The sequence below is a fragment of the Capricornis sumatraensis genome, chromosome 15 (assembly GCF_032405125.1).
Source record: "Capricornis sumatraensis isolate serow.1 chromosome 15, serow.2, whole genome shotgun sequence".
Taxonomy (NCBI): Eukaryota; Metazoa; Chordata; class Mammalia; order Artiodactyla; family Bovidae; genus Capricornis; species Capricornis sumatraensis.
This window is the reverse complement of record NC_091083.1, coordinates 58064693-58203046: the sequence shown is the minus strand read 5'-3', so window position 1 is coordinate 58203046 and position 138354 is coordinate 58064693. Positions and strand designations below refer to the sequence as shown.

At 53.6% G+C, this 138354-nt stretch overlaps 6 protein-coding genes across 13 annotated transcripts; 4 read left to right on the top strand and 2 right to left on the bottom strand.

Moving 5' to 3' along the window:
* Positions 1–17856: 17856 nt before the first annotated feature.
* LSM14B (LSM family member 14B) lies at positions 17857–27540 on the top strand. 2 transcript variants are annotated; one of them, XM_068987301.1, is made up of 10 exons: positions 17857–17983; positions 19889–20052; positions 21170–21305; positions 22035–22151; positions 24207–24374; positions 24604–24681; positions 24880–25041; positions 25393–25543; positions 26427–26612; positions 27089–27540. In XM_068987301.1, the coding sequence occupies exons 1-9, from the start codon at positions 17857–17859 to the stop codon at positions 26596–26598; spliced, it is 1275 nt and encodes a 424-aa protein (XP_068843402.1). In that variant the 3' UTR covers positions 26599–26612; positions 27089–27540. The 2 variants fall into 2 exon arrangements, with proteins under 2 accessions (XP_068843402.1, XP_068843403.1); XM_068987302.1 differs by lacking the exon at positions 22035–22151.
* Positions 27541–29948: 2408 nt separating this feature from the next.
* On the bottom strand, positions 29949–35526 carry PSMA7 (proteasome 20S subunit alpha 7). Of its 3 annotated transcripts, none has more exons than XM_068987172.1 (7): positions 35337–35526; positions 33209–33335; positions 32434–32585; positions 31692–31814; positions 31159–31278; positions 30442–30504; positions 29949–30147 (listed from the first exon to the last, which is right to left on the bottom strand). In XM_068987172.1, the coding sequence occupies exons 1-7, from the start codon at positions 35430–35432 to the stop codon at positions 30055–30057; spliced, it is 774 nt and encodes a 257-aa protein (XP_068843273.1). In that variant the 5' UTR covers positions 35433–35526; the 3' UTR covers positions 29949–30054. The 3 variants fall into 3 exon arrangements, with proteins under 3 accessions (XP_068843273.1, XP_068843274.1, XP_068843275.1); XM_068987173.1 differs by having other exon boundaries at positions 32434–32558; XM_068987174.1 differs by lacking the exon at positions 33209–33335 and having other exon boundaries at positions 32434–32564; positions 35330–35526.
* A 402-nt stretch (positions 35527–35928) lies between these two features.
* SS18L1 (SS18L1 subunit of BAF chromatin remodeling complex) lies at positions 35929–61404 on the top strand. Its single transcript, XM_068987683.1, has 11 exons — positions 35929–35997; positions 50408–50484; positions 50992–51076; positions 51645–51789; positions 52232–52429; positions 53196–53357; positions 53541–53645; positions 54436–54528; positions 58603–58722; positions 60172–60299; positions 61378–61404. The coding sequence occupies exons 1-11, from the start codon at positions 35929–35931 to the stop codon at positions 61402–61404; spliced, it is 1209 nt and encodes a 402-aa protein (XP_068843784.1).
* A 4167-nt stretch (positions 61405–65571) lies between these two features.
* MTG2 (mitochondrial ribosome associated GTPase 2) lies at positions 65572–71559 on the top strand. Of its 3 annotated transcripts, XM_068987398.1 has the most exons (7): positions 65572–65791; positions 67508–67655; positions 68285–68400; positions 68846–69064; positions 69228–69366; positions 70089–70371; positions 70455–71559. In XM_068987398.1, exons 1-7 carry the CDS (start codon positions 65588–65590, stop codon positions 70720–70722), a joined length of 1377 nt encoding a protein of 458 aa, XP_068843499.1. In that variant the 5' UTR covers positions 65572–65587; the 3' UTR covers positions 70723–71559. The 3 variants fall into 3 exon arrangements, with proteins under 3 accessions (XP_068843499.1, XP_068843501.1, XP_068843500.1); XM_068987400.1 differs by having other exon boundaries at positions 70089–70592; XM_068987399.1 differs by having other exon boundaries at positions 65572–65851; positions 70089–70592.
* Positions 71560–80790: 9231 nt separating this feature from the next.
* Positions 80791–84163, bottom strand: HRH3 (histamine receptor H3). The gene is made up of 3 exons (XM_068987698.1): positions 83908–84163; positions 82720–82886; positions 80791–81720 (listed from the first exon to the last, which is right to left on the bottom strand). Exons 1-3 carry the CDS (start codon positions 84161–84163, stop codon positions 80791–80793), a joined length of 1353 nt encoding a protein of 450 aa, XP_068843799.1.
* A 15900-nt stretch (positions 84164–100063) lies between these two features.
* Positions 100064–135964, top strand: OSBPL2 (oxysterol binding protein like 2). Of its 3 annotated transcripts, XM_068986976.1 has the most exons (14): positions 100064–100121; positions 118148–118318; positions 121545–121689; positions 123687–123762; positions 123901–124035; positions 124584–124681; positions 127021–127203; positions 128709–128816; positions 129579–129668; positions 131031–131154; positions 132414–132542; positions 133770–133893; positions 134454–134544; positions 134784–135964. In XM_068986976.1, the coding sequence occupies exons 2-14, from the start codon at positions 118282–118284 to the stop codon at positions 134884–134886; spliced, it is 1443 nt and encodes a 480-aa protein (XP_068843077.1). In that variant the 5' UTR covers positions 100064–100121; positions 118148–118281; the 3' UTR covers positions 134887–135964. The 3 variants fall into 3 exon arrangements, with proteins under 3 accessions (XP_068843077.1, XP_068843078.1, XP_068843079.1); XM_068986977.1 differs by lacking the exon at positions 129579–129668; XM_068986978.1 differs by lacking the exon at positions 132414–132542.
* The last annotated feature ends 2390 nt before the right edge of the window (positions 135965–138354 follow it).

Genomic DNA, 138354 nt, shown 5'->3' with positions numbered 1-138354 from the left:
CTTGAAGCGGAGAAAGGATGGTCTTTTCCACCAGTGGTCCTGGGACAATGGCTCCCCATAAGGGTGAAAAACAAACCTCACACCATACAGAAAAATCAATTCCAGGTAAATTGAAGAGCTAAATATGAAAGGTAAATTGAGGAGCTAAATGTGAAAGGTAAAATAATAAAACTTATAGAAGGAAACGGACTTATAACCTCAGAACGTGTAAAGTTTTTGTCCGTTTCTTGGCTGTGGTATGCAGCTTATGGGACCTTCGTTCCCCAAACAGGGATTGAACTTGGGTCACAGCAGGAAAAGCACCAAGTCCTAAACACTGGACTGCCAGGGCATTCATTTTGTTGAAGGTCTTTTTAAAAAAATAAGTATGAAAAGTCCTGAACATTATAAAGGAAAAAAGTTGATAAATTGGACTACATTAAGAGCTTCTCATCAAAAGACATAATGAAGGGGCTTTCCTAGTGGTCCAGTGATTAAAGAGTCCGCCTTGGAATGCAGGGAACACTGGTTTGATCCCTGGTCCCAGGAAGATCCCATATGCCTCCGAGCAAGTAAACCTGTGTACCACAACTGCTGAGTCAGCGTTCTGGAGCCACCGTTCTGCAACAAGAGAAGCCACCACAGTGAGAAGCCCACACACCGCAACAAAGAGTAACTCCCATTCGGCACAACTAGACAAAGCCTGCTCCCAGTGCAACCCCAAATCACTAACTAAATAAATTATTAAAAAGACACCATTAAAGAATGGAAAGGCAGCCCACAGAGTGGGAGAAGTTACGTGCAATACAGAGAAATGGGATAGGACTTCTGATGGATAAAAAGACTGGTTGGAATATAAAAAAGTGGCCAGCCTCATCAGTCACCAGGAAAATGCAAACCAAACCCACTGTAGACCTACCAGAAAGACCATACTCAAAAGGACTGACACCATCTAGTTGGCGAGGAGGAGGAGGATCTGCAAGTGACAGTAGGAATTGGTTCAACCACCTTATAAATTGTTTGGCAATTTCTGCTTAAGCCATGCAGGCATTCAGCCTGGGGCCCAGCAAGTCTCCGCCTGCACCCAATAGATGAAAGTCCCGTGTGTCCCGTGGAAGAACCAGAACAGTCTGAGCAGCACTGTTCGGACTCACCCCAAACTGGAATCAACCCAAATTTCCATCACCAGTGAAATGAATAAACAAATGGCGGTCCACTCATTCAATGGCATTACATGGCATGTTTGGTTTGAGAGAATGTGTTGACGTGTGGAGTTTTTTTGTAAATGTCACACTTGAGTGAAAGTCAATGAGGAAATGTGTCAGGCTTTGCATACTCAGCTTTCCAAGCTGGAAAGATTTAAACGTACCCCTCATTCTCTGAGAGACAGAAACCCAGAGCCCAGCAATGGCAAGCGACTTGCCTAAGGCCACCAGGAAATGGAGACATAGAAGGAAACACAAAGTTCCTAAATCCCGGGCCAGGACAGTCCCCAACACAGCAATTTGCTCTCATCAAATCCCTTTCTTTCCCCCCATCTCTGGTGGACACTTGCATTGTTTCCACCTCCTAGCTACTGTGAATAATGCTGCTATGAAGACAGGTGTGCAAATATATCTTCAAGCCCCTGCTTTCAGTTCTTTTGGATAAACTACCCAGAAGTGACCTCATCAACATTCTCTAGTTATTTTATACTTGTAGGTTTTACTATACCAACTAACCTGAAGGTCCTAGAAGCCAAGGATCAATCATTCAGTTAGGTGTTGGTGAGTATTGCCTCAGTGGTAAAGAACCCACCTGCCAATGCAGGAGACACAGGTTTGATCCCTAGGTCGGGAAGATCCACTGGAGATGGAACTCCAGGAGTTGGTGATGGACAGGGAGGCCTGGCGTGCTGCGATTCATGGGGTCGCAAAGCGTCGGACACGACTGAGCAACTGAAGTGAACTGAACTGAACTCACTCTAGTATTCTTGCCTGGAAAATGTCATGGAAAGAGGAGCCTGGTGGGCTAGAGTCCATGGAATTACAAAGAGTCGGACACGACTGAGTGAGCACACACAAGCGTGAGTGTTTAATAGCCATCTTCCCAAAGGGGAACCCCTAATTTGTGGTGATTGCCCAGCAACTGTAGTGTACAGACCTGGTGTTGGAAGTTGGGCCCTGCTTGACAGTGTCCAGAGCAGAGGGACCATGAGTTGCCACCCCTGCCCTACATGGCCAGGCAGCACTCCCCTCATTCCTGAAGAATTGAAGCCAAAGACACCCCAGACTCAGGGGCAGGAGCCCAGCAAGGTAGAGGGGGTGGATTGAATGAAATTCCTTCCACTGAAAAAGGTTCCCAAGCTTGGAGGTGCTAATGTTGCCCTACTCCTTAGGTTGGATGGTGGGGACAAGGGCGCTCACTTTCTTCTTGTTAGTTAAAAGATGCATTGTGATATGTGCTAAGCTGCTTCAGTCGTGTCCAACTCTTTGCGACCCTATGGACCATAGCCCTCCAGGATCCTCTGTCCATGGGGATTCTCCAGGCAGTAATACTAGAGTGAGTTTCCATGCCCTCCTCCAGGGGGTCTTCCTAACCCAAGGATCAACCCCATATCTCTTAAGTCTCTTACATTAGCAGGCAGGTTCTTTACCACTAGGGCCACCTGGGAAGCCCTGCATTGTGATATATACACTCTTTTATATGCATGAAACACTTAGCATTTAAAAGGTAAAACAAACACCCACACAGACTCACATGGTGCATGCACCTGCACAGGTGTGCATTCAGGTGCATCCAGCCTCTCTGTGGGGGGTGTGTCCACAGGCTTTGGGTGGGATGCAGCCACCTACATTCTGAAAAAAATCATTCGAATGATGGTCTTTCCCACTGAAGTTAAGACCCGCTGCTGTCATACAAAAGATGTCTGGGATGCCCGTCATTTCCCTCAGATTCCCTAAAAACAGGGAATAAGTGAAATGAGTCACTGGCTCCTTTCTGGGGAGAACAAAAGGGAGTCGCACATGCAAAATGAGGTTAGTGGTCAAGAACAAGCCAGCGAATTGCATCTTTGGGAGAGGCTCACACATTAAAGCCTTTCCCAAATTCATGCCAATATGCATTTATTTGGGCTTCCCTGGTGGCTCAGATGGTAAAGAATCCACCTGCAATGCGGGAGACCTGAGTTCAATCCCTGGGTCAGGAAGATCTCCTGGAGAAGGAAATGGCAACCCACTCCAGTATTCATGCCTGGGAAATCCCATGGTCAGAGGAGCCTGGTGGGCTACAGTCCACGGGGTCACAAAGAATCGGACATAACTTAGCCACTAAACGGTGACGATGCATTTATTTTGCCAGTCATATTTTTTTATCAAAATGGACTGTGTCATTCAGAAACCACTTGCAAAATGAATGTCCCGCCCCAAGAACCCACATGCTATTTTTTTTTAAAGCTTATAAAGCAAAAAGGTAGCCCAACTCTTGAGTGCAAAAGGTCGAATCTTTTCATTAGGAGCCTGACGCCCCATCAGCTCTCCCTGATGAACCTGAGGGCATGAGAAAGAATCAAAGCAGGAACTTAAACCTAAAAGACATGACCTGGAGACCAGGAGAGAAGGCCTGCCCCCAACTCTGGACACAGCTCACCAGGTCCAAGTGGGCTTGATCCATCCGCCAGAAACCACAGAGGGCTGGTTTTCACCAGTTTCCGGCTACTGTGCTGCCCGCTGCCCTGGAGCCCCAGGGCTGTCTGCAAAAGGACTGGAAAGGTGTCAGGGAGCTCAAGGTTGGTTCCCTTCTCCTCTGTGCTTTTTCTGGAGTTTCCACATTTTCTCAAATGGATGTATTGTTCTTCTATCATTAAAAAGAGAGAAGCAAAAAAAAAAATAATAAATAAAGCAAAAGAGAAGCACTGCTTGATTTTTCATCATTTAACTTGTGCTTGAAGAAAAAGACACAGACTTAAAAAAAAAATGCACAACTCAGTGACTTCTCGCACTGACACGCCCACATCACCAGCAGCAGATCACGGAGCAAAACGGTGCCCACCACCCTGGAGACCCCCCTCCCAGGCTCCCCTCCCCCAAGTGACCACCACCTGAGTTCTCATAGCATGCACTCCTGCAGCCAGGTTGGGGACCTGAGCCAATGGAATTACACAGACTTCTCTCTTTTCCCAATGTTTTATTTTGTGTGTGAAGGTTAATTTTTTTTATTGTGGTAAAATTCACATAACATAAAACTCACTATTTCAACCTGTTACAGTGTAAAATTTAGTGGCATTTAATGCATTCACAGTGTTGTACAACCATCACCCTTACCCAGTTCCAGAATATTTTCTTCACCCCAAAGGAAAACTGTAAGCAGTCAGTCCCATCTCCTATTTTCTCAGCCTCTGGCAACCACTAATCCAGATTCTCTCCCTATGAATTTACCTAGTCTAGACATCTCACATAAATGGGATCATACAAAACATGTCTTCCTTCGGGTCTGTCTTCCTTCACTCAGCATCTTTTATTGTATTTATTAATTTTTAGGCTGTGCCATGCAGCATGCAAGATCCTAGTTCCCCAACCAGCTATCGTACCTGTGTCCCCTGCAGTGGAAACACAGAGCCTTAACCACTGGACCACCGGGGAAGTCTCTCCCAAACTGATTTTTATTTGCATTGCCCTGATACCATTGCTATTTCTGATGCAATACAATCCTTATCAAACTCCCAGGTGACTTCTCTTCAGAAATCGACAAAGGAATACTTAAATTCATATGGAAATTCAAGAGACCCAGAATAGCCAAAACCATCTTGGAAAAGAAGAACAAGGTTGGAGGACTCACACTTCCCAATTTCAAATTTATTACAAAACCACAGTAATCAAGACAGAGCAGAACTGGGGTATGGAGAGAGAAACCAATGGAGCAGAAAAGAGAGCTCAGAAATAAGTCCTCATATGAACGATCGAATGATTTTTGAGAAGGGTGCCATGACAATTCAATGAGGAAAGGACAGTCTTTTAAACAAATGTACTGGGAAAACTGCATACCACATGCAATGCAAAAGAATAAAACTAGACCCCTCTTTCACCCTAGACACAAAAATTAACTCAAAATTGATCAAAGACCTTACCAAAAAAAAAAGTGAAAGTGTTAGTTGCTCGGTCATGTTCAACTCTTTGTGACCCCATGAATTGTAACCAACCACCAGGCTCCTCTGTCCATGGGATTCTCCAGGCAAGAATACTGGAGTGGGTAGCCATTTCCTTTTCCAGGGGATCTTCCTGACCCAGGGATCAAACCCAAGTCTCCTGCATTGCAAGCACATTCTTTACTATCTAAGCTACCTAAATGTAAGGGCAAAAACTGTAAAACTCTTAGAGCGAAGTACACATATAGACCTTGGATTAGGTGATTTTTTTTTATATGAGAGCAAAAGTACAAACAACAACAGAAAAAAAAAGATAAATTTGATATCATCAAAATTTAAAACTTTTGCACTTCAAAAGACAAGAAAATGGGAAAAAAATGACAGAAAAAGTTTAAATCACACTTAGAGGAGAATTGTATCTAGAGTATATAAAGAACTATCACAACTCAATAACAAAAAGACAAATAACCCAATTTTAAAACAAGCAAATGATGTGAATAGACATTTCTCCAAAGAAAATATACAAAAGACCAATAAGAACATGAAAAGATGCTAAACATCTGGGTGGGGCTGCATTTCACAGAGAACGGCCAGGACCATGTCAGTCTCCCAAAGGGAGTATGTTACTCTTGACAAGCCAGCCCAAAGTGACAATGCTGAGGGTTTTCCCAGGAAGGGATGGATTCTTGACACCCTCTCTGTGCAGGTGCAGAGATGCGCTGCTCACAGCCCTCTGGGAAAGGACCACAACCCAGCTGCAAGGAGCAGGGTGAACCTAGAACCTCCAGCCATTAGCTGCAAACCCAAGTCACTCTCTTCTCAGGTGATCCCAGCCCCTGCCAGCTATTTCTGCTCAGCGTGGGACTCCTACAACAGGCCAGTGCTCCCAAGCCACCCTCTGGGCTAGCACATCACCACTGGTGGTCCCTCCTGCCCAACCCTGCTGCCTCCCTTTTCCCCTGTACAGGTATTTCTTTCCAAGAAACCTTTGCACTCCCAACTCCATTTCAGTGTCTGCTTCCTGGAGAAGTTGGGACTGGGAGTGGAGCTGTCCAGGAAAGAAGGCAGCAGGGTGGACTTGTGGATGGGACCACGCACTGTCGGGGCAATGAGAAGGACCCTATCCCTGGCCCGGGGCCCAGCTGTGGACACTTACCCCAGGGATGGCTTGAGGGAAGGGGCTGGGAAAGAGGCTGGTGGAGGGGGCTGCACTGCCTCATCTGGAGGAGGGAGGAAATAATGAATGGAACCTTCCTTAACTAAGTTGCTGACTTAAGAGACATTGACATTAAGGTGATAATGACAGGCTGGGGGCAGTTAAATAATTGAGAACAGAGTGTGAGGGCCAGCAATCTCATTAGCAACTTCAAAGCAATCCCCATCTCAGGTCCAAGAGCAGAAAACACTCAAGTTCAAACGTAGTGGCCAGAGAGGCTGTACTTCAGATGGTTGAGTGCTCACCCGAGGCAGGACTGTTCTGCCTACATCAGGACCCTGGTTGGGACTCCCGGGACCCCCAGGGGGTGGGGACCTGAATGTGTGCATGCAGAATTTGACTCCTCAGAGGTCTTCTGCCACCTGAGCCTGCAGATGTGGCCCCCTCCCCAGCAGTGATGTGGAACTCTCTCCCACAAGACAGCGGATGCCCGTTCCACATGCTTTCCAGGCCTCCAGGACTGTAACCAGAAGTAAGTCACAAATGTAGCTGGGACAATACTGGAGAAAAGGGACTGCAAGGTTTGGCTGACATATATTGTGAAGTCTGCGGGCTGGGGAGTGGTGTCCCTGGCACCATGGTGCTCCCTGCATGACCATTACCATGAATGGACAGAGCAGCGCCCCCAACATGAGAAGGAACAGAAACTCAGGCTCAGACCCTCTGGAATGAGGGTGAGGGTCACTCCCCGAGGAAGACCCCAAAGATCTGCAGAGGTGACAACGAGGAGGGTATGGGCTGGAGAGTGGAGACCAGAGGGGCTGAGCACCAGCTGAGGGGTCGAGACCAGTAGGGGCACATCCACCTCCCTCTCTCACCCAAGTATCCCCAGGAAGAGAGGCTGAAGAACCCCTGGAGGAGCCCCATGTGTCAGGGAGCGAACCTGTTCACCCAAGAGTGTGGACTGTGGTCACACAGATCTCCCTTCCCAAAGAGATGCCCTGCCCCATAGAGTGGGGCCAGCGGACTGCCCGCAGCCATTAGAGGCTTAGGGTCTGCCTCAGATTTTACGGAGGTGGTGCCTTTCTCAGAATGGCTGCAGTCAGCCCCTGAGCGAGACTGTGTTCCTAGGGCCTGGTCACTTCTGCCCACATGGGACTCCTCACCTGCACTCCAGAGTTCTGTTCAGCAGGGAGACTTGGTCAGGTCCCAGCCTATGCTGACTTCCTCCACTTCTACTCTCAAAGAGGCATTACCCACCCCAGTCATAACCTTTGAACCCTCATTAACCTGAGCATCTGCTTCCTGGAGACTCTCTCACCTGGCCATTATGTGATGACAAGCAGGATGACCAGGGAGGGTTGGTTTATTCATTCAGCAAAGGTTTGGGGTTTGCACCTGGCTCAGCAAGAATCTGTCTGCAATCCAGGAAACTCAGGTTCCATTCCTGGGTCAGGAAGATCCCCTGGAGAAGGAAATGGCAACCCACTTCAGTATTCTTGCCTGGACAATCTCATGGACAGAGGAGACTGGTGGGTTACAGTCCATGGGGTCACAAAGAGTTGGACAGGACTGAGCAACTAACACATAGTTAGAACGGTAGGTACATTCCCTAACTGCCCTCATCCTCGCTCTCCTGTCTATAAAATGGGATAATTGTAGAGCACTCCACCCTCCAGAGCACTGCTTCGAACATCAAACGTGTAGATGGAGACTGCTTGGTACACTGGCCACCACACACTCAGTAAATGTGAACTTCAGCTGCTGTCCTTTTTTCTGAGCACTCCTTCAAAGTGTTTGCTCCATGGACCTTACATTTCTGTGCAGAAATCAGAATGCACAGTCTGCATCCTGCAAGCATACCTTGTTTAATTATGCTTCGATTTATTGCACTTCGCAGATACTGCATTTTTCACCAACTGAAGTTTTGTGGAAACCCTGCATCTAGCGAGTCTATCAGCACCATTTTTGCAACAGCATTATTTTAAAATTAGGTATATGCATTGTTCTTTAGACACCAGCTTCCCTGGTGGCTCAGACGGTAAAGCGTCTGCTTGCAATGTGGGAGACCTGGGTTCGATCCCTGGGTTGGGAAGATCTCCTGGAGAAGGAAATGGCAACCCACTCCAGTACTCTTGCCTGGAAAATCCCATGGATGTAGGAGCCTGGTAGGCTACAGTTCATGGGGTAGCAAAGAGTTGGACACGACTGAGCGACTTCACTTTCACTTTCACTTAAGACATTATGCTATTACACACTTCATAGACTATAGTGTAAACATAACTTTTAAAATATTTATTTGGCTACACCAGGTCTTAGTTGTGGCATGTGGGATCTAGTTCCCTGACCAGGGATCAAACCTAGGCCCCCTGCACTGGGAGCATGGAGTCTTAGCTGCTAGACTACCAGTCGTTATTCAGTCACTGAGTCATGTCCAACTCTTTGTGACCCGATGGACTGCAGCATGCCAGGCTTCCCTGTCCTTTGTTATCTCCCAGTGTTATGAGTTGCCTCTTTGCATCAGGTGGCCAGAGTATTGGAGCTTCAGCATCAGTCCTGACAAGTCCTTAAACATAAGTTTTAGGAAACCAAAAAAATTCACGACTCCCTGTATTCTGACGTCCGCTTTATTCCAGTGGCATGGCAAGGAATCCACAATACCTCTGAGGTCTGCTTGTATCCGCGGTCGGGATGATGACCCACAGGCCTGAAGACCTGGAGCTGTAAGGTCTGGGGACTCTGGGCCAAAGGCCTATGATTCGTGTGCTACCTGACTGACTGGGATGAAAGGCAGGCTGTATACACAGCAACCCCAGGGCAGCTCTCCCAGGAGCAGGCTGTCAGTCCCCTCCCAAGGCTCGTCCTAAAAGAAACCTCTATCTGTCCTGCCCATCTGAGCATGAATCTGCCCCTTCGGCGACTGCTAACAGAGGGGTGGACACCCAGTGCTGGGGCGCTCATCTGAGCAGGGAACTGCCTTTCATCCCCAAATGGAAGGAATAGCCCTGCTGAGACATGGACACCCTGTCCCCAGATAGCATCAGACAAGGACCGGCTGCCCTCACACGTTGCTGTGGGAACAGAAAGATGTGCAGCCACTTTGCAAAACCGTCTGGTGGTTTCTCACAATGTTAAACATAGACTCACCATATGACCAGACAATTCTACTGAGGTATATACCACGGGAAATGAAAACATATGTCCACACAAAGCCCTGTACACAGTGTTTATAGCAGCATTATTCACAGTAGCTCAAAGGTGGACACAACCCAAATATCCATCAACTGGATGAACACGTAAGCACTGTCCTACAACAGAATGTTATTCAGTTACAGAAATAAATAAGTACTCATACACACTGCAACCTGGATGAGCCTTGAAAACACTTATAAACGTTTGCCTAGTGAAAGCAACCAGTCACAGAAACCTACACAGTATATGATTCCATGGATGGGAAATGTCCAGAACAGGCAAATCCACAATGATTGCCTGCACTCTGGGGGGGACAGTGCAGTGGGAAATGGATCCTAATGGCTACAGAGTTTGGGGCAGCTGTGTTGACCTTTCTTTTTTCCCTTTGGCTGCACCTCACAGCATGCAGGGTTCCCTGACCAGAGATCTAACCCCTGCGCCTGGAGTGGAAGCTCAGCATCCTAACCACTGGACCACCAGGGAAACCCCGGTTTGGAGGTTTGGAATGTTCTGGAATTATATAGTGGTGATGGCTGCACCACTCTGTGACTATACTAAACATCTCTGAACTGAACACCTTAAATGGGTGAATATTATGGTGTGTAAATAATACCTCAATAATGTTGCTAAACAAAGAAATGAATAAATAGACGTGAGTTCAGTATAGCCCAGTGTGGAGAGAGACCAGACTCTGGACTGCTGGCCCTGAGGCTCCAGGGAGCATGGTGAACACTATTTGTGAAAACACTTCCCTGAACCCAGGGAGACTCCCAAGGCAAACACGGTTCTCATGCTTGCTGCTTGGGAAAGACAAATACACACTCGTGGACGTCTGCAGTGGCTTGTGTGAGCAACTCCAGCCATGGGGGTGTGTTTTTGGCATCACACACCCCATCCACGTGCTGGGACCTCCTGGAAAAGCCAGAAGCAGCTCTGGGTGGAGGCATCTTCCTGGAGGAAAGCCTCCTCCTCAGCCACAGAAGAGAAGGTTTGTAGTGTTAACAAACTGGACCTTCACGAGCCAAAGTACCCATGGGCCCGGCAAGATGCTCCCCATCCACACTCCAGTCTCTCGCTGGGTAAGGGTGTCAGCACACAGCTGAGAAGCCCTCAGCTTGGCTCCCAAGCACTGCAGTGACCACAGGCTTCAGGGGCTGGACCGTCTCTGCACGTGTGCTCAGTTGCTCTATCTAGTCTGACTCTTGGCAACCCCATGGACTCTAACCTGCCAGGCACCTCTGTCCGTGGGATTCTCCAGGAAAGAATACTGGAGTAGATTGCCATTCCCTTCTCCAGGGGATCTTCCAGCCCAGGGATCAAACCCCACCCCCATCCTCTGTGTTGGCAGGTGGATTCTTCACCACTAAGCCACCTGGGAAGCCCTCTACTGCTTATTTACACGACTTCATTCCTGGAGCTGCGGTTGTGTCAGGTCTGCACTCCTGTATCATCAGCAGGTGCAAAGAAAAGCAGGTGTCCAGCCTTGGAGCTGATGGGGTGTTCACATTCTAGGACGCTCCAGGGAGGTCTCTGGGTTACTGTGGCAACGTCCTGGGACGGCATCCTGCACTCTTTGCATGGGGTCAAGAAAGGGAAGATGAAGGAATGCCCCCCCACCCCCCGCCAAGCTTCAGCTCAGGACAGCCTGCCCTGGGCATGGGCACAGGCACAGCAAGGGTTCCTTGAGTGAGGAGAGGGCATCTGGTCTCTCCCCCAGGGGCTGAACAGGGAACGCCAGGAGGCAGAGTGTACATTCAGAAGCCGGACGCTCAGATCGGAATCCCAGCCCGGCCACTCACTAGCCGTGTGACCCTGGCTGAGCATCTAGCCCAGGCTGGGTTCATCATCATTAGGCAACCCCCAGGCTGGGGGACCCCATCCTGACCTCCAACAGCCTGTGTGCATCGTGCAGGCCTGTGACTCCATACAGGGGATCAGAGCGTGGGTTCTTTGAGTCTCTTTCTCTCACGGCCCCGTCTATGCGACCATGGTCTGCTTACGTGTGGTGCCCAGACTGACCCAATCTCCTGCCAGCCAGTCACCAGCTCTGCTGTGAGATCGCTCCAGAGCACCTGCTGCTAGCAGACACATGCATCACCATTGGGCCCTTAGAGACCTACTGATAAATAAAAACAACCCTTGCCATGTGCTCAGGGGAACACAGGGGACCCTCCCTACAGCCCCCTGCCTCACTGCCCACATCCCTTTTCTGAGCTCCCCTTGGGAACCACCAGGAGGCCAGGGCTGGGTGGCTGGCATGGCAATGGCAGGCTCCCTACAAGCTGAGCCGGACAAACAGCAATGTTGCATGTGCCTCGTGCCAAACCTGCGCTGGACCCAGAGCCTGGCATGGGGGCTCTTAGGGGGTGGGGACAGGTCACCTGAACCGTGGGCCTGCCCATCACTGTGGCCGGTGGCTCACTACCCCAGGAGAATGTGGGCAGGAGATGCCCAGGGCACAAGGAAGGAGGTGAGGTGGGAGGCACCAGGAATGGTGCCCCAGGGCTCTGCTTCTGGGCAAGTTCCTTCTCCACTCTGAAACCTGTCTTCCTCCCACCCTGCTCTCAGGAGTCAAATGCTCACCACTGACTTCTCCGGCCTGGACACCTCTTCTTCCTTGAGGTTGTGAGGGAGCCCAGGTGTATGGAAAGGGTGGGGGAGGCCTTGTGGGATGAGTAGGGTGGGCCCAGCTGCTGATGCAGGGGGCCCGGGGACCTCAACCTCCTTCCACCCTCCCTGTGTGCATGGTGGGCCCTGGTCCCTAATGACCCTTCCTATCACCCTTCTCAGGGAGGCTCTGAGCATACAAGCAGATGGGAGTGACCCAGGATGAGGTGTTACGAGGGTCCCTCCTGCTTGCTGGCCTGCTTGCTGGCTTTCCATCCTCAGAACATGAGCCACAACCTGGTCCCCACTTTTCTCTAGAATGCTGGAGTCGGAGAAGTTAGGAGAACACAGCCCGGTCTGCCTGATCAGCCCTGGGTGGTGAGGGTGGCTAAGGGGTCCCGAGATGTGCCGCCTAAGTTGTTCCTGGGCTCTTTATTTTTTCTTAGATTTATTTTTGGTTGCACTGAGTTTTCATTGCTTTGTGCGCGCTTTTTTTTAGTTGCAGTGCACAAGGGCTTCTCTTGTGACCAAGAAGAGGCTCCAGGCACGCAGGCTTCAGCAGCTGTGCCACACGGGCTTAGTTGCTCTGAGGCATGTTGAATCCTCTCAGATCAGGAATCAAATCCATGTCTCCTGCACTGGCAGGTGGACTCCCAACCACTGGGCCACCAGGGAAGCCCCTTGATACTCAGGGACCAAGTGTCTGGGTCTGCCAGGGTCTCAACTCTGCTCACTGTCCCACCCAGCTGGCCCTAGAAAGGCCGGCTAAGGCTGCTTAGCTAGGTCTGCTTCTTAACACAGTATTTGGCTACACTGAGTCTTTGCAGCAGGAAGGATCTTCAACCTTCATTGGGTTATGTGAACTCTAAGTTGCAGCTTGTGGAATATAATTCCTTGACCAGGAACTGAACCTCTGCCTCCTGCATTGGGAGCACAGCGTCTTAGCCACTGGACCACAAGGGAAGTCCCCAAATACACTTCTGTTTACTCCCCACAGCATGCCTCATCACCAGGAGACAGCTGGGTAGGTGGTGGGCTGCGAGAGGAGGAGAGGAGATGGGGAAGCAGCAGGGGGAGGGAAGGAGAGGGAGATGGAAGAGGAAGGGAGGGATGAAGGAGAAGGGAAAGGAGGGCAGGGGGGTCCAAAGATGAATGAACCTCATCCCACCAGAGCTCTGGGAGCCTCCAGGGAAAACAGCCCTGCAGGCCCCAGGGCAGGGAATGCACTTCCACTGGATTCACAGAGATGAGAACTTGAGGAGAACGCCTGGCTGTGCAGGATCAACCCTGCTCCTCTTGTCTTTACTCCCAGACCACAGAGGCCCTGAGCACGCCTGTCCGGGGCCTCCCAACCCCTGGAAGACTGCCTGGAAGACTCCCAGTAAGACTGGAAAACTCCCAAAGCCAGCCCCCTGCCCCCAACCCAGCCCACCTGTAACTCCTCAGCCCCCTCCTGGCTCCTCACTCTCTCTGGGCAATGTCGCCCTCTCTGAGGGTGAACATCTACCCTTCCCATGCGTGCATCAGGTCCTGGAGGAGAGGAGGGGACAGGCAAGGTCCTGCCTTGCTGGCACGTTCCCAGCTTCAGACCATAGACTCGATTCTGGCTTTATCTATGACCACCTATCTATTACTAACAACTCATCTGTTCTGTTTTGCTGCTACTAAGCCATGTACATGCGTGCTAAGTCACTTCAGTCCTATCTGACTCTGTGACTCCATGGACTGCTGTCCTCCAGGCTCCTTTGTGCACGGGATTCTCCAGGCAAGAATAATGGAGTGGGTTGCCATGACCTCAAGGGAATTATCCCAACCAGGGATTGAACTTGTGTCTCCTGTGGCTCCTATATTGCAGGTAGCTTCTTTTACCGCTGAGCCACCAGGGAAGCCCCTCCGTTCAGTTCAGTCGCTCAGTCGTGTCCGACTCTTTGCGACCCCATGAATCGCAGCATGCCAGGCCTCCCTGTCCATCACCAACTCCCGGAGTTCACTCAGACTCGCGTCCATCAAGTCAGTGATGCCATCCAGCCATCTCATCCTCTGTCGTCCCCTTCTTCTCCTGCCCCCAATCCCTCCCAGCATCAAAGTATTTTCCAATGAGTCAACTCTTCACATGAGGTGGCCAGAGTACTGGAGTTTCAGCCTTAGCATCATTCCTTCCAAAGAAATCCCAGGGTTGATCTCCTTCAGAATGGACTGGTTGGATCTCCTTGCAGTCCAAGGGACTCTCAAGAGTCTTCTCCAACACCACAGTTCAAAAGCATCAATTCTTTGGCGCTCAGCCTTCTTCACAGTCCAACTCTCACATCCATACATGACCACAGGAAAAACCATAGCCTTGACTAGACGGACCTTAGTCGGCAAAGTAATGTCTCTGCTTTTGAGACTAAGCCATAATACCTGTGAGGTCAGTGGCCAGGCCAGGAATTCTTTCTCAGCTGCCTATCAGTCACAAAGTGGCTTTCTGTGGCAACTTTCCCCTCACCTGCTGCAGGACACAGGCAGCAATGGAACCCTGGGCAGGGTTCTGTGTAGCTTCACACTCGTCCTTAGTAAGGGACATGTGTGTGAGCATGCTGAGTCTCTTCAGTCATGTCTGATTCTTTGCAACCCTATGGACTGTAGCACGCCAGGTTCCTCTGTCCCTGGGATTCTCTAAGCAAGAATACTGGAGCGGGTTGCCACGCCCTTTTCCAGGGGATCTTCCCGACCCAGGGATCAAACCTGCTTCTCTTGGGCATTGGCAGGCAGGTTCTTTACCTAGCACCACCTGGGAAGCCCTTAATAAGGGACACTCTCCTCCAAACACCAGGGCTTAGTGTGTGGCTCGTGGGTGCAGTGGAAACCTAGCCAGCCACTTCTGTGGTCCTCTGCATGCCCCCCCTCCCATGCAGAGCCCCGGCACCTATCAAAAGCCCATCACAAACATTATTTTCGGGGGTCCTCACATGCTCCCAGTGAGAGGGGCAGGACAGCTGTCATTTCCATCTGGCAAAAGGAGAAACTGAGGTAGGGAGTCTAATCTACCCAGAGTCTTCTGGGTTCTAAGCTCCTCTCTCTACATCCCAGGCTTCCCAGGTAGCCCGAGTGGTAAAGAACCCACCTGCCAATGCAGAAGACATAAAAGATGTGGGTTCGATCCCTGGGTTGGGACCATCCCCTGATATAGCAACCCACTCCAGTATTCCTGCCTGGAGAATCCCATGGACAGAGGAGCCTGGCGGGATACAGTCCACAGGGTCGCAAAGAGTCAGACACCACTGAAGCGACCTAGCACGCACTACATCCCCAGGCTTGGGAGCCTAACGCTTGGTAATGACTGAGCAGGTGGGAACTGTGGAATTCTATTTAGGGTGGTGGGGCTGGAAGGGTGTGTCCTCACTTGAGAAACAGACCACACTAATGGACTCCTGAGATACATGTAGGCCCCACACAACTGCTCCCCCTCTCAGTCCTTTTGCAAGTGCCCTCCACTGTGGGCAGGATGCCAAGGAATGAATGGCACATCCAGCCTTCCTGGACCTGTGCGCCACATGTATTTTTAGGCCCTGCCCTGCCATTTGGAGTGACTGACGTCCTCCGGGAACCAGCCGGTTGCACACTGGGAGCCCAGTCGTCTCTCTGAGGTCTCGGGCACTGCCCCTGCCCTGACCCTGGAGCTCATGACCTAGCGCCCCTGTCCACGGCTGAGTCGGCTCCTGCTGGTGAACGCAGGAACTGGTGAACCCAACCCCCCACACCTGCCCTCCTGCCCCATGCACACACAGCTGTGGTGAGATGTGTGAGCCACAGAACCTGTGACCTGGGCAAGTCATGTTCTGGACCTGGAGAGTGGCCGGGGGGCATCAGCTGCACAGGGGACCCCAGGCCAGATGGTCACTGAGGTGCTCAGGAGACCTGGGGGGCACTGTAGCACACAGGCACGCCCTGGGGAAGACGGTGCTGTGCTGAGGGAGAGCCCTGTCACGCCTATGGGCAGATGCCTGGAGGCCTGGAGACCTTACTTGAGCTGGGCTAACCCAGGGGTCACCTCACCAGTGCACTTCCAGGAGCAGAGAAGCACAGCTAAATCTTGGCAGTTACACTTTGAAGACTTTTTCATCTTGTCTTCTGCTTCTTCTCTGCTCCCTTTTCTCCTTTTTCCCCGTACTGTTCTGTTACGGGGTGCCTGTGGGACCAGGGGGTTCACAAGGGAAGGAGTCTGTGGCATCTGCAACCTGCGGGCCGCGTGACCCTCCCACACCCGGGCTCGGTTTCTTCTGTAAAATGGGGAGTCAGAGCTGATGTGCATGGTGTGGTAAGGGGTTCACAGCGGTGGCTCTCATGTTTTCATTGGGCACTTACTGCAAGCAACGCACTTTACATCTTGGTCAAGTACCCACTTAAATACGAGTACCTGAAATAAACGGTTCCCAGAGCCAGAGCACTCTCCCTGAGATGCTCTCCACCTCATTCTGTTTCGTTTTTATAAAATGCTGGTCACCACTCATTAAGCTTTTACACGACCCAATACTGGCTTCTGATTTGATGTCAAGAGAGAGAACAACCAAAAAAAAAAAAAAAAAGCAAGTGCAGACGTAACCACCCATGCAGTACAGGGCTGTGCAGGCAAGAGGGGTCTGGCGAACAGGAGGGGCGACCGGTTTCCCAGTTCACTGCGAGGCTCCAGCCGGAGCCGGACAAGGAGGCACGCAGGCCAGGTCGGGCAGGGCTCGGAGGCCCTGGTGGCGCGGCTGGGATTTATTTTAAGGGACACGGAACGCCACCGCAGGAGAGGGGGAGGGGCGGGATTAAAGGAGAAGATGCGCTCAGCATGTTATATTTAGCGGCCAACACGCCGGAAGCGCTCGTTACCCGCAGTTACCCACGCGCGAGGGGCAGCCCCCACCCTAACCTCCTAGGCAGTGACCTTGATCACCTGTCTTCTTCCGCCCGAGGAAGAGACCCTCCCCCACGACCCTTCGCCTCCACCCCGCAGGCAATGATTATGGCCTGGCCTCCTACCTTCTACCCTCAAGGAAGAGGCCTCCCCGGCCTCCCACCTTCACCCCACGGGCAGTGACCCCGACTTCCTTGGTCAGTGACCTCGGCCCCCCGTCACTCCCCGAGGAAGGGAGCCCCTAATCTTCACCCCTGGGGAACGGGAGAGTTGAGGCGCACGCTGGCCTTCCTGCCCAGGGCCGGGGAAAGATGTCCGGCAAGCTGCTATAAAGAGGAAACTGAGAGCCGTGAAGACCGTCCACTGGCTCCCTGCCCCTGGGTGCCGAGATTAGCACGCGCCGCAGGCAGAACTTGGCGCCCCGCCCCTTCACCACACGTGTGCCCCGCCCCTCCCGCGCACGCGCGCTCCGCCCCGGCTGATTCCCACCCCTCCCCCAGTCCTGCCAGTCGCGTCTCGTGCTACCACCCTGCGCGGGGCCCGCCGGGAGCCAGCCGAGAAATGGGACGGAAAGCAGGGAAAAGCCCGCCCGGGCTGGTGGCGCGAGCTGCGCAGGAGCAGATCGCGGGCCCGCCCCCAGGCCGGCGGCACGGCCATATTTAAAGGGAGGCCGGAGAGGCGAGCCAATGGGCGGCCAGCGTGTGGGGGCGGGGCGTGGCGGCGCAGGCCCCGGATGTGGCTGCTGTGGCCCCTCCTCCCCCGCGCTCCCCTCAGAGCCCCCGGCCGCGCGCCGCCGCCGCTCGCTCGCTGGTCCCCGCGCAGGCCCTCGCGCGGCGGTGAGGCGGCGCCGAGGCCGAGGAGAGGGCGACGAGGCGACCGCGCGGAGGCGAGCGGGCCAAGCCCGGCCGGGCGGCCGCCGCCATGAGCGGCTCCTCGGGCACCCCGTACCTGGGCAGCAAGATCAGCCTCATCTCCAAAGCGCAAATCCGCTACGAGGGCATCCTCTACACCATCGACACGGACAACTCCACCGTGGCGCTCGCCAAAGGTAGCGCCCCGCGGCCGCCCCAACCGTCCGGCCCCCACCCCCGCCAACAGCCGGGCCCGCGCCCCCGCCCTACCCCCACCTCACCAGCGCGCCCCTTCCCCAGTCCCGCCTCACCCCCCGGGGTGCCCCTCCCCCCGTCCCCCGGCGCGCCCCCGCATCCGGTCCGCGCCCCCCGGGGCGCCCCCGGCCTCCGCCCCTGTCCCGTTGCAGCCCTCCGGGGCTCGACCCGCACAATGGGCTCCCCCGGCCCCGGAGGCGGCGTAATTGTGAGCGGCCGCCGGGCGCAGCCCGGAGTTGGGGTGGGGAGGTGGGGGTGGGTCCACCTCCCGCGGCGCCGCCCCCCGTTCTCCATGGTGGCGTAGCCCACCTCTATAGGTGGGGGCTCGGCGTTGCTGGGGTTGCCTGCCCTAGGGCCGCGGGCCGCGGGCGCCGAGAAAAGCTGGGTCCCTGGGGGAAGGGGAGGGGAAGGGAGGGATGGGGGGTGGGCAGACCCGAGTCTCGCCGGGCCTCTCCGGGACGCTGTGGGGGCAGGGGGTGAGAAAACGACTCCTGCAAGCCCTTCTGGAACCTATTAAGCAGCTGGGGCCTTGAGCCTGAACAAATACCACGTCTTAATGGATTCTCCTGCCAGGATAAGAGCATCGGTTTGCGGCTAGGTGCTCCGTTTGAAAGCGCCTTCCTACTCTAATTCAGACGTTTGGTGTGTGGGTTTATCCTTTGGTGACAGACCCCTCCCTGCGGGCGCTGGTAACCCCACTGAAGTCCTGGGAGACTAGGGAAAAGATGGCTGCATTGTGCCTCTGCTGGAGCCCAGAGTCTTTCTGAGTGTGTTGAGGCAGGAGGTGGCCCCAAAGTTCCTTTGTCTTCATCCTCCGGGAAGGTAACTAGTGTGGTTCCCCTGCCTCCGAGAAGTGCTGCGTGCAGCCAGGTCTACAGAAGCCCCGTGTGGTTGGTGGGTCTTGTTAGGCTAAGGATATTGTGATGGGCTTCAAGGGTCAAGGCGCAGCGCGCACTCTCCTGTGTTAGAGCCCCAGGTCTTTAGGTCGCAGTCAGTTCCCAGCTCTGGGAATAGGTCCTCCAAAGACTAGTTGTTAAGTTTTTGGATGGATGCGTTGCTCCAGGAGGTGTTGATACAAGTACTGTTAGTATTGTGTTAGTATAAGTACTAATTACTAACTAGTATTATAAGATTATAATTATTTGTACTTTTTGACCGCATTTGGCCTGAGACCCTGGTTGGAAAACCTGAGGCCCAGAGTAGTCCCTGGTCCTCAGTGTGCTCAAATTAGAGGCAGCCTCAAGCCCATCTGTGCCTCAGAGATCCCAGGAGGAGACACTTGCTTGGGCTCCTTGAACCCTGCCATTAAGGATTAACCCCATAGGAAGTTCCTCTAGGAGACTGTGACACTGCTGGTGGGCGTCCATGTTCAGGGCCCCCCTCTCCCATTGTTTCTCTACCAGCTCCTCCCAGCCTGGTTGTGGACAGAAGGGTGGGGATAGCACTCAACCCACAGCTTTTCTCAGTTGAAAACAGACTCCCCAGGGCTGATGTGTCGTGAAGTTTCAATCAAAAAGCAGCTTTGGGGCCGTTTAATCTGCTAAGTCAGACGTGAATGGGGGTTCTGCAAACCAGACGACTCATTTTGTGAGAGTGCTGGCTTGTATTTGAAAGTGAGAACATTGAGCTTCATGAATCTTTCCTTGTCCTTTGTGACCTAGAACTTTTTGGAGCTTCGACAGCTGGGGTCTTGTCAGTTGATAATGGCATCTTCTCCATTGATAATTGTGGGTGGGTATTAGTTGAAACGTGGAAACTGGGTGCTGTGGATGGCTCCTAGGAGGGGACTGATTGAATGCACTTGGTTGAGGACAACAAATTAACCCTTCTTTTTCTCAACCCCTAAGTGAGGTCCTTTGGTACTGAAGACCGTCCCACAGATAGGCCTGCCCCCCCTAGAGAGGAGATTTATGAGTACATCATCTTCCGGGGAAGTGATATCAAAGATATTACTGTGTGTGAACCTCCGAAAGCTCAGCACACGCTCCCTCAGGATCCTGCTATCGTTCAAGTAAGTGCCTCGCTGTGTTTCTGTTGTGGACATTGTTTCTAAGAGGTGCTGGTTTCCAAGTGGAACTTGGTGTCGTCTGGCCAGAGTGCTCAACTCAAAAAATGATCTTTTCATGAAAAGTAGTTGAATTTTTGTCTAGGCGGTTGGTGTTCTGTGGGAGGTCTTAAGCTCCTCTAGCATGCAGTGGGGTGTACTGAAGAGGGAGGTGGGTGTGCTGGGAGGGGTTGGGGCGAGATGCTTCTAGGGGAAATTACTGATATGCACCTGGGGGGCTTGTCCTTAGTGTCAGGTTGGGAAAGCCTGAAGCCCCAGTGGCGTGCTATGAGCAGCAGAGATGCTTGGAGGGTCTTGGGTCAGTGGAACTCGCTCTTTCCACACTGTCCAGGCGTTGTATTCAGAGTTGTGGAACATTGACGTTGGAGGTCTCATGTCACATGCCTGCCTGCTGCGTTAGGGCATTTGCCCTGGATTACTAGGGAGCCCAGGCTGATACTTTCTTGACTTGTAAACTTCGACAGTCACTGACTCTGTTGGGGTTCACACTGCAGGAGGCTCTGGGGCTGAGCGTGCCCCCTGGGAGGTAGGAGCTTGCACTCTGGGCTGTGGACCCCGTAAAGAAGCCCCAGGCCAGACTTTGGAAAGGTTTGGAGTGAGTGTCCCTAGGAAGCTGACAAGAAGGAAGTACCTGAGCAAGTCCTTGAGAGACAGCGGGGCCCAGGCACCAGTCTACCTGAAGGTGGGGAGCCAGAGAGGAGATGCGTGAAGACAGTTCCCTAGTGGCACAGCTGGGCCCCTGAATGTTGGGGGAAGGGCCTAGTCGATGCCCCTGGTCCTCTGAGCTTTTAGTCATAGGCAGCGGGGGGCCATTAGAGGGGTTCATAGTGTTAGGAGAAGATCGTGTTAGAATTTCATAGACTGGTGTAGCTGGGGATAAAGTATGGAAAGGGCCGTTCTGAGCTCCCTGAGACCATCTTGGAGGCTCATGCGCCTCGGTGCCGCTTCAGCCTCTGCGAACACAGGCCGACAGCCTGGCTGCCTTTGCTGGTCTGCACGGTGCTCTCCAGGCAGGGTGACGGGAGGCCTTGCGCTGCTCTCACCTGTGTGTCTCATTGCTCAGTCTTCCCTGGGCTCGGGCTCGGCCTCCTCCTTCCAGCCACACGTGCCTTACAGCCCCTTCCGAGGGATGCCGCCCTACAGCCAGCTGGCCGCCAGCTCCCTGCTTAGCCAGCAGTATGCCGCTTCCTTGGGTTTAGGTGAGTAACCTTTGCCACCTGTGAACTGCCTGTGCTGTGACATCCAGGTGATGGGCACAGACCCTGGTGGTGGGGACACTGTATTCTTGTCACATCCAGATTGTAGTGCACACTGCGTAATGTATCCTTCTCAGTGCCCCTTCAGCTAGTGAGAAATTAGTAATTCCTCAAATGAATGAGAGGCAGCAGTATGAGTTTTGAAACAGATGAATCGAATTAGAATTCCTTTAAAATAGCCTGTCTGGGTGGAAGTTGTGGTACGTCTGCTTCAAGGAAGAAATAACTGATATGTGTAATTACAGATGAGTTCTAACCACTTACACATTTGTCAGCCTATAAATATAAAACTTAAATGCAACACCCACCTATTCTATCCTTTTATCATTCTCCTGTCAGTGCTTTGCTCAAAAGTGAAATTTCCCCCACGGCTCAGTAAATTTTCCTCTACACGCATAGACTGAGGGTTACCTGGCCATAGGTTTGCAGTGCATTCAGACCACAGAGTTGCAGGCATTGCCTACTTCGCTCATGAGTCATGCTTGTAAGAATCCTGCTGTCTTGACCACTGCTCCCACAGTGCAGGAGCCCTTCTCACCTGGCTCCCTTTTCCTAGATGAGGCTTGTGTGATCAGAGTGCCCCGTGAAAGAGCCTGCTGGGTGCGAGCAGAGTCTCTCCTTACTCACCTGTGTGCTTTCTTGTTTGCTCTTGTCTCCTTTATCTTCTTTTAGAAAAGTTGGTAAGCCCTCCAGCCTCAGCCGCGGCTTCCAGCCCTAGTTCTTCTCCATCTCCACAACCTGTTTCAGAGCTTGACATGTCCTCAGAGCCACACCAGCTCACTTCCAAGGGTAACAGCAGTTTTGGAAAACTGCATGCTGTGTTGCGAGCTAAGAGCGAGGGGTAAACCAGTAGCCCAGAATGACAGTAGCTGTAGCAAATAACTTGCTGAGCCCATGGATCAGTTCAAGTGCTTCTGTGTGGTTCTGCACATGATCCTGGAGTAATGACTCCCACAGTTTTAAATAACTGATTAGAAAGAACCGGCAGTGCACTTTGTTCACTCGTCCTGAGTCCAGGGCCTGTTTCCACCTATACCGTAATTACCTCTACTCAGAAGGCCCTTTTCTGGGGTTTCTGGTGGGGAAGACTGCAGGGCGATCGCCTGCTGCTCTGGGATCCGTGTGGCACTTTCCTCACCACCCAGGGCATGAGGAATCGGGGGCCTCAGCTATCTTTGGGGAGAGAAGCACCATTAAAATTGGGTGGCCAACCTGAGCTGTGGACCAGGTGAACAGTGGGCCTGATCCTTGGCTTATTAACACTGGTTTGTGCAACCTGTCTGCCGGGTGCCTGCACTTGGGGGAGTTTCTTGACCTCTGGGCCTTCTCCTTTCACTAGCAATCTGACACGAGAGCTCTGTGCGCCGCCCTCACCACTGCAGAGATGAGGTGGTGCCTGGGGCTTCCGTTACAGCCCACAACTACTGTCAGTCTGTTAACCTGCTTGTGTTGCTTTCCTGCATGGATGCCAGAGGATCTGAGCTATGGCTGTAGTGATGGGTTTTCCCCACTTAAAAATTGCCTGAGATAGTTGGTGGTTCTTAGGGCTCTTTACTTAGAACTGCTCTAAAGGCAAGATAGTTTGACTGCTCTGTTTTTGTGAAAGGCAAACAAGCCCAAGGTTCTTGCTGAGTCTGGTTACAGGGTGGGTAGGACGCAGCTGTGTCTTGTTGCGGGAAGGCCGTGCTCAGTGACGCGATTGTCAGAGGAAGTGGTCTAGGTTAATTAATGCCACCACAGAGAACACTTAGGAGTACCAGTGTGGGGACTTCCCTGGTAGTCCAATGGTTAAGAATTCGTGCTTCCCCGAAGGAGGCACAGGTTCGATCCCTGGTCAGGAAACTAAGATCCTGCATGCTTTGTGGTGTGGCCAAAATAAAAAAAAAGTACCTGTGTGTAGGGCCTGGCTTCTGAGTACTTCTGATCTTTACCAGGAATTTCTGACCGTCGTTTCTGTTGTGTGTGGAGCAGAAGGTAGACTGTCCTGTGCTCATGTGTGCTGGACTGCTCCTCCGAACATGGCTACTCCATGGTTAGGGCTCATTCTGTCCCAGAAGTCTGTGCGCCTCCACCTAGTCTTCAGCCATCTGTTGAACAGTGCCCACAGGAATGCAGGAGGGGAGACGGCCTGACCTCCCCTCTGGCCTCCTCTTGTGGCTGAGCCCCTCCTTTGAGCTGGGAATTCTGCCAAGATTGGCTTCCAGGGCTTCTCGCCCTCAGGCCTGGGGATGCCTCGGGGTGGGGAAAGACCCCTGCAGTGCCTGCTCCAGGGGTAGCCTGGGAACCCTCGGCTCTTAACAGGGAGCCTTCACGGGAGGAGCGCAGGCTGTCACTTCTCTGTAGTCAGCTCTCATCGCTTCATCCTTTTAGACTTTATTGTGCCTTAAGCAAAAATGACCGTGTTCTAGCATTTTTAACTTCAAAGGCTGACCACTGCATTTTGTGGAAGATGCCAGACTGAGATGGTTCTTGTCTAGCAGGGCCCAGAGTGAAACACATTCTCAGACCGTGAATTCACCAGCATCTCAGGACTGTCAAGCCCCCACGGGGTTAGAGCTTATGTGGTTTGGGGGAAGCGTTTCCTAAGGCACTTGAGAGGTGTTCGTGGTGGTAAGGGTTTCCCTCCTCGGGGTGCCCTAACTAGGGGAGCCTGCTGGCTTTGTTGCTGCCTAGACTCAACGCAGGGGCTGGTACAGGTCGGGGCTGTGCTGCATTTGGTAGAATTTCTCAAGGCGGTTGCCTTCCTCTCCTGCCTCACTCACCATCTGGGAGACAAGTATCGGGGTGTGGGGTGTGAGGCTTGCTTCTTTTCTCCGTTTTTAAATCTTCTTCTCCTCAACTCAGGAGCCAGCTTTCCGTCTGTCTCAGTTGGCAAGAGCCCCATGGTGGAGCAGGCCGTCCAAACTGGATCTCTTGATAACTTGAACTCCAAGAAGCTGTTACCTGGCAAGGGCACTGTGGGCATGCAGCTCAACGGGCGCCCGGCCCCACCCAGCAGCAAGGCTACCACCGGTACTTAACTGCTCTCTTGCCTGGTCTTTATTCATGTTCTCATAGGCACAGCGCTTCCTGGGGGGGATCTCTATTTTTTTAACTAGACCCCCCGGCCCCACACCTCACAAGCCTTATAGGCTTTGCAGGGCAGCCTCTTGCCACGTGTCCCCTGGGGGTGCAGCCCACATCCCTTGCTGGGCTCTGCTTCTGCGGGTGTGGCCTTAAACTCTTCCCTTTTGCACCTTAGATGTCCCTCAGCCAGCAGCTGTGCAAACGCAAGGGCAGGTGAACGACGAGAACAGAAGGCCTCAGAGGCGGCGCTCAGGTAACAGCGGTCACCACTTAAAGAGTTCTGGGGGCCCTGCTCTGCTCTCTGCTCCTGCCTGCTTCCCGTGGGCGACAGTTTAAGGGGGCCGGGTTCAGCGGTGGCTTCCATGTATCCTGTCCCTCTTGGTCTACTGTTTCACGCTGAGCAATGTTGGGTTAGTGGCTTACCAGCCAAGGCCACCCTTTCTTCTCACAGGGAACAGACGAACAAGGAACCGCTCCAGAGGGCAAAGCCGTCCAACTAACATCAAGGAAAACACAATCAAGTTTGAAGGTGACTTTGATTTTGAGAGTGCAAATGCCCAGTTCAACCGAGAAGAGCTGGACAAGGAATTTAAGAAGAAACTGAATTTTAAAGGTCTGAAAATTTGCCCTCCCCGCAGGAGTGTCCATAGAGTGGGTCAAGGAAAGATAGCTGGGGGTGAGGGGCAGCTGGGAATGGTGGTCAGTGGGAAAGCGTGCCTGTCATATAAGGAATTCCTGGCAAGGAGAGGAGTCTGGAGGGGGAACAAGAGCAGACTGCAGGGCCTGGGACAGTGTGGGGTGAAAGAGACCAGCCCTGAGGAGCAGAAGAGCTTTTACTCAGTGCAGAATACTCCCGGGCGTTTCCCAAAGCCTCAGTCAGCCAGAGTGGTGCAGTGGGGACCTGTCCTGGCAGAAGGGGCTTGGTTTGCTCCCTGGCATCTCAGTGCTCCGCTTCTCTGTGCAGATGACAAAGCTGAGAAAGGGGAAGAGAAGGACCTGGCTGTGGTGACCCAGAGTGATGAGGCCCCTGCTGAGGAGGACCACTTGGGGCCCAACTGCTACTACGACAAGTCCAAGTCCTTCTTTGACAACATCTCCTCTGAACTCAAAACCAGGTTGGGGGGCTGAGGGACCAGGCAAGCCCTCGGGGAGCTGGTGTGGAGCTGGTGTACCTGCGCTCTTGAGACTGGGGCATGCTCCCATGGAGACCAAACCCAGATCTCAGGTTCAGGGCAGATCTCTGTGGCCCCCATTCACAGTTTTACCATCATGCATACAGTAGCCCCAGTGGCACCAGCAGTAAGTGGGGGCCTGGGAGCCCGGGTGGTCACTGGTGCTAGAGTGATCTGACCCAGGTCCAGGCACCTCTTTGCTCAGCTGCCCTTTCCCCATCAAGGTGGGGGTGGAAAGTGCTCCCTGCTGGTACTGCTGATGTTCAGTTCTGTACCACCTCGCCTGGGCCTGCTTCCTGGTCTGACCTTGCTGGCTTGAGGCCCTTGCCACCTAGGCAGCTGGCAAGGGTGTCCACGGTTTTCTTAAACCTGATGGCTTGAGGCCGGGAACTCGTTTATGTGCTTTGTTTTTAATACCCAACAGCTGATGCCTAGGTGCTGCCCAGGAACATGCTAGACAGTAAATGGAGTCTGCAGGATGAGCATGGTGTGGACACTCAGGTCCCTTCGTTACTTGAGTAGTGGGCGCTGGGGGTCCAGCAGAAAGGAAAGGAAGAGGCTCTTGTCTCCCCTCCCCGAGCACATAGCGGCCTTGTGCTGGCCTTAAGAGGTTGCAGGTGTGAGAGACCTGTCCAGTGGGAAACAGGCCTGGGAAGTCTTGCAGTGCAGAGGCTCCAGCTCCACGGTCCTGACTGGATTGCCGCTGCCCCCACCCTCCCGCCCCCCATGGCTCCAGTGATGAGTCACCATCTGTCCTCCTTCCTCCCCAGGCTGTGTGAGGAGCTGCCTGCTGCAGTCAGTTTCACGTTTTTTGTTTGTGGTTCAGTTCCAGGCGGACGACGTGGGCTGAGGAGAGGAAGCTCAACACGGAGACCTTCGGAGTGTCAGGGAGGTTCCTCCGAGGCCGTAGTTTCCGGGGTGGATTTCGAGGGGGCAGGGGCAACGGTGCAACCCGCCGTAACCCGACTTCCCACAGAGCTGGGACTGGCAGGGTGTAACGAGGCAGCCAAAGGTAAGTAAGGGGGCTTCGTGATCCTTTAGCATCGTGGCCAAACTGGGCCCCATTAATCTTAATCACTTGGGGGGCTCTCAGGGACGGTAGGACTCAGGCCCCAGGTTGTCAAAGTGAGGGTCCAGGCACAGAAGGGTGGGGTGTTTCCTCCTCTAGTGTGGTCAGTCAGGAGAGATGATTACAAGCTGGGGCTAGCCCCAGCCTGGCCCTGCAGTGCCCCCGAGTCTGCATCTTTAACTAGGTCGAGGGATCACGTGTGCCCCTTGGGGTCTGGATGGTACGTGAGCTGCAGGTGGGACCTGGAGCTGCTTCCCGACCCCCAGCTTGGACAAAAGCAATGACCTCAAGTTGTGTTGGCTGACTTGGGGTCGGGGGAAGGTTGAGTAGCACATTCTTCATTGGAAGCCAGGATGTGCTGGGCTTGGGCTGGGGAGCTGCCCGGTGAGACACTAACCAGGTGTCATGTCTTCTCGAAGGCTCTTGCTGAAGCAGCACGGGTGCCAGGCCGTGTCTACAAGGACGATGGAGAACGCTGCACTTACTGGGAGAGACATGGTCACTTCGTTTACTGAGTTTGGAAAGTTCCACACTACTACTTAAGTTTTGGACTGAACTTGGATGTGGTCTGGCTTAGAACCTCTTGTTTGGGGAAGTGTACATGGGAGACTGCTTTGAGGTGTCCTAGCCTATTTTTCCTTTTTAGTTGTGCACAGCCTGATTGTAAGGTTTTGGTGATCTGCAGAAAGGTTCTGGAGCGAAAGCGTGATCCTCATTTTGTGACCTTTCTTGGACAGCTTTGACTTTAAGGTGGAACCAAATTTCATTTGGCAAATGCAGCAGCCAAATGCATCTCTGTAACTCAACTGGCCGCGGACGCTGTTGGCCTGGCACCCCCACTGCCACAGGTGGGGCCCAGGAGCTGGGCACGGCCAGCACGGGGGCATGTGGGGCGGGTGGGCCTAGGGCAGGGAAAAGTGCGGTGTCCCACAGATCATGTTGTTTAAGCAAAGCAGATGACCCTGATATCCCAAGGGGCAATGTCAAGGTAGGGGCTGGCGGGGTTGGGGTGGGGGGCTCCTGTGGTGAGCTGTCACTTGGAGTGTGGTTCTTTAGGAATCGGGGTTGGGGGTGAACACCCAGGACAAGCCCCTCTGTGGCGTGCCTGTCTTTGCCAGTCCCTGACCCAGGCCAGTCAGTGGTGGACTCAGGCCGAACACTGTTCGGTGTCTCATCCACTTGGAAATGAGCCAGTCTTTTTTTTTTGGGAGGTCGATTGACCGAGAGCCTATTTCTTCTCAGTTGTAAATAGTTCCATGTTTTTGTTTTACTGGTAGGTGGAGGGGAGGGTGGGAATATAAATTCGTTGCATGAGACCTTTAGTAGAAGCATGTTCCCTCTGACAGGGCATTGTGGTGAACATAAGCACCTTGGTAACTAAATCCCTTTAAGTAGGCATAAAGGTTTTAGTTCTGTATTACGTTACTGTAAAAGCTTAGGTTTATTTTTGTAGGACTTCATGGCTAAGAATTAGAGCATAGCAATGGGGTTGCTCTGTTGGAGTAATGTAAACTTGTAATTATAAATAAACACGCAAACCTTTAAAACTCTTGCTCTAGAAATAGTCCTGTTGATTCTGCTGCCTAAATTACATCAGGGTTAACATGCCTGTCTCACATGCATGCTGTGCGTGTGCTGTTCAGGCCTTGAGCTGGTCAGATCTCTGGGGACACCTGGTACTGTGAGCAAGACCTGGTCAGTCTGGGTGTGGGCCGTCAGCCAGGCCCTTTTGGGGTGAGTGATCCTGCTCTCTGGACGCTTTGGGACACTGGTTTAAAAAACCAGCTTCAGAAGGCTTGCTACCTTAATGCAGCTTCCACACCCCCAGAACTTCATGTTGATGCCTTATAACGTGTTACAGGGCTGGACCCTTGGACCACAGAGAAAAGCAGAGACCTGGCCGCTTCGAGGTGGAAGCACTTCACATCACTGTTAATGGGCATGCAGGTGGTTTCTCAAAGGCAGTCTCAGGGCAGGGCCAGGCAGCAGGTGGACCAAGCCTTGTGTTCTGGCCAACGTCCTCTTCTGGGCAGGCCACCACTCCTAGCAGGTCCTGAGCCCTGGTGGTAGTTGCAGAATTTGAACAAATTCTTGGCAACTTTACATTCGGGCGACTGACATCTTTGACCAGTGACAAATAAATACCTTCCACAGTTGACCTGCTGGATACAACCAGCCTAAACAATAGTTCTAAACTAGGTAGGTGACTCCACACTCAAGCTCAACAAGTATTTCTCTGCTAGAGATTCTAAATATAGTTGTCAGTTTACCACCTATGACCAATCTTGCTATTAAAAATTTAAAATGACAATCAATCATTGTGACACTTCAGGCTGAGTTTACAATGTATCTAGGCCTTTTCACTGTTTTGGCTGTGCTGTGTGGCTTATGGGATTTTAGGTTCCCGACCAGGGAGTGAATGAATGAATGGGGGGGGCCCCTCAGCAGTCAAAGTGCCAAGTCCTGCCCCTGGATCACCCTGTACTCTTCAGGAGTCTGATGGATGGATATAATCCACTGAACCGAGAACTCAGTTCAAGAAAAGCCACAGACAAGACAGCAGAGCCCTGGAGTACTACCAGTGCAGTCAGAAGAGACCACCAGCCCAGACTCAAGAGAGCTCCCTGGGTTCTCCTGCGGTACCAGAAGCCAAAAGGCAATGCCATTGCTAAAGCTGGTAGTAGAGCCCACAAGAGGCAGAGAGCTATGCAGGCAAAGGAGGTGGAAGGGGTTCTTCTACCCAGGCAAAGTTTAGGACCATCACTTACTCTGTAAGTGGGCTGGAAGCTAAAAGGAGGATAATCTTTCTGGTTAAAAAGGGGGTGGGGGTAGGAACCAGAAGTCTTAAGGATCAAAACAGGAATGCTGACCTGATTTACTAGAACCAGAAATTCAAGACCAGTTCTGGAGCTGCACTGCAAAGTGAGCTCCAGGTTTAAACTGAGCGCAGTCTGTCCTTGTGTCCTGATGTCATACATTCATCAAGGACTACAACAAAGTGTGAGAAGAAATGGTCATTGTGTGTCTAGAACCCTTAAACTGGAGAAACCCCAAGTTTCTGCCTCCATGGTGCCTCTTGTCTACTGCCCTGTATAGCCTTTCCACAAATCGCAAGGGAGGGATTCCACTCAACCATCACCTTGTCTTAGACCTTGGTGAGGAGCAGAAAGGAGTGTTCCAGAGACCCAAAGTGAACAAGTTCCCTAAAGAGCTAGCCATACACCTTAAAGATGCAATCACCTCTGAAAGAAAGGTTAAAAAATAGGCAAATTTATTGTAGGACACTTGGACAGTATGGATAAGTGGAATGGAAACGCATATGTATCCTTTTGGAAACCAGCCATGATTTGAATTTAAAAATCGTTACAAGCAAAATTTCATTTCATCATGATGCTTTCTTTTGTTTCTTCTTTTCATTTTCTTCTTTTTCTTTCTCAATCTCAGCAACATATTTCTCAATCTCTTCAGGATTTAAAATCTACCAAAGGAATAGTATATGATTAGCCACACAAGGTGCCCCCAAACCTAAGTCCCAGATGCCCCCTCTGGCTGCTTCTACAGGAGAGCGAAGCCACATGTGGCCAACCCAGGGGACAAGGTGGAACCAACGTGTAGATGGTCAGTGTGGGAATGCTTTCTTTTCCACTCGTGTGGGGACCCTTGGAAAGAACATTTCTTGGCGCTAGAGAGGTTCTGAACATGCACTGCCCCCTGCCCTGACCACTGGGAACGCACCCAAAGAGAAGGACAGCAAACCAACTTGGTGCTTTACCTTGAGGGGTTGATCTCGCCTCATGACAGCAAGCTCTATGTTTTTGCCACCTGACTGCACCACCTTTGAGGGGAGAAAAGAGCATCAGACACCTCACCCACCTCAACCAGACTTGGTGCCCCGTGAACCTGAACCCAGAACTGCTGCACAAGGGGAGGGGTGGACACGGGGTGCCCTGGCTGCCCACTGATGCGGCCTTGTGAGCTATCTGCACTCCTCTGATCTTGGCACAGCTGGGTTTGGGCAGGCTTGCTGTCCCTCCTCCTGCGGGCAGATGGACTCAGGGCCCTGCCAACTGCTCGCAGCCTGCCCCATCACCGAGGCCTGATGCCTGGGCCCCAGCCTAGCCTTAGAGCTGTAATCCCCTTCTGCCTCTTTGGCTTCACCCCCAGCACCTCCAAGGTCTTGACAAACTCTTAAGACCTCACAGCTCCCATCCATTATTCCCAGTTCTAATTCTGATTCTAGCAATAGCTTGAGCCTCAGAAAGTCTGAACTCTAGGCCAACTTAGCCACTTGGTACCCTGACTGCCCCAGATGTATAAAGGAGCTGACAGCACCAAAGTGGTGCCTGGTGGTACCGTGAGTGCCTGCGCCTCTCCTTGTTGCCTACACATTAGGCTGTTCCATCCCATGCTGTCCATTCCCCAGGCCAAGTACCACCACCACCATAGCATGGGTGTATTCATCTTGCCCAGGTTTCAAATACAAACTTACTTCCAGAAGGGCCTTGATAACCAGCTTAATAGTCAGATCATCTGTTTCAATGGCTTCGTCAGTATAATTCTTCTCCAGGAATTCACGCACTGACTTGGCACCCCGGCCTATAGCATTGGCCTGAAACAGGGATGTGTGTTACATGGCACAGAATGCAACGATCCAGAGACAGCCAGTGCCACCCTGCTCCCACGTGCTGTGGAGAGGCAGCCGGGCTGGGGGAGACCCTGCCCCATGGCTTCTTTTGCAAAGGGCTATTTGGAGTTGGTGCTCATGCCCACCAAGAATGGGATTCTAATGAAAGACACATGGCCATCTTGCATACGCCACGTGTCCTTACAGCTCACTATCCTTTGCTCCCAAACATCAACACTGAACAATTTCCCGGCTTCCACATCACAAGTGTCACGAGCACGCAACGTGTGTATGCGTACATCCCTCTATAGGATGAAGCCAGCTCAAGGTCCCAACAGCCTCCAAAACTGCTTCTACAGGCAAGATGGCCCCAAGCCCCTTTTTTGTCAGGGACTCACCTTCCAGGCATGGTATGTGCCCGAGGGGTCAGTCTGATAGAGTCGGGGGGTGCCATCAAAGTCGAAACCCACAATGAGGGCAGAGATGCCAAACGGCCGGCGCCCATTGCTCTGCGTGTAGCGCTAGTGGAGAAAGAGACACAGTGACATTGCAGCCTCCTCATGGAGGCTGCCCAGAACCCACCGCAAATAAAACACACTGTGTTCCAAACACACATTTAACAAAAGGATGAAAATAAATTAAGCCCACGTTCAGGTTACTTGTAATTCAAGTGAAAAATGAAACGAGCCCATGGTTTCTCAGCATTCCTCCTTCCTGCGCTACATTTTCATTCTTAGAAAGAACAGAACTGCATCATGGAGCTGGGGTTCCTTGGAGTTACTTTGACAGCAGACACAATCTGGCTACATACCAGGTTCACAGGTGACTAAGATTTCACCAAGAGCGGGGGTGGCTTTTAGCCCCTTCACAACTGTTTGGTGACAGGTCATTCAGAACTAAACCAAAACTACATCATGTCCCTCTAGAAATATAAATCTGGACTACTCCAGGCCACTAAATAAAAACACCACAAATACCACTGAAAAGGATACACAATAGTAAAACTGCAGATGAAGTCAAGGTTAGGACTGTGCCTGTGGAACAAGTGCAGGCTCCCGATTTGCCCACAGTGATGTCCCGTGGCAGGACGCTCCAGGACACAGCTCATCACCAGAGCCGAGCCACAGCAGGAACACCCACCTGCTTCAGACTGGCAATATAACGGGTGATGTACTCCACAGTGACCGGGTCCTCCACGGTCAGTCGGTGGCTCTGGCATTCCACGCGGGCCCTGTTGATGACTATTCTTGCATCAGCAGTGAGGCCTGCAAGGATCACAAAGACAACACCCCCTAAGCCATGCCTCATCTGGACAATTGTCAAGGATGGCGCAGATCACATGAATGGACAGCAGATAACCTCGGGCATGTTCTAAAACTGGTCCTGAGAGGCAGCACCAAGGTTACTCTGAGCCCCACAGTGGAACCAGCAGCCACTGTGAAATCCTCTGAGAAAGCTGCATAGGTAAGGAGCTATGAGTGCTAGGTTACACACACACTAAGTCTTTGACAAGTCAGTCTCTATGGGAACTGGGATCTTCCTGCTGAAGGAGGAAATGACTGAAACCACATAAGTGCAAGAACACTGCACATCCCGAGAGCAGGGCGCTGTCCAGCTTGCCCCACTTCATAGGTACACGGTTAACTATGGACAGCTGACCTTCCTCCTGACAGCAGCAATGAGGAGACAGCACACCCCCTCTTTTTGGAACCATTGATTTAGCCCCTTTGCTTCAGCCTCCTGGGGAGGATCGTACCCCTGAAACTGAGGCCAGCCCTTTTCTTCAAGGCCAAATCTTTCTCTTAAACGATTTCGGTTTACCCAATCACGTGCCTCCCATAGCCCTTTCACTAGGTTAACCTCCAGAGAGCCGTTCTTCCAAGAGACAGGGACACAGTGCTGGCCCCAGACTCACCGGCGAATGCCATGCAGACATTATCATCCAGAGCACAGATCTTCCGCACTGTCCTTTCATCCTGCAGTTTAGCCACTGACTTCTTCTCCACACCAAGAACAACAATGTCTTTTCCTCGAACACCGACCTTCAATAAATATCAACGGGGCACTTATGAAACTGACCAGAGGTTTTGCCACCAGAGACACAGCACTAAGAGCAGATGTTAACATGGTCCTGTGAACACCCCTGTGGGGGCACGCACACCCTGCAAACTGTGGGCCTTAATCCACTTTTGGGAGAGCTAGCCCAGGCATCACCATCTAGGCACCTAGCCTTGTGCCTTAAAATACTGATGTGTAGTTTCAGTTACAACACAACTGAGGAAAAACTGCTATATAATCCATATGTTTGTGAACATGTGTCATTTCAACCCAGTGAATCAGAGTCTCTGTAAAGCTTCAGCATGAGTCCCTAACAGTGAAGTCAGGTGTTCCAAAAGCAGTGTTGCTGTGATTATGAAACTGTACCCGAACCCTTCCCTCTCTCTCCTGTGCACTTGTTTTTTCTTTTTTGATTATACCACCAGGCTCAAGGGATCCTAGCTCCCTGACTAGGGACTGAACCTGGGTCACAGCAGTGAAAGTACGGAGTCCTAACCACTGGACCACCAAGGAACTCCCCCTCCTGCACTTTTGAAATCAATGTGCACAGCGGTGGAGAAGTGCCTGGTATGGTATCAGATGAACAACATATCAACTATTACTGGAAGACCCATGGCTCTCTGCTTACGGCTGACACTATAGCAGAAAAAAAGATGTTTTAAATACATGGGGGGGGGAACCACATTGGCTGCCCAGTTAACCCACTCAAAGCACAACAGACACAAACCAGACAATCACTTGTAAAAGCAACTACTCTCAGTTTGGACAGGGTATCTCAGCCTTGGCCCTACAGGCACCTGGGCCAGCTAATTCTTCAATGTGGGGGGCCAGGTCCGAGCCCTGTTGGATGTTTAGAAATTTCCATGGCCCGTGCAAAGAAGCACCATGTGGCAGCGTTTCAGATTTCAAGGAGCTTTCTCATAAACTGTCTGCAAAGGCCAGGCCCAGAGGCAGCAATCAGGGCAAGCAGAGGCAGCCATCTGGCTGGCCCACGGTGGAGGGGTGTCAGTTGACATTCCCCCAGTAGTCTTCAAGCTGAGCTGAGGTAGGTCAGAAAGTGGATTTGGAGCCTTAATTTCGAGATTCACGAAATAAAAAAAACTTCAAAATTCACAACCGTCCCTGCCTACTCAGGCCTCTGAAACACTAAATGATTAGGAAAAAAAAAAAACAACACAAAAACCCATCATCCAGTTTGACTGATAAACTGACAGGTTATCTTAAAGACCACAGGTATTCACACCTGAAGCAGCGGCCTAAATGACAGACCGCTCAGGTGCGAAGGGACCCGAGTCGGGGGCAGGGTCCAAAGTGGGAGGACTCAGCAGTCGGACCCAGGAGGGAGCCTGCCCGCCGCGCCGGCGGCCCGGGAACTGCAGTGCCGATGCGACACCGGCCGCCCTTTGTTCTCGAGATCGCCCCGGGCCTGGAGGGCAACTACTTTCTGGGGGCGGGGGACGACAAGGAGGGGGGAGTCGGCTACCTGGGAGCTGTCCAGACTCTGTCCGCCCCAGCCACATACTCCTTCAAGGAGTGCCCGAGAACTAGCAAGGGCCGGGCCCTGCCTCTCTAAGCCCCGCGCCCTCGCACCGCCCCAGGCTCCCAAGGCCCGCGCAGGGGCTCCCGCCAAGATGGCGTCGGCGGCAGGCGCGCGCTCGGCTCTGGACACGGCGCGGGGAAGCGAAGCCCGCAGCCAGCAGAGCCCTTGTCTAGGCACCAGCAGGCCCGCTCGCCCATACGCGGAAGCCGGCTCCTGGAGAGCCGCCCGGTCTGCCCTCGCGACCGCCGCTTGCGGCGCTCCTTTCTCGCAGTGGCGCCCCAGTCCCAGCTTCCGTGTGCGCCCCAGGCCACCATGCCTCCCTGGGCCCCGAACCACTGCGCGCCCGTCAGCGTGGCCCCCGGGGAAGCGGGTCGGCGAGACGCGCCCGGGCCCCACCCAGCCGCCCGGGCCTCTGCCGCCCCCCGCGCCCCGCCTCCCCGCTTACCGCGGTCGAGCCCTTCTTCACGGCCTCCTGCGCGTACTCCACTTGGAAAAGGTGGCCGTCGGGCGAGAAAACGGTGATGGCGCGGTCGTAGCTCATGCCTGCGGAACGACGCGGCCGGGCCCGGGAAAAGCGCACACTCACGGCCGCGCAGCCGGCGATTCACAACGTTGCTGCGCCGGCGCCGCGCGCGCCCGCCCGCCCCCGGCGCCCCCGATTACGCTAGCGGCGTAAGGCGGCGTCCCGGGGCGTCAGGCGGTGCTGGGCTGACGTGCGCGCGCAACGGGGCGGGGCCCGGCCGAACCACAGGCGGCCGGGCGCGGGGGGTGCCGCGGCTGCCGCGGGCTGGGCGCGGGACACGGAGCGGTCTCCCGGGGGCGCGGTGCGGGGCTCTGCCTCAAGCTGAGGCGGCGCACGAGACAGGGGCGCGGAGGGCTTCAGGGCGAAGCGGCAGCGGCGGGGCGGACGAGCCCACAATGCAGCTTCCCCCGCGCCCCCCGCCCCCCAGCGACTGCGGAGAATGAGAGCCTCCGGCTGCCGATAGCAGCCGGAGAATAAACCCCGATGATCTAGGGCTGATCCCGCGCCCGCTACCATGTCGGTGGCTTTCGCGTCCGCCCGGCCGAGAGGCAAAGGCGAGGTCACGCAGCAAACCATCCAGAAGGTGGGCTGGGGGCCCCGGGCTGGCCCGGGAGCCGCTGGGTGCGGGCGGGCGCCCGGCCGGGTCGAGGGTAGCCGGCGGACGCGGGGCGCGAACAAAGCCGGGGCGCAGGCGACCGCAGCGACCCCGCCGGGGCCCCGCGCGCGCTTAGCCGCCGACGTGCGCCAGCTTGGGCGGGGGCGAGCGTGGGTCGTGAGCAGGGCGCGGGGCGGCCCGCGGGGTGGTGTCGGCGGATCCAAGCCGGGAATGACCCTGGGCCACGCCGGGCACGGTGGGGACCCGCCGCTTTCGGGACCAGGGGCCGCGGGCAGGGGCGCAGGGTGGCGGAACAGACTGCCCAAGGGGTGGTGTCCGAAAGATGCTGCTCGCGGGATGGTATCCTCGGATCCAACCCGGGATCGACTGCGGGCCGCACGGGCACAGTGGTGACTCACCATCTTTGGGGCCACAGTCCATGGGCAGGGGTGCAGGGCGGTGGGACCAGGCGCCCACCGAGTGGTGTCCGCCGGCCACCCCGCGCGCACAGGGGATCCGCTTCGCTGGCGAAAGCGGTGGCGCTGCGTGGTGGGCGGCCCTGGCCCCTACGCGCACCTTGACTGGTTGAGGGGCGCACGGGGCGACAGGAATAGGTCCCAGCAGCCGGCCCCTACCGCCCCCGTAAGTGCTGGGACTCGGAGGCACAAAGGGGCGCATCCAGAGGGTGGGACGCAGTTCAGCAGCCCCGCAGCCCTTCGAGGAGCGCGCTACACCCCGGGGCCGACCTGCCGGCCAGATCATGCTGCCCTTATTCGCGTGTCAAATTGTCTTTCAGTGTGACACTTAGCTAGCCTCTCAACTAACAGAAACTTTACACATTCGCTTTACAGCCTTGCCCACGTTCTTTAAGTTCGGCCTTGTGGTTTTCTAGAGATAACCTTCCCGTTGGTTTGGGAGCACCTTTAATAAAGCCTTAAGTTGTGAAAATGAAGATTTCAGTTTTCCTACTGTTTTTCCTTAGAAGATAAGCTCAGAAGAAAGAAGAGTGTTAGTCATTGCCGCTTGAATTTTTTTGGTGTTTTTGACAGCTGTGTTACTTTCTTTTCTAACCTGCGGTCCTCTGCAGTATGCCTTGGTTTCTGTGAGCCTGTTTTTCCCCTGAAGGGATTCACTTCAATGGCCGCGGCCCTTCTTCCTTGATGACCTGCGGGGACCTGGTGGACTTCTCCTCAGCCCCTTGACTGTTTGAGACGACTTTTGCCGTGACTGGTTTTGACAAACGAGGAGCCTCATAAATGCTAAATGGGGAAGAGAGGACTTAAGAAGCAGGAGAAATACAGGTTTAAAAGTAGAGCATTCTTATTTGTTTGGTTAACCCTTATGGGGTGCTCACTGGCCTTATTCTAAGGGCTTTGCAGGTCTCAACTCGTTTAATGTCTCGAGTTACTATCGTCCCCATTTTACAGATCAGGAGACAGGTATAGGGAGGCTGCGTGCCTGCTGGTACACGGTAGAGCCAGGAGTCACACCTGGACAGCAGCTCCAGGGTCTTCCCTGACAGTGACACTCCGTGTCAGACTCTTGGTTGGGCAGAGAATCAAGCATGTGACCCAGACGCACATGTTGGCAGCCCAAGGGGCTCTGAGGACCCTGGGTTTTGGAGTTAAGTGTGACGAGTGCAGTCACTGTTCCTGAAGCTGCCTTGGCGTCAGCATTCATCCAGTTGTTTGCACTTTGCAAGTCTCTAGGCAGAAGTGTGTGTTTGAGCACTGCTCCCAAACATCAGATCAGAAAGACTGCATCGCAGGGCAGGTCTGCATGCTGACCGTTGGGGATGGGTCTTCGGCTTAGGCTGTCATCTGGTTTGACCTTTTAGGGCTAGCGGTCTGTGTAGTCACCTTAGTGTTTTCTCAGTGTATATACGCAGAGCTCTCTTAACTGGTATTCTGAGAGGGCATCAGAGATACATGTTCTGCACTCATATGAGCTGTGTCCACAGTATGTGCTCATGCTCAGAGCGTTGAGAAAAAGCCAGGGATTCCTTGGAAGCCTACTTGGTAGTGAGACAGCAGGGAGTATGCTCTTGTCCTTAGAGTATGTTTGGACAGGAGCTTGCCAGGCAAACTCCTACTCAACCTTCAAGGCCTCACTGAAATGCCCCTTCCTTGTGCACCCTTGGCAGTCATGTGGTAAGTGCAGCATTTTGACATGTCACTTGGGCTCCCAAGTTTTGTGTTGCTGACCCGTTCTTGTTGTGTCCCCAGGCTGGCACAGTGTCAGTGCCTAGCATGTGCTGGAACATCTGTGACCCTGATTCCATCAGTCAAGTGTTTGGGATAGGCAGTAGTAGTCACTTCCTACAGCTGTCATAACAGATTACCACAAACAGGGTCATTTAAAACAGCTGCCATTAATTTTCTTACAGTTCCAAGGGCTGGAAACCCAAAGCCATTGTGTTGGCAGTGTTGCTTCCTTTCTGGGGTTCCGAGGCAGGATCTATTCCAGGCTTTTCTCTTGAGTTTCTGGTGATTGCTGGTGGGCCTTGGAGCTCCTTGGCCTGCAGATGCATAATCCTGACCTCTGCCTCCATCTTCACCTGGCCCCCTTCCTATGTGTTTGCGTCCAATCTCCCTCTTCTCATGAGGACACCAGGTGTGGGATTTAAGGTCTAGCCTAATCCTTCCCTGTTGGCTCAGATGGTAAAGAATCCACCAGCAATGCAGGAGACCTGAGGTCAATCCTGGGTCAAGAAGATCCCCTGTAGAAGGGAATGGCAACCCACTCCAGTACTTTTGCCTGGAGAATCCCATGGACAGAGGAGCCTGATGGACTACACTCCATGGGGTCACAAAAAGTCAGACGTGACTGAGCAACTAACACATTAATCCATGTGACCTCAAATATAAGTTGACTACTTTCCCAAGGCCCCAGTTTCCAAATAAGGCCATGGTCCCAGATACTGGGAGATAGGACTTGACCAGGTTATTTTGAGGGACACAGTTCAACTCCTAAAGGAGGACACTTGCGGCAGAGGCATATCAGAAAAGGAGGACCAAAGAGTGGGGATAGGAAGGGTCTCAAAGGTTGAGAGTCACCATTGGTCCCACCTGTGGTCTGCAGGGAGTAGAGCAGGTGTTGTTCAGTGGCTCAGTCATGTCCGACTCTTTGTGACCCCGTGGACAGCAGCACGCCAGACTTCCCTGTCCTTCACCATCTCCCAGAGTTTGCTCAAGCTCATGTCTGTTGAGTCGATGATGCCATCCAACCGTCTCATCCTCTGTTGCTGCCTTCTCTGCCTGCCTTCAGTCTTTCCCAGCATCAAGGTCTTTTCCAATGAGATGGCTCTTCACATCAGGCACCAAAACTGGCGGGGCTAGAAGGGCCAGCCTGATTAGGGGTGCCTCAGTCATGCACTCAGTGGTCTTGCTTGCAGTGACCAAGCGTAGTGTGAGGGCAGGTGAGAACCATGGGGAACATGATTTGACCAGAGGGTCTGACCTGGAGGTGGGCAGTGTCCCCAGGAAAAGCCAGTGACTCTGTACCTGGCCAGCTGACCTATAGGCCAGGACCCGCCCTGAACTGCCCTTTCCGGCTGGGGACCCAAGACCATGCTCTGGATGTCACTGGTGGGGGTTGGGGTGCTGCTGTCTCTGCAGCCTGTGTGGCTGGGCTGGGGCATGTTGGAGGGGACCTTGACTGCTTTGCCTTGGCCGACGTGTAGGTGCCTCCTTGCTGCTTGGCACATAGTAGTTGCTTAATAAATGGGAATTTTATCATCACTGTTTATATTGGTTTCCTTAGCTTGTTTCCTCAGCTGAAGAGCAGGGATAGCATCTTGTCCCTTTGCACCCGAGCCCCTTGTGTTGGGGAGACAGGCTCCGTGGAGCTTATGGAGGGGTGGGCAGTTGTGTGTTTGCTGATGCAGGTCAGGCACAGAAGAGAGACCAGCAGGGTGGCTGCCCGGCCCCAAGGACCTCTGTGCCCCGGGGCAGGGTGGGGGCACAGGGGTAAGGGGTGACCCATTGTCGGGGGAGGGTGCCCTGTACTCTCTCAGACCTGAAACTTGCCTTAAAAATGTAGGCTAATTCATGGGGGAGGTAGATTGGCCATTTTAAAATTCGCAACTGAGAGGGTCTTGGGGACTCGGAGCCTCCTGTGAGCTTTGCTGTTGATCATCTCAGGCAGTAATTACTGAAAGCACTTTCTCCTCAGTGAGCAGAGGCCTGGGAAGGGTCTCCTGGGGTGGAAGTGGTGGTGTCCCCTCACTGTGGTCTCTGGGACCAGCCCTGGGTGGGGAGGCAGGGTGCTGCCCCTGAGCGCACTTGAACCTGCGCTGTGGAGGCTCTGAGTGCAGCCCCCACCCAGCCTCTGCCCTTCTGCCCAGGCACTGCCCCAACCCAGGTGTTGTCCTGGGAGCCCCCTGGTGGAGGATGGAAGCCTCTGGATAAAGTACAGGCCACACACCCCCCACCCCTCTGCAAGCCCGCCTCCTCAGGGCTGTCTCTTGCAGAGCCTGGAGGTGGAGGGAGGGGGAGGCAGCCAGGGGCCCTCCGACATTCACTCACAGGTGTCCCCACTGTGCCCTGCCCGGGGCCCCGGCCCTCTGCCCCAGCCTGCTCCCCGGGCCGGCAGGCCCTGTGCTGGCAGTTGGATGACAGCATCCATGCAGTCCCCAGGCTCTGAGTAGAAGCCACCCTCCCACCCCCGCAGTGAGGGGATCTAGTTCTTGTGTCCGCAACTGGCAGGGCCTGGGCAACGTCGGGCCAGTCTGGACCGCCTCATCTGTGGCAGGCACCATGACTGTGTGCCCTGCTGCGTGAACATGGCAGGAGTCAGAAGGCCCCAGGGCAAAGATGCTATATGTTTGTGCAGCTGAGGCTCCTGAAATGTGGCCCCAACCCCTTGGTCAGCACGGCTTCTGAGCAGATGGATGACTGCGCTGGGACTGCAGGGCTGGTGGATGGGCAGTGGGCCGTGGGGTCTGCAGTGAGGGTGGAGCTATGGCAGCTCACAGCCCAGCGCCCCCTACCCCAACTTCCACCCCCAGGCCTCGGGTCCCTTGTTTTAAGGAAGATGACATGGTTGGATCCTTTCAACTGCACTTGTGGTAACACGTGATCACCTGATACAGGAAGGCAAGCCACCTTGTAAGTAAGTGATGGTCTCAGCCTTTTGATGGTATTCTTGACATTGAGCAAAAGCGATGAGTAGATCCTGAAGGGCAGGTGATCCCAAACTGCAGGAGTCCAGGGTCCTGTAAAGAAGGAAGGGAGCCAGGCTCACAGGGGCAGAGTGACAGTGACTGAATAATGTGGGGGCCCCACATCCTTGAGGAGGATGGACATATGTTTGCAGCTGCGTGCATGTTAACATGGATCACAACAAACTGGAAAATTATTAAAGAGATGGGAATACCAGATCACCTTACCTGCCTCCTGAGAAATCTGTATGAAGGACAAGAAGCAACAGTTAGAACAAGACATGGAACAACGGACTGGCTCCAAATTGGGAAAGGAATACATCAAGGCTGTATATTGTCACCCTGCTTATTTAACTTATATGCGGAGTACATCATGAGAAATGCTGAGCTGGATGAAGCACAAGCTGGAATCAAGACTTCTGGGAGAAATATCAATAACCTCAGAAATGCAGATGATACCAACCTTATAACAGAAAGTGAAGAGGAACTAAAGAGCCTCTTGATGAGGTAAAAGAGGAGAGTGAAAAAGCTGGCTTAAAACTCAGCACTCAAAAAACTGAGATCATGGCATTCATCCCATTACTTCATGGCAAATAGATCAGATTTTACTTACTTGGGCTCCAAAATTACTGAGGACAGTGAAGTCACTGCAGCCATGAAATAGAAAGATGCTTCCTCCTTGGGAGAAAAGCTATGACAAACCTGGACAGTGTATTAAAAAGCAGAGATACCACTTTGCTAATAAAGGTCAGTATAGTGAAAGCTATGGTTTTTCCAGTAGTCATGTACAGATGTGAGAGTTGCACCATAAAGAAAGCTGAGCACCAAAGAATTGATGCTTTTGAATTGTAGTCTGGAGAAGACTGTTTGGAGTACCTTGGACATCAAGGAAATCAACGCAGTCAATCCTAAAGGATATCAACCCTGAATATTCATTGGAAGGACTGATGCTGAAGGTGAAGCTCCAGTACTTTAGCCACCTGATGTGAAGAGCCAACTCACTGGAAAAGACCCTAATGCTGAGAAAGATAGAAGACAGGAGAAGGGGATGACAGAAGATGAGATGGTTGGATGTCATCATCGACTCAATGGACATGAGTTTGAGCAAACTCCAGGAGATGGTGAAGGACAAGAAAGCCTGGCATGCTACACTCCATGGGGTTGCAAAGAATTTGACACAACTGAGCCACTGAACAACCACAACCATGTTAACATGCCTTACCATGTCCTTAGAGTCTGAACACACGTGTCAGACACGGAGGGAGGACCACAGGGCGGGGCCAGCCCTCCCAAGGACACCATAGGAGTAAGGTTTGGGGTTTTTGAAACCCACACATCCCATTCACAGATTCACCCATCAGGCAGATGTTTGTTGGAAGGGCTCCTGTCAGCATTCATCGGCAGGGTCTGTGGCCTGGGGGCTCCTAGTTATCCTCTGGGGTGGCGGGTGGCAGCTGCCTGTGTGCTGGCGGGAAGGAGCCCTGATGGGTTAGCAAAATGTCTGCCCTGAGAACCATGGTGGGAGGGGGGTCAGCCACCCGGGGATGCTTACCCAGCTCTCCAGTAGTCCCTCCCACAGCTCAGGTGGCTCCCAGGAGTTATCACATGGAGTTGATCCCACGTGTGCAGGCATGCACTGTGGTCTCTTTTGTAGCCACAGAAGCCCGAGTACCATGTGTTTGTTTTGTGGAATTCTCTGGTGCTTAGGAAACAACGAGGGGGGGCCTTTGTGGCTGAGACAGGGACGGTGGGAGACCAGCGGGACGGAAATGTTCCCCCTGTGTCACAATGGGGACAGGGAGATGCTTCCAGAACAGCCGAGGTTGGCTGGAGTGGCAGCCGAGGGTGGGGGTTTGGAGACCCACCCTCCCCCTGGGCCCACCTGTACTTCAGCACATCCGTGAATTTCTTCCCATTTCGTGGGCACAGCCTTTGTTAATTACAAGAACAGGCACAAGGACATTGTGAAGGGTCTTTCTGCCCATTGTGGGGTGACCTGATCCCCCCTCGGCAGCAAGTTTCAGAGCCTCCAGGCCCCTCTGTGCCCCTATTCCAGGGTTCCCTGATGGCTCCAGTCCCTGTACCCCACCCTCTTGTGGGCTCTAGGACCCCTAGTCCCTCCCCTTCACAAATTTCTGATATCCTCAATCCCTCACCCACCTAGTCAGGACCCCACGTGTGGTGTCAGCAGCCCCTGAGCCAGCCCTGCCTCATCACCTGTGTCCTCACCTCCAGGCAGCCCCATGGGCAGCAGAGTCCCAGGTCAGTCACCACCTCCCTGGAAGCCAGGTCCAGTCCCTGGTAAAGCCTGTGGTGGATTGTCACAGAAACAGCAGCTGAGTGGGGCCACCCCAGCTCTGAGCCTGTGTTCCCACCCCCACGGTGGCCCCAGGCTTTGCTTCACGGTACTCTGACCACTGAAACAGCGGCCAGCACCACAGAGGCTTGATGAGACCTGTGCTCTCCGGCTACCCACTGGGGCCTGAGACCACCAGGGTGACCACATGCCAAGGAGGCCCCACCGATGGCAGAGCGGAGGCCAGGAGAGACCTGTGGCAGACCTCCCCGACAGCCCCAAATCATGAGAACTAAGAAGCCGCTGTTTTCACCATAGGGCATGGGGACATTTGTGACACACAACAGGTAACAGCTGTGCCCTGTGTCCCATGAACTTGGTCACATTGGCCTTTGCAGTCCATCCAGGCTGCGGTTCAGCAGGTCCCTCTCTGCTGGGCATAGGCCTCCCCCTCCCCCAGCCGCTCCATGGTTCTCCATCTCCACCACATCCTCTTCTGCACGTTCCTAAAACTTCTGCCTCTGCTTTCGGATGTGCCCTGCTCTACCGCACCTTTGCCTGGGCCGTCCCTGCCACTCAGGCTGCCCTACCTCCAACTCCACCTGTGTGTTCCTGGTCGGCTTTCCAACCATGGCTCAGGCATCATTGCTGAGTGCTCCTGGATCCCTGCTGTCAAGATCACAGTTGACACACAGCCGCCTTGTGGCACCAAGCAGATATGTGCCCGTGGCCGACTCGCCCTGACTCCAGCCACCTACTGCCCACTCCATCGCAAGCAAGGGTGGGGTCTGGCCACCTCCTTGTCACGCTTGCCTGGGTCTAGGATAGGCCTTCAGAGATGGGATCTCACCATCGCTTGGCAGTCGTGGCCCTCAATGCTGAGCACCAGCTTCTCCAAATGGTGTTGCCACCTTCTCTACTGTCTACCCCAGGATTCTCGCCTCCAGAGGCCCTGGGCCACGCCTGGCACTTGGGTTTCAGCTCTTATACTTCATGAGTCTCCAGCTCTTTTCTCTGTGACATCACCTGCCCCATCCCCCTGAACCTATGAAAAACCAGGCTTCCCAAGAGGGCAGAGAGCAAGGGGCATGCCCTCTGGTGCAGGAAGACACAGGATCTCCTGTGAGAAAGCTCAGAAGACAGCAATAAATATGTGAAATAGATTGTTAATCCCCCGTCAGTGTAAGTGTTGTCATTATTTTTCAACTTTGTATTAAGGATACACACTTTTTAGACGCACACTTGGTAGAGAAAGGGGCTTCCCAGGTGGCACTAGTGGTAAAGAACGCCCCTGCCAGTGCAGGAGATGCCTGAGACAAGCGTTTGATCCCTGGGTCAGGAAGATCCCCTGAAGCAGGAGATGGCAACCCATTCCAGTATTCTTGCCTGAAGAAGTCCATGGACTGAGAAGCCTGGGGGGAGGCAACAGTCCATAGGGTTGCAAAGAGTCAGACACAACTGAAGCGACTTAGCATGGGCACACTGGTTGGAAAAAGAACAAGTGAACCCCTGGACCCACCCAGCCCCGGCAGTCCCAGACTCTTTAAAATTACCTTTTACACAAAGTTGTAAATCATTTATACTCTAATATAAAATGAAAAAAATTTAAAAAGAAAAAGTTAAATAAAAATTTTTAAGATCAAAAAAAAAGCTTAAAGATAATAGAATCATCTTTTAAATGGTAACAGTAACAGATGCCTCTCTTAGAAATTTTAATAAACACATATAGGGAATAAGAAGGAGCTGATTCACAGATAACCACCACATAGTTGGCAGGATATGAACCTGCTCAGGGCGACCCCAATGGATTTCCAGTCGATCAGAAAATATCAGGGCTTCCCTGACAGCTCAGTTGGTAAAGAATCCACCTGCAATGCAGGAGACCCTGGTTCAGTTCCTGGGTTGGGAAGATCCGCTGGAGAAGGGATAGGCTACCCGCTCCAGTATTCTTGTGCTTCCCTGGTAGCTCAGCTGGTAAAGAATCTGCCTGCAATTTGGGAGACCTGGGTTAGATCCCTGGGTTGGAAAGATCCCCTGGAGAAGGGAAAGGCTACCCACTCCAGTATTCTGGCCTGGAGAATTCCATGAACTATATAGTCCATGGGGTCACAAAGAGTCGGACATGACTGAGGTGACTTTCACTTTCATAGGAAATAAAATCTGTTTGTAATCTCCAATCCGGAGTGAGCCAGGGTTTCCCTCTGGTCATTTACTTCTTGTTTTAAGGTTAGATTTTACACTCATCAAAACCACATCTGCACATAAAGAATCAAATCGTGCTGTGGGGCTTGTATTAGAAATTCAGGGTCATTCTTCCACCCCCATGCTGGTTTCCACCTCCCAGCAGCACCGCTTGCCCTCACCATTGCTAAACCAAGTGGCTGCTGCTTGAATGATTTTAGCTTTGAGCATTGTCTGTTGACTCAGTCCACTCGTAGCCTGGAGGCTGAAAGTCTGAGACGAAGGTGGTGGCAGATTTGATGCCCAGCGAGGACCTGCCCCCTGATTTGTGGATGGCCTCCTTCTTGCCGTCTTCATCCCAGAGGAAGCTCTGGTGTTTTCTTCTTCTCACCAGGGCAGTGATCGCATTATGGGGGCTCTACCCCCATGACTTTATCCAAACCTGAACACCTCCCAAAGGTACTGCCTCCAGACGCCATCACATTGGGAGTTAGGGCTTCAACACAGGAGTTTTAGGGGGACAGCAGATATTCAGTCCCTAACATTTGCTCTCACATGAAGATGACGGCAAAGGGGGTCATGGCTCGTTTTCATGCTCCCTCTTCCACCACACACAAGTGCTCCTATTGCCCCAGGATGGCCCCCTGGTGGTTGATCCGCCTCTGGTTGTGGTAGTGTAAATGTTCCATGCACAATCTTGTGTGTGATCATTTTGCTGTCCAGTCTTTTTTTTTCCCCTGGAGTTGGCAATCTCACTTTCTTTTAAATCGTCTCTCACTACTTTATCCTAGACTTTCTCCGTCATGGAAAGCTCAGCTCAGGTAATCTGTCAAGTCCATGGTCTCAGGGCTACTCTTCTTGGACCTCTCTGGGTCTCCCTCCACCGTGGTCCCCATTCTTTAGGCCTCTGTGTTGGTCTTCCCCTTTTGCCATTTGCTCCCTTGTTTTATGGGACCACATCATTTTACAGATTCCTGAAAAAAGGTTTGTGGGACATGAACCTTTAAAAGAATTCCCATATTCTCTTCCCCCTGATTTCCCCAAGTTAACATGTTGCCTCATTTGCTCTCTCCTCCTCTCTCTGCCCCCCTGCCCTGTGTATAAATATTATTTTTGCCAGAATCATTTGAGATTTGCAAACTGACTTTTACTCCCAAATGTCCAAGCACCACTATCTAAAGACAAAGACATAACCACAGAACAGAGATGGAAATGTGGGAGCTGACATGGACACAGGACTGTTATCTGGTCTGTAGACCTAATTCTAATTCGCCATTTATGCCAAAAATGTGCTTCAGAGGAAAAGAAAATCCCAAGTCATGTGTATTCGGTTTCCCAGTAAGGAATTCTTCTTCTATCTTCGCCTTTAAAACTTTGACATTTTGAAGATTATGGGTCAGTTGCACTCAATAGGGCTTCTGTGGCGGCTCAGATGGTAAAGAATCCACCTGCAGTGCAGGAGACCCGGATTCGATTCCTGGGTTGGGAAGATCCTCTGGAGGAGGGAATGTCAACTCACGTTAGTATTCTTGCCTGGAGAATCCTGTGGACAGAGGAGCCTGGCGGGCTACAGTCCATGGGGTCACAAAGAGTCAGATACAAGTAACACAGACACACTGCACTCAATTACGGTGGAAGACGCCTTTTCCTGTTCGTGCTAAGAAAGTGTATTAAGTCTCCCTGGGGATCGGGTTGTTGCTCCCCAGCATATTTTGGGATTGCCTCATTTCTTCTCAGAAGCTCCCCTTCAGCATCCAGTTATCTCTCCTGAGAAGACACACCTCAGGACCAGGTGGTCCCTCCTCTGGCAGGCACTGTCAGGATTAGGTCATCACCTCTATAAGTCTCCCAGGCAATTGGTCATCTCTCTTCAGAAAGTCTCCCTAAGGATCAGGTAATCCGTCTCACAACGTATACCTCAGGATCAGGTCATTCTTCCTCTGACAGAGTCTCTTAGGACTCATAAGCTCCCTCAGATAATATGCCTCAGGATGTCTCCAATCCTCAGGAAGGCTCCCTTCAGGTGGGCTGATCCCTCCTGAGAGTGCTTCCCTCAGGATTGAGTCACCCCTCCTTTGAAAGACTCCCCATTGGCTCATTTCTCGTCCAAAAGTCTCCCTCAGGGCCAAATAATTCGCCTCAGAAGGTCTCCCTCTGGATCCAGTCATCCCTCCTCACAAAGTCTCCCACAGGATCGGATCATTCCTCTTGCAAGTCTCCCTAAGGATCAGATCATCTCTCCTCCAAAGGCTTACCCAGGATCAGGTCGTCACTCCACAGGAACTGTTTCAAAGATCAGGTCTTTCCTCCTCAGAAGATCTCTGTCAGAACTGAGTCATCCCACCTCAGGAAGTCTCTCCCTGGGTCTGATTATCCTCATCAGAAGGTCTCCTGGATCAGATCATTCCTGCTCTGAAAGTCTCCCTGAGGATCCAGTCATCCCTCCTGAGACTGTATCCCTCAGGATCCCGACACTCGTCCTCAGATAGTCTCCCTCAGGGTTAGGTCATCCTTGCTCAGAGTCTCCCTGAGGATCAGGTCATTCCTCCCCCAAAATCTCCCTCAGGTCATTCTCTTCAGAAAGTCTCCCTGGAAATTGGGTAATCCCTCTTCAGAAATCCTTTTCATGGATCAGGCTGTCTCTCCTTAGGGAATCTCTGTCTGATTTGGGACGTTCCTCTTCAGGAAGTCTCCCTTAGGATTGGGCCATCTCCCCTCAGGAGTGTCATCCACCTCAGGATCAGGTCATCCCTCCTCAGAACGTCTCAGTCAGAACTGGGTCATCTACCTTGGGGAAGTCTCTCCCAGGGTCTGATTATTCTCAGAAAGTCTCCTTCAGCGATTTCCCAGGTGGGCCACTGGCTAAGAGTCCACCTGCCAATGCAGGAGACATGGGTTTGATCCCTGATCCAGGAAGATGGAGCTGCTAAGCCTGTGAGATGCAACAACAGATGCAGTGGCCTCCGTTAAGAAGCCCATTTCTTTGCAACCCCATGGACTGCAATGCACCAGGCTTTCCTGTCCTTCACTATCCCGGAGTTTGCTCAAACTCATGTCCATTTAGTGGGTGATGCTATCTAACCATCTCGTCCTCTGCCTCCCTCTTTTGACTTCTATCTTTCCCAGTATCTGGGTCTTTTCCAATGAGTCAGCTCTTCTCATCGAGTAACCAAAGCATAGGAGCTTCAGCTTCAGCATCAGTCTTTCCAATGAATATTCAGGGTTGATTTCCTTTCGGACTGACTGGTTTGATCTCCCTGCTATCACAGGGACTCTCGTGAGTCTTTTCTAGCACCACAGTTAGAAAGCATCAGCCTTCTTCATGAGCCTTCTTTGGTGCTCAGCCTTCTTCATGGTCCAATTCACACATCCATACATGACTACTGGAAAAACCATAGCTCTGCCTATACAGAGCTTTGTCGGCAAAGTGATGTCTTTGCTTTTTAATACACTGTCTAGGTTTGTCATAGTTTTCCTTCCAAGGAGCAAATGTCTTTTCATTTCATGGCTGCAGTCACCGTACACAGTGATTTTAGAGCCCAAGAAAATAAAATCTGTCACTGCTGCTACTTTTTCCTCTTCTGCTTTCCATGAAGTGAGACAGTACCTTGTTTTTTAAAAATTCTAACAGTGTAACATTTTCTCATAGTTATGAGAACTACAAAAATGTTCGTAACAGCTGGTTAACGTCTCAACCTATGGTTTTCCTGTCATTGCTCGTTATCCCAACATTGAGCACTTAGCATCCCCCCTTTTCTGAGCAGACAGGAAGGATGCTGAAATGGATTTATGGTTCATATGAAGCATGTGACTTTGGGAGAGGATTCTTGCCTGGCATCAGGAGCCTAGGAGGTAGAGCCTGGGGTGCCTTTTAGGGGCAGCTCTGAGAGGGAGAGGACATGGCCTTCTGTGGTTGTTTTCCTTTCTTAATTAATCTGGGAAAGACTTCCTGGGCAAATGGCAGGGATGCCCAGTCCCCGTCGGTCTAATAGCCTGCCTGCGCTGGGCTCCGCAGGCAGCCCCGGCCCACAGCGCCCCCTTGTGGCTCCCCATCTCGGGTCCGCCCCTCCGCCGGCGTGGGAATGGCAGAATTTGGCGCATCATCTCTAGGGTGGGGTAAACAGCCCAGCAAAGAGGAGGAGGTTGTAACTAAAAAAGCCAAGCAAGAGAAACCAAGCCCAAAGGCTCAAGGGATGAGCAGGGAGGGCGAGACACTCAGTGCTTGGGTTCCCCATCTCTGCCCCACGTCCTGATGGGAAGTGTCCACTCAGGGCCTTCTGGTCGGTCTCTGGGAGCCCCTCCCACTCTCCCACGCAGTGACCTTTTCTGCAGTCTCTGTCGCCTCCTGGTCTCCAAGGCTGCCCCAGGTGCTGTCCCCAAGTGGGGGCATTCTGGAGAATGCCTCCCCTAGGCATCCCCCCGACACGGCCATTACTTGTGGGTCTCACATTCTCCAGATTCCAGTCCACCCTCAAGGACCCTGGAAAACAGGTCCTGCAGGCTGTGGGTTTTCCTCTGCAGACTGACAACCTGGGACCTGTCTGGGTGGGGCCGGGTGTGATGGACCCTGGCCCTGCGGGGCTGCTGGCTTGGCCCAGGGATGTGGAAAGTGCTGGGCCCTGGTGGCTCGGGCCGTGAGGGGGCAGCTCTGCTGATGGCACCACTGGGCCTCATGAGCTGTGGGATGGTACCCTTGAGCCCCCTGAAAGACCACCTGAAAACACACCATGTTCCCACGCTCACGTCTGCTTCTCCTTCAGATGCTGGACGAGAACCATCACCTGATCCAATGCATCCTGGACTATCAGAGCAAGGGCAAGACGGCCGAGTGCACCCAGTGAGTGGCCACACCGCCTGCACCCCTCCCAGCTGCCTCAGGCTCGGTGGCCTGAGAGAGTGGGGCCTCGGGGTCAGCCAAGCTGCTGAGTCGGCTCCCCCTGGGTGGCTCCCCACGGAGAGGTGGGCGGGTTTGGAGGGAAATGCGAGTGTAGGGGAGAGCGGACCACTGTGGGGCCCAGGACTGGGTGCAGAGGGGGCTCACGAGCTGCTCTCATAGATGCTGTTGCCTCTTTGAGGGCTGGGGTATCAAGTGAGCCCAGTGCCAGGGTCCACCGACGAGGCTAGCCCCCTGGCAGACCCTCCTGTGTCTCCCTGGCCCCCACATCCCTCTGACTCACCTCCACCTCCATCCTCTGAACAGACTCAGTGGTACCAGGTCAGGGTATCCCTCCCCACCCCTGGCCCTTTCGGGATTGCAGAGCCATGCCACCTGCGCGTTCCCAACCCCAGGGCTTGGCTGCAGGGCTGGGCAGGCTCCTCCCCTCACCTACGCCTCCGCCTGCAGGTACCAGCAGATCCTACACCGGAACCTGGTCTACCTGGCCACGATCGCAGACTCCAACCAGAACATGCAGTCTTTGCTGCCTGCCGTGAGTGCCCACCAAGGCTGGGGGAGGGGGAGGTATAGACACCATTGGTCCAAAGCTACAGGGCTGCTCTCTGGTTCAGATCTGGGAGATGAGGGTGCCCAGATAGGTAGGGGGTCACTTGGAAGCTCCATCTTCAGTCCTGTGACCAGAGGTGGGCCTGGGGGTGGAGGAGGAGCAGGGTGCCTGGCAGCCTGATACTATAGCACAGGACAGGCTGTGCAAGGGCTCAGGGCTACCAGAGAGACCAAGGCGGGTGGGGAAGGGTGTGGAAAAGGTGAGCTGGATGCAACTGGGGCTGGTGAAGCAACTCCCTGAGTCCCAGGAATGGGGGGGTCCAGCTTTGAACCTCAAAGTGTGTGTTGAAAAGCTCGAGGAACACTTGGAGTAGCGTTTTTGTCTTGGCCTGAGCTGTCCAGCTATATGAGAGCGGTGGTCTGTCTTAGAGACATTTGCTAGGCAGCCAGCAAATGTGGCTGCAGGTCTTGGGGTGGCTGAGTCCCTGGATGAGATGGTCTAGAGGCCATTCTCCGCATTAACCCTCCTCCTGGTGACCTTCCTGTTGCCACAGCCACCAACGCAGAGCATGACGCTGGGCCCGGGAGGGCTGTCCCAGAGCGGCTCAGCCCAGGGCCTGCACTCGCAGGGTAGCCTCAGCGATGCCATCGGGGCCGGCCTGCCACCCTCCTCCCTCATGCAGGCCCAGATCGGCAACGGTGAGCGGCCCCGGCGTGTCGGGCTCGGGTTGGTTCTGGGAAGCAAGTGGGTCACCGACTGGGCTCCCGAGTGGCTGGTGCTGCTGTGGCGACCCCCTCTTCCCGGAGGCCCTGCTGTGGGCACACGTGCGCGGGTGACACGGAGTGGGGGTGTAGGGCCCTTGTTGCAGCCCCAGATTGGCTGTGACCCTGCAGATCGGCGCATGTCACCTGGTCACCTGAGTGCACAGGTGTCCTGTCCTTGGGTTGAAAGTCGGTAGCAGCCACTGGGACGGTTGATTCATGTGATGGGAAGCAGGCCATTTCCTTCTCTGGTTGCGTCCTTCTCTGGTTGCTGACCGCGATCAGCCTCCCCCTCTGCACAGTCACCTGAAGGAAACTTGCGGGGGATGTCTTTCAGAGCCGGTCTTCTGTGGGTTTCACACCCCCTCACCCCCCACAGGTCCAAACCACGTGTCCCTGCAGCAGACGGCACAGAGCACGCTGCCCACCACCTCCATGAGTATGTCGGGCAGTGGCCATGGCTCGGGGCCCGGCTACAGCCACTCGGGCCCTGCCTCTCAGAGTGTACCCCTGCAGAGCCAGGGCGCCATCAGCAACTACGTGTCCCGGGCCAACATCAACATGCAGTCCAACCCAGGTACCGCCGTGCTCGGCCCATGGCCCTTCCTCTGGCAGCTCCCTGAGGGGTGGGGCTGGTGGGTACAGGCCCGGTGAGTAGGGGGCTTGGCTGCTCCCACGGCAGCTTCAGGGGAGGCTCTGAAGGGTGGTGGCATGCCCCCCCAACCCTGTGCTGGGAGGACAGGGAAGGGCTCCCACAGGCAGAAGGCATGCAGGGCATGCTGAGGGGTGGCAGGAGCCCAGCCTGACAGCTTGGGGCCTTGAGCACTCAGGAAGCACTGGGTCCAAACTGGGGTGCCCAGTGAGTTTCAAAGCTTAGAGCAGAAACAGAAGGTGTGAAATTACTCCTTGCTTCTCATTATGTTAATTACATACTGAGAACAACCTATTTGGGATATATTGAGTCAAATAAAATGTTGCTGAAATAGATTTTACCTGTTTCTTTTCATTCCATGATGTGGCTCACATACCTTGTGCTGGACAGTGTTGCCTGGAGGGTCCCGAGCAGGGGGGAAGGAAAGGACAGGCAGGCAGGGCCCCCCAGGGCCCTTTGAGGCTACCATCTGGGGAGGGCAGGGCAACAGGCTTCTCTGGGACCAGGGGGTGGGGGCCGCGTTTCACATTTTATGAGTCACCCAAAGGCACTTTGGCAGGAAGAGTGATGTGGCCCCATTGGGGGGGCCTTGTGGAAGCCGCAGCCTGGAGTGAGGGTGCAGGCTGGTCTGGGGGTGGGGAGGCACCACCTGGGAACTGCTTGGGTTACTGGGGTCTGTCGTGTTTCCCAGTGTCCATGATGCACCAGCAGGCAGCCTCGTCTCACTACAGCGCGGCGCAGGGCGGAAGCCAGCACTACCAGGGCCAGTCCATGGCCATGATGGGCCAGAGTGGGCAGGGGGGTGGCGTGATGGGGCAGCGGCCCATGGCGCCCTACCGGCCCTCCCAGCAAGGTGAGGCCGCCCTCGGTACAGGGAACCAGTGCGGGGAGGGCCATTGTGGGAAGCCCGGCTCCTGGGGGCTGGACATGCGGCAGGGCCCCGGGTCCCTTGGGTGGGCCTGTGGGGTGTCCTCTGAGTGGGCCCGTCTGGGAGGTTCTGGGGCTCAGGGAGGTGACATCAGCACTGTCCCCCCAGGCTCGTCCCAGCAGTACTTGGGCCAGGAGGAGTACTACGGCGGTGAGCAGTATGGCCACGGCCAGGCTGCTTCGGAGCCCATGAGCCAGCAGTACTACCCCGATGGTGAGGCCCACTTCCTTGGCATCTGTCTGCACTCCCCAGTTGTTCCCAGTTCAGTCCCAGCACCCCCGCCAGCAAAGCACCCAGAGTCCCCTTTGAGGGTGGGGGCTGGTCTCTGCTGAGAGAAGCTTCTGGCACTGGGCTCCCTGGGGCTGGGGGCACAGTCCTCTGAATGGATGGACACAAATATCCGAAGGATGGATATGAGCTCGTGGTGAAGTGCCTTCAGGAAGGTAATGAACCTGAGCCAACTGTATGTCTCGTAACAGTCACCTCCCAGCTGCTCAGTTACACCTTCTGCAGGTTATTTTCCTTTTCCCTGTCACCGTTCCAGCATCTTTAAAATCAGGATTTGTGGAGATGCCTTAAAGTGACTGCAGAGGACAGGTGGGATTTGGGGAGGACCCCATGCAGGGATGTGTGACCAGGTCAGGCAGTGGGCAGTGGGGAGGTGGCCAAGATCAGAGGGGTCACACACTCCAATGGGAGTCGGTGACGGGATGGTGACCACATAGCAACGTTAAGAGCTAACGGACACGTGTGTGTCGGACATGGGGCACCAAGTATGCTCTGTAAACCTTGGCTTGTTGGCCCCAGGAGCAGGTAGCCATCTGCACTTTAAAGGAACCTTGGCTGCCAGACAGCAGGAAGAGCCCCCACAGGCTCAATCCAGGACACGGGACCCACATCCAGGGGCACGCCATCCCGACCTGATGGCTGAGTCCATGTGGTCTTCCCCGGGTCTGGGAAGCCAGGACCTCTGCTGACTGCTAGGTGCCCCATTTCCTTGCAGGACACGGCGACTACGCCTACCAGCCGGCATCCTACACAGAGCAGAGCTACGACCGGTCGTTTGAGGACTCCACGCAGCACTACTACGAGGGCGGTAAGGCAGCTGGCTGTGAGCTCCAGGCCTAATGTGCACAGGGCCTGCAGAAATGGGGTGGGTGCCGATAAAGCCGCCAAGGTGATGGCACCAAGCTGGCCCTGGAAAGGACTTCCTGCTGCCCAGGAAACCCTGAGAGGAGAGGGGCCACTAATAAGCTCATGGGTGATGGCATCCAGGGCCCCCAGTCTGCTGGTCAGGAGTGGGGACAATGTCAGGGCTGCCAGTGGCCCAGGAAAGAAAAGACAGATGATACGAGTGGAACGAGTGACTAGAAAATGTGACTTTTGAGGTGACCTGTTTTTAATTGTAAAAACACATAATGTTACCATTTTAGCCATTTTAAGTGCACACTCCAGCGGCACTAAGCACGTGCGCGTTGTACCATCACAGCGTCGTCCCTAGAGCCTTCGTCTTCCTGAACTGACCATCTGTCCCCAGTAAACACTACCTCCGTTTCCCCACCCTCTCCAGGAAAGCTGGGCTCAGCCTCCACCTCAGGAAGAGCCCCCACGCTGCTCACCAGGGCGGGCTTGTCGAAGTCTCAAGTGCAGTCTGTACCCTCTCTTTGGGCTACAACCACTCACCCTCCATAATTGATGAGGACTTTGCTAAAACGTCCAGTGACTTCTTTTAGGGCAGGTGTGGCAGACGGCATGGTTTCCTCCTGGGTCTGGAAATGTTTTGTTCCACCTGGTTAGTGACCCCCGCACAGGACCACACACGGTACTGGCCACGCCTCAGTGGGTGGCCTGCCTGGTCTTTTTTAGGTTGGGAGGTGGGGTGTTTCTTTCAGAGGAGTGGTCTGTGCCCTGAGAAAGGCAGGGGTGTTGGGTGGGGGTGATTAGGGGTGGCTTGAAGCCGACATAAAGAACTTTCCCATAATTAGCTTTGTCCCCCAAGGGAATGAGGAACCTCAAGAGACACAGGTGGCTGGTCCTGGTTTTGTTCACAGGAGGCAGGCGCCCTGCAGGTTCCCTGGAGTGAGAGGGCCAAGAAGTGGTCCGGGGCACAGCAAACCCAGATGGGTGGGACAGGGTTGCTGTCGGGGCCACTGCAGAGCCCTCCATGGAAACTTTGACGTCCCACTGGCATTTTCTCTCCATGAGGTTTGCAGGAGCAGAGGCTGGACACAGCCAGTGTCCACTGTAGCATGTCCAGGGCACCACTGTGGCAGGTCCCCTGGGTCATACCAGGTGTGCAGCACCAGAGTGTCTGGATGCTGCCTTCTGTGTAAAACAATGAGTGCTAAGAGCACACCCACCCACCATAAACAGACGAGAAATACTGGAGACAGCGATCGAAGTGACTTGGGGCTGATAAGGTCAGGCTGGGCGGGTGGACTGGGTTTGCTTTTAGATTTCAAATTGCATCAATGCATCCGTCCATTTAGAAGTCAAACTTCGAAATAGTAAACATTATTGGCTGTTGTTGAAAATCAAAGTGCTAACCCTGTGGCTGTGCAGATCTGCCCCCCGACCCCCAGTCCTCGGGTCGATTCTCAGTTTCTCCCGATGGCAGTGGTGACTGTGGGTGGGCATTCGGTGCCACTCAGGCCCCGAGGCTCATCTGTGCTTGACAAGGTTTTATAGACAAGTCACCATCATGGGTTTGTTCCTTTGTTTTGTGGCCACATTCCTGCCACATTTATTAACACCAGCCTCTTCTTTAACCAATGAGTGTTTCCTTTTTTCATGGCCACGTCATAGGCTGTCGCAATATTCTTAAAGATAGAAACAAATGAAAAGGAGCAGAAAAACAAGGGAAGTTGTCGTCTCTGCCCCAGTGGTGGGAAAGCCCCGGGTTGTTCCAGGAAGGGCAGAATCTGGGCTCCCTGGCTCTGCTGCTCCCACAAGACCCTCTTGAGAACTCCTCAGGCATGTTCAAAGAGTCCTGCCTCTTGTTTCAGAGTTGTCCAAACCAGCCCATCTTCCCCTGGGGTTTGGCCCTGGATCAAGGGAAGGTTTTTCTGGGTGCATGAGAGCTGCGCTGCGTTCTCACTCACTGCACACCTGCTGTGTCCAGGCCTCAGCAGCTGCTGCTGTGAATTAGCCCCTTTACCTGTTGCCACAGAAGGAGAACAGGGACTGTAAGACATGAGAACATGCAGATGGGCCCAGAAACTCTGCAGCCCTGGAGAAACCTGCCAAGTCTCTGATGCACTTCTCAGGAAACACAAGGACAGTGAACCCACATCTCCACCAGTTGCTGACACCTCCTTGGCCATCGGCTGTCCCATTGGCCATTATTGCTGGGACCGGCCATGGTTGTGAGGAGGGAGCAGAGGTCGTGTTTCCTTAGATGGTGATCAATCAGAAAGACCGAGGAAAGATTTCCCTGGTGGTCCAGTGGCTAAAACTCCGCACTCCCAGTGCAGGAGACACGGGTTCGTTCCCTGGTCAAGGGACTAGATCCCACCTGCCACAACTAAAGATCCCACATGCCACAGCACAGCTGAGCTGGCTCAGCCAAATAAGAAACAGATAATTTTTTTAAAAGACCCACAGGCTCCTCAGAGCCCACCTTGGAGAAGAGTTTGCCCATATTACAGAGTGTGTTCCTTTTCTTTGTGTGCAGCTGGAAATGGACTTCCTAGTGGGGTTTTAAGCCTTTCCACATGAATTTGCTCTCAATAAAGCTGTTATTTTTAAATGTACATTATCAGGATCCCAGTTTTTAAATACTTACAATTTATAACTCCTAGAAGAGGCAAGTTATTTACAACTGGAAAAATAATGTAGAAAAATGGGTTATTTGGATTCCATTGTTCATAACCTGGCCTCTTGTCATGGTGCCTCTGTCTCTTACTTCCAGAATATGTTTTGAATAAAGAACAAAAACAAAACAACAAACAGCTCTCCTTTCTGGGCAGGCTGTTTACTGGCTCTCTGATGCCACAGAGGAGTAAACACTCCTGGGCCCCCGGCCTTCAGCTGCTCCTGCTAGAGGGTGGGGTCTTATGCAAAGTAGGACCCGACATACTGTAAGTTAAAGGGCAGGCACTGTGGTGTTGAAGAGCAAAGCCCTATTTGAAAGAAAACAATGAAACTAGGCTTAAATTGGTCTTTGTATAAAGGCAGTATGAAAACTGAATGGAATTTAATCTCTACACCAATCTGAAACTCTTGTGACCTGCGTTAGGAAGACTTTGTAGAAATATTTTTAATTTTTATTGATTTTTAAAATTTTATTTAAATATAGTTGATTGACAGAGTTGTGTTTCAGGTGTTCAGCAAAGTGATTCAGTTATACATATATACATATATTTACATATGTACTTTTCTTAGGTTCTTTTCCATTGCAGGTGTAGGATTTTTAAATGGTTGTTAACACTCGCTCTTAACCCTTGATAACTATTTGTTCATATGCTTACCACTCTCTCAACTTTTACTGTGAGCTTTCTTCCAAAAATGAGGCTTTTAGCATGGGTGCTGGCTGGCTAGTTAAGAGTCTTGAAAATGAGAATTAAGGCATTTTCTTTGGGAAAAAAAAGAAAAAATGAACCTAAAACATCTCTGGGACTATACCCACATATAGATGAAGAACACAGAGGCAAATTTCTACATCTTTTCTTCCATGAAGTCAGAGGAAAAAACACATTACAGGTCTGAACTGGCTTGCACATTTGCCTGTAAAACGAAATTGCACTGAAACGTGTGGGGTCCCTTTGAACTCTGAGAGTCACACAGCCTTTCCCTGTGTGTGTGTCCAGATCTCCTTCTTATAGGAACACTGGATTAGGGCCCAGCCTGATCCAGTATGGCTTCCCCTTAACAATTACATCTGCAAAGACCCTCTTTCCAAATAAGGCCACAGGTCCCCGGGGTCAGGACCTCAAAGCCCTGGTATCAGGCTTTGTTTTAACTGCAATAGTCTTTTCATTTTGGCCATATATTTGTATTTCTATCAGATAGTAAGAGAGAAGTATAGTAAAATAATTTGTATTGTTGTGGAAAAGAAAAGGTACTGGAGCAATAGAGTCAATCTATGGAACCCAAAGCAGCCCAAACCTTGGGGGACAATGGAGCTGCCATTGCTCCCTGGAAACAAGTTCATGTCTACTTCCCGCTGCAGGAAACTCACAGTACAGCCAGCAGCAGACAGGGTACCAGCAGGGAACAGCCCAGCAGCAGACATACTCCCAACAGCAGTACCCCAACCAGCAGAGCTACCCTGGACAACAGCAAGGCTACGGTAAGGCGGTGGGGGTTGCAGGAACGTGGTCATTCAATGGGTGCCTGCGCACATCTTATTTTGAAACAGCTGTAGGTTTCCAGAAAAGCTATGGGGAAAGCTGATGGTTCCCCGTAGCTAACCTCTTCTATTCCCAGTGCCCCATGGTCACAGATAAGAAACCAGCGCTGGTGTGTGGCCGTGGACTGAACCCACTTTCTTCAGATCTCATGGGCCTACCTGCATGTCCTTTCCTGTCCTGGACTGTCCGGGGTTCCACAACTCCTTGGGTTGCAAGTTGCTCGCACTTTCCTTGTCTTTCCTGACCTTGGCACTTTGAAGAGGGCTAGGCAGGCACTTTGTAGACCCTCCATCAGGCTGGGTTTGTCTGGATTCTAAAAAAAAGACCATGGTGGGGAAGTGCCTTCATATCCCCTCCCATGGATGTGACTTGCCTCTACTGAGGCTGACTGTGGTCATGTGGCCCATGGCGCCTGCCAGGCCTTCCCACTGCCCCACTCCCTCCATCCCCTCCTTCAGACTGTGGTGTCACTGGGTCCATCCCCACCTGAGGGGGCATCATCCACATAGATTGTCCAGGAAGTCTTCTCCAGGGAAGATAGGTGTCTTCTCCCCTGTTCACTTAGTTATTAATCATATATTTCTATTGGTAGGTGCTCATAGGTACTGATGTTACACATTGGCTTATAATCCAAACTTCTTTATTTTATGGTTCAAGCTGTCTCAGCCCTGCCTCTCAGGAGCTTGGGTTGGTGCCCATGCCCCTTGGACGTGCCCCCTGCTTTTGGCTTTGGGCATGTGCTTCTTTCTGGGACCACAGCATTTCCCCTGTCCCAGGCCTTGAAGCAGCTGGTTTTGGAAAAACCCCTCAGCCTTTGTCAATTCCGCCTTCCCTGTCCACTTAGGCTTCGAGGCACCATCATTGTCTTGCCTGTGTTCTCGCCATTTGCTGCACATTTAACTCGTGTTTACAGTAATAACTGTGACTGTGTAGACTGGTCCAAGAAGCAGGTCTAGCGCTCTGACAGCGGCCCCCAGTCCCCGTCTGGATGTGGGGGAGGCATAGCTGGAGCCATGGGGGCATAGCAGGTTTGGCCGCCAGCTGTGGTGCTTTCACTACTCAGGTTTAATGTGGTAGAAAAATGGGTGCTGATGTCTCAGGGGCTCCCCCAGTAGCTCAGCTGTAAAGAATCCACCTGTAATGCAGGAGCCACAGTAGATGCAGGTTAGATCCCTGGGTCAGGGAGAATCCTTGGAAGAGGACATGGCAACCCACTCCAATATTCTTGCCTGGAGAATCCCATGAACAGAGGAGCCTGGTGGGCTACATTCCATGGGGTTGCAAAGAGTCAGACACGACTGAATTAGCAGGAATGCATGTCTCAGGGGCTTGGGAGGACCTGTGGGAGAGGGTGCGGGGGGTGATCTCACGATCCTGCTGTGTTCTAGGACCTGCCCAGGGTGCCCCCTCACAGTACTCCAGCTACCAGCAGGGACAAGGCCAGCAGTACGGAAGCTACCGTGCATCTCAGACGGGCCCATCCGCCCAGCAGCAGCGGCCTTATGGCTACGAGCAGGCAAGCCTTCTGCCCGTTTCCAGACCCACACCCCGCCTTGTGCATCACATGTGACAAAGGTTTCCCCTATGGCCATGAGGAATAATAAAATGGGACAGGCTGGCTCCCCAGGTTCCTCCGGAACATGAATTCTCTGAGCCTCTAAGGTTTTTAAAAATTGCCACTTCAGTCAGACACAGCTGGCTGTTTGTGTCCTAAACTCGCCCAGAGTCTCGTCCTTTCACACCTCGGATGTTTCCCTCATGCCTGGCAGTGGCAGTGTCTGTTGTGTGCCTGCAGGTTATGGCACCTAGGCAGATTGTAGAGCTTGCATCTTGCCTGTCACAGTTGGACCTGTCTCGGGCAGGAGCAGGGTGGTAGGTGGGAGGAGATGGGTCCTGGGCACTCTGGAGTCTCCTTGGAGGATAGTCCCAGGCAAGAGGTGACTATCCATCAGTGACTATGTGGTAGGTCAGAGGCACCAACGACCATTTACGTGGCTAATAAAACCTTAAGGCACTGTGTGGATTAGGGATGTTTTTCTCTTGGTACCTGAATAGGTAAGGTCCTGTATCTCATTATTTAAATACTTCTCACTCTGCTCCCTAAAGAGAGATAAAGAATGAGCCAGTTATACATAGAGAACGAGTTTTCAACAAGAAGTAAACAAGCCCAGGGCAGAGTTATTAGGGAAGCAAACCTTTTTGGCTTTTGGAACATTCCGGTGAGCATGTAGGAAGAGGTGCCAAGGGGAGTGTACCTGGGGAGCCCATCCCAAACCTGCTCACAGCAGGGTCAGGTGGGGATGTGACGGGGGTACCTGGCCCAGGCCCAGTGCGGTCAGCTGCTGTGTGACCACATGGACCAACCTCTTCCACCCACTGACCTAAATCAGTCTCTCAGCCTGGATGGTGGCTTCCAGAACATCAGCTACCCACCTGCCTCATGGACACAGGCTGAGGCATTTGGTCGCTGGCCAACCATGCCCCATCCACCTCTCACCCTGGGTGTGGGCTGAGGTGGGATCTGTCTCATCCTCAGGTGTGAACCCTCTCACGCAGGCCTGTCGGAGTATAATCTGTATCTTGCTCTCTTGCAGGGCCAGTACGGAAATTACCAGCAGTGAAGGACCCGTGTCTATGAGGAATCCTGAGGTGGCATGTCCGCCCAGGATGGACAGGCCAGTGACAGTTCTGAGGGGCTGTGACCTGTAGGCTGCCCCTCGTCTCACGCAGCGTCTGCTTGTGAAGCGCACACTTTTCATGTGGGGTAGGACACCGAGCGTGCACGCTGGTGCCAGATGGCGCTTTGATGGTGTGACATATTTGGTGCTGTGTATAGTATTGTATGTCCATACAACGGAGAGGTTGTCCCTTTTTGTCCCCCCATCCATGTTTCTAGCTAGCTTTAGGGGTCCCTTTGTTGTTGGAGTCTTCTCTCCCCAATGATGGGACAAACCTACCAGAGGCCACAGTCCGCATGTTCTTATGAACAGACCTGAGGTCTGACTCTCCTCTCATGTTTGTACTGGGGGTTGTAAACTTGTCCCTCACTGGCTGCACTGCCCCTGGATGGCAGCCTCTTTCTTCCTGGGCCTCAAGGCAGGGGAGTTGGGCAGGCATTTTCTGTGGTTTGCATCAGTCTTTGTTACCCAGTGGAAAGGATAAATAAGCTTCACTTGGAGAGGCCTTGAACCTTTATTTCCAGACCTCGTTCCTTACCTGTGTCTCTCACCCGTTCTGTTTATCCAAAAAGTAACATGTTTTTGTATTACAAAGTAAAGAGGGATCAATGACTTTGTTCCAAATAAGCAGGAATCCAAGAAGGCAACTGTGATCAGCCTCACCCAGGGATAGCGGTGTTAACTGAAGGAAGGAGAGGGTAGTCCTCTGGAATTACTTTGGGTTTGACCCTTGTTTATCGGATGGTCGTTTCTGGAATTTTAATATGTAATATGCTCAATTCTAAATTCATAATTTAAAATAGTGACACCGAATTCTCCAAAGAGTTGGCAAGTTATTTTATACTTCTTCCAGGACCTGCTTATTCAGATCGCCAAGCGAGCATTCCTTTTCATTTAGGAATATCTGAAATTCACATCTTAAAGAGAACACCACTGATTTCACTGTGTTCTTCCTAAAAAGAAGGAAAGCTCTAACGTAGAGAAATTCGAGTCGTTTTTACATTCCTAGGACATTAAATGCCATTTAAATTCTGCACAAATGTTAAAGATAGCTCATGTGGAAAAGTCAGGTCAAAGGAAAAGTTATACATTTCACTAGTAAGTCATACAGACATTTTATCAACCTTTACTTGGATAATAATACCCATATTTATTATGGCCCCTTTAAAAACATCTTTGGGTAAATGCTGACATATTTCCAAGAACCAAAAAATTTTTTAAAAAAATCCAATTCTTGATATCAAGTCTACTGAAGTTGATGTTTTAGTGAAGTCTTATGTTTTAAAATTTTAAGGTAGTACTTTATCCATAATTGGATGTTTTGCAGTCTAGAAGACATTTTTAATGTGTTTCTAGCAGAATGAATTCCGTCCCCACTGGGAACATGGCGACAGTTACTGTTGCTGTTTTACAGATGAAGCACCAGGGCTCATTGAAGGGACAGCTGGGGTCCAGTACAAGTCCTGTTCTAGGACGTTCTGCCCTCTTCTGTGGAGACAGAATCACAGGGACAGTGGGATAGAAATGTTTATTTTGTAGACTTTCGGGTTTTAGAAACCCTTAATACTAGTAAGGGCTTAAAAAATACATCTCTATATTAAATTACGTAAGTGAGAGCCCTTAATTGCTAAATGACACAGACATTAGCAATTTCAATTTAGGGAGTCATTTCCCTTCATTTTGTTCTGTTCTTTCCTGACAATTTTCATAGAAGTAATTTGCAAACTCAATCGGGGATTAAAATTTCCTGTTAAAAATGTTAAAACATTTGAGAACTGTGAAAAGTTTATTTTTATTCTTTGCCAATATGGGAATATGCCTTTTGTGTGTGTGTGTGTTTTTTTAAGTGCTGTATTAATACTTTTTGAAGGAAAAGGACACTTGAAAAAAATCTTATCCCAAAACTTCAATCTGAAATGTCTTACATTAAGAATTTCTTGAATGTTGTGTATATATTTTAAAAAGCACTTTGTGAAATAGTTTGTACATTTATTTCCTAATTTATACATGATTGTTGGTGTTAATATATTTAATGATTAATAACAAAATGTTTATTTAACTTGCCGTCCATTTTTATGTAATGTGGGGAGTGATGCCAGCGGCTCGTCACTCTTGTGTCTCTTCTGTCCGCGGCAGCTCAGGCCGAAGCGAGTTGTCCGCGCGGCGCGGTCGGTGCCGCCTGGTCTCCCGGCTGAGGTGCGGGCGCCCGGGCGGCGACCCCGCCCCGGCCGCGTCTGGACTCGGCATCTCCGGCCCGGCACGGCCGACCGAGCATCTCTCCCGCGCCCAGCCGGAGCCTCGCCTCGGCGGTCGCTGAGCGCCGGCGGCCGCTCAACCTCGGAGCCAGACGTGGGCGTCTGACCATTCGGCCGTGACCGGGCAGGTCGCCCCGTCTCGTTCACGAGCACAGGCCGTCCTCGGACAACCGTCCTCATCCGCCGTTTCTCTCTTCAGTCGGACTTTGGCGTCTTGTTTTATGCCTTTGGTGTGATTAATAAACTGGGTCTTCGAGAACCGACCTGAAGACTGAGTTTCCGTGAGGTGATGGGGAGCCGGAAGCCGCGGTGGGAGAGGGTTGCCCGGCCCGCGGTGTCGGAGTCCCTGGGTTCAAAGGAAACACCCGCCCACTTGCTGGAAAGCCTCCTCGGCTCTCGCCGGACGCCCGTAGCCCCTCCCCTTCTCGCACATTCGCGCTGAGGAACCCTGCGCAGGCGGGGCCGGTCCCGGAAGTGGCCCCTGGAGGCGGCACCGGAAGTGACGTGCCCGCGGAGTGGTGAGTGTGGGTAGCGTCCGGGCACCCGTGGGAGAGGGTAGGGCACAGGCGTGGGACCGAGCGCGCCCTCGAGTCCCTGGCCCGGGCTTCCTGCTTCCCTTTAGCCCGCGTGGGCGCGCTCCGGCAGCCCGGAGACGCCCTCGGGCCGAGGTCCTCGCGGGTGTTGTTCTGTACTTGCGGTGGCGCGGTCGCCCAGAACAGTGTGAGCGTGAACACGGGTGTAGAGTTCTGCAGAAGCAGCGTCCTGCTCTGAGGGCAGCTCGGGGCAGGCTGGACCTCTCAGACTCGTCCTGGTCTGGCACCCCGGTCCGTCAGGAGGGGGCTTCCTTATGTAGAGGACCCTTCTCGAGACACGAGCGGAAAGGAGAACACGCTTTTAAATGATAGTTCTCAGGCACATAGATTTTAGCAGCGGAAACGTGTCCAGAGTTAAGAAACACAACATTGATTCTTTAAAAATGACCTTTGCCTTGGTGCCCTGGACGGTGGTCGTGTGTGTGTCCCGCATTTGAAGAACACTCCTGTGAATCATTGGTGCAGTGAGAATACTACGTGAAGTGGGCAAGTGACAGCCTCTCTTGAGTCTCAGCCTCCACTGCTTTAAAATGGGCATGCAAAATGTAAGGGTCTGAAATCCTGTCACGGTCTCTCGAGGACAATTTAAGGAGGGTGTAAAGGCCCCCATTTGAAGGGGAGCATTCAGGGAAACAGCAGAGTTGATGTTTTTATCTGGAGCTGGTGACAATGGCGTTGCTGCCGCTCCTGGACGCCCGCAGGGTAAGGAGAAGGACCAGGACAGAGGAGTGTAGACATGGCCTCCGTGGCTGGTGGTGCAGCCTTCAGTCGATATCCAGCTCTTGCTACTCCATCCAGCCATTGCCCAACAGCAAGGCAACTGAGGGTGGTCCTGCAGGGTATTCTCTTGAAACAGAGCAGGGTGGGAAAGGAGTCTAGAAAAGCAAATGGAGAAAGTCCAGTATGCGGTGTTACCTCTCATAGGGTTGTAAGAAACAAATGGGTTTGTTTTGGCGTGGGGGCAGGGGGTTGTCCTCAAGACTTATGGGCTCTCAGTTCCCTGGCCACAGAGGGAGCCTAGGCTTCTGGCAGTGAGAGCCCAGAATTCTAACCACTAGGCCACCAGGGAACTCCTTCCAAGTGGCATATGGGCTAAGAGGGCCTGACTCGTGTGGAAAGTGGTGAGTGAGGTGAGAGCTTCCTTCGTGGGCTCATTTATTTCAGAAACGTACATCAGGATTTTTTTGGCCCAGGCACCCACACTTCTTTAGTTTCAATTTCATGTTCAGGTTTAAACCAGATGTCTTATTTTACCAGTTTGCCTTTTGTTAAGGAGTCATGATACCTTCAAGGCTTTTCTCAGCAAGACCCCAAGCGGTGTTGGAGGGTGTGGGGTGCTGGATGCTAGCAGCCCGCATGGTCCATGGGCCCAGCCGCCTTCTTCTGCTGCGCGCTTCTCCCAGACTGCTCTCAGTCAGCTGTGCGGACTGCACCAAGCACCAGGAACCACCAAGGAAGCAGCCACTCTCGGAGAAAAAACTGGTGAGACTTCTAGAAACCCTGAAGGGATTTGCCTCCAGTTTCCTCATTGGAAGTCACAGGGTGTTGTTTTGAGCTCCCATTATCTTGTCTTCATTTATCCTTGAAGATGAGGACATGAGATGGAGGCCTGTGGATACCAAGTACCATGCTGGCCAAAACTGTGGTGGCACCAAGGTGGTACCCAGTGTGGTAGAAGTGATGACCCTTCTGGGTATTCTCTGCCTTCACCAGGAGGGTGCCCAGACTCCTGTATCACTAGCCTGTGTGTCTGAGATAAGTATTATATATATTCTTAAATGCATGGAGAAGGGAACGGCTTACCCACTCCAGTATTCTTGCCTGGAGAATTCCATGGACAGGAGAGCCTGGCAGGCTACAGTCCATGGGGTCACAAAAGTCAGATACAACTGCGTGACTAACACTTTCACTTTTCACTTTCATATTCTTAAATATGTGTGAATAGTTCTTAATTTATAACATTGAAGAGGGGGCGCATAGACGTTTAGTTTTATAGTTCTCAAAGCCTTACACTTTTTTTGTTCTTCTGTTTACCAAAACCTATTTAAAATATGAATGATCTTTAATCAAATTGAAGAATGTACGTGTTTAAGACCACTTTGTTTTCTCCTAAGTAGGGGGTTCCACATGAGGCTCATTAGGGCAGAGAGTACGTCCTGTGGGGAAATTACTTTGGCAGTCAGTAAGTGTACTCAGATGTATCAGGTTTCCAGTGGTTATGTCTCCTCCCTGGAATGTAAGCGTTGATTCTGAGCTTTATCTTCTGTTCAGTGCTCATCAGTTGTGCTTTCTTCCATCAGGTTGCTTTCCCTCGTGTTCAAAATTATGCATTGTGTTTTTGAATAGTAATTCATGGTTTTTCCATGTGGTGGTGCCAGAGCATCTTAAAATATTTGTGTGTTTTCCTTTTTTAAAAAAAGATCTGCTTATGGAAATGCAGATGCCTTAGTCCCCATGGAGGGGCTGTGTTGGCGGCCACATCTGCCTGTGCGCTCCTGTGGGAAGCAGGCAGGCTTCTTGGGACAGGGCAGCTGGGCTGGGGTGGTAGCCCCAACTTGCACCCTGGCACCTCGGGCAGCTGGACATCTTGTGCCAGTGAACATTTATTAAACATTAGCCTGGTCGGTTATTTCTAATTCTTGAGGTCGATTGTAGCTCCCTTAGGGACCTGGAGAAGAACTTGCTCACAGATTGGAGCTCGGTTTGCATCACCACATTTAAAAATGTGGACCTACTCAGTTGGCCAGAGACTTCTGCTCTTAGCGGGAAGCCTGGCAATGGCCCAGGGACCGTCGCTCTCAGTGTCTCGTGCTAAGAAACAGAAACTTCGTTAGTAAAGGTCTGTTATTTCAGTAGTGTGTTTCTATTTGAAAAAAATCTGGGAAGACGCTTTATTTAAGGAGTGTCTCCTGTGCTGTGCTGTATTTAGGTTGTTAGTGCTGTTTGTTTCTGGGGCGTGTATTCCACGCTGACCACTCTTTATATCTGCGTCGTGGATTTACATTTGCCTACAAATAGCAGTGACTTCCGGGAACTCTTTCTTATATTTGCATTTTAGGAGAGATTAACAATGTTAGTATCATTAGCATCTAATTTTAAAGCTCTTCCTAGGTAGAAAAGGTACCTTTCAAATGGCTGCTTGGTCCTTGGAAGGACTGTGGAGTTAATACCAATCAGGGCACCCTGTGCTCTCTGCAGAAACGGCATTTTGTGGATCATCGCCGAGTGCTCGTCCGAGGGGGACGCGGAGGCAATGGGGTGAGCTGCTTTCACAGTGAACCCCGGAAGGAGTTTGGAGGCCCTGATGGTGGTGATGGAGGCAACGGGGGCCATGTCATCCTGAGAGGCAGGTGCCCTTGGGCAGCTGGGGAACTTCACTCTTGTCTGTCATCTCTGGATGGGGAGTTTGCACCTTCTTGCCCTAACAGGAATTTGAATTCAAAACCGATGTGTGGACATCATTTTATTCAATTACGTGGATGTTCACATTTAGATATTTTACCCCAAACCAACTTTCAAACCAGCTTTGATGGTTTGTTGTTTTTTTAACATTTCAGGAACATAAAGACTATCAGAGAATCTAACATTCTGGTACCATATGTCCAAGGGTTAAATCTGTTACTGTTACTATCAGTCAAGTGCTAAAAGGGTGTTGATCGCCCCTAAACACATGGAGCACAAAGGCCTAGCAAACCACTCCACTTGGAGTTAGTAGCCATTCACAGCATAATAATAAAGTACAGCTATTTTCAAATCACAATGATATTGTGGGTAGTTGTGAATTTTTTGGAAACGGTAATATCTTTTAAAGGAAAATAAGAATTTAGCTTTTTCAAAAAGTCTCATTGCTGGTTTGGTAACTTGCCGTGACTTCATCCCGTGTGCATTCTTAATCTGAACAAGAGAAACTTTACGAAATGAGACGGGTCTGCCTTTAACACAGAGGGCGGTGACGCTTCCCGCTTTGACTTCCAGTTGACCAGCAGGTCAAGTCTCTGTCCTCTGTCCTGTCGCAGTACCAAGGGTTTGACGGCGAGGACGGCGGCAGGAAGAACTGCTTTGGGCGGAATGGCGCTGTCCTCTACATTCGGGTAGGCCAGGCGTGGAGTCCCCTGTCCACCCTGTGGGCCGTCGGGTTCCCAGGTCCTGCGAGTGGCCCAGAGGGGCCTGTCTTCCACAGAGCAACCCCAGTCGGGGACTCAGTGTCAATTTCATACCATATGCACCTGTGACCTGTTCACAGTCCTGAGACGGTTCTGCCTTCCAGCGAGGGGACCCACAGGTCCGCAGTCCCTATCTGCAGCCCCGCAAGCCTCCCCTGCCCTACCCCCTGGGGCATCTCCATGTGAGCAGTGGGTTCACGCCCTCAGCATCGCTCTCATTCGCAGATGCTCTGCTCACCCTGATGCTATAGAAGTGCTACTGGGAGAAGCCATTGTGCAGCCTGCCCCACAGAACCCTGAGGGCCCTCCTCCCTCTGGGAGCTTGAACTACCCCCTTCTCTGGAGCCCCTAAAAACGCTTTGTTGTGTTTCAGGTCCCCGTGGGCACTTTGGTGAAGGAGGGAAATGAAGTCCTGGCTGACCTCTCGCGCTCAGGAGATGAGTTCATTGCAGCAGTGGGCGGGGCAGGGGGGAAGGGTAACCGCTTCTTCCTGGCTAACGACAACCGTGCACCCACGACTTGCACCCCCGGACAGCTGGGCCAGGAGCGCGTCCTCTTTCTGGAGCTCAAGACGGTGGCACACGCTGGACTGGTGGGTGTTTGTGCATCATGGTGGCTGAACAGCCCGCTTTCTCCTATAAGGTCCTCTTGGCTTCATTAGGAGCCCTGTTCTTGCTTGTCCCCCGTTCCCAACCTGAGACTCTCTGACCCAACCAGGTACAGACTCTGTGGTGATAGTCTTCACTGTCTTCCAGGTTGGGTTCCCCAACGCCGGGAAGTCCTCGCTTCTCCGGGCCATTTCAAATGCAAGGCCCGCTGTGGCCTCCTACCCATTCACGACCCTGAACCCCCATGTGGGGATTGTTCACTACGAGGACCACCAGCAGATAGCAGGTAGGATCTCTCAGAGGATTGGGTGATGGTGGAATTCAGAGCCATGCTTATGTAACTTACATGGAGCCTCGTTTTTCTTCATTTAAAAATTATAGTTCTTTATCAAAATCGGTTTAGATTTGCTTCCCACCCCCTCCCCCAGGCATCTGTTAGTGGCAGTTCGGGAATTTGAGTTTAAATTTCAAACCTGAGGAAATTACTCCTTTTCACCGCCTCTATTCTTCTTTTCCATCTACGGGGAATTCAGCAGCATCAGTCATGTGGACAACATGTGATTTTAAAAGCTTTCCCTGTACCATTTTGAGAGAAGAAAACTTTTTCCAGAAGATAATGTACCCATTAAAAATAGTAAGCCTGCTGGCAACGTGGTTTGTATAGCACTTTATATTTGCAGAGGACTCTATCATAATTTCTATCGGTAATCAAATTATTAATAGATTACAGGAAGCCGTTTTCCCCTTTTTTGAATCACTTTTGAAGCCAGAGAGATTGGAATGTGTTAAGTAGTTCTTATTAGACTGATCTGTCATCATGCCAGTCACCCAAATATTTCAAAGCATTAGCAAGACTGGAAGCTGCAGTGCCTCAGATGGAATCGGCCTGGTGAATCAGCAAGGCGGAAAATTGAACGACTTCACTCATGAGATACTTTTTGGAAGGAAAGTCTCAGTGCCCAGAGGCCCCGGGCTCCCCTCCTGACTGTCTGCTTGTCTCCTCCACAGTGGCTGACATCCCCGGCATCATCCGGGGTGCCCACCAAAACCGGGGCCTGGGCCTGGCCTTCCTCAGGCACATCGAGCGCTGCCCCTTCCTCCTGTTCCTGGTGGACCTTTCGGTGCCAGAGCCCTGGACGCAGCTGGACGACCTGAAGTATGAGCTGGAGCAATACGACGAAGGCCTGTCCAAGAGACCCTATGCCGTCGTGGCAAACAAGATTGACCTCCCGCAGGCCAGGGCCCGGCTGCCCCAGCTGCAGGCCCGTCTGGGCCAGGAGGCCATCGCCCTGTCGGCAGCCACCGGGGAAAACCTGGAGGAGCTGCTGCTGCGTCTGAAGGAACTGCACGACCGCCATGTGGCCACCGAGCTAGAGCACGGCCGCCAGCCGCTGCGGTGGTAGCAGAGGAGGCCCCACCTGGCAGGCCAGCTGCAACTGGAGATGAGGAAGGAACCCCGGGGAATTGGGAGGCCTTGGTGCAGGGGCCTTCCTGCCAACCTGGGACTCCCAGCCAACACACCCCCTGCCTTGGGACAGGACCCTTTGGGCAGCGGACGCTCCTGCCCCTGCCAGTCTCTCCCCAGTGCTTCCACACCTGCCTGCATGTGAGTGACGTGCTGCAATGGGCTCATCTGTGTTAATTGGCCCCTAATTATTAATAGCAGGGATTACATGCTGGCTGACGTCACCAGATGGGACGTGGACAGGAGCCAGCATCAGCAGCGCTGACTCGCGGGTGGTGGCAGCTGAGGCAGAGGTGGGCCTCTGATTCCACAGCTGTTGGCACCCTTTCACAGAGATGCTCCGTCTGCTGCGTGAGGCAGGGGGTGAGGAAGCTTTTGCAGGTGCCCAGCTGTGAAGAAACAGGGCATCAGTGAGGGTGACACCCGCTCTGTCATCCCAGACGGTGCTGTGCTCTGTGGAAGCTGAGCTTCACGACTGAATGCTCCCAATATCCGACCTGGGCCTCATGGTGGGTTATTAACTGCAGGCTGCAGGCAGGGTGTCGGCAGCCTGAGCCCCAGGATGGTCAGGGACAGGTCTGTGTTGCTAGGTGTCACTGGCAGCTTTACCCACACCTCAGGGTCCCCCAACTGCAGATGCCCTAATGAAGACAAGCCCACACATCGAGCAAGGTGTGGGCCCACACATCTGTTTCCCCCAGCTAAAGTATGATGCCCCTGACGTGTCCCTGAGGGGTGAGGGAGGGGCAGAGGAACAGGCCCTCTAGGAGTTGGCCTCAGGGTCTCAAGGCATCTGAGCCTCTGGATCACTCAAACCCACATCGTTTCTGCATGATGGGGGCTGGGCAGACCTCAAACAATAAGCCAGCGCCTCAGCTTTCAGGAGCAATTCCATTTTGATCTAACATCAAATCTGCGACAAGAACATGAGTTCTTTACCTGAAGCTTTATTTTAATGTCTTGTAATTTCAGAGATCCTTGTGTTCTGGAAACCAGAGATGGGTTTTGCATCTGTTTGTTCTTTCAGGCCACCACAAAGAGTAAAAGCCAGGTCTGAGTAGCATTTAATTATCAACGGCCTTTCATCTTGCTCACAGGGCCCCCGCCACGCTCACTCTTCAGAGGCGGAGACGCTCAAGATGCCTGTGTAGCTGACGCGCCAGGGACCCCACTGCAGGGGCAGGGGCTCGTCCAGTTCTCGCTGTGTCCCCCAGAGCCTCAGGACCTGACCATCAGGGGCACCAGTACATTTGTGGAACGAGCAAGTGTGTGGTGGCAGATATCCAGTGCTTTTAGGTCGCTTTTAAAGACATTTAAAAGATCAGGTGGACTCCAAGCCACAGCCCCCGTCCCAGCTCCCCTAGACCTGCCCCTTCTGGCCGTTTTGCTGAGTGACCTGCTCTGAAGTCTGAGCAGCTCTTACTACCTTGATCAACCTGGAGCATCACCTGTTGATCTCTGGCCCTGAACAGGGACTTGCTTTCTCACACTTAATCCCTGTACCCTCCCTGGGTCTGTGTCAGGCCATCGGGGCATGGGCTGTGGGGTCCTGGGTTTTCTTGCGGCATTCTCCCTCCTCCAGGTGGTGTCTGTCCAGTGTCATCCCTTCCCACTGGTTCCATCTCCCCGGAGCTCAGCCACCAGCCTCCCCTGAGGTCTTCTCTCCACTTCCTCGGCCTTCTGTTCCCCCGTGGATGACAGTGGGCTTAGCGCCTCCCTGCTCTCTTCTCCCTCCTGTTTTACTCTCGATTCATCTGCAAAGACCCTGTTTCCAAATTGCGTCATATTGTGGGTTTCCAACTGATGTGAATTTGGGGTCCTCTTCAGCCCCATCAGCACCCTGTTTCATACCAAGCTGATGCCCCCTCATCTCCCCATGCAGCAGCCTAAGCGGCCCTATCCTTGTATGCACAGATCCTTGCCCCACCCCTGCTTGGCGACCCTCTCCCTTGCCTGGCCTGACTCCCCCTGGCCCCCGGGCTCCCTGCCCCACCACTCCAGCTGTTTCCTTGCAACACCAGGGACCCTCCAATAAGGATCCTCTGGGAAACCAGGCTTCTGTGTGCCAGTGCCCTTCCTCAGACACCCTATGAGTGTCTCCCAGCTGGTGTCCCCACAACCATCTGATCAAAGCCAGACTCACCTACATGGGCCCTGCCCTGGGCCATGCTGGCCTTGGTATGTTCATCGGCCACCACGTGGCTCTTTGAGACACAGCTCACTGGTTTGCATTGCATCCCAGGGCAAGGACACCAGAGGCAGGAGGACAGACTTGCTGGGCCCATAGTAGTTCGGGTAAAACACACGTGTGTGGGGATACACACCAGTGTGTTTACAGATGGGAACATTGAAAGGTCATGGAGAGGCGGGCACCACCCCTGAGGGTTCTGTCAGATGGGTCAGTGGTGATCAGGCTTGGGGGTGGAGAGGTGGCTATGGCTCTGAAAGCACGTGAGGTGCCTGGTCATGTTATCATATGACGAAGTCGCATAGAACTTGAGGTTTGATGGGTGGACTCAGAGTCTGGGAAGGCGAGAAAGTTCTGGAGGTGGATGTTGGGAATAGTTGCATGACTGAATGTGCCTAAGGCCACTGAGCTGTGCACTTAAAATGGTTAAAAGGGTAAGTTTTACATACATTTGACCACAGTAAAAACATGCAGAACTAAGCACATGCACTTGTGTGCACACATGCAGTTACATGCACACACGTACAGGTGAGCATGTGCTAGGCACTGTTGACACCATCCATTTCATCACAGGGTGGCTCTAATGCTCAGGCCCACCAAGGCCAGGGAGTCTCCTCTTGTGAAAGGGCAACAGGGCAGACAGAGCAGAGGGGACACACAGGCCTTGGGTGGAGCCAGAGCAGCCGACAGGAGTGTGAGCACCCAAAGAGGGCCACCTGGAGGGGTCTCTGTCTTGCAAACCTTTAATTCTCTGGAGAAAAAAAATTTTTTTTCCTTGTCAGAAGTAACCAGGCAGCAGTGGGTCGGTATTTTTCCAGAGCCACGAGATGTCTCCACTTTCTGCTATGGCCTTGGAGTGGAGGTGGGGGTGAAGGGCAGGCTTTCTGCCTCACTGTGGTCTGGGTGGGCTGCCTAGCCCATGGAGCCCACTACACTTGGCACTGGGATATGCCTGTCACCCACCCCTAATTGCCTGGTTTTATCATCTATATGCCTGGGATGCATCTGTAAGGTCCAACAGAGTAGGGACACCCGTGGTCTGGCCTGGGGTCTTAAACTTGCCTACTTCAGCCCCACCCTGGGTACACAGCCCCTTCCCCATGTGGGATCTTCTGGGACCCACGGCCAGGGACAGAGCAAGCCTTGGAGTCTAGAGGGCCATGCCCCCAAGATGCTAGCATACTGTCCCTGGCCAAGCCTATCCATGCTCAGACTCCTTTCGATTCAAAGATGGTCCTCTGTTAAAGTCTGGGCCACAGGCAGCCACCGGCTGCCCACCCGCAGGACCTTCCCATAGCTTCCAAAGAGTTGGATGGGTCCTCAGAGCTCAGCCCCTCCCCCACATTGTCCACGAAGACAGGGAGAGTCACCACCTCCATGAGATTTGAATTTCAGACTCGCAACAAAGAATGCGGTACTTAGCCACCAGATTATTTGTTGTGACTCTGAAATCCAGGTTGCACTGAGCTCCTGTGTTTTATCCGACGGCGGGAGTGAAGGGATGAAGCAGGGGGAGGTTGCATAAACACATCCCTGTTGCCACTGGCCGTGGAGGAGGGGCTTTGGACTGGGCCACCTGGGGGAGAGGCTCCACCCCACCAGGGTCCTGCCGCCTTCCCATCCCTGGAGGGGCAGAGGGCCCACCCTGATGGCCTATGCCAGGGCAGCACGAAGTGTTTACTTTCAGCCAGCTGCCCCCTGGTGTCCTTGGGTGGCCCAGCAGTAGTGACCCCCTTCCTCAGATGGTGGCATCGGCCCACATGGCTGCTTTCCCCTGATGAGGTCGGGCCAGCTGGCTCATTAGGACCACAGAGGGCTGTCTGCAGTCCATAGCTGTTTAGGGGGCCTCCGGGGACCACCCAGCGCTGGTCCCAGGAATCCTCTGTGTGGGCCACAGAGCTGCTGACCCAGCATGGGGGTTCCATCCAGGAGCTTGGACTGAGGGATACTGACTTCTTTCAATGATCTGGGATCCTCAGTGACATAAGCTTCTGACTCAGGGTCCCACGGGAGCTCAGGACAGCGTGCAGACACCGTCCATCCTCGGCCCTCCCCAACCCGGGGTGTCTCGCAGTCTGAAACACTTGGGTTAGAATTTGACTCCTTTCGATTCAAAGATGGTCCTCTGTTAAAATGCACATCTTTCTTCTCTGGAGTAGTCAGCCCATCACACTTTAATATGAATTAATAGGTTTGAGGAGCTGGGACGAGGGGCAGACAATTCCCAGGCAGAGCAGAGGCTCAGCTGACACAGAAGGCCCTAGGCCCTGAAGGGCATCAGGGAGGGGCCAGCAAGGAATGGTCCACCCCCGTGGCTACTCGGGAATCGGGTTCTGCCAAACTGGGGCCCAGGGCGGAGGGCAGGCCAGTCCCTATCCTATACCTACCTCTGCTCAGAAGTAGGGCTTGCTGAGCTCTTTGAGGACTGTCCAGCATTTAAAGCAGAGCGTTTACAGATCACCCAGTTTGACGTGTTTGAATTTGGAAGCCGGTGACTCTGGAATGTCACAGATGCATTTTTAGCCCAGCACTACCACCCCCTCCTCCCCTTGCTCCAAACCCTCCCTCCCCCTCCCTTCTCTCCTGTCTTTCTTCTTTCTCTTTTGAAGGATATTTTTGTGCCCCTCTGAGATTTGTGTCTGACGAGCTCCACAGCAAGGCACCTCCTCTGGACACAGAGCCTGCCACCCTGGGGACAGGACGCTAGGTGCTGTGTGGGATGCCCTGTTTAGTGGAGAAGGAATTTAAGCCAAGACAGAGTTCCTGGTGACCTGTGGACGGGAAGGATGTCACAGGCCAAAAGCCTGGCATCCTCCCCTTCCTTCCTTACAGCCGGTATGTTACACTGAACATACCAACAGTCATTGTTTCCTACCAACAATCGCGACATCTTTGAATTACTTTGTTGCATACCTGAAACTAACACAACACTGTAAATCAGCTGTTGTGTTGTGTGCTCGGTCATGTTTGACTCTTCGTGACCCTGGGGACTGCAGCCCACCAGGACCCTCTGACCATGGGATCCTCCAGGCAGAAATACTGGAGTGAGTTGCCATTTTCTCCTCCAGGGGATCTTCCCGACCCAGGGATCGAACTCTTGTCTCTTAGGTGTCCTGCATCGGCAGGCAACTTCTTTACCAACTGCACCACCTGGGAAGCCCACAATCATCACAAACAACTAATTATTATTTACTAAATGATTAACTCACTTCCCCATATTTTATTAAAGACAGAGCCGTCTCATGAGCAGGAATGTTTCCTTCCCCTCCCCAACCCCAAGACAGAGGAATACCAAGCTGGGTCATCACATTACAAAATGTTATTTTGTGCTGGCTTTAGGAAAAGAGGGGCATTTGTTGACTCATGAAACCAAAAGGGGCTAGCTTCAGGCCAGGCTGGATCCAGGTGCTCAGAGAGCAGCAGGTAGAAGCCATCTGCCAGTTCTCCGTGGCTTTCTTCTGCCTTGGTTGCAGCAGGCGTGCTCCCTCCATGGAGAGGCCTCTAAAGAACAGTGTTGGAGGCCACCAGGCCAGCAACCCCAGTTGCAGGGGAGCATCGGCCTCCCAGGGCCCCCAAAGTCCCAGGACGGCTGCTGTCTGGCCACACTGGGGATGTGCACTGCCCCAACTTTCCCCCGGTGGTTCTTTGCAGCCACACCTGGGACCCACAGCTGTCCTGGAGCCCAGGGATGGTGTCAACCCCTAGACCCACTGGAGTGAAGGGGGGGATGGTTCCCAAAGGAAAAGCAGGAGCTGCTGCCACCAGAAGAAGGCATTGGGCTTGGGCAGCAAGAGGCCTTGGACTTGCTCAGGAGTGTCTGTGTTTCCAGGTGCCCAGAGTAGGGCTTGGGAGAGGAAGAGAAGGTGGGAGAGGGTGGGGTGTCCCCTTAGCCTTCCAGAGAGGCAGCCCCCTGCCCTGGCCTCAGCTTCCCCTGAAGCACATTTTCCACATGACCTGGGTGGTTGGGTCCAGGTTCTTCCACCCTCCTTCCTAACTCTCCCTTCTCTCTCCCACTTTCTTGGCTCCAAAAGGGCAACTTCTCCCAGCTCCTGTGCACCACACATAGAACATACAGCAGACACCACTGTGTGCTTTGGGTTAAGAACAGCACAGTTGAGTTCATTCCCAAGGCTCATGGGAGCCCTTCCCAGATGCACTGCCCGGCAGGTTTCTCCACTGTACTCGTCATCCAGGGATGCAGGTGAGTCCCAGGAGGACACAGTGGGGTGGAGACCCACTCACATACCACACCCCCCTTGGTGCCCGGAGGGACCCAGGGGGCAGGAGGGTGGAGTCTTGGCCCCTACTGGCTGCTGAGTGTGGGATATGAGCCAGTTGCCCAGCCTCCAGGGCGCCAGCTCTCAGGGTCTACTGAGTGTAGAGCTGAGCCCACCCCTCTCTGTGGGGAGTCCCTGAGGACACAAGCTCCAATAAATGTTGGTAGAAAAGTTCCCGCACCCCCAGAGCCCAGCCACGAGTGTCAGAATGGGAGGTGGAGGCAGGGGCTAGATAGGCTGGGTCTCCCCATGGCTCAGACCTCCAGAAGTCCTGCCAGCTGATCCCAGGCTTCCCTCATCATGACCCTGATGCCCCAAAGGACTGCTGAGTAACGGCCTTTTGTAGAAGGATGGGAGCTGCCTGCTGGGCTCCTGGGAACTTCATCCCAGGGTGGGAAGGACCCACACCCAGCAGCTACACAGAGCCAGTTCCCAGGGGGACTCTCCCAGAGCCAGCACCGTGGTGGGAGGGGTGGCCAAACAGATGGAACCAGTGCCAGCCTGGGGAGGGGGGTTCCTGAGATCTGTTGGCCCTGCGCCCTGCTTCCCTGAGGGCCAAAGGCTGGCCGTGAGGGGAGCCAGGTCACCCATGAGTGCCCAGGGCAGAACCCTGCCTCAGGCCTTTGCCCAGTTCTTCAGCTGTGTGGCTCTGCCAGTCTCTGCACTTGTCCTCACAAATCCCCCAGGTACCCACTATTAGGGCTGGGCTGACACAGCCAGGCCACCCAGACTGCGCTCCATCCTAGGGCCTTAGGCTTACTCTCTGGAGGCCTCGTTGTCCTCAGAAGCAAGGTCACCCTCCTCGTCTCGGCTTCCAGGCCCCGGGGCATCACTGCTGCCCATCTGGGTCCCTTTCACTTACATGCCCTTCTTTCAGCCCATGGGCTCAAACCGACCAGTAGGCTCAGTGGAGGTTTGTGGAATAAAGGAATGAAACAACAGCTCTGCAGACAGGCTCCCTGTCCACATGGCTGATGAGCCAGGTGCCCCCTCCTCTTGGTCCCCCCAACCCCGTCTTCCACCCCCGTGGGAACAGCCCTACTTATGGGCCAGTTGTTTGTCTACCTGCCTCCCACCAGCCCATGGCTGGCTCAGAGCCCGGCACACAGTAGGTGCTCAATAAACAGCAGCTGCTGATGTGGGTGGCGCCCGCGAGGGTGGCAGCTCCTGCCTCTGGGCTCAGCTTTGTCTCTGCTCCCAGCAGTGGATCCAAGGAGAAAGGCCCCCTTGGTGGGTTTGTTTGTGGCAGGACACGACCCAATAGACTCTGTGTCTTTCTTTTCTCCTGCTCCACCCCTGCAAGGGAGCTCTGGGAGCGGCAGTTGCCAGAGATTGAAGGCAAAATTGCTTGAAAGCCTGCACTTTTATCCTCCAATTTGTAGCCATTTAGCAGGGCCGGGCTGAGGGGCAGTGCGGGCTCTGGCTGTGCGGGCAGCACAGAGGCGCCCACTGCTGCAGAGAATGGGTTCTTTGTCCTTCTCCAGACAGCTCTGGGCTATGAGATGACGCCCACAGACCGGGGGCCAGGCGGGTCTGCAGGGCCGCAGGGAAGGTCAGTGGCCAGCCTCACCCCAGGGCCCAGAGCTGCAAGGGCTTCCCCAAGCTCCAGCCACAGGCAGCGGGTGGCCTCTGCTGACCCTGCCTCACTTCCCCACTCCCAATGCTCAGCTCCCGACAGTGCCCGGGCCCAGAGCGGACCCGAGGCTTGGCCCTCGCTTGGGCCACTAAGAAGACTGTTACCCTGCCCAGACCGGAGGGGTGTCTCTGGAGGACAGAGATCATGGAAGGGAAGGGGTACCAGCTTGGTGAGAAAATGTCCTGAAGAGGAAGATTGTGGGTTTTAAACATTGTGAATAGCTGCGCCCGTGCTGTAGTGGGAGCACTGTCTGGACCTCACTGTTGGATTCGAGAGCCATGGCACCCAGCCGTAAGGCTGGCACTGAGGCCGCCAAGCGTCTCTCAGCCAGAGGAAGAGAGGACATGGTCAGGACTGTGGACACTCTGCCGGCACAGCAGGGGGTGTCCGTGAGGTCAGAGCAGGGAGGGCCCTCGTGGCTGGAAAGGAGGGAAAGCTTCCTGGAGGCAGTGGCATCTGACCCACCCATGTTTATGTCGCCCCTAGGTTGAGCTGGTCTTGCCCTCTTTCCGAGTGGTCTCTGGGCAGCTGGGCCAGTGTCTGCCCCTCTGTGGAGCCCAACGGGCTCAGGCTCACCCAGCACTGTCCTCATCATCTCCTTCTCCCTGTCCCCGTCCATCACACTCATCCCACCTCCAGGCCATGGCCAGGAAGCCACTCTACCAGAGATGCCTCCCCACCTTGGGCCGTCACCCTCTTGAGCTCGGCTCCAGCCCCTACACCCCTGAAAGCTCCCCATGGCTGAGAACAGTGAGAACCTCTGTCCTGGAGCAGGCAAGCTGCAGCAGGTGGGGGCTGTGCTGTCTATTTTCAAGCCTGAAGTGAGAGGGACTGCTGGGGCACCATGTCCCTTACTGGGGTTAAACCCTCGTATGACTGCCGGCTTTCTTCTCTCCCCCTCCCCCGCTTGAAGAGACACTGAGGTGGGGGGGAGGGGCAGGCCTGCATCTCATGCCCGCCTGGGTGCTCCTGTGTCCCCGTGGGTTCCAACTGATGCTTGGCCACCCCCATGAAGTCCTCAGGAATCAGCACCAATAAAAAAATACACTTTACTGTGTGGACTTCAGGGTCTGCAGGGGCAGCACGGCAGGGGTGCGGGGAGCAGAGCATGCAGAGCGCCAGCCAGTGCACGGGATGCAGCAAAGCAGCCCCTCTGCTGGGCTTGGCACCTGGCCCCTGGGCTCCTCCGACTGCCCTGAGAGGACTCTCAGAGCTCGGCTCTTTCCCTCTCCCAAACCGGGATACTCTGGTTGAGCAGATGGAGCGGGAGGGGCAGCCTTCTGGACAATCGAGCGTCCGGGGCTCCGGCCACCCTCAGAGCCTCCAGTCGGGGCCCAGTACCCAAGCTGGGGGCAGGGTGGGCAGAGCAGCTGGCTCGGCTCAGCCAGAAGCAGCACACAAGGAAGGAGGACGTGGGAGCCCACACCTGCCAATCCAGCCCCAAGCTCCTCAGCAGTTTTTTCTCTTTTGATTAAACATCTAAGGAACACCAAGTTCACAGACGTGTTTTCTTCTTCTCTGTCTTCCTGAAACACCCAGAATGGAGACGCAGAGACCTGCAGCGAGCAAGGTTCCTGGGGAGCGCCCGGCACTTTGGGAGCAGATAAAGTTGGAGGGAGGAGGGATGAAGGACCGGGTCCGGCCTCAAGCAGGGGACGGACAGCAGCAAAGCCAGCAGCCAGGGCTTGTCTGGGACAGGGCAGGTGTGCAGGCGTGTGCAGGTGTGTGTGCGTGCAGGGGCCAAGCGCTGGCCCCAGAGGCCTGAAGCACACGCCAAGCACTTGCTTTGGGAAGAACACTGAGCAGTAATTGTGAGAAACAAGGACATGACCAGCCATCACACTGTCCGTGGGGGTGGACAGAGTGGCTGGGAGCCCTGGATTGTCCCTCCTGGGCTACAGCAGGACTTGGGTGGCATCATTCTGGCTCACGCAGCAGGGGCCCTTCCAGCTGCCCACCAGCCTGCCTCCACTGCCAGCGGATGGTCTGAGAGACTGCCATGGCATTTAGGGTGGGCCAGAAACAAGGCAGAGCACACGCCTGCAGGGCGGCCAGGTGGACATGAAGGCCCAGCTGCCCAGGAACCCAGGGCCTCCAGGGGATGGCAGAGGCTTCAAGCATCCCGGGTGCCGTGGAAGGCCAGCTCACTTCCAGCAGTGCTCCAGGGAGCTGTGGGGCTGGATCTTGAGCTTCTGGGGGCAGAGTAGCTTGGTGAAAGCCCGGCGGAAGCTATAGTGGCACAGCGGGTAGAGGACAGGGTTGACAGCCGAGTTGGCCCACAGCAGCCAGAAGGACGTCTCGTACCAGTAGTCGGGGATGCAGTGGCCATGGCAGGCGGCCCGAATGATCATCAGGAGCGTGTAGGGGGCCCAGCAGAGCCCGAAGATGCTCACAATGACGGCCAGCGACTTGGCTACCTTCTTATCCCGCGAGAGCCGGAAGCGCTGGGTGATGCTCTGGGACACCATCTTCATGCGCTTCTCGAGGGACGCCGAGGACGCGGACGGCTTGGAGCCGCGCTTGAGTGATCGAGGCCTCTCGGTGCCCCTTGAGGAGCTGCCGGAGCTGGAGGTGGGCGAGGCCGCGGCACCCCCACCACTACCACCCCCGAGGGCCACCTCCCCGGCCTCAGGGCCCGGGGTCACCTCGCTGACCCCCACCCCGTACCTGTGCAGCGGCACGGCCTCCCCACACCCTTTCTGCCAGCATCCCCAGCAGCTGGGTGCAGTGGGCGGTGGAGAGGGCTGGGCCTCGGGTGGAAGCTCGGTGGTGGCCACCTCGCGCACTCCATCCAGCCGGACACGGGTGCGCCTCTGGATGTTCAGGTAGATGCTGAGGTTGAAGAAGGTGACACTGAGGAAAGGGGTGAAGAACTCAAGGGTGGAGGCCGTGATGAGGAAGTACCAGTTGTAGAAGAACTCGGCGTAGCAGTGGCCCTCAGGGATGGAGCTGCCGCCAGACAGGTACTCCCAACTGAGGATGGCGGGTCCATAGAGCAGGAAGGCCAGCACCCACACCAGCACCATCTTCTGCACCGCCCGCCGCGTGTCACCCTGCTGGGCCCGGTAAGAGACCTGTGGAGGGACACGCTGGGTCAGGAGGCAAGGGGACTGAGCCAGGGCACAGTGCTGCCCAGAGCTCCGGGCAGCCTCCAGGCCTCTGTGCAGGGCCCTCCTCAGCAAAGACGCCTTCCCTTATCCTCCACGAACCCCCAGTAGGCTGAGGCCTGTGACTCTCCCATGGGCTCGGAACCGCCTCTCAGAATCCTAATATTGTGCCAGGCTGCCTGTAAGCCATCCCCCTGCCAGCTGTGTGCTCCCTAGGAGTCACGTCACTGTCCAGTCCTTTGAGGACCCATCGTGTGCCCTGCTCTGTGCGCGGCATCTTTGATATCATCTCATTTAATCTTCACAGCTGCTCCACCCTGGTCCCCACATTCTTGATGGTTCAGGTCAGGCAGGAAAGACCACAGGTGGAGGGGCTCCACAGGCAGAGCTGACTCCAAACCCATGCTCTCTGCACCCTGACCCACTGCCTCCCTAGACTAGGGCACACACAGCCCCGGCAGAGGGAGCCTGGCAGAGCCGTCAGGGGAGATGGCACCAGACTGACCTCTGGGGCCGTGCTGCCGCCAGCCCTGTGCCTGCGTGACTCTGACATGGGAAGTGTGGGCAGTCCAGGGTCCCTAAGTGTGGCCACCCACACCCAGGGCAGCTCATGGAGCCTGTTTTTCTGAGGCACACACACCCGTGGGGAGGTCCTACCAAGGGCCCTTGGCCCCAGATAGTCCCTTAGTTCCAGGGACTTTGGACCTGCTCCAGGGTGGAGGCTGGAGTGACCCCCTCCTTCAGGTCCAGACAGCCCCTTCTGCCCAAACCAGGACCAGTCCTACTGGTAGCAGATGGCTACTGAGCAGGCAGGTGGCTACAGAGTGCCTGAGGTGAGCAGACCCCAAGCCCACCCAGCACCGCCCATTCAGAAGTGGCCGTACCCCCTGCCTGGTGCGTCTCCTGGCCGCCTCTGGCCACCGTGCCCCCTGAGAGTGAACATGGGCACCCACATCCCAGACTCACGGCTCGGGTGACCGACAGGAAGCGGTCATAGCTGATGAGAACGATATTGAAGACAGAGGAGGTGCAGAGCAGGTAGTCCACCACCAACCACAGCTTGCAGAGGCCCCGGCCAAAGGGCCAGCGACCAGTCAGCACGTAGGGCACATAGAGTGGGATGCAGAACGCCCCTGTGGGAAATGAGGGCCATGGCTGGGCAGGGGCCTGGGGTCAGACCCCCCCACAGCTGGGAGATAAGCAGAACCTGGGGTCACATAATGGGCCCCTTTCTGGGACCAGCAATCCCCCCTCCGCCTCCTTCCTAGGCATGCTCTGAGCCCTGCACCTGGCCTCCAACCCTTGCCCCACCCCCAGCCCCACTGTGTTCCTGGACTTGGGAGCAGGAAAAAGCTCCAGCGGTAGGGCCCACTGGGCACAAGGAGACCCAAAGCGTCATTCCTGGCCTTTTGCTAGTCCTCTCAGTGCCTGAAGGAAGGAAGAATTTCCTTCCTCTCCGCCCCGCTGCACCCCAGCTCCTATCCTGGCCTTTGGGCAGCTCCTCCTCATCAGCTCGGAAGCCGAGAAAACATTTCTCCGGACTCAAAGGGCACTTGACTGCTACCATGCGGGCGGCTCCCAACGCCAAGCCCCGCTCTGAGCAGCTGGCAGACGCTCCTCTCAGCCCCAACAGGTGTCTGGCGCTCCGGCCCCCTCCTTGCGCCCCGCCCCCGCCCCCCCTAGCCGGCAGCAGCGCACGGACGCGTGAGAGCGCGCGCTTCAGAGCATCTCCCCAACCCCCCCCTTCCCCGCGGCCTCCTCCCCCAACACGGCTCTAAAAATCTCCCTTCCACGTCCCCTCCCCCCAGCCTCCCCCCAGCACCCTCCCCGCGTCCTGAGTCCGCTGCAGCCTTTGTTTGGCTACCGCGCAGGAGCCCGCGCTGCACAGTGGCCGCAGAGCCTTGCGCCTTGCTGAGCGCCTGCTCGCTCGGACCCCTTCCCCGGGGACGTCCTTCCCCAGCCCGAGTCCCGGGGCCCGGTAGGCAAGGAACTTCGCCTGTGCCCACCTCCCCAAAGTCCTGGACACCCCCTACCCAGGCCTGGCTTCCTAGCGGGGTGTGTTCCCGAGGAAAAGCACCCTAGGTCCACGTTCCAATCCCTGCTGACCCGACCCGGCTGGGCGCCCCTGACTCTGGAGGGGGCTGGGGGCTTTACCCACGAGGAAGTCGGAGATGGCGAGGTTGAGCAGAAAGAAGTTGTTTTGCGTGCGGAGGCTCGAATCCGCCACGAAGGCGAGCATGACCAGCGCGTTGCCCAGCACCGTGGCCACGATGAGCAGCGCCATGAGCGCCGCCAGCACCGCGGTCCAGGCGGCTGAGAAGCCGCGCGCCCCGCCCGCCGCCGCCGCCGCCGCCTCGCCCGCCAGCGCCCCCGACGCGTTCAGCGGCCCGTCGGGCGATGAGCGCTCCATGGCCCCGCCGGCTCAAGGGGCGCGGGGGCGCGGGGCAGGGTGCGGACCGCCAGCCGGGCGGCCAGGAGTGGCCCCGGTCCGGGAGCCTGGTCTTTGCGGGCTCTCGGCCCGGCCGGGTTCCCCGTTGGGTGCCCGGCGCATGGTCCGCGGGCGCCGAGACGAGGGCCGGGGCGGGCCGCGCCCAGGGGGCCCGGCCCGGAATCTGAGCCGAACCGGGCCAGCGGCACGACCACTGCAGCCCGAGCGGACCCGGGGCGGAGCTGGAGCTGGAGCCGCTGCCTGAGCGTCCGTGCGCCCGGAGTGCCGCGCGCAGCTGAGTGAGCCCCGAGCCCAGCCGGCGGCCCCCCGCGCCCCGCGCTGCGCCCCCGCCATTGGCTGCCGCCCTCGCCCCGCCCCCGCCCCGCCCGGCGCCGGCAGCACCACGGACAGCGCCGCGTGCCCGCCGGGCCGCCGGAGCCCCAGCCCGAGTGCGCACGCCGGCTGGCGAAGAGCCTGGCACGGCGGTCGCCCGAGCTGGGGGCTCGCCTGCGGTCAACCGCCCGCGCACACAGGAGCCAGTCTCTGGGCCGCTTGACCTGCCCCGTGCCCTCCGTCCCAGTGACCCCTGGCTGGCTCTCATCGGGATCTGGGGCGCCAGAGGGGGTCCGGAGTGGGAGTGAGGGGAAACTTCTGCATCCGCGCTCAGGGGAACTTGCCCCCACGGGACCCCCTCCTCGTTTCACCCTTCGAGCAAGCAGGACTCGGAGAAAGGAATCTCCCGAGGAGAAAGGATGGGAGGGGTCTCCGATAGCCGGTGCCCTGGTCAGGGGTTTGCTCCACCCCCCATATGGGTGGGACTTTGGCTCTCACTCTCCCTTGGGCAGGACCCAGGGTAGGGTCCAGGGTGACCTGCAAGGCGCAGACAGATGTGGAGTTACATAAGGGAAGATGGGGAACCAGCGAACCCAGCCGCGAAGGGAGCGTGCCCACCCTGAGCTCAGGGGGCCGTAGGCTGGGGGAAAGCGACCGTCGGCCTGGCACCCAGCCTCGGGGTCCCCCCGGTGGACAGCGCGGTGGTGAGGTCGCTGATGCGGGGACAGACGAGGTCACTGCGCTCCGGGCGCAGCTAAGGCGGCGCGCTGCGTTAGCGCCCGCGGGAGGGGCTGGGGGGAGAGAGGCAGGAGGGAGCGCCCCCTCCCCCAGGCACAAGCGTTCGGATAGACAGGGTCAAGGACGAGACACACACAGCGAGACAGACAGACACGCCCGTAGGCAGACACACAGACACCCACAGACGAGGGAAACAGCCACCCAGCGTCAGGCTGGGGGACCCACGAACGGCAGTTAGACACACACACATCAGACAGCAGACAGCGAGGGAACACAGCCCGAGGGAGAGGGAAGCAGCGACTCCGCTCAGTCGCCAGCGGCGCACATCCGCGGAAGCCTTAGAACAGAAAGGCGCGTCTTCGCGTGGGGGTAGGGACGGGAGGCTGGGGGAGGGGCTGCAGAGGGACCCCAGGTGCTGGCACACACGGGCACCCCCACACTTACATCAGCTTCCTGATCAAGCTGGGACATATCCCTCCTCTAGCCCTGAGGTGCTTTAGAAACTTTGGGGAGTGAGGGGTGCTGGGCTCCCTGTCCCCCCTCCCCAGGGCTGACTGCAGGGAGGAGACCCTCGCCCCTCATCCCAGCCCCAGAGGATGCATGATGATTCTATGGCTTCTTGCAGCTTGTGCTGGGGGAGAGCTGTTGAGACTCCAGCTCACCACCCGGCACCCAAGCCCTCTCTCAGTACCTCCCCACTACCAGCAGTCTTGCCCCTCTTACAGGCTCCCTCAGCTCCTCCTGACTGCACCCCGACTTTCACGGTGGACCAGGCTGCATCAGGAGCAAGCACCAGCCGGTAGGTAGACAAGCCAAGGCAGAGAGCTCATAGAGTTGGCAGCCAGGTGCTCCCACCGTCCAAGCCTTCCCGCATCACTGGTGCTGGGTGAGGGCCTCGCGTCCCTGTGCTCAGCCGTGGGCATCCCAGGGCTGGCTCTGGCTAGTAGTGGGCACACTCCCACCCCCTCCCCAGGTCTCTGGAGATGGCGTTGGATGGGGGTTTGGAGAGGGGCTGTGGCCCTCTCCTCACTGGCTGGGAGCCTGTTCCCCAGCCTCAGCTGCTGTCCTGGGTGGGGGCTGAGTCAGGGGGTGTGAGGAGAGGGGCTGAGCAGAGGGCAGCCCCTTTACAGTCTCAGCCAAGCTCCATATGTTGTCAGTGTTCTCCAGTTCTCCTTGGTGGCCTCACACCACAGCGGCTGGAGCAGCGATGTGATGGGGGGAGGTGGACTCAGCTCAGACCCTGGCACTGGGGACCCAGCTGTGTTCCTTGGGGGAGTTACTCAGAGTGTGGAGACCTGGAAAGGAGGCCATCAGAAGCAGGAAGGCCACAGCTGGCCCAGAGGTTTGAGGTTGGCCGTGGCTGTGTGCGGTGAGCGCCCCCTATGGGCATATACACGCATGACCTCATGAGCCCCGACATTCTCCCTACAAGGTGATAATACGAGCAGCCTGCACAGAGCCCAGGAAGACACCAGCCCAAGTCACACAAGAACAGAGGCCCTTCTCTTGATGGCCACACTCCTGGCCCAGCCCTGAGATCAAGGCCTCTGAGGTCACCAAAGGTACCAACTCTTGGGGCCTTGACTTCGGGTGGACGGGAACCTAGAGTCCTCTGTGCTGGGTTAAACTTGGCCAAGGCAATTTGGGATGAATGAGGCAGGTCCCTAGTGGCTGTCCACAGAGCCTCCTGCCATGAGGTCTCTGTCCCAAGAAGGGGTATTCAAACCCCAGAATGGCAAGGAACCCTCCCCAAGACGACAGGAAAGGCTGGCTGAGGGTAGGAGACATAGGCCCCTCTTCTCAGCTCACCAGGACATCCTCGGAGATTATGGCCTGCAGCTTGAGTTTTCTCCATTTATCAAAACAGCCAGCATTTGGGATTCAAAATGTCCAGTCCAACAAGGAAGCAATGTCCTGACCATGTAAGCCCTAGATCAGAGAAACAGACCCCCTGCAAGGCCTCACAGAGGAGCAGCCTATCCACTGACTGGCTAATTCATTCATTCATTCACCCAACAAGGTTTTATTGAAAGTGAAAGTGTTAGTCGCTCAGTCGTGTCTGACTCTTTGCGATCCCATGGACTGTAGCCCACCAGGTTCCTCTGTCCATGCAAGAATACGGGAGTGGGTTGCCATTTCCTTCCCCATGAAAGTCATGCAGTCGTGTCTGACTCTTTTCGACCCCATGGACTATACAGTCCATGGAATTCTCCAGGCAAAAATACTGGAGTGGGTAGCTGTTCACTTCTCCAGGGGATCTTCCCAACCCAGGAATCGAACCCGGGTCTCATGCATCGCAGGCGGATTCTTTACCAGCTGAGTTACCAGGGAAGCCTAGGTTTTATTGAGCTTTTACTAATATCAGGGAACTTCCCTGATGGCTCAGTGGTAAAGAACCCACCTACTGATGCAGGAGATGCAGGAGATATGGGTTTGATCCCTCAGTTGGAAGATCCCCCTGGAGAAGGAAATGGCAACTCCAGTATTCTTGCCTGAAAAATCCCATAGTCAAAGGAACCTGGTGGGCTACAGTCCATAGGGTTGCAAAGAGTCAGACACGACTGAGCGACTAAACAACAACAGAATATCAGAGTATCAAGCATTCTGATGCAGGGAGACAAGCATAACAGAGGAGCTAAGCGATGAGTGTCTCAGATAGCCGTGCGCTGCAGGGAGAGAAAAGACCCCAGGCAGGGGATGGAGGGTGCCAGGACAGGGGGCTGGGGGGCCACCGCTGCCTCCCTGGCATTTTGAGACCCTTGGACCCAGGGAGCAACGGTCAGGAGGAGGACTTTTGGTTCTGTTAGGGCTAATTGGCCCCACTTGACGGGGGGAGGTGGCGCTGCCATACAGAGTGGCTGGGAGATATGCGGGATCAGGGCCCTCCTGGCACTGTGGTAACTCTCACAGGAAGCCCTCTGAGAACTGCAGAGGTGACAGCGAGGAGGCTGTGGACTGGAGAGTGGAGGTTGGAGGGGCTGAGCATCAGCTGAGGCCCGGAGACCAGCCGCGGCACAGGGCTGTCTGCCTCCCCACCACCGCACAGAGGTGAGCTGCTCAGAGGCCCCTCCACAGGGATGTTGCTGAGAAGAGGGCAGGTGACGCCCCCACCGAGACCAGCCTCTTCTCAGGCATCTCCCCAGTGGCCGTGGTGCAGCCTTCTGTGTGTGTGGTCTCTGCTCTGGGTCTCACTGCACCGGCCGCCCCACACTGTCCCCGGGCAGCAGCTCTGCTTCCAACTGCCCCACTGGAAGACCTTTCTCCATGGGACCGCCTGCCCTGGGCTAGTGCCCACAGAGCCCTTCCCTGCTGCGTGGTGACACAGACCGCTAATGAGAAATAATGAGGACAGTGGAGCCGCCAGAGACCTGCTGCGGGCAACTGTTCTGCTCTCCAGCCAGGGCACATTTGCCAGGGTGCTTGTCAGCACTCTGGGGCCGAGTGCTGTGACTCCTCTTTACTTTCACTCATTCTGCAGAAGCTCATCTGAATATGGGAATGCAGATTTTTCTTTTTTTGCTCCTTGTCTTCCTTTTTTTTTTTTCTCTCCTGGTGACATTCTGAGCCAGCTCCGGCTGCGTCCTGATGAGCTCAGGGCCCGGGTGTGATCAGGATGGCTCCTGAGGCCACCACTTTGAAAGAAAAGCTGAGTGTTCTGTCTTCGGGGACAAGACTGAACTGGGCCCAGGGCCCTGGTGGCAGGAAGGAGGAGAGGACAGGAGAACGAGGATATAGTTGTGGTTTGGCTGCAAATGACACAAATCTACTCAAAAAAGCCTAAGGAAAAGGAGTATTTATTGTTGGCCAAGGCTGAAAAGTCCAGGGACTGGGCTTCAGACAGAGTTGCATCTAGGAGCTCAAATACCAACTTCTGTCTTTCCCTTGTGTTCAGCTCATTCCCAGGAGTGAGCATTCCCCTGAGAACTCTTCCCTGCAACTCCAGGCTGCTCTCCTGTGCCCTTGTCTACTCTGGGGTGACAACAGAGCCCCAGAATTAGCCCCATAGGCTTGGCATGGATAGTGTTGGTGGCCAGCTGCGGCAGCATTGTTTGCATTTACAGCAACATAGTCAATGTCACTAGAACCACCCCCCCGGGGGTCATCCCCTGGGGGTCACATGTGCCTCCGCCACTTCCCCAGACAGCGCCTTTGTTGGCAATGCCCAGGGAGCCCATGCCTGGTCCTGGGGGAACAGTGGACCTGGACACTGAGAGCCCAGTGGGAGACCCCTGAGATGAAGTTCATGAATGGGGTAGCTGGGCCAGGGAATGCAGCGATGGCTCTCCCTGGGCATCTGTGTCTTCTTGTGCCTGGTTGCTGTGAGTGCAGAGTCCTGGGCAAGAGTGAGGTGAAAGGGTGAGGGGAGTGAGGCAAGGGACTGAGGGAGGAGGGGCAGCTCTCTGCACAGGACTGCAGGGCCTGGGCAGGAACGGGCTGGGGTCCTCCCCAGTGGTGGTTGCAGGAAGGAGGCTGACAGCCCTCCCCACCCAGTCTGTGCCCAGCCTCCTGTAGCCAGCGCTGCCAGCTGAGGCAAGGTCTACCATCAATGGCTCCAGAAAACAGAGCTTTGGGGCCTTGATTTCCATGTGGTGGGAGGGGAGATGGCTCAGGCTGGAGGGAGCACGGAAAGCCCGGGGAGCTGATCGGAGCGGGGACCGGATCCTGAGTCTGAATTTTCTCACCCACTGCCCTTTCCTCCTACAGACAGTGCCCGCCTGTGGAGATGTTAGCACAAGAGCAGGGACCTCAGGAACGCTCCCTGGAGGAGGTGTGATCTATGGGCATGTGAACAGATCCCAGGGGAGGTGCAGGGGAAGGCAAGAAGGTAGTGACGCTTTTCTCCAAGGACCAGGTGCTGTGCCTCTGGAAGTCCCTCTGGGACCTGGCCTGTGGCTCTGGACGTGCCCTCTGCCCAGGGTTGGCCGTCCAGTCTTTGCTGAGGGAGTGGATGAAACCAGCTGCATCTCTGCAGGTTCTCTCAATGCACTAAAAATGCATAAACCAAGGAGAAAACAGGAAAGAAGGGCAAAGGGGGACCTTTCTCTGGGGTGCCTTCTCCAGAGCCCCGGGTGGGGCTGGGTGTGGGCTGGCGTGTGGCTTCAGGAGGCCCCCAGATCCAGCTGTGGGGGCTGGTCTCAGCCTGGGATCTTCCCCTGCAGCCCCAGGAGTGTTTGATGGGGCCGCCCGTGGCCCCAATCAGCAGCATCATGTGCCACTGGGACTGGGGGCCTGAGCCAAGCATAGGCCGTGCGTCCCGCCAAGACTCTCCAGGGCCTGCAGACCAGATCCTGATCAGACCTGGACAGTGAGTGTCAAAACCCCTGGGATCACTGAGCCAGGCCAGGGGGAACAGGCTGCTCTGATGAGGGGCTGTGGCAGTGGGTGAGTGTGGGCCCACATGTGTAAGCAGTAGGGGATGTCCAGCTCTGCCCAGCCTGACCCCCAGATCCTCTCCCACACTACAGCTGCACCCCAACCCCAAAGTTTCCTGCTGTGGTCTCAGCCCTGCAGTCTGAGTGTGAGGCAAGAGCTGGGGGTGGGTTCTGAGCCACGGCTTTGTCTGGACGTCTGGCTGGCTGCCATCTGCCTGTCCCCGGAGGCCCTGCCCCCACAGAGCATGTCCGCACGCTGCACCCTGTGCCCAGCAGCGCCACTGTCACAGCAGCCCAGAGCCCAAAGGCATCATCCTGACTGACCTTACTCTGGCTTGCCTGCCCTGCTGGGTTCCTGCCCCAGTCTGGGCCTCTCCTGGGGTGACCAGATGGGGTGGCCCTGGTGACAATGCTGATGAGATGACCTGGGCCAGGTGACCCCAGTCCGTTCTGCAGCCCCATGCCTGGGGTTGAGGCTGGGCGCGCTGGGCTGGGGCAGCACACCCGTTCATGGGCCAGCGAAGCCCTCCCCATGGATGGTCACAGTGCGGGTAGGGTAGTTGGTCTGGGGCAGGGGGCTGGGTGGCTGCTGGGCTGGGCATTCTGGGATCGTGGGGGTCTGACTCCCATGCAGGCACCACCTGCCTGGCTACTGCCCTACTCTGCTCTGGGGTTGAGGCTGAGAGGCCGACAGCCCCCTCACCAGAACCCATCAGGGGCCCCAGGGCCTTGCCCTGGAACCACAGGCCACCTTTTTCTCTTCCCAGCACAGGCATCCCTGCCCACCACGCCGCTTTCCTCTCCCAGAAAGCCCCAGGGTTACTCTAGGTCTCCCCATCTGGCCCGACTGCTGTGTACTGGGGTCCAGAGAGCATGAGTGTATGTGTGTGCATGCGTGTGTGGGTATGTCATGCAAGAGTGGTGTGAGCCCCAGGCACACGCACAGTGCCCTGACCCTACAGGGGTCGGGAGGACAGGAAGCCCTGGGTCTCTCTTTCTCACGAGGCAGCCTTCAGTGGATTCAGAAGACGAGAACCACTTTGGGAGCTGCTTCCTGCAGGAGACAAGCCCAGTCCCAGAGCGGCACTTCTGTTTACTCCCTGAGTCCCAGGTGCTCCGGCAGCCCTTTGGGGAGCCTGTGCCTGTCAGGAAAATAACTGACCAAGTGGCTCAGTGCTGGGGGGTGCAGTTAATTAAGATGTCCCCTGAGCCCTCAAGGAGGTGTGTACACATGTGTCTGTATGTGTGTGTAAGTACATTTGTGTACGCCTATGTGTGTCTGTGACTATATATGTGTATGTGTCTCTGTACACATGTGTCTGGGTGCTTTTCAGTGTGTGTGTGTGTGCATAGGGACCTGGCTGTGTGTCTATGAGTCAGTGTATGTGTCTGAGCGCACACGTGCATAGGTGTGTGTCTGTGGGTGTGTTTCTGACTCCAGCGGGGGTGGGGTTCCTCCATCCCACCCTGTAGGGACAGGCCAGAGAAATGTCCTCTTCCCTCCACAGTGGTCCTGACTGTGGGACCAGGTCCTCGATCAGGGTATGGGTCATGGGGTCAAGAGATTGCTCCAGAATCAGCCCCCTCCCCTAGCCTGGGCACAAGTCTCAGTCACTCATTGGCTACACACACACACACACACACACACACTTCTGCACACACTCACCCACAGCTAGAGATTGCAACATAGAAACAAGTGGATAGCCTCTACCAGGGTGGGGGTGGGGGTGGGGAGTGAGCTCAGCAGACAGAGGGGCCGGGGGGTTACAGGCTGGGGTCCCGGGAGCAGCACCTTGTGGGTCTTGCCCTGGGAGCTGGGGGCCTTTGCTCAGAAGCCATTGGCTTTTCTTAGGCCCGGCTGGCCGGTGGCTGCGCTGGGAGGCTGGCCTGACTTGGGCCACAAATGGAAAGTGGCCACGATGGGCTGTGACTCAGAACCACAAAGTCCTAGCCCTCGACCAGAGCCTTGCTGTCTGTAGGGGCACAGTGGGACCACCTGCGCCCTCCCCACAGCCCTGGGTGCTGGTTACCCCAGTGGGACCCCTGCCCATTGTCCCAGTTCCTGCCCACCTTCCCACCTCTGCCCACTCCTTCACACTCCTCCCCACTCCCTCACACCCCTGCCCCCTCTCGCACGCCCCTGGCAGACCTCAGTTTGGGTCCACCTTTTCCTGGCATTGCATAATCCTCTCACATTTTCTAAATTTGACCAGCTGATTCATGCAGAGCTGGAAATGCTCATGTAACAAGTAGCTAAGTTCACTGGAAGGCTCTTCACTGGAAAGCCCAAATGGACAGACCCAGATGGACAGAGGTCTCCCTGACACGCATGGAGAAGTGGGCGGGGAAATCTTGGCTCAGTAGGGCATGCATCTGATGGTTCTCTGGTGGTGGTCCTCCTTCAGGCCTGGCTGGATCCAGGAGCACAACGACTCTCATGAGCCTGTGTCTCCCAGCCCAGCTCTCCCCTTGGTGTGGCCCCTCCAGGCTGACATCCCATCACTCACAGCCCTGGCAGCAGAGGCGGGGGCCCCTTGCCCAAGGCCATGGCCTGACTACTTATCTCAAAATGAGGTAGTGAGGTCTCCAGTTCCACTCTCCTGCCATTGATAGGGCCAGAGGTGGGATCAACCTGTGGGAGGTTCTGGGGCCTTTGCTAGAATACAGGGTTGGGAGCATTGGATGCTCATCACAGGGGTCCATGCCCATGCCCTCAGGTCCTACAAGGGTCTCACCACTGGGGAAACAGACTGCTTGGAGAGGTCTTGTGTGAGTAAGTGGCTGAGCTTGGACTTGGGGGCTGCAGGTTCCTCCCCAACCCCAGCCCACTGCTGTTGCCCAACTTACTCCCAGAACTGCCTGCTGGCCTCCAGATTATCTGTGGAGAACCTGCTATGTGCAGCTCAGCTAGGAGCCCAGGAGGCAGCGTGGGTTCCCGAGGCCCGTGAATGGCGGAAGGTGCCAGGGTAACTCGGTCTTCAGGGGAGCCTCAGGGGGGCCTCAGGGGGGCCCCAGTCCTGAAAGCCCAAGCCCCCTCGACCGTGGGACTCTTGGCTAGACCTCCTTCCAGTGGCTGGGGCAGGGCTGGATAATTGCCCAGCATGAGGCCTATTATCAGCCCCTTTCCCAGAACAAACCTGGCCTGCTTGCCCAGCCAGCCCCCTTGCCTGGAGGGCACGGAGCCACCAGGCCGGCTGCCTGTAAGTCCTGTGGCCCCGGAAGTGAAAAGCTAGCACCCCATGGGCCCCAATTCCTGCCCCGAATCCTCCCCAGAATGGCTATGGAAGGTGTGGGTCCCAGTGCAAGACTAAAATGTGGTCCTCTCCTTAGAAGCTAGCAGGGAACTGAGACGGAGCCCCCACCACAGTGGCCACCTCTCCCCCCGCCTCCAGTTGCGACCCCCAGGGGCAGGCTCCCCCCTCGCTGTGACCGCCTGGCACAGATGCTAGCTGCCTCTTCCTCTCCCCTTTCCTGCCTTCCTCTCCAGGGATAGAATGGGGGCAGCACCGCTAAACCTCCAAAAGTCCCCAAATGCCCTTATGCAAGGCCTCCATCCCCACCGACTGCTGGCTGCCAGGAAGGGAGCCAGGGCAGCTGCCACCTGCCCCCTCCCCACTGGCCTTGGCTGCTCCCAGGCAGAAGAATGATTCACCCCCATTCCTGTTCCTGGGCAGGTTTATACTTTGCCCCCTCCCACCTCGGCGCCTGGAGCTCCCCTGGCCGGGCCAGCCACTCCGACAAGTTAAATTTAACCCAGCCCAAGCTGTCTTCCTCCCGCTTTCACCCGCCCCACTGGTCCCCTGCACACAGATGCGCCTCCTCCTCTCCCACTCCACGTGAGCCCCTGGGAAGGGTGGGGAGAGTAGGACCCAAGCAACCCTGCATGCCTGCAGGTCCCCCATAGTCCCTGGGCCCATGCCTGCTCATGATGGCACCCAGCACCCAGCGCAGGGCCAGCAGGGCAGGCAGTGCTCAGCAGTCAGGGCACAGCCAGGAAGAGAGAAACCAGGGCTCAGCCCAGGGACAACACTGAGGCTCCTGCCTGGCACCAGGCTGGGACACAGGGTGTGAGCTGAGAGTGCCTCTTTGCGGCTGGCACTTCCCCTTCTTTCCGGGCAGCTATTGTGAGCCCACACCATGCCAGGTATCTGCCTGCATTTCTGAGCCTGCAGAGGATGTTGGAGGAGACCTACAGGCCACAGTCAGGCCTGGCCACACATGATCCTCTGGGTGTTCTCAGGGGTCTCCGTCAGGAAAGGCCAGTAGACAGGTCCTCTGACAAGTGACCACATATAATATTCTTCCCCAGCCCCTTTGTTTTATTCAGACTGGAAATGCACTTAGCTAGAATGTTACTGTTCCACCAAGTGGCATGGGATAAATTTCTGGCTAGTGAGATGTGAACAGAAGTACCTGGTGTTATCTTCAGGAACAGGTTCTCAAAGGGAGCTGATGCACCTGGTGGGGCCCTAGTTCTTTCCCTCACTTCTTCCTCCTGGTCAAATATGCATGTGATGGCTGGAGCACCAGCAGCCATTTTGTGTTGTAAGGTGACACTGAGGCTGGAAGCCGGTATTAGAAGAGTGATACAATAAGCGCTTTCCCAGGTGGTGCTAGTGGTAAAGAACACACCTGCCAATGCAGGAGATGTAAGAGATGCAGGTTTGATCCCGCATGGCAACCCACTCCAGTGTTCTTGCCTGGGAAATCCCATTGACAGAGGAGCCTGGTGGGAGTTGCATGGAGTCCCTGGAGAAGTCCACGGCGTTGCAGAAGAGTCAAACACGACTGAAGCATCTTAGTAGCACACAGCACACAGTAAGGTAGGAACTGAATACCTGCCAAACCTGGACAGCTCAGGCTTGCGTCATGTGAAAAAGAAGTACATTTCTGTTTTGTTAGCACTTCCATTATTCTGGGTTTTCTCATATATGCAGCTCTAACTAATCTTAAAAAGCAGGTGCCAAGTGGGCCCAAATGTCTCCCCAACAAGGTAGAAGGCCACTTCAGAGTCATACAAAGCATTCCATAGGGAAAAAAAAGTTCAGTTCAAGTAAATCCTGGGTCTGTTGTAGGGTCTCCTGAGTCCTGGGGGATCCAGACCCAACAGAGTGGGAAGGGCCCTGAGAAGAGGGACACTTGTTGGCTTTGTTTAAATACCATTCCCAAACCTGCCTGATGGAGGAACACTTTCCTCTTGAATCACCTAATAGCAGCCAGAATTGGGATTCCATGGCACCTCATTTGGGAAACCCTTCAGAAGGGGAATAGCGCATTTAACTGAGAGCGCACTCAAAGGTACTTGGCCCCCAGCTGGGCACACAGTATACGCTCAGTAAGTGCTAGGGCTCCTACTGAAGCTGGAAGTGGGGCCCATGTCAACTCTCAGCACGGAATTCACCCCAACCCCACCCGGCCCCTCATTCCTGCCTGCTCCAGGCCAGCTCCCCTGCTCTGCCCTTTCTCCTGTTTCTGTGGGGCAACGTGGGGCTGCAGAGCCCCAGGGGATGGGGGCAGAGCACTGTGGAATTGGGTGGGATCCACCTGGGGAAGAGTTGGTTTGCAAAGCTGCAGCAGCGAGGAAGGCACGGGGTAAAAAGTTTATAAGAGGAATACATTTTTTTTCCTGTTTTGGCAGAATTTAATGGGTGCAGATTGCTCAGGTCCCAAAGCCATGGGGAAAAAAAAGAAAAAGCCCTTTGCCGCTGCTATTGATAACTTGTCTCTCTCCACGTGGTGGGTTCAAAACTAAAAATACTCTTCTCCGACGGTGGGGAAGCCGAGCGCTGTCACGTTGCAAAGGAGAGTTGAAAGCTGTGTGCGGAAGGTTCTGCGTGGGCCACGTGAGCGCTGGGGCCCCGCCGCAGTGGCCTGTCGGCCTCTGCTCACCCAGGATGCATCCAGACAGATTTCCTAGCATTCCACAGAAGGGGAGAGGAAACTTCCACTCCGTGGAGCAGGAGAGTGGGCAGGGAGAGGAGTGACCTCAAGGGGGCCTTCCCAAGGGCAAAGGCCAGGTCGGCAACCCCAGGCACCTGGCATGCTTGGATGCCTAGCGCTGTTGCTGCTCTGGCCACAGATAGAGATAGAAAGATTCACCCAGGCTCAGAAACCTGCTGGAAAGGAAAGTATGAAGCTGGGGACAGAGCAGTGGGCTGCAGGCAGGGCTGGCTCCATTGGCCTGCTCGGCAGCGTGACCACTGACCCAGATCTCCTGGACCTTCAGATCTGCATCTGAAATAGGTGCCCAGGTGTTCCTGGAGCCTGAGGGGCATGGCTTGTGGCCTCTGAGCCTCAGTTTCACCTCTGAAGGGGGAGCGATGATCTCTGTTCTGCCTCCTGAAGTGATGGAAGGAAGGAGGATGATGCACTTGAATGTGCCTCCTGAGGGCAAAGTGAGGGCATGTGCTCCCCCACACTGGGGCCTCTGGGGCCCAGGATGCAGGGCTTTGCACCCACAAGTTCAGTTGGCGACTGAGGGGAGAGGAGTTGTGGGCCACAATATCATCTGATCCTGATTCAGAAGGAGCTGGGACAGGGAGGCTCCAGCCATGCTTACTTGGGGTCAGAGGAAGGTCACAGGCAGACATGACTGCAGGGCTGGTCTGATTTTGGTCTAATCTGAGAGCAATTGCAGTGGGACCAGACACCCAGCACTTCTCAAACTCTGAGAGCACACACAGGATGGACCCTGGGGTCCTGAAGAGACTGGGGCCAAGCTAGGCCTGAGTGCTCAGGATGAAGGGGGACACTATGATAACCCCTGCAACCATGGGACAGGAATCAGCTGATGTCCTGGCCACGAGCCATGCCCCTCAAGCTCCAGGAACACCTGGGCACCTATTTCAGATGTAGATCCTAGTCCAGGAGGTCTGGGCAGGGCTCTGTCTTTCTGGCAAGCTCTGGGGCTGGGCCAAGCAGGAACACCCCGGGTCGGGCCACTTCCTCATTGCAGGTCTGGGTGAGTCACTTCCCTGCTTGAGGCTCAGTTTGCTCATCTGTGAAGTGGGAATGATGACCCACAGTATCTATTGGATTGGCTGTTGCAAACTGAAACTAGTGTCAGCTTTCATCATCACTGTCTGGCCCCACACCCTCTTTGTCTGCTTTCCTGCTGCTCGTTTTCAGCCCATTCCTGGAGAATTTTGCCTCTGCAATTGGCCTCCTGACCTAGTGATGGTCATGAAAAATGTTCCTGACTGGTCCCAAGACACTCTCCTTGCAGCTTCTAGCTGGGGGAGGATTCCTGTCCAACCCACAGGCACAGGAAAGAGGAAGCAACAGCTAACACTCAGAACCCAGTTTGCTGCATTTGTTTGAAGGGGATGAACCTACACCCCAGCCACGGGACCCACCTGGGATTGGAGCCCACCCATACTCCTAAGGCCAGGGCGGAGATGGCCATGCTTAGTGTGGTCCACGGGCAGACAGGAGGCTCATTTAATCCCAGCCTGTCTCCTGGCCTGAGCACTCCCTTGTGCACTCAGCCCTGGAGTTCATGGCTGAGGAGTGGGCTGGTTGGTCGAACCCCTCAAGAGCATGTCCTTTGCCTGGGGGTCAGAGTCTTAGAGGCTTGTCAGAGTAACAGACCTTGCGCTGGACTCAGGCCAGGCCCACGAGGGAAACTGTGGAGCATCTCCGTGGCAACCGGCCTTGTCCTTGTCCTGGCTTGGGAGCCTGCACACTGCACCCTTCCCTCTTCGGCTGGAGTCGGTTTCTTCAGAGGTAACCATGGCAATGCCTTTGTTTCCCAGGCTGAGCCCCGCCTCCCTCCCAGCTTTTCTCTTCAGCAGAGGCTGAGAGAGCTCCTTTTCAGTCCCTGCACGTCTCCAGCACCCACTGACAGTGGGCCCACCGGTGAGCCAGGGCCAGACCCTGGCATGGGGACAACTGGCTCTCTGGGCCCAGAAATGCAGTTCAGGCCCTGGTCGTGCTGCACTTGCTTGTGCCCCACTATTTACAGGCGGCACCTTCATATACATGGGGCTGCAGAGGCAGCCAAGGCTTGTCCCCATGGCACCCCAGCTGGAAGTGGGGAAGTGTTTTGAGGAGGGAGTGCAAAGGCCCAGGGGGGCTGGTGCTGTGGAGGAGTCGGTGAGGAGCAGGAGCCCAGCACAAGCTCTGTGACTGGGGAGGTCTGTCAGCACTCTTGTGGCTCCAGGGTCCCACCTCAAACTGGCTTAAGCAGAAAGGAAAACGTGGTGACTCACATGTCTGAATTCTTGCCTAGAGATTCCCATGGACAGAGGAGCCTGGTGGGCTACTGTCCATAGCGTGGCAAAAAGTCAGACACAACTGAAGCAACTTAGCACGCACATGCCTGAAAAGTCTAGACAGAGCTTGCCAAGGTGGCAGCTGGTTCCAGGCGAGCCAGGGGTGTTTGCTCTTGCTTTCCTCTGGGTTAGTCTCATCCCCAGGTGGCCCCTCCCCCCACGGTGACAAGATGCCCATCAGTAGCCCCAGACTTACATCTTTCTCTCACCTAGCCTAGTTCTGTGGAGGTCTGTGGGTAGATGGGAGAGTCATTTGACCTCAGCTTTCCCTCTGGCCTGAGCTATCTGACCCTCAGTGAAAGTCCCAGTACTGACCCTCACTGGCCAGGACAGGGTAACCTGCTCACCCCTGAACCACTTGCTGTAACTCTCAGCAGTCAGCCTGATTCATGTTACTCCACTCACCCCAAATCAGACCTAAGACTTAGATGGGATTCGGTAGGAGAAACCTGGTTTGCAAAGGAAATCTTGGTACTCATAGGCTCAGAGACGTTAGTTTACTTGCCCACAGCCACACAGCTGGTAAGGATGCAAGCTCGGATCTGACTCCAGAGCTTCTGGGCTTAACCGTGGCGCCACGGCAGTCAGTAAGAGCCCCCAAAGGTTTTAAACAAAGGAGGGAACAGTCAGGAGGGTAAACTGGCGCCGGGTTTTGGTGAGTGGTGAAAGGTATGGCACGGAGGGTGGACGGTGAGAAGCCCTGCATGCTGCTGAGGAAGGCAGTTTTTTGAAGGGTGACTCCCGGTTCCGCCAGTCCTCGGGGGTTGGGAGGGGCAGGTGCAGAGGCCCCAGCGCGCGCAGCAGCAGCGACCCGGCCACCTGACTCGCTGTTTGTAAACTCAGCTCACCCAGCCACGCCCCTTCCTTCCTCTCGCCCACCCTTTTCGCGTCTATATCTGCATAATCCCGCCTTTCCCTTCTTTGATTGGTCTTCCGCCTCGTCACTCCTCCGCAAGGGCCGGACTCCTGAGGGGCGGAAGGCGGGGCCTCTCTGGCGACGTAATTAGCATATTCCCGCCTCCCAGAGCCGCCTCGGGTCGAGCGTTGATTGGGCCGGCGGGGGCCGACGCGACGGCGCCGGGCGCAGCGAGTGGCGAACGCGGGCTGTCAATCGGCGGGGTGGCCGGCCGCACTTCCGCCTCGGTGTCAGTGGGTCGCGGGCCTGCGGGGCGGGGGCGGGGCGGGCAGCGGGACTCCGCGGGCGCCGGAGGGACAGCAGTCTAGGTGAGTGAGCTGGTCGGGACCCCGACCCTGTGTCTCCCGGGAACCGCGCCCGGCGTCGGGCGGGCAGGCCTGGGCCTCGGGCGACAGGGAGGCCGGGCCCGGCTAGGGGGGAGCCAGAGCCTCGCGCCCCCCGCCTCTTGGCCAGGCCTCGACCCCAGCCCCGGCCCGCCCGGCTTCCCACCGCCAGCCAGCCCGCCGGCCGCGTCCTGGGTCCGAGGAAACTTGGGAGGAAAGTTGGCAGCCGGCGGCTGGGACGGTCCGCGGGCGGGGGCGGCGGGCCCGGGTCCCGGGCGGCCGCCCAGACCCCGCGTCTCCGGGCAACTGCGGCCTCGGTGCTGGACAGCCGGCCGCCGCACCCGGAAGTGGACTGGAGAGCGGGCCCGGGCGCCCTCCAGCCCCTCTCAGCGGCAGAGATGAGTCGGGGGGCGCGTTGGGCAGGGGTGGCGGGACCCCCGACTTTCCCTTGTGTCTAAGGTAGCCGGCGTCTGTGGTCAGCCAGTCTGGAAGGGCACGGGGTGAAGAGCCAGTGTCCCCGCTCGTGGTGCAGCCCTCCCTCTCCTGCCCTCCCTCTCCTGCCCTCCTCTCCCCTGCCTCGCGACCACCTGTGGGTTTGTCTGGGCCCTGCGAGGTTTTGTGCCCATGTCCACCCCCTCCCCTGCTCTTCCTTTTGTTTTTAATTTGTCAACTTAGCAGACTGTACTTACTGCAGAGAGCTCTCCACCTAACACATATGTTAGATAAGTTAGATATGTAATCTGATTTTAAAAGCGTCCTTCTCTCTGCGGTTACATTTCAGTAATCAGCAGAATAAATCTTGAGACTTAATAAGCCCAGAGCAAGACTACTGGGTAATCAGCAATCAGTCTTCCCAGGTTTTTCTGGGAGAAGCAGCCGGGTGGTGTTAGGATGTTCCTGGCACTCTTGAGTGTGAGGATCACCTCCCAGGAAGCTGGGTTCCTGTCCTTGGGGTCAGTCTAGGACAAGTTTTGGACCTCCCAGCAGCAGCAGCCTGTGCCTTAGTCCCTTTGCTGGGGTGGCCTTCGCACATTAGGAGACGTGGTCTCACTCAGTGCAGTTCAGCAGACGTCTCTGGGGTGCCCGCTGCATGCCTGGCTGTGAGCTGCAGGTGCTGTCCATCCAGTGGGGCTGGGGAGCAGCAGTGTCCTGGGACCCTGGCATTGTGGCTCCTTGTCCTGGTGGCAGAGCGAAGGCCCTTGCTGACTGTGCCCTGGGAAGTGTTTGCCCATCACTCCTGGCCTCAGTTCCTTCCTCTGTGACACATAACCATGTTCCTGGCAGGGCTGATAAGACAGCAGATGAAACGCTTGTCTGCAGCAGTTCTGACATGTGGCAGGTGCACGGTTGTTAACTCTCTGCCCCTTGGTTGGGGACAGGAACCTTATGGACTGCACTTGCTCCTTGTCCTGCGCAGCGCCTGGCAGGGTGCTGTCGTTCAGTCCGTGGACAACCGAAATTTGCTTAGAGCTTCCTTTGTCTGTTTGCTTCGCCTGTCCTTCTGTTAATAAGCTCTTACCGAAGATGACAGTAATACCTGACAAGTGTTGTCCAGGACTGCTGTAAGCACATTATATTCACTTGATTCATGTGGTTTTCACAGTAGCCTCCACGACTCTTCCTTAGTTCCATTTTCCTGTGTCTAGTCATGAGGAAGCTGAAGAACAGAGAGGTGAAGTGTGTGTACTTAGTCGGCTCAGTCGTGTCTGACTCTTTGAAACCCCATGGACTGGCTCCTCTGTCCGTGGGGATTCTCCAGGCAGGAATACTGGAGTGAGTTGCCAGGCCCTCCTCCAGGGAATCTTCCCAACCCAAAGATCGAACCCACGTCTCTCGCGTTGCAGGTGGATTCTTTACCATCTGAGCCACCAGGGAAGCAAGAAAGGCTAAGTAAGTTACTCTGAATCACATAGGAGTAAGTTATAGAGCAGGGATTTGAACCGAGGCAGTCTGGCTCCAGGGTCCACATCCTTAAATACCTCTCTGTAGTGCCTTTTAAAAACAAACATTTTCTTTTTCAAGGTCCCTTCAGCGTTTTTCTTTGGAATGTTTAATTGCCTCATTACTGTGTGTCAGAACTTTGTTTCTTGCAGCACACATAACTGATAGATTTTCATTTGGGTTGAGCGTGAATGTTTATGAAACCATTTAATTTCTTCTGAAATAAAGTAGAAATTCTCCACTGGCTATCCAGGATTTTGCTCAAGTACCTTGCCTGCTGCCCGGTTCTGCAGTCAGTGGGGAAGCCGCTAACGTTCACTGTGTGAGAGGGCAAGTTGAGGGGACAGGGGTGACATGGATGGATATGCTGTTGGGCTCAAGCCTTGGTTTTGAATTCATTTCTGTGCGAGCTTGATGCGGTGAACTTAAGACTGTAAACCGTGCACTGAGGGCTTTCCTTTTTCATCCCAGGTGTATTCAGAGGGGTCAGGCTCTGGCTTACCATTTTCAGAAGCAGTGTCATTTCAGTGTTTAAAAAGTGCCACTTGACCTTTGTCCCACTGCATCTTATCTAGGCCCTCCAGGAAATGCTTGGATAAATACTTAAAACCAGCCTGATTTTAAAGATCTTGGTACAAATCTTGGTAAAATCTTCAACCAATTATGAAATGTTGGAAACATTTTATTTATTCTTATACTGTCTTCAAATGATTTCTCTAGTATTCCTGTGAAAAGCCAACACCCATCTTTTCCTAGGAGTTTGGCTATGTGGGGTATAAGGCATGCAAGGCTTGCATCTTTGAGCAAGGGCTGTGATGCTGGTCCTCAGGTGGCTAAAGTGTTCTGTCTGAGAGATTAGGAATCTTCCCTGACATGGCCTGAGGCTCTCGGGTTCTGGCTCCCTGGCTCTCTTTGATGGGAGGAAAGTTACTCATCTGCTCTTGCCTCAAGGGTGCTGGCCTGTGGAGTGGGCTATTGCGTAGGTTATATGTGAAAGTGTAACTGAGCGGACCTGGCACTGTAGTAGATTCTCAGTAGACTTTCCGTCGTAGACCTGAGAGCACTGAAATTGACCTCTCCCGACACTGACACAGACAGACAAATCCAACTTATCAGTGAAGGAAAGCCAGGGAAATCGTTGGTAGGTAGATCTGCAGTTCTATTGAAATGAGCTACAGTAACACTTTTAAGATATGACTATTCAGGTGGAGTTGTCTGGAAAACCCCTGGACCCAAGCAGTATCTCTCCTGGGGCTCAGACCCACAGACAGAAACTTAGTGCACTTTAAGATTGAATTGATATGGATACTGGGAGGAAGTTAGCATTTGAACATAATTGATTATTTACAAATACTTAAATTCTAAGAATCATTAGTATTTTAGGTCTTAGTTTGGGACTTTCAATGCAGTTTCTGTGCACAATGATTAATTTGTGTCTCTGCTGCAGTGTGTACTTGTCAAAGCATTTTTGCTGATAAATCCCAGGCATTGGCATTGCAGCCATATTGCCCTCTGGCTGGAAGCGTGTGTGGAATACTCAGACCGGTAGCTCCCCTTAACAAACATGTAATGAAATGGTCACTGTAACCCATCCAAGAGCTTTGTGGCTCTTATTTCCTCTTTTTTCCAAATTCAGAAAAGCACTTGGGGTCATTGGGCAGCGTTTCAAAGCATCACCATCTTTCAACTGGTAACCTGTGCGAAGAGCTGGACAGTGGAGGTCAGCCTTCAGAAAGGACTGTGTTGAGAGACGTGGAGGTGTGGAGACCTCTCTGCCTGATGTTTGTGTGTCTCTTTCTTTGCTTTCTCATTTCATCGGTGGAGTTCTTGCAGGATTTCTTTTGATATGCAAACCCTGAGTCAATGCTGGCCCGGTTAGCCCTGCACCAGCCCGGCCTGGAGCCTGGGGGCCTAGGGGAGAGGAAGTCTGCTCACCCCTGGGCTCTGGGGTCATGGCAGGAGGAACGGTCTGTGTGGCTCTGGGTGAGGCAGACCTGACCTTGAGCTCATACCTTTATCTGAGCGGTGGGCCCACCGGCCTTGACAGGTGCCTGGGAAGCACTGTTCCACGCTGGTACACAGGTTCTTGGGGGAGAGCCTGGCATGAGAAATGGTCTTGTGCGAAGTCTTCCTGAACCCAGGTTCTAGAAAAGACGACGGCAGCCATGGGGGGCAGGGGTGGGTGTGTGTTTTACTGAACAAATGAAATGCTGGTTGTGGGGAAAGATCAGCTGTGACCTGGCGCCTGTGCCACCATGCTTGGCTGAAAGGTGAGTTCCACTGTCGCCTTAAACCAGGGAAGTGTGTGCTCTGACGGCCAAAGTGGGAAGCTTTGTGGGTGACAAGGAGCACCTCAGAGAGAGCTCCAGCAGTGACAGGTGTGAACTGGGGCCGTGACCAGGGAGGGCCAGTGCATCTTGTGCCCAGCTTGGTACCAGTTGGGCACCAGTGCCTGTGTTCTGTTAACCACGGGGCATGTTCCAGCACGTGAGGGAGGGGCTGGAAGGCTCGGGGCTGCCCTGAAGTCGTCTTGGAGGTAGGGTGCTGTGGGTTCAATGGCAGGGCTTCTTACCAGAAGAGCTTGTGCAACTGTGTAAAAAGTGGAGGTTCCAGGCCCAGACCTCACCTCCTCGGAGCGGGCTCCTAGGCGGGAGGCCCGAGTCGTGTGTGTGCCCTACTTCTGTGACTCCAGCGGGGCTGGTGTACTTGTCCGGGGTTAGGGTCTAACTACAGGGTCCTAACCCATTTTGGATCAGGATCAGGGACCACCTCCACCCCCCACCCCTGCTGCCCCTGCTTTGAGAACTGAATGAAGAGTCTGAATCAGGTTCCTGGGGAAAAGAAGGAACTCAAACAGAACTTTGCACTTTTCCCCTTTTCATTTCTCTCTTTTTTTTCCTAGGGGTGGGGTGGTTAGAAATTTGTGGAGTTCCCTGACCTTGGTTAGTGCTCAGGAAGTGCCAGGGGTAGGCGTGACTTGGATGGTGAATTTCTTAGCAGGTGAAACCGGTCAGGGGAGCGAGCAAGTGTGTCCTACTTGGGCGGGAGCTAATGGGGAAGGACCTGGAGTGGGAGAGGGAGGAGGCGAAAAGGCGAGGCTGTCAGACTGGTCCCTGCCCCATGATGGATATGGCATCTGGAGCATTCCCCCACAACGTGTCCAGGCTGTGGTCCTGCTCATGAGAGATGGACCCGCTGCAGGAGGGGTACTGCCATGGCCTGATTTCTCCCGGCCCTCAGTGTGCTGCCTCCACGGTGGCTGCGGCTCTTGTGGTTTTGTGTGAACACAGCCCCGGAGGCTGTGAACGGGCTCCCTGTCCAGAGCTCTCTCACCCACACCCCCAGGCTGCGTTCACACCACTCTGTTTTACTCTGTGTTGATTCAAACAAACACATTTGCACAGAAGAGCATCCATTCATCCCGTGCAGTCCTTGTCTGCAGTGCTGTGCGCTGGGTCATCAGTGTGTCCTCCAAGTGCCTGCCAAGACGTACTGTCCTGGTGCTCGCCACTGCACGGGGAGCAGTTGGATCCCAGGGGTGGGGGTGGGGGGCGCATGGGACTAGACTGAGTCTGTCGTGGACAAGTACGTGGACGGGGGTCTCAGCTGCTGCTGAGGCCCAGCAGGAAGTGTGGCTCCTGGGACCAGACTGGTTTGCCCCGTGGGGTGGAGAATGGTAAACAGTGGGTGATTAATGCAGCTGTTTACACAGCAGAGAGGTTTGCTTACCTTCCTGAGTCTGGAAACTTTCAATTTCTTGCCTGAACCCCTAACAACCTCGGCAAGTTGTGTGCTGACTGTAAACTGCTCGCTGGCATGGACAAGATGGGAGTCTCTGGGGCTAGGCTGCTCTGGCCCCTTGCCCTAACTCCCACCCCTCAACGAAGACATTTTGAGGTCCCTGCAGCATCTTCATCTTTTGCTGAAGATCACGCCACCCTGCAGAAGGCCGGGGTTGTGGAAAGTCCACAGACAGAAAATACGCACGTACTCATTTTGCCCTAAAAGAGCACCCTGATAGAGCCTCAGGCACAATTAGACTCAATCAGATTCCATCGAGTGTAAGGAACCAGTGTCCAAAAGGCCACTCTCGGTTCCTCCCTGTGGTCCCCGAGGTGCATGTGGACAGGTGCTCTGCAGATGACAGCCAGCCTTTTGAGAGGCCTTGCTGGGAGCAGAGTGGGGGTGTTTACCTTATTCCACCACCAAGCGTTTCCAGCCTCAGGAGCGTGACAACCTGATCATTCTTCAGCAGGTAGCGAAGTGCGCATTTCAGTGAGTTCAAGAGGTGAAAACCAGGACAGCTTTGGAAATAAGAATAAAGGGCAGGCTTGGCCTGATGCTCTTCTCTGCACTCCATCTGTGGCTGGTTGGGAAGGCTGCATGGACCAGGCCAGCTCTGCTGCTACCACCTGACTTGTGTGCAAAGGCCAAGTGGGGCCACCGGAGCTTCCTGGGTCCCCATGTTGTCCCAACCCAGTGAGGCCCTGCAGCGCTCTCTCTGGGATGGACACCACCCGCCACATTGGCCACTGGAGTGGAAGGGATTCAGCTGGGTAGCATCACAGAGAAATAAGCGTTGGCTTCCTCTCTGCATGAGCTCAGAGTCACCTGTGGCCCTGTGGCCACTGCTCCAGACAGAGCAGGTTAGAGAGAGTACTTCTAGCACGGCACTGGTGCAAACTGAGTGCTTGTATCCATTAAGTCTTGTTCTTTTACAGAAGAAAGAAACTGGGCACTGTGGCGTGGTGGCAGGAGGAGGATAGGTAGGAGCCGTTAGGCATCCAGGAGACAGGTGGGCTTCCTTGACAAAGTGGACATCTCAAAACTGAAACAGTCAGTGACCACAAAGGTCACTGTTCACCCACAGTGACACTGCCACATGGAGGGGATGACACCTCGGGAGGCCCTGGGACTGGTGGTGTCCCTGGGCCTTGTTCCTTCCTCAGAGGGTGGCCGGATCAGGAGAGCCTGTGGGCACGCTTGCGCCACCCCAGAATGAGTTGACATCACCCAGCAGTCTCGGTTCCCCTTTTCCAGATTTAATTTTCCCATCCCCATCCTTCGGCTCTTCAATTCCTCCAGACACTGATGGAGTCCATTATGTGCTAAACTCTGGTTTTCACACTCAGGAGAGATGGGGCTTCCACGCTCTTGGTGGTCATCCCAGCCTGTGCGCTCTGGTAACATGGAAGTGTCTCTGTAGCATCTCTCTCGGGTCTGACAGGACAGCCTCGGGGGTGTGGCCAGATTGGTCACAGCCAGATGACCCGCGGGAAGGGGAGGCCCTGGGGCAGTACTGGGACCTCTCTCTGGTCTGTTCCATCACTGGCCTGAGACTGACTGTGGCCCTCTGCACTGTGCACGGGAAAAGTTTGACCTTGACCTTGATAGCTGTGGGATGGTGAGAGACTTACGGACAGACTGGGCTCTTGCCGGCTACTGCTCCCTTGCTTCTGTCTCTGACTCATTCTTGACGGAAATCCTGTTTTTTGCATCTGATGGGTTGAGCACATGTCCTATCAGGGAAGCGTGCCCCCTGGCTGAGGCCCTGGCTGGGTCTCACCGGCAATTCCTTTGGGGTCATCTGCTCCATGACCACCCTCGGGGTGTGAGCTCTGGGGAGCAGGAGGTGGGAGTGGGGGGTGGTACCAGGCCTTCTGGGCAGTTCTTGTGTACCCTTCTTCAATCCCCAGATCCGCTCCCCACCCCGGCCCCCGTGCTCTAGCCCCCTGGCCTCCCTTGGCTCCTTGCCTCTCCCAGCGGGAACGGGGATAGAAGGCTTTGGCTGCGTTCGTGTGAGCCGTTACAAGGAGCAGCACCCCCTGAGGCTGGAGTGTGGATGGCGTTTGGGACCCTTCTCAGAGGGAGTCTCGCATGAGAATCTCTCAGTTCCCAGGGGAATTCTCCCTTTCCAGGGCAGTGCTTCAGAGCCTGGGACCCAGCGCGTGGAGCTCCGTGCACAATTGTTCATTTCTTGTTTGTCCTACTTACGAATGTATTTTTTTTTCCAGTTTAGAAAGTTGCAGTAAAATACACATAGCATAAAAATTACCATTCTGACCATTTTTAAGTGTGCAGTTCAGTGGTCGTATATACAGCCATCACCACCAACCACCCCAAAGCTCTTTTCATCCTGTGGAATGGTAAAGACCCATTAAGCACCAGCTCCCCATTTCCCCTCTGCCAGCCTCTGACAACCACCTTCTTCCCGTCTCTGTGACTTTGACTCCTCTACGGTCCCTGTGTAAGTGGGATCACACAGTAATTGTCTTTTCGTGTCTGGCGTATTTCACTGGCCGTAGTGTCCTCAGGGTTCATCAGTGCTGTAGCATGTGGCAGGGCTTCCTTCCTTCCTAGGGCTGAATAGTATTCTGTCATGTGTCTGGACCCCATTTTGCTTTTCCTTTCGTCTGTGGATGGACACTTGGGTTGCTTCCACATTTTAGCTGCTGTGAACATAGGCGTGCAAAAAATTGAAAGAATTGCTTTCAATGCTTTTGGGTACATACCTAGAAGTGGAATTGCTGGATCATGTGGTAATTCTATTTTTAATTTTTTGAGGAACTGCTCTACTATTTGCCACAGCGGCGGTACCATTTTACATTCTTAGCAACATGCGCAAGGGTTCCTCTTTCTCCACACCCTCACCGAGACTTGTCAGTTTCTGTTGTTTCTGATAGTAGCCATCCTAAAGGGTGTGAGGTTGTGCTCACTATAGCTTTGATTGCATTGCCCTGATGATTAGTGAGCTGAGCATCTTTTCATATGCTTATTGGCCATTGGTATGGCCACCTGATGCGAAGAACTGACTCATTTGAAAAGACCCTGATGCTGGGAAAGATTGAGGGCAGGACGAGAAGGGGACAACAGAGGATGAAATGGTTGGATGGCATCACCAACTCGATGGACATGGGTTTGGGTGGACTCTGGGAGTTGGTGATGAACAGGGAGGCCTGGCATGCTGTGGTTCATGGGGTCGCAAAGAGTCAGACACGACTGAGCAACTGAACTGAACTGATGTGTTCTCTGGTGAGATGTCTGGTCAACTCTTTTGCCCATTTTTGAATCAGGTTGTTTGGTTTTTGTTATTATGTTTTAGGAGTTCTCTATATAGTCATGATATTAATCTGTTATCAGATGTATGATTTGCAAATATTTTCTCCCATCCTGGGGGTTGCCTCTATACTCTGATAGTATCTAATGCACAAATTTAAAAGTTTTTTCATGAAGTCAGTTTGTCTAATTTCTCTTTGTCTCTGCCTTTGGTGCAGTTGCAGGACACCTGGGTTCAGTCCCTGGGTTGGGAAGATCCCCTGGAGAAGGGAAAGGCTACCCACTCCAGTATATTCTGGCCTGGAGAATTCCATGAACTGTATTGTACATGGGATCGCAGAGTCGGACATGACTGAGCCACTTTCACTTTCACCTTAGTGTCTTATCCAGTAAATCATTGCCAAATCCAAAGTTATGGAGGTTTTGCCCTGTATCTTCCTCTTTAGAGTTTTTTAGTTTTAGATCTTACATTTAGGTCCTTGATCCATTTTGAGTTAATTTTTGTGTATGATATAAGATAGAGTCCAACTTCATTTCTTTGCCTGTGGATATCCAGTTTCCCAGCACCGTTTGTTGAAAAGATAGTCTTTTCCTTCTTGAATGGTCTTGGCACACTTGCTTGTCAGAAGTCAATTGACTGTATATGTGAGGGTTTATTCCTGGACTCTCTTCTTTTCCATTGGTCTCTGGGCTTGTACCACACTGTTTTGATTACTGTAGTTTTGTAGTAAGTTGTGAAATCAGGAAGTGTGGTCTTCTGGCTTTGTTCTCCTTTCTTCAGTTTGTTTTGGCTATTAAAGGTCACTTGACATTCCATATGAGTTTTAGAATGGATTCTTCTCTCTCTGTAGAAAACATCATGTTGCTTGATAGGCATTGTATTGAATCTATAGATTGATTTGAATTGTATCAACATCTTAATATTCAGTCATCCAATCCATGAACGTGGGATATGTTTCCATTTGCTTATGTTTTTCATTTCTTTTGGCAGTGTTTTATAGTTTTCATTGTATGGTCTTTAACCTCCTTGGTTAATTCCTAAGAACTTTATCCTTTTAGATGACATTGTAAAAAGGATTGTTTTGGGGATTCCCTTTTCAGACTGTTCACTGTAAGTGTGTACAAATACAACTGATTCTTCCATGTCGAGTTTGTATCCTGCTACCTTGCTGAATAAATTTATCCTAATAGTTTTTTTGTATGTGTTTGTGGAATCTTTAGTGTTTTCTCTATATAAGATCACATCATCTGCAAACATAATTTCACTTCTTTTCCAATTTGGATGACTTTTCTTTCTTTTTCTTGCCTAATTATTCGGCCTAGAACTTTCAGTACTGCGGTGACTAGAACTGGTGAAAGTGGGGATCAGTGGTTTCCTGATCTTAGAGGAAAAGCTTTCAGCACTGAGTATGGTACTTACTGTTGTTTTTTCCTATCTGGCCCTTTTTATGTTCTCCTTCCATTGCAGTTTGTCAAGTATTTCTATCATGAAAAGGTGTTGAATTTTGCATCAGTTGGGATGATCATGTGGTTTTTCCCCCTTCATTCTATTAATGTGATATATTACATCAATTGAGTTTCACATATTGAATCATCCTTTTGTTCCACGAGTAAATCCCATTTGGTCATGACACGTAATCCTCTTTAATATGTTGCTAAATGTGTGTCAGTGTGTTCTATCTATTAGTATTATGTTGAGGACTTTTGCATCTGTGTTTGTAAGGGATATTGGTTTGTAGTTTTTTTTTTGGTAGGGTCTTTACCTTATCACATAGATGGGGTTAGGAAGTGTCTATTCTTAATTTGGGAGAAAGTTTGAGAAGAATTCATGTTAGTTCTTTTTTAAATGTTTTGTAGAATTTTGAAGTTGTCAGATCCAGGGTTTTTCTTTGTTGGGAGATTTACTGATTGGCCTGCTCAGATTTTCTGTTTGATTTAGGCTTAGTACTTTTTGTGTTTCTAGGAATTTGTCATTTCATCTAGGTTATCCAGTTTTGCAGGGTTCATAGCCCTTTCTTATAATCCTTTTGTTTCTGTAGAATGAGTAATGTCCCCATTTTAATTTATGATTTTAGTTTTTTAACTGTTCTTTTTTATTTGTCCATCTAACTGAAGATTAATCGATTTTGTTGATCTTTTCAAAGAATTGACTTCTGGTTTCACTGATTTCCTCTGTTTTCCTATTCTTATTATTTCCTTCCTTTGGCTAGCTTTGGCATTTGTTGTTCTTCTCCTTCCTTAAGTTGTGAGGTTAGGGTATTGATCTGGTATCTTATTTTTTTAGTGTAAGTGTTGGTAGCTATACAGTTTCCACTTAGTTCTACTGTCTCTGCGTTCCATAAACTTTGGTGTGTTGTGTTTTCATTTTCATTTGTTTATAAGGATTTCCTACTTTTCCCCTGTAGTTTTTTTCTCTGATCTGTTGGTTGTTTAAGATAGTTTTTTGTTTTGTTTTGGCGGTGCCAGGCAGCTTGTGGGATCTTAGTTCCCTGACCAGAGATTGAACTCAGGCAGATTGAACTCAGGCCACTGAGAGTGAAAGCTGAGTCCTAACCACTGGACCACTGGGGAATTCCTAAGAGGAATGTTACTTAATTTCCGAACATTGTGAATTTTCTAGTTTTCCTTCTGTTAGTGATTTCTAATTCATTATTTTATAGTCAGAGAAGATGCTCTGTGTGATACAGATCATTTAAAATCTACTGAGACATAGTCTACAGCCTAACATATGGTCTGTCCTGGAGAACGTCCCACATGCACTTGAGAAGGTGTGTCCTGTTGTTGGGTGGAGTGTTCTGGATACATCTGTTAGATCTAATTGGTTGATGGTGTTGTTCAAGTCGTCTGTTTCTTATCTTCCATCTGGTTGATGCTTGCTAATGTATTTTTAAATTACTAAATAAAATTTATATTATTTTGGACAATTTAAATTCAGAATTGACATTTAACTGCAAAAGTAGCTTTAAAATTTTCAAATTATTGGTGAGCTTTTCTGTCTTTGTGAAGATTGCATCTAGGTTGCCTTGCTCATTTTTGAGCAGAGAAGTAACACACAGTTTGACTCTTTAGTGAGTCGACCTTGGAGATTAACCACCAGGTCCCTAAGCCAGCCACTTATTCCTCAGTGACTAGGTCTGTTTTTCTAAGAAAATGTAAAGATGGGTTTGTAAGGCTTGAGTGCGGGTATTCGTATATGTGGTGGTGGACAGTCCGCATTTGGAGCCGGGTCCTGGGGGCACGGGGCAGCACTCTAGGGGCGGGCACCTTGAAGAGAGGTGAGGGGCTCTGTGGAGGGGCAGGCGCCTTGTGGGGACCTAAAAGCAGTAGGGTGCCCTGGCTGTCCCTTGGTGGGACCTGGAGGGAATGCTCACTGCGGGGCTTGAGGAGGGGCTGCGGAGGGAGAGTCCCTGGAGGCCCACAGAGATGTCCAGCAGAAGCTTACTTTCTGCGTTTTTCCCTGGACTTAGAAAAGGAAGCAGCTGATTTGGAAAAAGAAAGTCCTTTCCTGAAACCCTGTCTTCTCTGAGGCCCAACAGATACACTGGAGAGGAGGCTTTCTGCTCCCTGCCCACCTTAGGGTCCCTCCATGAGTGTGGGCTGGGTTGGGGGCAAGGACCACCTTGGGGTCAGAGGCCACTCAGCAGGGGATTGAGTATGGAGGGTCCCACAGCCGTAAGATTTCTGAGAAGAGGTCAGGTGGGCAGCCAGACTGAGGTGGGACCAAGGATGCCCTGCCCCCATGCCCCTGGGGCCCCACTCTCCCTGCCCCTGGTCCCCCCCAAACTCAGGAGAGGCCTTCCTCGGGGGCTGTCCCTCCCAGGCATGTCCTCTGTCCTGAAGGAGGTAGATCACTGCCGTCTTGTGTTGATCCCATAATGGTGGCTGGTTTCTCCTGGCACAGTGAAGACCGTACAAGGTGTGTGGCTTTTAGGACGACACCCCCAGGCACGGCCTGGATGCTGGGCGGGATTAACTGTGCACCTGCGGGTATGTGCAGGTCTGAGGTGGCTGCGAGGCTTCTGGCCTTGACTCGTGGTGCCTCGTATATGGGGCTCGGGTACCTGGTGGTAGTTGGACCACAGATCTGCATGGCAGGGTCACAGGGCTGCAGCCACGTCACGGTCCCAGCTATTTGCTCAGCTCCTGTCTTCAGTGTTTGTCCAGCCTGACATCTTACTTTAAGCCTGACCTTCATTTTAAAGACTTTCCATGAGTTTTGATTGATTTACTTTTAACATTGGGACTTTTGTTATGGGCAAGGGAGCATATAAAAAGAAAATACCATGGCTTTGAACATGCCTGCTATTATGGGAGATATTAAAGGCACAGAGAAGCAAGCAGCACAGCGCCATGGTCCCCTGTGAGCCTGTCTCCACCCCCAGCAGTTCACCAGCTCCTGGCGCACCTCTTCCCCTTAACCACCCCGCCCTCTGCCCAGGTCATTTTGAAGAAACTCCCAGACGTGCTGTCGTTCTATTCAATGTGTTTCAGCGCATAGCTCTAAAAAATAAGAGCAGTTTAAAAGATGCAGTTACGATATCTGTGCCTTTAAGTATCTTTTGGGGGTGTGAAGAAGCTGAAGTTGAACGGTTCTGTGAAGACGTACAAGACCTTTTAGAACTGACACCCAAAAAAGATGTCCTTTTCATTATAGGGGACTGGAATGCAAAAGTAAGAAGTCAGGAAACACCTGGAGTAACAGGCAAATTTGGCCTTGGAGTACAGAATGAAGCAGGCAAAGGCTAATAGAGTTTTGCCAAGAGAACGCACTGGTCATAGCAAACACCCTCTTCCAACAACACAAGAGAAGACTCTACACATGGACATCACCAGATGGCCAACACCAAAATCAGATTGATTATATTCTTAGCAGCTAAAGATGGAGAAGCTCTATACAGTCAGCGAAAACAAGACTAGGAGCTGACTGTGGCTCAGATCATGAGCTCTTTATTGCCAAATTCAGACTTAAATTGAAGAAAGTGGGGAAAACCACTAGACCATTCAGGTATGACCTAAACCAAGTCCCTTATGATTACAGTGGAAGTGAGAAATAGATTTAAGGGACTAGATCTGATAGACAGAGTGCCTGATGAACTATGGACAGAGATTCGTGACATTGTACAGGAGACAGGGAGCAAGACCATCCCCAAGAAAAAGAAATGCAAAAAGCAAAATGGCTGTCTGAGAAGGCCTTACAAATAGCTGTGAAAAGAAGAGAAGCATAAAGCAAAGGAGAAAAGGAAAGATATACCCATTTGAATGCAGCGTTCCAAAGAATAGCAAGGAGAGATAAGAAAGCCTTCTTTGGCAATCAGTGCAAAGAAATAGAGGAAAATAATAGAATGGGAAAGACTAGAGATCTCTTCAAGAAAATTAGAGATACTAAGGGAACATTTCATGCAAAAATGGGCTCAATAAAGGACAGAAATGGTATGGACCTAACAAGCAGAAGATATTAAGAAGAGGTGGCAAGAATACACAGAAGAACTGTACAAAAAAGATCTTCACAACCCAGATAATCACGATGGTGTGATCACTCACCTAGAGCCAGACATCCTGGAATGTGAAGTCAAGTGGGCCTTACGAAGCATCACTACAAACAAAGCTGGTGGAGGTGATGGGATTCCAGTTGAACTATTTCAAACCCTAAAAGATGCTGTGAAAGTGCTGCACTCGATATACCAGCAAATTTGGAAAACTCAGCAGTGGCCACAGGACTGGAAAAGGTCAGTTTTCATTCCAATCCCAAAGAAAGGCAATGCCAAAGAATGCTCAAACTACCGCACAATTGCACTCATCTCACATGCTAGCAAAGTAATGCTCAAAATTCTCCAAGCCAGGCTTCAGCAATATGTGAACCATGAACTTCCAGATGTTCAGACTGGTTTCAGAAAAGGCAGAGGAACTAGAGATCAAATTACCAACATCCGCTCGATCATGGAAAAAGCAAAAGAGTTCCAGAAAAACATCTATTTCTGCTTTATTGACTATGCCAAAGCCTTTGACTGTGTGGATCACAATAGACTGTGGAAAATTCTGAAAGAAATGGGAATACCAGACCACCTGACCTGCCTCTTGAGAAATCTGTATGCAGGTCAAGAAGCAACAGTTAGAACTGGACATGTAACAACAGACTGGTTCCAAACAGGAAAAGGAGTATGTGAAGGCTGTATATTGTCACCCTGCTTGTTTAACGTATATGCAGAGTACGTCATGAGAAACGCTGGGCTGGAAGAAGCACAAGCTGGAATCAAGATTGCTGGGAGAAATATCAATAACCTCAGATATACAGATGACACTACCCTTATGGCAGAAAGTGAAGAACTAAAGAGCCTCTTGATGAAAGTGAAAGAGGAGAGTGAAAAAGTTGGCTTAAAGCTCAACATTCAGAAAACAAAGATCATGGGATCCGGTCCCATCACTTTATGGCAAATAGATAGGGAAATAGTGGAAACAGTGGCTGACTTTATTTTGGGGCTCCAAAATCACTGCAGATGGTGACTGCAGCCATGAAATTAAAAGACGCTTACTCCTTGAAAGGAAAGTTATGACCAACCTAGATAGCATATTGAAAAGCAGAGACATTATTTTGCCAACAAAGTTCCGTCTAGTCAAGGCTGTTGTTTTTCCAGTAGTCATGTATGGATGTGAGAGTTGGACTGTAAAGAAAGTGGAGCGCCAAAGAATTGATCCTTTTGAACTGTGGTGTTGGAGAAGACTCTTGAGAGTCCCTTGGACTGCAAGGAGATCCAACCAGTCCATCCTCAAGGAGATTAGTCCTGGGTGTTCATTGGAAGGACTGATGTTGAAGCTGAAACTCCAGTACTTTGGCCACCTGATGTGAAAAGCTGACTCATTGGAAAAGACCCAGATTCTGGGAAAGATTGAGGGCAGGCGGACAAGGGGACGACAGAGGATAAGATGGTTGGATGGCATCACTGACTCAATGGACATGGGTTTGGGTAGACTCTGGGAGATGGTGATGGACAGGAAGGCCTGGCGTGTTGCAGTCCATGGGGTCGCAAAGAGTTGGACATAACTGAGCGACTAAATTGAACTGAACTGAACTAGGGGGTGTAATTAACATACAGTAAATTGCAGGTATTTATTTAGTTTTATTTTGGGCCACGCTGCACAGTTTGCAGAATCTTAGTTCCTCCAGCAGGGATCAAACCTGCACCCTCAGCCGTGTAAGCATGGAGTCGTAACCACTGGACCACTAGGAGTTCCCTAAATTGCACATATTGAAAGCACCCAATGGGTTCTGACATCTGTCTGTACCCTTGAAACTGTCCTCACTCGAGATAGGGCAGTGTCCCTTTACCTGCCACTGTGTGTGTGTGTGATTTATTGGTTGGAGAAGCTGGGCTTCATCCTGTGTGCTTGCCCAGGGTCTGGATGTTGCCCACCGTGTCCCTTTGGTGGAGTTTGGCATGTTCCTGTCTTCTCTGTGTTCCTTAGGTTGGTAGTTAAGGTTGGAGGAGGGTCCATTGTCTTAGCAGGACCCCCGAGGAGGAGGCAGGTAGCCTAAGTGGGTCTGTGATGGCATGGCTGTGGGTGGCCAGCACTCAGACATGGGAATTCGTCAGGGTTGCACACAGAATCGACATAGCCCGGTCCTTCATGGATCAGCAGGAACGCCTCTAAAAAGTGGGACAGAGAGCCTGCACAGGAAGGCAACTCAAAGGCTTGATGCTTTCCTGCATGTCCTAGTTTTCAGAAGAATGTGTTGGCGTCCTCCATCCAGTGGTGACCAGTCGATTTCTTTTTCAGCATCTCGGTGAACCCAGGAACTTAAATGTGTGAGGTGACTACTCTGGCTGTTCTCAGGGCTCACAGGAACCTGCGGTCGCAGTGGAGCCTCTGCAGGTTCGTCTGAGCCTTTTGACCTGACTCATGTAGTCTTGCCAGCCTCCTGCTGCCTCTAGAGGGACCCCAGTTCTGGGCTCAGCCATTTCTCCTCCAGGGAACCCTGGTTCCACTTCGTGGCTTCTGGAGCCCGAGTGTGATGCTGGATATTGTAGATGGGGCCTGTCACATCAGAGAAGAGTCAGAAGTGAGCAATAACTTCTCTAATTTGCCAAAAGGAAATCAGAACCAGCATGGATGACTGAGTGAGGCTTTGAATGGCTGTTTCCTGAAGCTGCCCGGGTGTGGTTCTGCCTGCGGGTTAGGAAGGTGGGGAAGGAAAGGAAACTCTGAAAGAGCTTCCTGAGGGGGAAGGAAGGATGGAAAACCCAACCCCAGTTGGTTGTATGACATAGACGCTCACCTGTGCTCAGGATGGAGCCCGAGATGAACACTTTGGAGGTGACACCAGGTGCCATGTGACGGCTCCAAGGACTGGGGGACCACCTGTTCCTTTGGAACTGCTCTCAGAACTGTGCCTGCCTCACACAGTGAATGAACCGTGGGTCTCTGCTGATTTTCCTAGAACATCAAACCTGTGAGGACAGTCTCTTGCCATAATGAAACACTGTGCTTCATAAGGGAGAAGTTAATATGCATGAGTTCTAAAATATTGAGCTAAAATAATTTTGAAAAAATTTAAGTTGATTACAGTTTATGCTGAGGACAGCGAACTTACACAGCAGTCTTAATTCTCCAGAATTGAAAATTGGTTTCAGATTGTTGTGGAATAAATGTTTTAACAGAACTTTGCATTATTTATAACCACTTGTTCCAGCTTCTGGTGAAAATATGCAGTGGCAAAGGTGTGTTGGGGCCTTGATGTGTGGACGCCTCACTTTCACTAATTGGCCTTTTGAACTGTTCACGTGACCCCAGATTAGTCATTTCAGTGGACAGTGGCTTTTAAAGTAACTTCAGATAGTGGTGCCCACTGATGGACAGAGATGTGACTGTTTCCTCTTGTGTGAGGTCATTCCTTTTACTTCTTTGCTCAGATGTAATCAAGATGAACTCAAGGATAGTGAATGGGTATTTTAAAATGTTTCTAAACTATACAACTTCCGAAAGCTAAATACACTAAAAAAATTTTTTTTCCCCTGTAGGTCTCCAGTGCCTATTGGATTTTTACCTTAAAAAGTTCGCAGCTTGAAATTTCTTACACTGTTGATGTAGATTCAGTACAATGATTGAGTAGAGGACCCTCTGGATCAGGCGGCGGGCGCCTGGCTGCTGAAGGATGAACGGAGAGGAGGAGTTCTTCGATGCTGTCACAGGTGAGCGGAGAGGGTGCCAGCGCAGAGGCCAGATGGTGAGCACGAAGCCCTCAGACCCCAGCCTCAGACATAGCCTGGGGACATGAGGATGGCCTGGGAGAGCCATGTAGAGGGAAGGGTGTTGTGTTCCCAGGAAAAGCACTTGTCCTGGCCCAGATTTGGAGGAAAACATCCACTTCGGACCGCAGGAGATAACATGAAAGGGCAACTGTGTGTTTCAGCCTTTGAAAGGGTTGCCCTCAGGTGTAAATATTTTTATTTGGCTCCTGAATGAGGTGGTCAGCATCCTTATATTGTTTATAATGATCAAAACCTTACTGTCCTGCCTTGTATCTTGTTTTGCACCACTTAAAGTCTACCAGGGAATACTAGATTATTTGTTTCCCCAGCAACTCTTGCTGTGTTAAAAGTTCAGTTCTAAAAAAAAAAAAAGTTCAGTTCTGTTTCGCTTTTCAAACACCACTGTGAACACTGGTACCCAGGCTAGTGGGGTGGAGTATGTGGTGGGGTGGGTGTTCTGTGTATGTGTGAGTGACTGGGGTGGCAGGGGGTGGGGGGCAGGAGAGGCCAAGCTGGGTCAGGGCACATTTGCTTAGAGCACCCCCTCCTCCTGTCACCTCCTGAGGGGCCCCCAAACTCAAGTTCAAGATGTCCCCCCTGCCCTCCACCCACTTGTCAGCACTGGGAGCATCACTTTGCTTTTCTTGCTGAGGGTTCTTATTGGTGGAGACAGAGTTCAGGGAACTCTTCCAGTCCACGGCCTGCTCTTGGATGTGGGGACATAGAAACAGCGGCTCTGAAATGTTACTGCCACCAGGTTCTTCAGTGATAATCTCCCCAGTGCTGTCAGAGGGGCCCTGCCATGGTTGGTGCCAAGAGAGTGTGGTGCCCAGCGCGACAGGAGGCTCTTGCCTGGTGGTGGTCACTGTCCCCAGACACCTGTGCTTCCCCTGCTGGGACACCTGGAGCCCTGGAGCCCTGCCGCATGCTGCCTGCGTGCATTGCATACTTCTCTGAGGGAAAGGCTGGAGCAGTTGAGGGCCAGCAGCCTCAGGTGATCGACTTACTCTCGTCCGAAGCCCCAGGAGGAACTGGCATTGTGCTCCCCTTCGCTGTTCTCAAAGGCTGAACCACTGAGTCATCTCCCGAGATTTCATAGCTGTTATGTTCCCAGTAGACATGTTTTCCTGGGAAGTGTGTTGTCTACTCAACCACCCGCTCATCAGTGATTGTTAGCAGCTGAATTCCACCTAGCGGCTGGTTGTCGGGGAATCACGCCCTTAGTCCGCCTGGCCCTGGCAGAGGGACCATGTCTGCAACCAAAAGAGCCCGACCTCAGTGAGGCCTTCTCACCCAGGAGCCTCCTGGAGGTGCCCTCTTACTGGGACCAGTGTAACTGGCTCTCCTGAAGGGCTTTCCCTGGAGAGGCCCTGAGCTCTGGGGGTGCCATGTGTGTATGACTCCATCGCCACCTGTCTGCACGGTGGGACCTTCCACAAGTCCCTGAGATGGAGGCAGTTTGGTTCACTGAACCAACCTGTCCTTTGATTCCCAAACAAGCAACAGGAAGATGAAAAGTCTGAGGTCTCCCAATGCAAGGAAATGCCCAGCAAGTACTTCCCTGACTTAGAGTCTGTCTTACTTTGTGACTCTATTAAAACATATTTAAACCCAGCAGTTGCTGAATGGATGACTTCAGTGGGCAGTTATTTCCTCTAAGAATCAGTACCTTTCAATTTGAAAGTCTTTTAAATAAAGCACTTGAGAATATGTACAGATGAAGGGCTGTAAAAAGTCAGACCGACCTGTCGAAGATGGGTATCTCTAAGTGATCAGATTATAGATGCTTTAAGCTTGCACCTTGGCTGTATTTTCTCTTTGTGTAATAACAAGAAACGTTGTATATTAAGTATTAAGATGATTAAGCTGTTACGGAGCATCGGCTTCACTAGAGACGAGACTTCAGGCACTTGTGAGGGAGAAGCTGCCTTGTTTTTTGGGGCCCACCCCAGGGCTGTGATCTAAACGAACTTTCTACTTAATGGTGGCCTAGATTCTTGGCCCTGAGGGATACAGGGATACCTGTGCACTCAGCAACCCTAAGCTGGGACTGTTTCAGGCTCTGTTTAGACCCACGTTTATGCTGGGGATCAACAGGTGTCACTTTGGGGATGGTTAGCAAAAACTAGAGGTGACAGGCTATTTCAGAAGGTATTTGATTATTTTAAATTATATCCTTTCAAATTCATTGTGTCATCGGTTTCAGTGCTACTACATTTTGGGGATCTGTCAATAGAGAAGAATGTGAAAGAAGGTATTTTTGCATTTTCTCAAGAAAGCTTATCAGTGGCAAGGTGGTTTATGTTTTGTGTGTAGCAGCAGCCACCCAGGTCTTTCACGCTGGGCCACACTTTCCACTCAGAAATGAGGGGCTGTTATGGGAGCCCACCCTGTGCTCCTCGTGGGCTCATTGCTGGGGGTCAGCAGTCAGGAGCCCCTGCTCCAGCTGTAACGACTCACCTGGCAGCCACAGCTCCCTCCAGGCTTGCCCTGGAGCAAAAGGAAACACACTTCCCTTGTCCCTGGTCACTGGCCACTCAGAAAAAGTCTTCCCGGTGGAGAAGACCCAGGAGTCTGCCCAGGGTTGTGACCTTCTTCCTCAGGGACTGGACGGGCCAGGAGACAGCTGCCTGTGTTTCGCATTAGTCCTCATGGGTCATTTTCCCCAAGTTTTCCGTGTACTGTGTATTCTCTGGGTTCACATCCATCATCCACAGTTGGGTTATTATTCATAGGTTGGCTAGGTTCTGCCGATGCGGTGGCGCGATGCTTGGTCTTAGAAATACTACAGCAGATATGTTTCAGAACATGATGCAGAGTTTGACCTCAGACTTGGACAGAGGAGGAGGATGTTGTGGCCTGAGTTAGGTGTGACCACCCTGGAGGACATGAGTCATTGATGACCACGGGAGAAAACTTCTCATGCCCTGTGGCTGCCCCACATGGAAAGGACCATGGAGCATACAGTGTCGGTGGCAGGGTGGGGTCCTCCTTGGGGAGCCCCCGGGAGCAGTCCTCTTTCTCCACCTTCGTCTGCAGCTCTTGGCAAGTGGAATTAATTACTCTGTGTCCATTAGAAACACTTTAGAGCTTCAGGTTCTCTGCTTTCAATGAGAACCCTTAGAGGTGACGTCCTGCCACATCATCCTCTGCTTGTCTCACACAGGCTTTGACTCTGATAACTCTTCCGGGGAATTTTCAGAGGCGAATCAGAGACTCACTGGCGTGATTCATGTGGACACCAGCAAAAGTAATGGGATCGGAAAAGTTGGGGACGGGCCTCCTCAGGAGAATGGGATTCAGAAGCACAGGTAGGTTGTCCCGTGGGTACATCTTAGTGTCTCCCAGCACACTGGTACTCACTTGCCCCAGAAATGCTGCGGGTGCAAGTTGTGAGCTGAGAACATCCTGTCCAGCGTCACTGTGCAGATCGAGGGCCTGTTCAGCCAGCCTCTGGGTGGGCCCTACAGATCAGTGATGGTGATCAACTTGACTCCCGTCCGTAAGCTGACGGGGCAGCTGTGCCTGCTCCAGGTTGCGAGACTGAGCTCCGGGGGGCCCTGGTGTTTGCACACAGCCTGCCCTCACTGTTACCAGAACGCCCTTCTGGCTTCATGCAGATCTGCCTGCATTCTCTTTCCACACACTGACCTCTGACCCTGAGAGTTTCTGAGGGTTGTTTGGTGCAGCGAGACCACATTCTGTTCTCTCTCCACCACCACTGGGTTCTCATGGGAGCAGACTCCAGTGACACTGACTTGAGTTCACCAACAGAAGGGAGGACTCAGGTGGGACAGACAGGAAGCAGGTGAGCCCCTGGGATGGTGGCAGTGGCCTCTGTCCACCCAGGGAGCCCACCTTCACCCCGGCCTCTGCCCTGTACTGGACCCAGCGGGACCCTGAGCTGCCAGAGCACCTCCTGCCTGCTCTCACGGCCTGAGCTCAGCTGTCAGCTCCCCCCATCCCCCATCCCCCATCCCCCATCCCCCGGAATCTGGCCCTGGTGCCGCATCCCCCCTTCCTCCCATATCCGTCCCCCAACCTGACTTGCTGGCCTCTGGAGACGTGTCTTGGATGCCTTCAGCTTTGCCAGCTCCTGTGTTCCGGCCTGTCCCTCCTACACTGGGCCTCCTGTGGGCACCTCCTCTGCCTGCTCCTTGCCCAGATTTCACTGTTTCTGGACAGGTCCCATCCTGTGCCTCCCCCTTCTTAGAGCTCCCAGGCGGTGGTCACACAGCCCTGAGTGAGGATGCAGCAGCCCTTTCTCTCTCCAGTGTGTTAGTTTGGGCCATGAACCGTAAGGGTCTCCTCTAAGGGTGACCCCTGTGCCTCCCTCTGGGGGCGGCCCCGCCCATGGTCAGAGGTCCCAGCCTCGTGGGGCCCTTGGCGCCCCGGCTTCTCCCTCGTTAGGGCTCCGTCTGCTCCGTGCCCCAGGCCCGGGCCTTCTTCTCCCCCATCTCGTTGGCTCCTGCCGTCACTCCTGTCTGTATGCAGGGCCATCCTTGGGCTTTGCCCACCCTCCTCGTGGCCCCTCACAGCCGGGGCCTGTCATGTCATGGCCACGCAGGACCTCAGGAAAGACAAGCACAGGCTTCAGAGCGGTTTAAGAGCTGGTTTCTTTTTTCTTTTTATTTATTTATTTAGTTATTTTTACTTTATTTTACTTTACAATACTGTATTGGTTTTGCCATACATTGACATGAATCCACCATGGGTGTACATGCGTTCCCAAACATGAACCCCCCCTTCTGAGATGTTTTCTGAGTGGGACTCCTTCCTGTCTGACCTCTGTCCATGGTCCTGCAGCTGCTCCTGGCTGCTGGCACCCGGCTGCCCTGGGGTGGGGGTGCGGCGACCTGACTCCCGAGCTCCATGGGGGAAGGTCGTCTGTGTGGCTGTGATCATTTCCCAGGAGGCCCTCCAATATTCGGCACAGAAAGCTTTCTCTGGGACTTCCGCAGCAGTCTGGTCCTTTTTTCCTCCACTAGTGAGCCAGCATAGAGAAACACTAATGCTTGGAAAAAGTGAGGACTTCCCTGGTGGCTCAGACAGTAAAGTGTCTGCCTACAATGTGGGAGACCCGGGTTCAATCCCTGGGTCGGGAAGATCGCCTGGAGAAGGAAATGGCAACCCACGCCAATATTCTTGCCTGGAAAATCCCATGGATGGAGAAGCCTGGTGGGCTACAGTCCATGGGGTCGCAAAGAGTCGGAAAGGTGAAGGACAGGGGCCACTGAGCAGAGCTATCCATTGTAAGTGACTCTCACATTGTTGAAACACACGTGTTGCCCTGGTTGCTCCTCCGCAGGACATCTCTGCCTGCCCCAATGTTTACCAGAAGCGACTTCAGCGTGTGGAGCATATTGAAGAAGTGCATTGGCTTGGTAAGTGCAGAGAGCCAGAGGCCTCCACCATCTTGTCAGGCGCAGATGGCTGTGACTCCAAGAAGCGGTGCTCGGAGGAGGGGCGGGTGTGGGGAGAGCCTGCTGCTAATGGAGCGGGTCCTCTCCGGCCCCTCCTAGGAGCTGTCCAAGATCACGATGCCCATAGCCTTCAATGAGCCCCTGAGTTTCCTGCAGCGGATCACAGAGTACATGGAACATGTGTACCTAATTCACAGAGCCTCCCGCCAGCCCCAGTCCCTGGAAAGGATGCAGGTGGGTGGCAAGCTCACGTCGGGGGGCACCTGGCACTGTGCTTGGTTGCATGCAGACCATAACAGTTAAGAATGTGACTTAATCTGACTGGCCACATGGGGACAGGGACCCGGGCCCTCAGCAGTGGGACATCTGGGAGCAGGGCCAGAGCAGCTCATACTGACTTTGGAGAGCTGTCCTGCCCAGTGGCCTAGGCGTTTGCCACAGGCACATTCTCCACGGGTGTCGTCTTGGCCTCCTGTCGGTTGGGCCTGTAGGGCTGCAGGGGGGTGTGGGGCTGGCAGTTGGCCCCTCTTTGGTCCTTTTAGCACCACTGTCCCATGTGAGTGTGTGCACACATGTGTGATAGACGGCCTGCAGGGCAGGCCCCAACTGGGATGGGAGATGGCAGAGTTCCTGCTTTCTGTGGCTTTGAGGAAGTGGTGGGTGATAAACAGCATTTCCCCGGAAGTTCTGTGGTTTCACATGCGTTACCAGCGGGAGACTGAGAAGTCACCCCAAGCGCGTGTCTGGGTGCCACCCCCTCACTGGCCTGTGGTTGCTTCCAGTCTGTGGCAGCCTTTGCGGTTTCGGCTGTGGCTTCCCAGTGGGAGAGGACCGGCAAGCCCTTCAACCCGCTTCTGGGGGAGACGTATGAGCTCATCAGGTAAGCGGATGGGACTCTTGTGGTGTCTTGGGCACAGGACTTTGGTGACGGATGAGGAGGGTCCTTGTGCAGCATGGATGTCTCCAGTTGGCTGAATTGAGGGGCTCCTGTGGGTGGAAAAATTGTTCACTTTAGAGAGGTGTTGTGTTAATGGCATAACAGAACTCTCGTGAGAAACCGAGTTGAAAACCGAAGACTGCGTTAGGCTCAGGAATGGAGAGGGGATGGCCAGAACATGTGGCTTAGGCTCAGGATCTAACCTACATGTCGTTTAGCTTAGGTTCAGGGACAGAGAGGGGACGGTGGGGTGTAGAGCTGCTGGGTGCTTGTGTGGGGGCGTGTCTGTGTGGCCTGCTGTAATTTGCAGCATCTTTATAAAACACTGGTGTATTGTGTGACTAATCTTGGAGTCAAAGAACCACAGACTTCTGGCTGTAGTTCTTGGGTCCTTCTGTGCATGTGTTGTTAATGGCTGAGTCTTTCCAGTGGTGAGTAGATGATGCTGGGGTGTGGGGGTGCTAGGCGGCTGAGAACGGGCCCTTCAGACGTGTCGGAGTTTACAGTGTGTGCGGAGGTGTGCCTGTCAGCACTGCTTTCAGACCATCCGGGGAGGAGTTGTCATCTTAGTGATGCAGGCAGCCTGCACGTACATCTCTTCCCAGGTGGGGAGGCAGCATTCATGCCAGTTTCAGATTCCACCTTTTCTGGCTCGTCCTGGATGGCTCAGCAGTGGCCCCTCCGCGCACAGGGCCTGTGTGGGGGTCCTCCTGGGTTTTAGTGTGCTTTAGAGGCTGGCTGGCACTGGGTGCTGGAGGACCCCTTCTCCACATCTCATTTTCTTCGAGAAAGCCAGATGAGTTGGGAGAAAGCATGCTGTGTGCTTCCAGGGACCTTGTAAACGACAGGAGTGCAGCAGGTGGTCTGGGGCTGCGGCAGGTCACAGCAAGAGGGACCATAAGGCACAGCCCTCTCCTTTGAGAAACAGGGAAGCTGAAGCCCAGGCAGGGGAAGGCTGGCCTGAGGGTCAGTCTCAGGGGGGCACTTGTATCTGGAATTCGTGTAGATGTTCCTAGATACTCCTCTCGAGCAAGAGCTCCCTCCCTCTGGTCAGCATACTCTGGTCCAGTATTCGAGATTCTGCCCTTATGTAGCTGTTAGAGAGTTTTCGGCATTTGTGCATATTAAAAGCATCATTGAAATATCAGAAAAGAGAAATCAAAGGATAGTACATTAAGAGTCCAGACAACAGAAAGTAAGCAGGGGGATTAAAAGCATGCAAGCCCTCCAAGGCGCTGAATGTAGCAACAGCCCAGTGTCCGTCTCTTTCAGAGCATAGTTCAGGGCTGAACTAGCCTCACAGACTCGTAGGGAACACTGACACACTCTCTACACTCGTGTCAGGCTGCAACTTCCCAGTCACGCTTCCAGTGTCTGCCGCATGCCACGCGTGTGAGACAGCCATCTTCCTGTTTGGGCAATGTAACTAAACTGGCCACTCACCAGTATCGTTTTGTCCCTAGAGCTTGCTCATGGATAACTAAAAATAACACTTTCTGTTCTTAGACAAGTATTCATTTTGTAAATTACATACCTTGGTATGCAACCTTTTAAAATCTAATTTTTCAACTTTCCTTCCTCTGTAATGATTGGAAATTCTGATTCCAGTTAAGTTAGTAATTATGTGGTTGAGCTTTTATAATTTTTAATGACTATAGCTGTAGGTGTATTCAGAGTTCTGGAACAATTAAAAACTGACATTTTTATTGAAAAAGAGAGTGTACTAAAAATCCTATTTCCTGGCCAGGAATATCTTGGGGCATAAGACATTTCATCACAAACATCCTGGGAGCCTTGAAAAAAGGCTGGACAGTCCTCCTCTGGGTTTACTGGGCAGTGGGTGTCCCTCGAGAACTCAGGTGACAGTTTACTGTCAGGCCTCTGAGTCGCTGGTCCTAAGAGCACCGGGGTGGGCAGGGCGTCAGGGCAGGAGGCCTCTCCGCACAGTTGCTTGTTTTGTGTGTTGATGATGGCCCCGGGGGCACAGTGTGTGTGTGTGTGTGTGTGTGTGTGGTCAGCATTAGGCCAAGTGTGACATTGGAGAGCCGTGTTGAATGTTTCTGCCTTGTGTAACAGCACGTGTAGTCCGCTTACCCCAGCACCCCTCCCAGATGTGGGGGTCAGGGACTCTGTGGGTCCTCCACCCCACATGCAGGTGCTGAGCTGTGGGTTTCCCTGGGGAGGGAGGTGCGGGACTGACTTTATCGGCTTTGCTGTCACTTACAAGGTCCTTTGGCTGTCTCTCCCTCCCCTTCCTTTCTTTTCCTCATTTTTGCTTCCAGGGAAGACTTAGGGTTCAGATTCATATCCGAGCAGGTCAGCCACCACCCCCCGATCAGTGCTTTCTACTCGGAGGGCCTCCACCAGGACTTCCTATTTCATGGCTCCATCTATCCGAAGCTTAAGTTCTGGGGGAAGAGCGTGGAAGCAGAGCCCCGCGGCACCATCACACTGGAGCTGCTCAAGTGAGTGGGGAGCTGTGCGGTGCAGGGTTCGTGGTGTTCTGCCAGGCAGGCAGCCTTGCAGCGCAGGACCCTCCTCCAGGGAGCCTGGAGGCCTCGCTGGGGCGGTGGTTCCTGGGGCAGAGGGTGTGCTCCTCACAGGGTTGGGTTGGGTCCTGTTTTTTCTCCCCTGGTCTCTGCGGTTCAGTCCCTGGTCGTGGTCGTCATCCCCTGCTGTGAGACAGCCCAGCTCAGAGCCTGAAGTAGTCCTGTCCTCGCGTGGTGTTGGGGGTGATGTGGGGGCTCTGTTGGGGTTCTGTGCTGGTGCAGCTGGGGTGCGGGCTGGACGAACCCCTGGAGACAACCAGGCAGAGCCTCTGCTCCCGCACTCCCTTCCCTGGCCACTGGCGGAGGCCTGGGTTGCTTGCCGCCCCCCTGTTCTGCACAGCTGTACAGCCGGACACGGGCACCCCCCAGAGCTAGGGACCAAGGAGGGGTGCCCCAGGATAGACGTGTCCTTCATCACCTGACCTCAGAAGTGACCACAGCCTATGTGCTGGTCGAGGGTCTGAACTCCAGGAGGGGAGGAGAATGGAGGGGCCATCTTCAAGGATGTGTGCATACCTTTAAATCTATTTAAATCCAGACATGCCCAATCTGACGTTGATCAAAGACCCTCCAGGCAGAAACCGAGTCTCTAGCAGCCTCCTGGCACTGCAAACCCGTTGTGGACGGTCCAGGCCAAGGGGCACAGCCGGCTCCCTGAAGCACGAGCCTCGCTGCCTGCAGCTCTGTGGGAGCTTTGTATGGCATTTGTGTTTCCTGTGAGCCCCACTTGGCCAGAGGAGTATGGGCTCCCCAGTCTCCATCCCAGACCCCTGCATCTCAGGGCAGACCAGGGCAGCCCCTCCTGGTCACCCGCTCTTGACTTTTAGGGGCAGGGCACCGGGACCTGCAGAGTCACAAGGCTTGTCTGTGAACGCTTTGGGTTCCCAGGACATTCAAGAAGTTCCCAGTGTTCCTCGTGAAATGCTTGTGCCCTGGGCCGGTTTTTGCCCTCAACTGTGGCTCTGACACAGCCTCCCTTGAGACATGGGTCTGGCCCTCCACTCCCCGCCCGTTTGTGAGGTTTCTTTTCTCCTTGAGGAAGCCCACCTAGGGAGCAAGAGGCCTGACTGATGGGAAAGGCATTTGCACCCCAGGACCCACCCCGCCTCATATCGGCCCCAGAAGGCCAGGGCCCAGGCTCGCTAGGGACCTCGTGGTTCCCACAGGGCAGGGCAGGGATGGGTAGGGGGGCTGTTCTGTTGACAGCTTCACAGGAAACCTCTTGCCTTTGTTGGAGCCTTTTATTGCTGATTAACTTGTCTACAAAGGACATTTCAAATGAATGCTAAAGACGTAGCCGCCACTCGGGAGTTCAAAGCTGTGCTATGCCCTTCTGCAGCTTTCAGTCCATTATGGTGTGATTCTGTCTGGGGCTTGGCTTCTAGGGTCACGCGGTATCTCTGTTCTCTGGCGTATTTCAGACATAAGGAGGCATACACCTGGACCAACCCTACGTGCTGTGTCCACAACGTGATTATCGGCAAGCTCTGGATAGAGCAGTATGGGACAGTGGAGATTTTAAACCACAGGTAACGGGCCCATGCTGAGATGCTGCGAGTCAGGGTGGCGATGGGGCACCCAGGGCACTGGCCACTGGCGTTCAGCTGTGTATTCATGCCGCCCTCAGCTCCCTAATGCCCTCCCTGGTCCCCAGTGCGCTCAGCTTCCGGACGGGCCATGCTGACCGTGAGACACCACCCGTGGTGCAGTTGGGTCTGATTCTGGCCAGCACTGGTCAAAGTCATCGTCAGTGCTCCGTGTTGTTATTTCTGTGTTTTTAGTCGCAATGGTTGATTTGGTTTGGAGTTCTAAACTACACTCAAGAATGGTGTGATTTTCCGGTGAAAGCAGTGGCCACTGTCCAGTCTGTCAGGCCTTATTCCTAGAAGTTCATGGCTGGTTTGCTTTGTTTTTTAACAGCTTTGTTAAGATATAATTTACATGTCATAAAATCCACCCATTTAAAGTAGACATGTAAATGACTTTTAGTAAATCTACCGAATTGTGTAACCATCAGCACCAGGCAGTACTCGAAGCTTTCTGTCCCCTGGAAAGGTCCCTGCGCCATCCATGAGGTCCTGATGCTGCCTCGCCCTGGGGAGCCCCTTGTACGAGCTCTTGCTTGCTCCCTTCTCTCCCCTGCTATCTCCCCATCTTCCCCTCACTCTCAGTCTCTCCCTCTCTATCTCCCCCTCCATCTCTCTCTCCTTCTCTCTTTCCCTACCCCCTCGATTCGCCTTTTCTGGACATTTCCCATCCACAACAGAAGCCTGTGTTTGTCTTCCCTGCAGGACTGGAGATAAGTGTGTGCTTCACTTTAAACCATGTGGACTGTTTGGGAAAGAACTTCACAAAGTGGAGGGGTACATTCAAGACAAAAGGTAGATCCCCGCGCAGGTCAGGTCACAGGTGCCCAGTTCGTGCATGCGTCTTCTGCAGAAGTCATGGTTTTAGAATCTGACCTCATGTTTCACTCTCTCTGCTGGGCTCAGTATGGTTGTCAGGCAAGACCCAAACACTCATTTACGGGCATCCTTTTCCACATGATTTTTTTGTTCCTGTCGGGAAATGTGGGACTTGTTCAAGTTTCTGTGAGCAGAGAAATGACCAGTAGTATTTTAACAAGTTTGGGGGATTCTTCTCCGCTTTGGGTTAGTTACGCTATGTGTTGGGTCTCAGTTTCTCTCTCTTTTTTTCCATCAAGTAACTTGGACCACATAACAGCCATAAGATTCCTTTCAGCTCCTAAAATATGTACATTTTCATGGTAGAAATTGTCCTAGTGTAAAGCAGCGGGTGCTTTTGCTCTGCACTCTGTTGGGTGGCAGATGTTCACCTGTTCAAATCCCTTAGACCTAGGACTCTGACCACTTCGCCCCTTGAAATGTTTTGGGACTTGGCATGTGGCTTCACAGGACAGCAGTCCTGATAGGGGGATTGGCATTGACCAGCCCTGCGGAGTCAGCCCAGAGAGAGACCGCAGTCAGCTGGCTCACAGACATGGGCTGCAGCAGTGGACACCCACCTGCACCAGCCCCGCTCCGAGTTTCTGGTTTTCCGTCCCAAATTGGACACACAGGACCGGCCATGTGTCTCCACCTGCCACCCTCCAGGCCCAACCTCTGAGGCACAGGTGCCCTCCCAGCATGGCCCTCGGCTGCCAGCACAGCCTTCCAGGAGCACATGGGCAACTCCCTGCTCACCTAGGAAGATGCAGGAAAGGAGAACAAGGCACAGCATGCGTTGTTCCTTGGGAATCAGGCAGAGCGCCCTCTCTGGAGGCTGTGGGCGGACAGCGATGGGGGTCTGACTCCAGGTTATGGAGCTGAAGAGGCAGCGGCAGCTGTATGTGCGGAGGGTTGTTTATAGGACATATAGAGAAGGGGCTGCAGGACACGCGGTACTTAAAGATGTAGTGTATTTTAAAAATGACAATCAGGCTCACAGGGTATTACGTTACACACTTGTTCTCACCCCATCTGCCTCCCGCAGCCCTTCAGTTTCTTGTACCCTTGTTTTCTCTTTCCTGCTTTGGCAAAGGAGTGTGAAGAGTTAGTCTGAAAGCTGTGAGTGGCTATACTGAAATGGAACTTTCTGTCTGCATGTTTGCACCAGCAGTATCTTAGGGTTTACAAGAAGACTGACGATGAGGATTGATTCTGGGTCAAGTTAGGGTGCTGCATGTTTGGATGAATGGTTAATGATCACTGTTACTTGCTTTTAAAAATTCCTTTTCCCTCCAGCAAAAAGAAGCTCTTCATGATCTATGGCAAGTGGACGGAGTGCTTGTGGGGCATAGACCCTGTCGCGTACGAGTCCTTCAGGAAGCAGGAGAGAAGAGGGGACTCCCTGCGGAAGATGAAACCGGTACGGGGCTGCCGTGGGGAAGTCCCCAGCGAGGGTGAGGGGGCCTGGCCAGGCAGTGCCTTTATGGTCCAGCTGGAGGGGATGGATTACAGAATCTGTCTCTCAGAGCGAGGGTGCTTGTCCGCCTGATTCTGGATGGCCAGGCGCTGGGGTACCTCTACCCACCCCCCTACCTGGCAGAATCAGAGGGTGCCTCCATTTCCTTCTGGATATTTCTTGATACCTCTCCTGTCCCTGCACCTTGTTAGCTGAGACCCAGTAGACGAGCAAGTGGATGTCCTTTCTGCATTTCTGGTTCTGAGTTCCAGGTGATAAAACCCAAGAATGATCATCTTAAGACTAGTTCTTCTTGAGCCTAAAACTAGCGGCAGTAGTTCAAAAGAAGTGTCATGTTTTTCTAGATGATAAATTAGAATGTACCAAACCTGAGGTGTTCAATATCTGTTTCACAGAATATTCAACTTCTGCTGAGATTGTTATTATTTCTTGTTTTGTTTTTGACCAAGCCACGAGGCATGTGGCATCTGGGAACTCAGTTCCCTGACCAGGGGTCACACCTGTGCCCCCTATAGGGGAAGCTCAGAGTCTTAGCCACTGGACTGCCTGGGACATCCCTGTTGGTTTTTATATTGTAATATTTCACAGGTGCTATTAGACATCTTTTCTAAAAATACTCCTTTAAACTAAAAAAAAAAAAAAGTAAAGTTCCATTTGAAGACCATAGAGCAGATGTTAAATCTGTTTGCTGACATGTTTAGTACGTTTGCTTGCCTGTGTTGCCCCTCGGGGTGGTGTCCCAAGGAGGGAGCATTTCATGGGGGCGCAGACCGCTGCCCTGTGTTTTCACTTAGCTTCTGGCGCCACACCGCATAACCTGCAGGCAGGGAAGACTGCCAGGCTGTGCCTGTTGTAATTAAGTATCTCCCTCACAGCTAACTGAAAGCCACTCTTCTTCTCCAGGTCCCACTGCTTTTGAAAAGGAAGTAGCAGTTGTACTTTTCTATTGAGATGTGACCCCAAGCGAGGGCTTAGTTTAGAGACGCTGAGACACCCTGAAGTCACCACGTGCGCAGAAGGGCAGCGTGGGGGGAGAGGACCACTTGGGGGCGCCCTTGGCTGCCTGAGAAGGTGTTGCCCCATCCAGTCATGCTCAGGAGGCCACACGGGCCCCCCTACCAGGACCGTGGTGTCTGCTGCCCTCTCGGGGGATTGGGAGGGTCTGCCAGGGCTCCGGAGGCAGTGGGTGCTGTGTCTTTCAGGACGACGGCCCCGAGAAGGCTGATGGCGATGTGGCGGACACTGTGCCCGAGTCTCAGGAAACGGTGCAGGTCATTCCAGGCAGCAAGCTACTCTGGAGAGTCAATACCCGGCCCCCCAACTCCGCTCAGGTCTGTGCCTCCGGCCCTAGCCAGGCTCCCAGTCATCCTGTCACCCTCGGGGCTCCCTGCCCTCTGACCCCTATGACCCCCACCCATCAGCACTCAGCTTAGGCATCCACACACACCTCAGGACCTGGTTACACTGAGAACCCTGTGTCTACACCAGCTGTGTCTGACCAAAAGGGTTTCCAAACCGGTTTTGAGAGAATTTTTCTGACTTGTCAATTTCAGTCCTTAAATGCATTTTGATATTTGTTTTGGAAAACTGCACTTATAATTTTGTTACCTATGATAAAATTGAAAATTGTGCTTATAATTTTGTTACCTGTGGTAAAATTATTAGATTACATACAGTAATGTTTATATAAAATAATTATAAATACATAGTAAATTTCATTTTAATATATTATAAATTTTATATTATTTATATATAAAATATATATACAGTGTACCATAGATTTTTAAAAATTTTTTGTCACATCCTTTAAGCAAAGCCACAGCCTGTGCAAAATAAAGGAAACGAACATTCAGCGATAAATTATCTCAGCACAGCCACTACTGCAGTTTCAGTGGAATACAAATTATAAGATAATAGAGAAAAAGCTTCTGTTTAAAAATCATATACACACACACACACAGGAAAAACTAGAAATCACACTCGTTTCTTTGGTTCAGTGAACATTTACTGGGTTGGAGTAGGTGGGTCCAGGTCCCTGGGAGTAGAGCCTGAGGACAGATGGGCAAGGACCCCAGCCCCACACAGCAGAGTGACTGGTCTGATGGGCTGGATGTGGGCCTCCTGGGGACATGGGTACATGGAGCAAGGACTAGGGAGCTAGGGCCATTGGCCGTAGGGCCGCATTTGGGCCGGGGAGCAGCCAGGGTCCAATCTCCTCTCTTACTGTGCATGACGTGGGGACCCGTGGGGTCATTTGAGGGACCAGGGGCCCCTCCAGCCGCTTGTGGACATAGGCTTCAGGGCCAGAGCAGAAGTGGCTGGAGGGAGGCAAGTCCCCAGGTCTGGGTATCAGGAGGCAGCAGACCCCACCACAGAGGGGTTGAGGTAGAGATTCCTCTCAGACCCCTGGGGCGTGAGGAGACAGACGTGCAGGTCAGATGTCACAGTGAGAATCTGGGTGCCTCCTGTAGGGGTGGAGAGGATGAGCCCCTGAGGAGACCCAGGCAAGTGTGGAAAAGGGTATCATTTATAGTAACGCCTCTGTGCCTGCCCCGCAGATGTACAACTTCACTAGCTTCACAGTGAGTCTCAATGAGCTGGAGACGGGCATGGAGAAGATCCTGGCCCCCACCGACTGCCGGCTACGCCCCGACATCCGTGGCATGGAGAACGGCAACATGGGTGCGTGTTCGCATCGGGGGCTGACTGGGCGCCCAGCCCTGGCCACGCGGGTGGTGCGGGGAAGGAACATATCCCTGTTAACTGAACACACGTCACATCTTCTCGGCGTGCTTCTCAAACCGTCTGTGGGGAAGAGTTGTAAACCTTCTAGTTTGCTGCAGGCCACTTCTTTTATAAATAAAATAAGATTAAGTTACTAGAAAAATGAAATGAAAGACAGTATATACAAAATATTATACAAGTCCCCACTTTTCTTACTAGGTTCAATAGACAGTAAGGTTACATTTCAGAAGTTGTTATTTGGAAGTCTCTGGTGTGGAGGGTCCTCCCCAGTGCCTGTCCTACCCCACAGCCCCTCTGTGGGCTGCTGGCTGCCCTGGGGTCTGGGCCTGGCCATGGGCTTGGGTCTGGCTTCCCACACACTTACTGCCTATGGTTCCCTGTGTGTGACTTCCCCCCTGGGGTTGGGTGGAGGGTGTGTGGGGTGTCCTTCACCCACTTTCTCAGCCTCACCTCTGCCTATCGCCCTGGTCCCTGACCTGCCCCGTGCTTGCACCTAGATCTGGCAAGCCAGGAGAAGGAGCGGCTGGAGGAGAAGCAGAGGGAGGCCCGGAGGGAGCGGGCCCGGGAGGAGGCTGAGTGGCAGACACGGTGAGGCACCCAGCGGCCGCGGGGATGGGGCGGGGGAGACACAGACCCACCCACCTGGGGGCAGTAAGGAGGGGCTGCAGGCCCTCCTGGGGCTGAGCGGAAGCTACCCCGTGTCCCACAAGATGGCGGCTTGCAGCCTGGGCTGCACGTGAGATGACATGCACGGTGGCGATGCTAACTGGAGGGGCCATGATCCCAAGTGGAGAACCGGCCTCCTGACCGCCTGCTCTGTGTCACAGGTGGTTTCACCGAGGCAGTAACCCCTACACTGGGACCCCCGACTGGCTGTACGCGGGGGGCTACTTCGAGCGGGATTTCTCAGGCTGCCCCGACATCTACTGAGAGGCCAGACCGGCCCCCAGACCCGGAGACCTGGAGGCTGGACTCTGTCAAGCGGCTGCTCTGAGCTTCCGCCACGGCAGAAACCAGCTTTTCTCATGACTGTTCATGGAGATCGCACCGTCCCTGGTTGAGGATTTAATTCTAATTAACTTTTGATTGCCAAACATTTTACTACTGTTGCAGCCTCTTCATAAAACTTCCCTTGGGATCATCATGTTTCCATTAAGGTTTGGGAAGGAACAGTCTTTACAGTTCCCTTTATGTGACAGGACGAGCTGGGCTGGTGTAGAGTACAGCACCCTCTTCATTACAAAAAGTTATAAATAAAGGAAGTAATGGGAAGGGTCCATATTCCTCTTCGTGATGCAGTGGCAAAGGGTTTCTGAAAGTATTTTAAATCTGAACCAGTAACAGGAAAAGATGGATCTTGAGAAAAGTGCCACCAGGAGCCTTATACAGGCCAGGAATTGCTTTCTAGATCACAGTAACACAGAAGTGGAGGTTTTCAAAGCAGTCGATTGAATGAAATGAAAAGTTGTCAGAGTTTGTATTTTTTATCAATCTTCAATAATGTAAAGATTACTTTGAAAATATTTAAGTTCAAACTACTTGAATAATACTTTGCTGAAGAGCAAGATAGGCATTAATCACCACTTGACACTGTCCAAAATGAAGCATTACCATGACAACGAGGGTGGCAAGAAACTCTGACCAGTAGTTCCCAGATGGCTCCTAGCCCTCTGGTCCCTGGGGCTCCCCCTCGCTGCAGGCCACGCCCTCACACAGAGTGAGTCCCGCACGCACGGCAGTCGACCTGTCCCTGCAGCACTCGTGTTCCTGTCATGCATGTGTGGCCCACCTCGGGGTGTCCTCGCCGCTGTGCGTGTCCGCCTCTGCACACATGTACACCCTGTGACTGTTTACTTTCTGTAGAGATGCCAACACCACTGGCTGTGGCAGAGCTCTTTGAATCGAAGACAATCTGCCGTGTGCAGGCGTGCACGAGCGCATGCGTGCACACACACGCAGCTGTACACAGTGTGGGTTCTCAGCAAGAGGGTGTCGGCATTGTGTGTCCTGGCTTCAAAACCACATTTGTAATTAAAACACTTTTAAAAGTGAACCCTTGTTCTGAAGGCTTGATTCTGTAGCTTTGGACTCTGGAGGCATGATGCCACGGTCGAGTTCCAGGGCATCTGCCTGGCGGGACCCAAGCTGGGTCCCTGGAACGTGCAGAGGCCCCCAGACCACATGGAGGCCCCAGGCACGTGTGGTGTCAGGTTCCGCAGAGAGGAGGTGCTGACACACCTGGTCATTAGCATCAGGACCCCTGTGCCCCTGGTGGGGGCCGGGAACTGAAACAGACTACTCCTATGGGGAATGTAAGGTTGGGGGACCCGGGGCACGTTTAGAGTGGTGGTGTTGAGGGCAGTTTGACAGCTTTCACGGATTGTCCTGTTTCTCACCACTCCGGTAATTTGCTGCAAGGTTTGCATCTCTGAGGACTTTCGTGCAGGCCCAGATGGTAAAGAATCTGCCTGCAGTGTAGGAGACCCAGGTTCAGTCTCTGGGTCAGGAGGATCCTCTGGAGAAGAGAATGGCAACCCACTTCTGTATTTTTGCCTGGAGAATCCCATGGACAGAGGAGCCTGGCAGGCTACACAGTCTGTGGAGTCGCACAGATTTGGACATGACTAAGCGACCAACACTTTCATCTGCATCCCTGGATCCTCCCCGAGGTCAGATCCCACAGCGTAGTCCCCACCACCACTTCCTTCAAGCTCGATTCAAGTGGAAGGAGAAAGGGCAGGATGGCCTGGGACCCTAAAGCGTGGGTGACACGAGTTTTCAACACGCACCAGAGCTGCCTCTCAGCTTGGCCACCGTGATGCACTGGGACGTCAGGGGTCTCTCTAATAAAAGAGTGTTTCCATGAGATTTGCTTTTTAGAGACGACCCCCCATGACCAGTGTGTGGAAGGCATGGCCTTGTAGTGGGGCCCCAGTGTGTGATCGTGGCTTGGATGGAGGGCCTGGGTGGTTTTCAGATCAACCTTATAACTTGGAATGTCCTTGTGGGATGAAAAGTAGGGCCCACTTCATCCAAAGACCTTCAGGCTTTGATTCTGCTCCCTCTGAAGGTTCAGTTCTGTGTCTGTTGATTCATTGAACAGTTCTGAGAGCCACTGGGGAGCTGGCCACTCAGACGACATGGTGGCTGATGGACCTGCGGCATGCACACTGGAGCTGACCAGACTTCACAGGCCATCCGGGGCTGGGGCCAATGCAGTGTCTGGGTCCCTGAGCCACACAGGCTGGTCCCTTCCAGGTGGGGTGCTATTCCCCCTGGGGTCAAGGGTCAGGGCCGCCCCAGCACTGGCAGGGTTCTCACTGGGCGTGGCCCCCAGTCACAAGAAGGCATCAGAGAAGCAGGCCCAGCCCTCATAGGCAGTGCTTGTGTTTGGCCACTGCAGGCTTCCGTGAAGGCGAGGCCCCTCCACTCCACAGTGTGGTGGCTCTGTGAGGGGAAAACGAAGGTGCCAGGCTGACCTTTGCTCCTTCATAGGCTCACAGGTCTGTGAAGGGCATTGGCCACACATGACCAGGTGTCATCACAGCCTCCCCAGGCAAACGGAGCTGGCAATGGCACCAGCAGGGCCCCGAGGATCAGCTCTGACTGTGTTCTCAGCAGCATCTCCCTTTCAGACCTTGTCCCCAGAGATGATGCTGGGGCTCCTGAAAGGATCCTCCTGCTCGACACTCGGGGAGAAGCACCTAGCCCAGCGCTGACGGCCTCTGGGTGTCTGGACAGCCCTTGCTGATGCTGCTCACCACCCGTTGCAGTGAGTGTGGAGGTGTCCAGTCAGAGGTGTCGCCATCCTTCTCAGGCCCCGAGGCCAGGAAATCAGAACAGAATGAGAGAAAGGCCCAGAATCTTCCAGCCACCCAGCCCCTCAGGTTGCCGCAGCAGGTGGCTTTCTTTCAGGAGGAAAACAAGTACGCCTCGAGCATCCACCAGGAAGACATCATTTACAATCCTAATGTTAAGTCACTTCAGTCCTGTCTGAACTTTGCGACCCTATGGATGCAGGAGTCTGCGAGGCTCCTCTGTCCATGGGGTTCTTCAGACAAGAATTCTGGAGTGGGTTGCCATTTACAATGTTAACAAGCTTTCAAAAATCAGAAGCGAGGATAGCTCCCGCATCCTGTCGACCCTTGTGCCAGGAGGGGAGGGCCGGCTCAGTGAAGCCTTGTGGCCCGAGGGGAGCTGTTGGCCCCACAGGAGAGTCCAGTCAACAGAAAGTTCCTGCTGAACCTGGTTTCATGTTCTGAAGGACCTTCCTGTGTCCAAAGTGGGGATGAAGATCGGGTCCCTTGACAGCAGGGCCTGTAACCCGCTGCAGGACATTAGGGGGCCTTTCCCTCAATCTTCGTCATCTTTGGGCTTCACTATCCTGTGTGTTCTCAG

Coding starts and splice junctions, on each gene's coding strand:
- LSM14B (XM_068987301.1), top strand. CDS start 17,857: ATGAGCGGCTCCTCGGGCACCCCGTACCTGGGCAGCAAGATCAGCCTC. Junction 21,306..22,034: donor TGCCGCTTCCTTGGGTTTAG/GTGAGTAACCTT, acceptor ATCTTCTTTTAG/AAAAGTTGGTAAGCCCTCCA. Junction 25,544..26,426: donor TCCTCTGAACTCAAAACCAG/GTTGGGGGGCTG, acceptor TTTGTGGTTCAG/TTCCAGGCGGACGACGTGGG.
- PSMA7 (XM_068987172.1), bottom strand. CDS start 35,432: ATGAGCTACGACCGCGCCATCACCGTTTTCTCGCCCGACGGCCACCTT. Junction 31,815..32,433: donor ATATTGCCAGTCTGAAGCAG/GTGGGTGTTCCT, acceptor TTTCTCCACTAG/CGCTACACGCAGAGCAATGG. Junction 30,148..30,441: donor GGCGAGATCAACCCCTCAAG/GTAAAGCACCAA, acceptor TTCCTTTGGTAG/ATTTTAAATCCTGAAGAGAT.
- SS18L1 (XM_068987683.1), top strand. CDS start 35,929: ATGTCGGTGGCTTTCGCGTCCGCCCGGCCGAGAGGCAAAGGCGAGGTC. Junction 35,998..50,407: donor CGCAGCAAACCATCCAGAAG/GTGGGCTGGGGG, acceptor CTTCTCCTTCAG/ATGCTGGACGAGAACCATCA. Junction 54,529..58,602: donor GCAGCACTACTACGAGGGCG/GTAAGGCAGCTG, acceptor TTCCCGCTGCAG/GAAACTCACAGTACAGCCAG.
- MTG2 (XM_068987398.1), top strand. CDS start 65,588: ATGATACCTTCAAGGCTTTTCTCAGCAAGACCCCAAGCGGTGTTGGAG. Junction 68,401..68,845: donor GCGCTGTCCTCTACATTCGG/GTAGGCCAGGCG, acceptor GTTGTGTTTCAG/GTCCCCGTGGGCACTTTGGT. Junction 69,367..70,088: donor GGACCACCAGCAGATAGCAG/GTAGGATCTCTC, acceptor TCTCCTCCACAG/TGGCTGACATCCCCGGCATC.
- HRH3 (XM_068987698.1), bottom strand. CDS start 84,163: ATGGAGCGCTCATCGCCCGACGGGCCGCTGAACGCGTCGGGGGCGCTG. Junction 82,887..83,907: donor CATCTCCGACTTCCTCGTGG/GTAAAGCCCCCA, acceptor CATTTCCCACAG/GGGCGTTCTGCATCCCACTC. Junction 81,721..82,719: donor TCCTGTCGGTCACCCGAGCC/GTGAGTCTGGGA, acceptor GTCCCTCCACAG/GTCTCTTACCGGGCCCAGCA.
- OSBPL2 (XM_068986976.1), top strand. CDS start 118,282: ATGAACGGAGAGGAGGAGTTCTTCGATGCTGTCACAG. Junction 128,817..129,578: donor GTGGAGATTTTAAACCACAG/GTAACGGGCCCA, acceptor TCTTCCCTGCAG/GACTGGAGATAAGTGTGTGC. Junction 133,894..134,453: donor CATGGAGAACGGCAACATGG/GTGCGTGTTCGC, acceptor GCTTGCACCTAG/ATCTGGCAAGCCAGGAGAAG.